This window comes from Mustela nivalis (genome assembly GCF_964662115.1).
Source record: "Mustela nivalis genome assembly, chromosome: 19".
NCBI lineage: Eukaryota > Metazoa > Chordata > Mammalia > Carnivora > Mustelidae > Mustela > Mustela nivalis.
In genome coordinates, this window is record NC_139038.1 from 36,979,356 (window position 1) to 37,111,390 (window position 132,035).

The window sequence follows — 132,035 nt, forward strand, 5'->3', positions numbered from 1 at the left end:
TAGTCCGAAGTCCCAGTGGTTATCGCTGGGGGGCGCTCACAGGCTTGTGCCCGTCTGCACTCCACAGGGGCCAGAGCACAGAGAATCGCGCCTCCCACCCCATTAGCTGGAGGAAACATTCCCCAGTGGGGCACATCGCCCATCCCCAAAGTACAATCTGCCTTAAGAGACTAAACCATCTCATGTAACACCTGTTCCAACATACCAGTTCTCCGACTTTTACCTTAATTCCACCAACCCTCACAACCCTCACAGTACTAATCTCTGTTTAGTACTTAACCCACTCAGGGCAAAACCGACAGGTTTTGGTTGTACAATACAAACGTGGGGACGTGTTTCCTTATGTGACACAATATCCACTTGCATAAAACAGTACATAAAGGAGACACGACCTCCTGCCAGCAGGCCCGCCCCAACATTCCAACTTGCACCGTTTTACCAACACTTATATTCTTACCTCCCATCTAATCATAGCCCAAGTCAGGGCTTTGCCAGTGGGTTTCGGTGGCAAAGTGCACAGGGCTCCTAGGTCAAGGAGTCGGAAAACTTCTCTTCTCCATCCAGGATCACTCGTGCCAAAGGCCTTGGATCAGGGAAGATCCTGGGGAAATGGCGGAGGAAGCAGCACTGGGAATTGTCTCCCCACGGGGACAACAAGTGTGCTAACAGAACCTCCAGTAGCCACTTCAGAACTCTAGAGTCCTGCGGAAGGCTTACACCTTCTGGGGAAGGCTCTGGGAGGCAGACTGCCATGGATTTCAGCTTTTAGCACAGTAGCAGCACTCTCTGAGCCGAGCTCCGCACATGCAGCCACACTGCAGCTCATGAGAACTAGGGTGGACAAAAGGGACCCTGTCCTCCAGATATCAGGAATCTCAGCCCAGAGATGCACAGACGTGGGCAGCCACTGCTGTCCCCCACCCACTGTGGTGAGCCCCTGTCTCTCCTGCAGAGGTGACTACCAGGGGATTTGAAGGGCCGGTGCCTTAAGCCCCCCGCATTGTTCACTTTTCCGCTTTCAGGAGCCAGACATTAAAAACTAGAACATTTGCAGTCAAATGCTCTACCCCTGGGCTATACCCCCCCCCAAACTAGAACATTTGAAACCACTGCATATAATGGAGACAGAAAATAGAGTAGCATGGTGGTTACCAGGGGCTGGGCTCCCGGGAGAAGGAACTGGGGAGATGTGGTTTCAGTAGTAGGTCATGGAGATCTAAGATCCAGGACAGGCATTACAGTCAACACTCCCATGTCACATGCTTCAGAACTGCCGGGTGAGGAGATCTTAGGGGTTCGCACCACGTGGAAGAAACGATAATGATGTGGTGTGCTTGTGGTGTTAGTGGGCACCACCGGTGGTAGTTGTTGCTGTGTATAAATGTGTCAGATAAACACATTGCACACCTTCCACTTACACAGTGTTACGTGTCCATTATACGTCTGCTAAAGAAAACACCAGCTCCCACTCCCACCTCCAGAAAACCACAATGAAACAAAACAATTGTGCATGGGGTTGGGGAGGTGGAGTGAGAAAGCACGTGTCCCAGGAAGGGCTCAGACAGGACCTGGGAAGAGGGTAAGTGTACCCCGGAGGCTGCTCCCAGGCGCAGAGACCGCCCACGACCTTCACAAAAACAGACACAATCCACAAGCACAATAACAAAGAGGGAGGAAGAATCTGGGGTCCAGAGCATTGTTAGACTCAAATGTCTAGGGTTCCACCAAAAAATCACAAGTCCGGCTGACTGACTCAGTCGGTGGAGCAGATGACTTTTTTTTCTTTTTTTAAGATTTAATTTATTTACTTGTTTATTTGTTTTTTGAGTATGTGGTGGGGAGGCATGGAGGAAGAGAAAGAAACTCAAGGAGACTCTTCACTGAGAGCTGAGCCCTGTGCAGGATTTGATCTCACAACACTGAGATCAGGAGACTCAGCAGGTGACTTTTTTTTTTCTTTTAAGATTTTATTTATTTATTTGACAGAGAGAGATCACAAGCAGGCAGAGAGGCAGGCAGAGAGAGAGGAAGAAGCAGGCTCCCTGCTGAGCAGAGAGCCCGATGCGGGACTCGATCCCAGGACCCTGAGATCATGACCCAAGCCGAAGGCAGCAGCCTAACCCACTGAGCCACCCAGGCACCCCAGCAGGTGATTTTTGATCTTGAGGTTATGAGTTCAAGGCTGGTGGTGGGTGTAGAGATTAAGAAACAAATAGGGGCACCTGGGTGGCTCAGTGGGTTAAAGCATCTGTCTTCGGCTCAGGTCATGATCCAAGGGTCCTGGGATTGAGCCCCTCATCCATCTCTCTGCTCAGCAGGGACCCTGTCCCCTTGTCCCCTACCCTCCCCCACCTGCCTCTCTGCCTGCTTGTGATCTCTGTCAAATAAATAAATAAAATCTTAAAACAAAACAAAACAAAAAAAAAACAACCAACCAGGATCGCCTAGTCAGCTCAGTGGGTGAAGCATCCTCCTGATTTCTGCTCAGGTCAAGATCTGAGTGTTGTGAGATTCAGCCCAGCGTGGAGTTCCGTGCTCACTGGGGAGTCTGCTCTCCTTTGCCCTCTGCCCCTACCCCCCTCTAAAATAAACAAATAAATCTTTTTTTTAAAAAGGCATACAAGGAAACAGGAAAGTATGGCCCACTCAAAGGGGAAAAAATTAAATCAACAGGAACTGTACCTAAAAAGACCTAATGGCAAACAAATACTCTTAAGATTCTACTTCTAGGGGCAGCTTGGTGGCTCAGTCATAAGCATCTACCTTCCGCTCAGTTCATGATGCCAGGGTCCTGGGATTGAGCCCCACATCGGGCTCCCTGCTCAGCAGGAAGCCTGCTTCTCCCTCTCCAGCTCCCCCTGCTTGTGTTCCCTCTCTCACTGTGTCTCTCTGTCATAAATAAATAAAATCTTTATTTAAAAAAAAAAAATTTTAATAAAATCTTAAAAAAAAAAAAAAGATTCTACTTCTATGAAGTACTCAGTGTCATCAAAACCACAGGAACCGAGAGTAGATGGTAGGTGCCAGGGGCCAAGGGACGGAGCATGTGGAGTCAGTATTTAATAGGGACATAGTCTGGGTTGGAGCAGCTGAGGGGGGGATCTGGGAGCACATGGGGTTGAGGGCTTCAGGACAGTGGGAATGTTGGCAGTACCCAAACAGCTGAGATGGCAAAGCTTCAGTCTGTGTATTTCCACCACAGTGAAAAAAAGATTGATGTTGAAGACAAACAAAAAGAACCAGGCAACCAAACAGATCACCCTGCGTGGTCCCACGCATATTCAGTAAGTGTGAACTAATCGATGGTGCTAGAAGGCAGATCAGTGCTTGCCTGGGCAGGGTTGGGGGAGGTAAGAGGCATGAGGTTAATGTGAGGAGTTATGAATATCACCATGACCATAAGGGTTTTAGGAGTATATATATGTGTCCAAATGTGTCAGATTGGACACATTGTTTCCATTCCATCAATTCAACATTTATGCACCCCACTTAAAAGAAACCATCTAGAAAAACAACAACAGGGGCACCTGGGTGGCTCAGTGGATTAAAGCCTCCGCCTTCAGCTCAGGTCATGATCCCAGGGTCCTGGGATTGAGCCCCACATTGGGCTCTCTGCTCAGCAGGGAGCCTGCTTCCTCCTCTCTCTCTGCCTACTAGTGATCCCTGTCTGTCAAATAAATAAATACAATCTTTTAAAAAATAATTTAAAAAAAATAATAAAACAACAACAACAAAACCATCTCAAGATTTCCACCCTGCTGGGATGTGTCCTGCCACTCTACTCTCCCTTCTCTTTCTCCTCATTATTTTGTTTCTATCACTCCACTTCCCTTAGTCTTTTTTTTCTTTCTTTGACAGACAGAGACCACAAGTAGGCAGAGAGGCAGGCAGAGAGAGAGGGGAAAGCAGGCTCCCCGCTGAGCAGAGAGCGTGATGTGGAGCTTAATCCCAGGACCCTGAGATCATGACCTGAGCCAAGGCAGAGGCTTTAACCCCCCAAGCCACCCAGGTGCCCCATACTCTCCTTATTCTTTAATAACTGTTTAAATTTCCCACCCTGCTCAGACCAGCCTCTTGACTCTCTTCTCTGACTTTCCTCATTTTCTCATTAATTAACCTAACACTATTTTTTTTTTATTTCATGTGTTCTCTATATCCAGCGTAGGCTCAAACTCATGTCCCCAAGATCAAGAGTCTCGTGTCTACTGGCGGAGCCAGCCAAGTGCCCCACATTTTTATTTTTACTAAGACCCACAAGAGGAAGCAGAGACAGCAAATGCTAAAAGATTTCCCAAACTGCCCTTCAATTTTGGAGCTGCGGGTGATATGGGGTCCCGGTGCAAAAGGTCATCCCTTAACCAGAACCTTTACCATGACCTGGGAAACCAGCATATTCAGAGGGTGAATGTCCATCATGAAGCCAGTCCTGCGTGGCTGGCCTAGAGAGCACATAAGCTGCTTTATCTGGGGTGCTCCGCTTGGCATTTATACAGAGGAACAGACAGCCCACCTGCTTGGGGGAAACAGACCTTACAGTGGTTTTTATCCCATCTGCTACGCTGGCTGTTCCCTCCCGTGGGTCTGGATCGTGTGCGGCCATCTGTGATTGTTTAATAGGGAGCCGTGGGTCCTGACTCACCCAAACATGTTCTTCCAGCATTCACAGCCCAAGACAGGCCCCACGTGAGTCACTCTCCCAATCGAGTCAGTAAGGGCTCCTCGGAAGCTAATGATAATGATCTATGAAATGAAACAACTCCTTCGCCCTGGCCCCTGGTTCCAGTGGCTTCTCGGTTTTGCTCTTCCCCTACACTGACTACCTCCTTGGCAAGCAGAGATCTCAGAGGTCCTTTCTGCTGTCACTGGATCACCTTTCCCTTGGGGAGTGGCTTTTAGGCGAGTGGCCGAAGCAGCGAGGTCTGACCCAGCATTCTCTTTTAACTGCATTTTAACTATTACAGATAAGCAAGGGATTGAATATTTTGTCTTTTTCATACAAAATAGTTTGCATTTCCATAGGGCTCCAATGAACCAGCTCTCAGGAAGTTGGCTCCATCGCTATGTTCCACAGATAGCCCTTCCCGGGAGTGACTGAGTGCCCGACAGCTCCTGCTTCATAACGTGGGTCACCACGTGGCCACTAGGAACTAGAGTCTCCTCGTTGCCCACCGTTTTGCCCTTTCTCTTCCCAAACCACATTTCTGTGAGTCAGGGCCATTCTGTCAGATCCCACTTCCATGACACCAACTGTAATAAAAACCTCATGTCCCTGGCAGCCTGATTTACAAGGGTTTGGGGAGCTTTGTGCTAGCACCTAGGGGCAAGTGGAGATACAGAGATATACACACTCACATTTTTTTCCCTATTATTTCACACCGTGTTTGCCACCACATCGGCAGAAATTTAAACGTCTGGTGATGTCAAGTTGTAGACAGGCGTAAGCCGGGTGAAACTCGTGCTGCTGTCAGGAGTGTGTTTCGTGGCTGCCCCTCTATGGGGTCAAGTTTTCACCCAAAATGGGATTCAGATGTGAAGAGAGATGAGGCCGCTCATACCAAGACACTGTGACAAGACTGACGACGCATATTCGGGTCAACTGATGACGCGGTTTTCCATGGGCAGCAGGGCCAGTGTCCAAGCAGGTCTGAGATGGCTTGAGAGAGCAAGGAGGGGCTCTCATCATGGCGATGGGCGGGGGGAGGCTGGGTGGAGGCCCCCACACACTGGCCAGGGCTTCCCTGCTTTAAATTTCCCTCCAGTGCTGCGGAGAGAGCGCCAGCGCCTTCTAATCGGCTTGCCCATACGTGGAGCACAGGGGGAGAAGGAGGCGTGTAGCTTTAAGGCTGTCAGCCATCAAACATCAAAAATGGAGTCAGAATCTTTATTACAGAGTGTAAATTAATACCTACACTTTGCAAACCAGTTTGGCCATATTTAAAGGAGCTAAAGAGCATAGCCTCCATAGTGGGTAAGAGATGGCTGCAAATTCTTTGTTACTCCTCCCACTGAGAGGTGGACTCAAATCCTCCCCCCTCTACCTCCCCTCCACCCCCAGCCTGGGTTGACCCCAGTGGCTTGATCAGCAGAATGCCACAGAAGCGATGGTCCTTGGGGTTGAGGTTCTCCAAGGCTGAGTCTTGAGAAGACTTGCAGCTTTCGCCCAGGCCTCTCGGACCCTTGTGTTGGGGGAAGCAGCTGCCATGTCTGGGGGGCCAGACATGGTGAGGGAAACACCGACTGGTCCCAGCTGATCCAGTGACCCAGACGTCCAGCCCGGGCGCCAGATGCAGGAGCCGAGAAGACTTCTGAGCCGAGAAGACTTCCCAGCCACTATTCATGTGCAGTTGCGCGAGAGCCCAGCAGCAAGAATCCTAAGCGGCCCCCAGCCCACCCTTGACGCTGTGGAACAGGAAACCAGATCATTGTTTGAAGCCTTCTAAGCTGCAGGATGGCCATTACGCATAGGAGAACGACGGAACACCTCCCCCTGCTGATTCCACTTCTAGATGGATAACAGCATAAGACTCCCACCCACGTGTCCATGGAGGTCTGTGTACAACGACGTGCATTAGAACGTTGTTTATAACATTGAAAAAGTGCCAAAAGGCTAAGTTCTCCCTGATAGAAGAGTAGAGAAATAAATTGGGGCATAAACATTGGATGAAAAACCATACGGCAATGACCAAACTGTATCCAAATGCATCTTCGGGGATAAATCTCAGAAACATTTTGGAAAAACAGCTGCCTGGAGTGCTTTTTTTTTTTTTTTAAAGATGTTTCTCTTTTTAAGTAATCTCTGTATCCAAGTTGGGGCTCAAATTCACAACCCCAAGATCAAGAGTCACACACTCCACTGACTGAGCCATGGAGTCCTTAAAAAAGAAAAATCAGTGTCCTGAAAGACACAGAAAAAGACAAGCAGACTTTCTTTCTTTATTATTATTTTTTAAACTAGGCTCTACACCCAACATGGGCCTCAAACCCATCACTCGAACCAAGATCAAGAGTTGCACACTCTATATATTGAGCCAGCCAGGGGTCCCAACAATGGACTATTTATTTTATTTTTTATTTTTTAAAAGGTTTATTACTGGGTGCCTGGGTGGCTCAGTTGCTAGGTGTGCCTTCAGCTCAGGTCATGATCCCAGGGTCCTGGGATCAAGCCATGTATCCAGCTCCCTGTTCGGCGGTGGTGGTGGTGGAGTGCTGCTTCTTCCTCTCCCACTCCCCCTGCTTGTAGTCCCTCTCTTGCTGTCTCTCTCTCTTTCTCTCTGTCAATTAAATAAATAAATACAATCTTTAAAAATTTTTTAAATAAAATAAAAATAAAAGGTTTATTAATTTGAGAGAGAGTGAGAAAGTGAGAGAAAGAACTTGAACAGGGGAGGGATGCCTGGGTGACTCAGTTGGTTAAGTGACTGCCTTCATCTCAGGTCATGATCCTGGAGTCCTTGGATCGAGTCCTGCATCGGGCTCCCAGCTGGTGGGGGGAGTCTGCGTCTCCCTCTGACCTTCTCCCCTCTCACGCTCTCTCTCTCTCTCAAATAAATAAATAAAATCTTAAAAAAAAAAAAAACTTGAACAGGGGAAGGGGCAGAGGGACAGGGAGAGAAGCAGCCTCCCTCTGAGCACCAAGCCCACAGGGAGGGCTGGGGGTTCTATCTCATGATCCTGAGATTGTGACCTGAGCTGAAATCAAGAGTTAGGTGCTTAACCGACTGAGCCCCCCAGGACCCCTAATGGACTATTTTAGATTAAAGGAGACCTAAGAGAAATGATAGTTAAGTGCAGTATGTGGTCCTTGATTTCACATTGTCTAAAATGGCATTACCAGGAACGTTAGAACACGGGCTGTACATTAGGTAAGGTTATTGTGTCTTATTTTATTGTTTGGTTTGTCACATGTGATAATGGTCCCTGATTACATAGAATATCTGTGCCCTCAGGAGATGCCGGCTGAAGGTAGCCAATGGTTTAGCAAAATGTGTGCAGGTATGTGCTGTGTAAGAGAGAGATAAAGCACATGGGGCAAAACATTCACAACTGCGAGTCCATAGAGACGGTGTGGTATTATATTATCCCTGCAACTTTTCTTGAGGTTGGAAAATTTTCAAAACTATGGATTCCGCCAATACACACAACACAGACAAGTTCAGAACCATTACGCTAAGTCAAAGAAGCCAGGCACAAAAGACCATCCACTAGACAGGATTCCATTTAGAGAGGATTCTGGAAAAGACAAAATGATAGTGACGGAAAGCAGATCAGTGGTCGCAGGGATGAGCTACAGAAGACAGACGGCAAAGAGGCTTGAGGCGTGCTGGAGGTGAAGAAAGTCCTCTCTACCATGACTGTGGAAGCACTTACACCCCAGATATTTGTTAAAAACTCATCAAATGAAATACTAAACTTGCTGAGTTTTATTCTATGAAAACTATTCCCGGGCCACCTGGGTGGCTCAGTCGTTAAGCATCTGCCTTTGGCTCAGGTCATGATCCCAGGGTCCTGGGATGTGCACTGGGCTCCCTGATCGGCAGGAAGGAAGCCTGCTTCTCCCTCTCCCGCTCTCCCTGCTTGTGTTCCCTCTCTCACTGTGTCTCTCTCTGTCAAATAAATAAATAAAATATTAAAAAATAAATAAGCGAAGAAAGAAAGATTTCACGATGAGACCATTCTGGATTTAGGATGGGCTCTACATCAATGAGTCATGTCCTTATAAGAGAAAGTGGAGAGCGATCTGAGACCCAGGGTCATAGAGAAGACCCAGGGGGAGCCCATGTAAAGAGGCAGGCAGAGCTTGGAGCAGGGTTCTTCCTAGCCAGGGAACATCCAGGATCTCTAGCAGCTAAGAGAGAGCTCGGAATAGATTTCATCCTCGAAGCCTCTAGAAGGAACGAACCCTGTCCCTACTCTGCTTTTGGACTTTTGGCTTCTGGAACCCTGAGACAATAAATCATTGGTTAAGCCACCCAGGTTGTAGTGATTTACAACAGCAGCCTTAGGAAACAAATACCTACTTCCATAAAGCTGACTTTTTAATTTTTGGCGGCTTTATTTTTAAAGATGGGAAGAAACTTGGAAATATCAGGTTAAATAGAAACAGCAAGTTGTCGACCAGCGCGTTCGGCGTGACCTGTCTCATACGGAGGGTTCAAGTGCTCCCAACAATTCTTCTTATTGTTCATAGACTGTGTCATAAAAGCCTGCAGGCCCCTTGGTCTGGACCTGAGCCATTCCCATGGGGTTGCCTCTACAGCAGGGGGCATCTGCTGGTCTCTGGATGCCAGTGTCGACTGCCCCTGGCTCTGTGAGGTGTGTGAAGTCTTCCCCAGGGAGGAGACCTTGGAGCCAAGATCTGGCACAGCAGGAGGCCCAGCAGGTGGCGGGGAAGGTGGGGGAGAACGTCCTAGGGTGAGCACGGGCCTATGAGAGGGCTGACTCTCCAAGGGCTGGCTTATCTTCCCCTCCCTTCACTGTCCCAGGCCTCTTCCTGGGGACACTCTGCCCCCCCCCTCGGATCCATTTTCCTGCTGGAATCAGCAGGGAGGTTGGGGGAGGGGAGCTGAGGGGCAGGGAAGGGGCTGGGCAGCTGGAAGCCAGAATTCCTGGGTCCAGAGGCAGAAGGGCACTGATTTAAACATCCAAAGACTGACTGAGGCTGAGCGCCAGGCAAGGCGGGCTGGGGGCCTCCCATTACAGGCACAGACAGATCACCCGGCCTCCCTGAGCTGGTTTCTGGTCCTCGAATGGTATGACCTCAGAGGGTGGCTGTGGGATTCTCTGGAACATGGGTGGTGAGTCACTTCTGTGCCCTTGCCCTGCCCCTGCTGAGGGCCACCAGCAGGACTGGACCCTTACTTAAGCCCCACAACCCTTGAAGCTAGCAAGTGCTATCATCCCCATTGTCCAGACAGGGAAATTAAGGGCTGCAGAGGTTCATCAGCTGAATGACCCAGGGACATCCAGAGAACATACGGCCAAATTGGAATTTGGCCCGAAGCCATGGATGCTGGAGTCTGTGAGACAACCTCCTTTGCTGTATTGCTTTATGAGTTCATTTCTGGTTTATAGGTCTCTGCCCCCTCCCTGCTCCTGGGTAGAGCTTCAAACTTCCTGGGAGGAAGGACTTGCCCACTTATCACCAGGTGAGTCCAGCCCCCTACCTGGCAGAAGGCGGGGCTCAGGGAACATGTGCTAAATATGGGTGTGTGGGGGGTGGGCTAGGCATTGAAGGGGTCAGATGGTGGCACCCAGGAGAGACTGAGGCATCTCCAAAGTCCACCAGGCTGTTGTCACGGGTGCTGTGGGAAGACATGGTGGCCTCACTAGGCCATGCCACCCTCAAACCTCTTTGCAAAGCAAACTGGCACCCCTACTCCGTGTTGGCAGGAAACCTTGTCCTAGCCTTCCCAGGACCCAGCAATCCCAGCCCCTAAACCATCCTTCCAAGGAGTCCTTGAACCCTTTTCCCACAAGTCAGGAGGTCCAGCTCCCATCTTCCTTATTTCTCTAAGACCCAGGCAGCTGGCCCCAGGCCCCCGACACCCAGGAGTCCTGACAGCCAGCCAGAGGCCTGCGAACCAGCTGCTCCCAGCTGACAAAAGCCAGTAGCGCACATCCCTTCCCAAATACTCATGCAATAATGTCGGGGGTAGCTCGAAATCTGCCAAGCAGGGATCACTAACCCTCCGAAATTGCCAAGTCTACAAACTGGGCCTTTCTTTTTTTCCGCCAGAAAGCCTGCTGTTGATAGAACTTCCAGCACACCGCTGTTCCACCCCTCCCTTTGTCCCTGCCCACCAGGCCAGGAGGCCCCGGACCTCCCGCCAGCAAGCCCTGGGAGTCTGGAGAGACTTATCACCCGGCATGCCCAGGCGGCCTTGGGCTGGACCCACCCCAAATGCTCCTGGCCTCCACACCAAGTCCTCTGTCCTCGCACTGGAGCATGGGGTCCAGCCTCGGGCCACCTCAAGACGGAGAGCCCCAAGCAAGTGAGGGGTCCCCCTCAGCCTCAGCTTCCTCATCTGTAAAATGAGGACAATAGCAGTTCCTGCTTCATTAGGATGTCATAAAAGTAAACCAGTTGTGCTCATAAAAGAACTTACTTAGCAGAGTGCTTGGTATGTTGTATTTGTCCTCGTTGTCATTCTCAGTAATGTCCTACCCTACAGGGCAGTTGTGAGGGGGAAAGGAGCTGACGCTTGTGCGCAGCGTGGGATCTGCACCCAACAGGTGATCAATTAATGGGGCCCACGGTTTCCGATGGCAGCGGCACCGAGCAGGTGCCCAGAGCTGGGTGGAGGCGACGTTCCTTCAGCCCCGCCCGGCCACTCCGGCCGCCAGGGGGCTCCCCAGTCCTGCCCGCGGCACCACCCCCTCACCTGCGCCGGCCAGGCACCTGGCGCCGCCTCCGGAAGAGGGGATCCGGGACGGCGGGGACCTTGGAGGGAGCCCGGCGTCGGCGGGTGAGAGCCTGGGGGGCGCCCGAGGACGCCGGCCGTTGGAGCTTCAGGTAGAACAGGGTCGGCGCGAGAAGGCGCCGGGGGTGGGGTGGTTGAGCCTGGCTCCTGGGGCGCACAAGCTGGAGGCGTGGGCAGGAAGGTAGGTGGTCGCTGAGCCTCGGACGCCTGGGGCGGGGCGGGGTGGGGGGTGTCGAGGAGCTGGGGGTCCAGACGCCTGGGTCGAGATGCTAAACAGCGGCTCAGTACGAGAAGGTGCGAGAAGGCGGGAGGAGAAGGGACGCCCCCGGGTCTCCAGAGCGGGGTTGGGGCCACAGGGGCCATCTCAGGGAGACTCCGGGACCCCGGCTGGGCCGGAACAACTGCGACAACTGGGTCCTGCGGATGGGGCTGGGCTTGGACACCTGGGGTGGAAGGGACAGGTGTGTGTGTGTGGGGGGGGGGGTTGTGCGCGCGTGTGTAAGGGGTGGGGGGGACCCCCCAGAGGGTTGGAGGTGGGGAGGGTGCCAGCGAAATCTGGTGTGTCTCTTCTGAGCCCCGGATCAGCCGGGCCCTAAGCAGCCCTGGGAGAGCGCCACCGGGCTCCTGTCCCCAGGGGCGGGCCGGGAAGTAAACAGAAACCTGGAGTGGCCCCACCGTCTGCTGGTACAACTTGTTACTTGGCCCTGCCCTGGGCCTGCCCTGGGGCCCCTGGGAAACTGGGGCCAACACTCCAGAATGGGAGGACTGGGTCTGGGCACCTGAGCTCCAAGGCATGGGGACCAAAACACCTGGATCTTGTGAAAATAGGAAAACAAGGACCAGGATACCTGGGAGGGAAGGGGGCTGGGGTCCTGGGCTTCTGGGGTCCTGGGCTTCTAGAAGAGAAGGGATCCGCAGGCCTAAATTCCCAAGGCCTGTACTCTGGGAGGGGAAAAGGCTGAGCTCCTCTGGAGTCCTGAGTCTCTGAGAACTTGGCTTCTAGAAAGAGCTTCCCTGCTGGTGAGGGGCTGGGAGCCAGGTCAGCAAGGTCCTGGAGCACTGGGACAGTTACCTGGGGGCAGAGGATGTCTGTCAACAGCAGCTTATTTCCTTGTACTCCCTGCCTCAGTTTACCCCTGGGGACATTAACGGAGCTGGGTGGCCAAGACGCAGATCATTAACCCTTCACAGCCCAAGGAGGCCCTTGCCACAAGGCCAGATCTTGACCAGCAGGGGGCAAGTCCCAACCAGCTGTCTCTCCCCACTGACCCTCCTGTGCCCACAGAGGCTGCAGCCACCATGAGCTCCCCACAAGGACCAGGCTTCCTGTCGGGGCTGCTCTCTGGAGGTGCCTCCCCCAGTGGCAATGAGGGCTTCTTCCCCTTCGTGCTGGAAAGGCGGGACTCGTTCCTGGGAGGGGGCCCGGGGCCCGAGGAGCCCGAGGACCTGGCCCTCCAGCTGCAGCAGAAGGAGAAGGACCTGCTGTTAGCCGCAGAGCTTGGCAAGATGCTTCTGGAGCGCAATGAGGAGCTACAGCGGCAGCTGGAGACACTGAACACCCAGCACTCTGAGCGAGAGGAAGTGAGCTGGCGGCCGGGGCGGGGTGGGACAGGGGACAGCCTGAGCTGGTGGAGGGCAGGTGGGAGACAGGTGCGCAGGGGGAGGCCCCCGAAAGAGCAGTTCACTGGGCCCCGTGTTCCTGGAGGGATTCTCCAGTGGTTGAGGACAAGCCAGGAGCTAGGTTCAGGCCTCTGCCTGGCTGTGGGACCCTGGGCCAGCCACTGGTCTTCTCTGAATCTTGGGTCTGGCCACTCAGTGGGATGGCACAACCCCAGCCACCAGTTACTGGGCGCCCCTTCCCTGCCTGGCCCTGGGCTAAGCCCTTCCTGTGCGTTATCTCCGCCAATTCTCTCCTAGACCTGTAACATAGAATTCCCCCCTCTGCCCAGGCTGTCCTCAGCTACACAGCCATTCTGAGGGTCACATCGGGCCCCTAATCACCCCGGACAACCCCAACCAGCATCCATAGAGCCCCAACCATTGCTTCAGGATAGACCTGGGGAGCTCATGTCCCTCAGTTCCTCCCCTGGCCACCTAGTGGGCATGTCACCATTTAAGTGGAGCATCTTGACCCCATCATCTGTGGTCCTCATCCCCACTTCCCATTCAGGACCAGAGCCCAAGCGTCTCATGACCTCTCTTCTCCCGCATGTGCAAGCCCTAGGGATTTTGCCCCTAAACCAGATTCTGAATCTACCCGCTTCCCAGGGTCTCTGCAGCCTCCAAGCTGGCTGAAGCCAACATCGCCTCTGCCCCAGCCCTGCAGCTGCCTCCTCACTCATGCCCAGCTTCCACTCCTGCCCCCAAAGCCCATTCTCCATGCTCCATTATGGGGCCGCCAGAGGCATCTTCAAGAATTGCAAATCGGGGGATGCCTGAGTAGCTCAGTTGTTTAAGCGGCTGCCTTTGGCTCAGGTCATGATCCCAGCATCCTGGGATCGAGTCCCACATCGGGCTTCTTACTCAGCAGGAAGCCTAGGAAGCCTGCTTCTCCCTCTGCCTCTGCCTGCCACTCTGTCTGCTTGGGCTCACTCTCTCTGACAAAAAAAAAAAAAAAGACTTCAACTTAAAAAAAAGACTTGCAAATCGCATCATTTCTGTCCTTGCCTAAAATCCCCTCACGGCTCCCCATCTCACTTACAATGATGACACTCTTCACCAGGGCCCAAAAGTCCCTGCTCGAGGGCCTCGGCCAGTGACACTGCTGTCCTCCCCTGGAACCTCTTTTTAGTTTTTCAAGTAACCCCCACGTGTTCCCTTGGGACCTTTGCACGTGCTGTTCCTTGGTGTAGCCCTCTTCCATCCTGCTCTTTAGGTGTGAAGTCAAACATCACTTTCTCTTTAAAGAACCCCCCAGCCTACCCCACTCTTCCTCATCAGGGCTTCTTTACAGCCCTTATACACTCTGTCTGAAACGACCAAGTTTGACCAAGTTCAAGCCTGTGTCCATGCGCCTGAGTCTCTAGACTCTAAGCTACCAGAGGCTAGGAACTCGGTGGTCTCCAGTGCTGCAGACAGCCAGACCCCACAGTGGGAGGAGCTCAGGAAGTACTGCTGGGCTGGCTAGGGAGCCGGAACCTAGGGGGTATTAAAGAGCTTGTCTAATCAAGGAGAGCAGCACAGCAGGGCACCAGCGAGGACAAGTGGACCCTGAACCTGGGGATTTAACCCTAGAGCTCTTGTTGCCCCCACGATATTTGGTTAAGAGTTTGTGCACGTGGGTTGGAATTGCTGCCTCACTGCTTTACTGTGTGTCCTTGGGCAAGGCATTTGACCTCTCTGACCCCCAGGCTCCTCATATAGAAAATAAGTACACTGACAATTCTAACTGTGATTGGCTGGTTGAAATGGCACCAGGAAGGCGCAAGCACAGGGCCCGGTTGGAGTGCCTAATATCTGGAGCACCATACGTTTACCACTGCCTTCTTGCTTTGAGGGTTTATAGAGAGTGGGGGCCAGAGGCTGGCCCCCCGACTTGCCTGCCTCCCCAAGCCGGGCAGCTGGGTGTGACAAAAGCGTCCCCCCGCCTGTTGGACAGGTTTTGGGGAGGGCACGCTGAGGCCTGGGGCCCAGGCGGGGCTGGCCAGGGTTAATTAGAGAGAGCTGGCCCAGAGGAGCCGGGGGAGAAGATCTGAGCAGAGGCTGAGCCTCCACAGCCCCTGGGACACCGGCTGGTGAGGCCATGGGCCGGGGCTTAAATTCTGCCAGACTCAGGCGCCAAAAACGGCGCCTGCGACCTCGGGTGCAGAAGCCCAGGCAGCAGCCGGAGGTGAGCGGGCATCAGGGATCCTCACTCTCCTCCAGTCCCAGATCAGCTCCTCCTGTCTGACCTGGAAACCTCTCTCCACTCTCCCCCCTCCTCCAAGGCTCTGGTTTTCACTCTCTGCCTGCTTCTCCATCTTGCTTCCACACCTGTCTCAGCACCCCCAGACCCCTCTGGGTCCATCTGTGTGTTTGCTCCAGCCTCCCCTCCCCCATCCCTCCCTCTGTCCTTGACCCCTCTGTCCGGGCCCCCACAGCGGCTGCAGCAGGAGAACCATGAGCTCCGCCGGGGCCTGGCAGTGCGGGGCGCTGAATGGGAGGCCAGAGCTGTGGAGCTGGAGGGGGACGTGGAGGCCCTGCGTGCCCAGCTGGGAGAGCAGCGCTGCGAGCAGCAGGACAGTGGGCGTGAGCGGGCACAGGCCCTCTGTGAGCTCAGCGAGCAGAACCTCCGGCTCAGCCAGCAGCTGGCCCAGGTGGGAGAACCGATCCTGTGTCCCTAACAGAGGGAGGGCAGGTGTCTGTGTCCCAGTGTTGGGGTGGGCGCATGGGGCTTGGGGTCAAGGCTCAGGGCCAGCTGGGGGCTCCACTGCCTTCCCCCTCACCCCCAACAGGCCTCCCAGACCGAGCAGGAACTTCAGAGGGAAGTGGATGGACTTCGGGGGCAGTGCCAGGCTCAGGTCCTGGCAGAAGCAGAGCTGAGGACGCGGCTGGAGAGTCTACAGGGGGAGGTGAGTGCCAGCTGGGGCTGGGGGTGATCTGGGGCTGGCCCGGCACCTCCCCTCCAGCCCTGAGGTCTCTCCCCAGAACCAGATGCTGCAGGGCCGCCGGCAGGACCTGGAGGCCCAGATCCGGGGCCTGCGTGAGGAGGTGGAGAAGGGCCAGGCCAGGCTGCGGGCCACCCACGAGGAGCTGCTGCTAATGCGGCGTGAGAAGCGGGAGCATAGCCTGGAGGTGACCGGTGGGGGGCCGGGGGGGTGTATCTGACCAGGGCAGGGGCCACTGCCTCGGGGCTTCCAGGGAGATGAGGCCACAGCTGGGTCATCGGGAGCCCCAGAAGCTGAGCCAAGAGAGCCTGGGCATTAGCCCAAGGGCACATGGGAGCTTTGGAAGGAGACTGAGCAGGGGTGGTCTGCCTTTAGAAGCCATTAGAGCCCGGCAGTTGGGAGGCCAGAGATGACGGGGACTTGGACCAGGTCTGGGGCAGTGGAGATGCACAAAAAGAAATGACAAGAGGCAGCAATGGCCTGATGTTTGAGCTCTCAGGAGCGTGTACTCTGTGGTGAAATAACGCGGGCCCGGATCCCAACATCCCTTCTCACTTTCCTTGTCTGTGAGATGGGATGGGGATGATGAAGAGCCGAGGGGAGGGTGAGGCACTCAGCACAGCGCGGGGTTAGAAGGGTCAATAAACGCATTGAGGATGAAGAGTTAGCAGGCCGACCGGTTCGGGGAGGGGGCGGGGCCCGCGAGGTGACCCGATGGGGTGGGGCTGGGGGGAGGCGGACTGGAAACTTTAAAGCCAGGGCACCTGTCCGCACCCTGCATTATAGAGGAGGAAATTGGGATCTGCCGAGGGGACCTGCGCGGTCCAAGGCCGCCCAGCGATCCGAGGGTGGGAGCAGGATCCCTGGGGTGCTCCGACGCGCGGGACTGCGGGCTCTGGGTGGCGCGCCGGCGCCCCCTGTAGGTCGGCGGCGGGATGAAGGCGCAGGGCGTCCCTGGCTGACTGACCACACTTCTGCCCTTTTGTCTGTCCCTCCGTAGCTGGAACGCGCGCGCTCCGAGGCCGGGGAGGCATTGAGCGCGCTGCGGAGACTGCAGAGGCGCGTCTCGGAGCTGGAGGAGGAGTCGCGCCTTCAGGACGCCGACGTGTCAGTAGCCTCACTGCAGTCCGAGCTTGCTCAGAGCCTCGACGGCGACCACGACCAGAAAGCGGATGGATGCAGAGACGCCCCGGTGAGCTCGTGACCCACTAGCCCCCACGTGCCATGCAGACTCCGCCCCTCCTCCTTTCCCCAGAAGGTCTGACACCTCACTGACAGATTCCTTTGGCGAACAGAACACTCTGTCCCCTGAGATCCAAGAGACATTCAGCCACCTGCCTTCAGCCCAAGAGAAAAGCCTGGAGCCTCCCAAGAAGCAAGCATCCCTGAGGCCAGGGGAGATACTCGAGGAGAAGGAGGCCGAAGTGGCCCGGCTGCAGGATGAGGTGTGGGAGTGCGAGAGCGGATGGAGAGCCCCTCCCCAGGCCAGTTTCTCTTGCCCATCTACACCTCTGAGCCTTTGCCCACTAATTCCCCCTCTACATGGATCTATCTGCATCCCAACAAACTTGTAGTTATGCTTCAAGAGTCAGACTGTATGCCACCTCTTCCAGGAGGGCTTCCTAAGCCGCAATCCCCCCCACCCCCCAGCCCTACCTCCTAGTGCTTCTCTCAGCATCCCTTCTGCAGGCTTACACCACCCTGCCCCCACCCCATCCTGCACCAGCCCGGGGGCTCAGATTATTCTCCACATTGGCCGCAGCTGCCCAGAGAGTTTGTGGAGCAGGCGAGGGAGGGCCTGGAGACCTGAAGCCCTGGCTGCTGACCAGGGGGCCCACCTGCTTCTTTTCGCCTTCCCCTGCCCACAGATCACGCTGCAGCGGACAGAGATACTGTCCCTGCGGGAGGAGCTGCGAAGGCAGAAGGAGCTGCGAACACAGGAGGACCCCGAGGAGGCCCTTAGCGGCGCCCTCTCGGATCGGGACGAAGCTGTGAACAAGTGAGCCTCTGCCACCATGCACCACAGCCCCTCAGGCACCCTGGGCCTTCGAATCCTACCCCCAACCCCCGCCACGTGATATAGTTATCCCTACACCCACCAGGAGCCCTCCGACCTTGCTTTCGGTGTCAGCAGCACCACTCCCGTCGGGGTCCAGCGGCGTCTCGCCACGCCCGTTCCCTGACGCCCGAGCGCCCTCGGACCCACTCTTTGCCCCTCTTGCCGGCAGAGCGTTGGAACTGTCCCTGGAGCTCAGCCGCGTCTCTCTGGAGAGGGACTCGCTCTCTCGGGAGCTGCTTCGTACTATCCGCCAGAAGGTGGCGTTGACGCAAGAGCTGGAGGCCTGGCAGGTGAGGGGCGGGACCGGAAGGGCGGGAGACCGGCAGGGGCGGGGCCAGTGCGCTGACCCGCTCCTCGGGCCGGCGCAGGACGATATGCAGGTGGTGATCGGCCAGCAATTGCGCTCGCAACGCCAGAAGGAGCTGAGTACGGCCGGATCAGCCCCGCGTCGCGCTGCACCGCGCTTCTCGCTGCGCCTGGGCCCTGGGTCTGCCGGCGGCTTCCTGAGCAATCTCTTCCGAAGGACCTGAAGGGCGGGCGAAGGGGGCCGCCAGTGGCCTCTGGTTCACGTAACTCTTCTGGCCAATGTAGCACCAGGGCCCTGTCTTCCAGAGGGGGCTGGTGCCCTCCCCGCCCCGGGAAGCTGGGCAAAGGCTCACTGGGAGCAGGGGCTAGCTTTGGGTGCCCAGGTGGGTGGCGGGACAGGTGAGGCAGAGCTGTTTTAAATCTATATAGGTCTCTGTTTTCTAAGCACCTTGCGCCTGGCATGCTCCAGGGCAGAGATGGGGGTGGGTATTTATGTATCAAGGTCGAACAGAGTAATATATAAAAAATCATTACCCCAACTTGGCCTCCATTCTTGGGAAGAACATAAACGGAAAAACAGCCTGGAAATTTATTTATTAAAAAAGAAAGAAAAAAAAGCACTCCAAATCCCTACTACAGAAGAGGTGTTGACACATATCAGAAGGACAGGGAGAAGGCGCGGTAGCCCAGATTGGTGAAGACATCCACCCGGCAGCTGTTACCCGCGGCTGTCAGGACCTGGAGGCAAGATGGGGGTGACTGGCCCGGCCATACATGTGTCCCCCCCCTTTCCCCGCCTCGAGGACCATCGCAGCCCCTTGCAGGACCCACCTTGCACTCGGGTGCTGCTGGCTGCTGGTTGAGACTAAGGCTAAGCAGCCCTGGGGAGGAGCCAGGCACCTGGGCCTTCAGCTCCCCACTCAGCTGCCACTGGTTGACACAGCGGCCCTGGCCAGCAGATAGAATCTGTGGAGGGTAGGGAGGGCAGTCAGGGGTCAGAACTGGAGAGAACCGGGCAAAGGCGGTAGAAGCAAGACAGAGGGCCTCACCAAGTCCTGGTAGAAGGTGACGTGTTTCTGTGGTGCCCGCATGGGGAAAATGGTGGTGGGCGTGGAGGATCGGAGGTGCCAGAGGGTGAGTGCTGGGCCGCCTCCACAGACCTGGGCAGAAGGGAGGGGGTCCCCAGTCACTTTGAGGTCAGGCTCTTAGCTGGCAGGGCCCGGAGTGGTAACCCCATTCTGCACCTCGCCCTGCTCACCATCCAGTCTGAGTCCGTTGCCAGACATCCGATCCAACGCCCATTGTGGGGTCTCGAGCACTCCTAGGGGAAAGAGGGTAAGAGAAGGAGATGAAGACATGGGTGATGCCCAGGGAGGTGGAAGGGAGGACAGGGCGTGGCGCGTGCCCTCACCTCATGCTTATACACCTCGATGGTCTGGACTTCCTTGGCTGTGCGGAGGTCTATGGGGGAAGGACGGTGAGAAGCGCCCTGCTGGCCCCAGTCTTCGCCACTGCCTTTCCCTCCAACCAGACACTAACTTACCCCAAAGTCGCACGGCTCCATCCTCACCACCCGACAGCACCTCAGGGCTCCGCTCCCGCAGTGCCAGACAGTGGATATAGTCTGTGTGGCCCCGGAGAGCCCGCTGCAGGAGGAGGGCCAGTGTCAGGAGGAGACCCTAAAAGGATGCCCCTACTCCCATTCAGCCCTGACCACCCAGCCCCGTGGCCTGCTCACTGTGAAGGCCCCAGTCTCAAGGTCCATCGTATGCAACTGACAGTCTCCCCCTGCCAGGATGAGAGAATTCTCCTACAGAAGAAGGCAGAGTGGAATCGCAAGTCAACGTCGAATCAGGACAGGGAGAGGGGAAAGGCTTTTAAGACTGGACCAAGAACAGGGCAGAGTAGAGCCCCAGTCACAAAGGGCTCAGACCTTGGGGACGAGAAGCAAAGCATTGATCTCAGGCACTTCGAGACTGGTCCTGGGAGAGAGAAAGTGAGGTCAGCTCTGGTGTGGCAGTACCTTTGCCTCCAAGCCCCTTTTGCCCACAGGGCCCTAGCTTACCTGTACGGAGGCTGACGCCGCCACAGCTCCTTACAGCCCTTCACGGAAGGAAACACTGGATAATGTCAGAGGCTCCCTGGGACCAGGCACCCCAACTGTCCCCCAGCTCCATACTCCTTACCTTCTTGAGGATCTCTGCCCAAAGCCAGGCCTTCACCTCCCCATCCCCAGCACTGAGCAGGTGTCGATCAGTGGAGACCATGCTGTAGACAGGCCCATCATGGGCTAGACGGAAATGCAGAACCTGAGTGACCCTGTCCTGCTGCCCTCCCCTACCCAGGGTTCTCTAAGCCAGACTCAATGGCTGTACCCACCTTGGAATGTGACCACGGGCTTCTTACTTTCTTCTTTGGCCTCAGAACTCAAAGCAGCAGACAAGCTGAAGGGAGAGGGGAGGGCAGCCTGAGAGTCAGAAGCAGGGGGTGCCAGTAACAGGGCTTACAAGTGCTAGAGCTACAGGATAATGGGAGCAGGAATGAGGATACCTGAAGATGGCGATCTGCCCGTAATTGTTGCCAGCTGCAAGGAACTTCCCACAGGGTGAGACACTCTGGGAGAAAATGGTCATGTGGAGCCGCTGCAGGGCCTGAAACACTTCCATCTGTTGGGGGAAGCTGGATGAAGGCGACCTGGAACATCTAGGACCTGCCAGTCAGACTCCTTCCTGCAACCCCTGCGGTCTGTCCAGCCTCCCACGGCCCAGATCGCTCAGCCATCCTTTGAGGCAGCCCACCAAGTGGGTGTGTGCCCAGAGTCCCAAGAGTTGTCAAGTCAAGGTGAGATGTCTACCAGGACCTTGAGCAAGTGCCCAGCCTGGCCTCCTCAAGTGGCAAATGGGAGTTCACGGGAGACTTTGTCACAGGTGTCTGAGCTCATATATCTAGAGCTTCACATACAATTGTCTGGTAGAAAACGCTTAAAAAGTGGCTCCAGGGGTGCCTGGGTGGCTCAGTGGGTTGAGCCTCTGCCTTCCGCTCAGGTCATGATCTCAGAGTCCGGGGATCCTGGTCCTGGGATCTCAGCGGGGAGCCTGCTTCCCTCTCTCTCTGCCTGCCTCTCTGCCTACTTGTGATCTCTCTTTGACAAATAAAAGAATCTTTTTAAAAAATTTTATTAAAAAAAAGTGGCCCCATTAACCCGATACATAAAATATACTGACTTCTAATCCCTACCCTCCAACTTTCACGTTAGGCCCCTAAGATCATGCTGGGTCAGAGGCCGCTCCTGGTCAGAGTCCGAGTCCCAAACAAAACAGGGCAGTCGCGCTCAGGAATGACTCCTTGCCAGCCTCTTCCTAGCCGGGCATGGACTACAAACCCCAGAAGGCACCGCACACCACGCCCGCCTCACCTGACCCAGAGGTACCGCGTGTGGCACAGCTCGCTCCATGAGAACTACAAATCCCAGGGTGCTCAGCGCGACGCAGTTTCACAAGTCTGAACGTGCCCGCGAGCGGTTCCCTTCGGGGAGCCGGACAGCCCCGACACCGCCGGCCGGCCCGGCGCGAAGGCGGCCGCCGAGTATTACAGAGCTTCAGGATCCAAGGTGACCGCCGCGAAGATCGCCAACACGAAGTAGCGCCCAGCGCGGTCCCTCTAAGACAGGTCCCCTCCCCCACTTCGCCGAGCCCACCCGCTTTCTAGCCGCGCGGCGCTCGTCTTCCGCGCCTGCGCAGAACCTCGCCACTGCGCGCGCGTAGCGCCACGCCCCTCACGCTGGACCACGCCCTCTGAGGCTCCGCCCTGTCGCCTGGATCCCACCCTCTGCCTGTGGGACCCCGAACCCAAATGATCCTGCAGCAGCCCCTAGAACGAGGACCCCCAGGTCGGGCCCAGCGCGACCCAAGGGCCGCGTCGGGGACGCCCCGAGCCCAGGACGTGAGGTGTGTGAGGGAACTGGGTGGGCCTGCCCAGAGGCCCGGGAGCTTGGGCTGGGGGCTCATGGCTGGTCTGCAAGATGACACGCGGTGGGGCAAGTCGGCAAGGCTTGGGCATAAGCTAAGACTGGGCTGAGTTCTGAGGCAGGCTGCTGGCTGACCTGGGACATGGGGTGACTTAGGTGTCAGCTGTGACGGGTGGTCTGGGGGCTTCCTGACTACACTGCAGGCACTGGAGAGCCGATCCTGGAGATGGGGCCAAGAGGGTGGGGTGCACCTGGCTTTCTTTTCTTCCCAGCTCCCCTCCCCGAGGAGCTGTGCCCATGAGCACCAAGCGGCGCCTGGAGGAGGAGCAGTGAGTTTGGGGGCAGGGAGGGACTCCCAACAAGACCTCTGTCACCTTAGGTCCCCATCAGACTGCCACGGATGTGAATATCCCAGCCTGCCTGTCTTCCTGTCTCTCCCCAGGGAGCCCTTGCGAAAACAGTTCCTTTCTGAAGAGAATATGGCCACTCACTTCTCTCGACTCAGCCTGCACAATGACCACCCTTACTGCAGCCCCCCCATGGCTTTCCCCCCATCTCTGCCCCCACTCAGGTAGGCACCATCCACCGTCTTGGCCTTCTGGAGGATCACACCCGATCTTTGAAGCCACTCTCTAGGCCCTGCCTCATCCTGCTATTTTTAGCTTCTACCCAACCTCTGTTGTTTCCCATCTTGGCTCCTTGGAAGGTGCTGGCAGCCCAAGAGCTCTTGGGGACCTGGTCCTGGAGGGAGGTGGCTCTTCCAGGCCAGCCTCAGCCCCATGCTGTTATTTCCTTTTCCAGGAGCCCTTGCTCTGAGCTGCTTCTGTGGCGCTATCCTGGGAACCTGATCCCTGAGGCCCTCCGGCTGCTGAGGCTAGGGGACACCCCCAACCCCCACTACTCTGCAACCCAAGCTGGGGAGATAATGGAGCTCTGAGTGCTGCTGGGCAGTATTTCTGCCCACTTTCCTTCTTCCCCACAACACAGAAGACCAGCATCCCCACTGAGGGACCAGCTGTCCTGAATATTCTCCAGATCAGGCCCCTGGGCCCCAGAAGGGACCCTCAACAGAGGAGGACAGTGAATCCCACAGAGCCCTGGACTGGGAGGGGCTGGAGGGACAGGAGCATGGGAAGGAAGGGAGGCATTTCCCCTAGAACTGAATAAAGATTGCTGAGCAAATGAAGGCTTCCGTCTGGAACCCTGGGACCTTTTGAGAAGGAAGATGGGAAGGCTGGGACGCTGGATGCTTGGGGTTTCTCAAAATCTTCCCTGGAAAAAACGGTCAGGACCCGGCCAGGTCCTGGCAGGCTGGGCTCAGGCATTGAGAATGTGTGAGTCAGAGCCTCACCCCCCCGCCCCCGCGGCTGACTCACTCCTCCCTCCAGCTCTGGGAAGTCGGGCTGGGGATCATGCCACTCTCCAAACCATTTAAAGTTAAAGATTCTTTTATTAATAAATTTTCCCTCCCTTCCAAACTCTCTCCCCAAAATAAATATTTCCCCCCCTTTGGGGGTGGGGGGGACAGTGTCTTAGGGCCAGCCCCCCTAGAGGGCCAGCCCCCTAGTGTTAGCAACAGGTCCCTAACCCCCCAGGCAGAGACCCCACGGTGGAATTTCAGAACGTCCGTCTGAGTGGGTGGGGCCTGATGACGGCTGGCCCTCGGGCCCTCGGGCCATGGGGGCGGAGGGAGGGACCCTTTGTGCAAATGCTGCAGTTCCTTGGTGTCAGCTGTCTGGTGTGAGCCAGCGTGGGGCTCCTTTCCTGTCCTGGAGCCAGAGACAGGGCAGTCAGACACCTTGGAAGGCTCCTCTGAAGCCTGGGCCCAGGCCTCGGAGAGCTGATTCACCAGTCCCCCATCCCTCCACACCCCTGTGGTTGGAAGAGTCTGGCTCTGGCTGTGTCTGGAGTGAGGGGGCTGGCTCCAAAATGAATGAATGAATGAATGATAAGTGGGTGGGGCCTCCTGCTGGCAAGGGCTCTCTCTGTCACTGGATCAGTGCCACACCAGGACAGCCCTCCCCGCCGGTCTCCTCAATGGGGGCTGCAAGATAAGAAGAGGGGTGGTCAGGAGCAGGGAGATGGTGAGGAATAACGGGGCGTGGGGGGAGGGGATGGGACGGGAGGGGCTGGCTCACTTACTAGTAAACTTCTCTCTCCTGCGGCACCGTCTCCAGACCAAGAAACCAGAAAGCAGTCCCAGCACGAGGGCTAGGCTCAGAGCACCCCCCAAGATGGGCCACAGCAGGGGGAAGGAGGCTGGAGGGGCTGCAGCGCCTGGGGGCGGGATTCCAAGTTAGGCCTCGCCCCTCTCAGTACTAGCCCCGCCCCCTAGATCCCACCTGGGGGAAAGTCCCACGCCTTTTCTCCACCTTGGCCCCTGCCCTAATCCTATCCCTTCCCACCCCACCTCCAACCCCCACTCCTGATTAATTCCTTAGATCTGAAGCCCACTGCTCCCCTCTCCACCCCCGCAACTCTTCTACTCTGATCCATTCGCCCCTGGTCCCTCCCCCCACTCACAGCCCAGGCAGAAGTCGCTGTGTGGTCGCGCCGGGCAAGACGCGCAGTCCATGCACTTGTCGAGGTCTGCGCTCCAGGAGCTGCCGCGAGAGCAGGGGGTGGTGCCTGGGGAGGGGGCCGCTGGTCAGAGGCTGGGGCGGGGCACGGCTATTCTGGGGGCTGAGGTCAGGGTCGGCCGGCTCAAATAACGTGAGTCACCGGCGCCCTCCCCCCGCATTCCTCACAGGTGACCGCACGGCCCGGCCGGGGCTCAGCAGCGTGGGGGAAAGGGGGGCCTAGCGCGGGACGCTGGGGGGGGGTATCAGGTCCCCAACCCCCCCCCCGCAGCCGGCGGGTGACTCACTCCTGGGCACCCGGCCCGACCCCAGTCCCTCCCCCCGCATAACTGGGCACTGAAGTCACCGGATGGAAGGGGGCACCCCACATGGTATAGGGGGTACCGACCTCCGTGTCTTCGATACTACCCCCCCGAGACTCTTTGGTCAATGGGGCCAGACAGAACCAGGTACTTAACACGATAGGGGCGTGCCTTTTCTCACCGAACGAGACATCCCGCCCTCAAACTTTCTTTTTCCCTCCACTTCTGAGTCTGGACTTATTAGGACAGAAGCCGTCCCCCCATTTGAAATGGGGGAAACTGAGGCCGAGACTGCGGATGAAATTCGGAGCGGGATGAACCTCTCCGGGCCAGGGAGTGCGGTGTCTGGAGAACACCTAGCCCCGAATCCCCGTGTCCGTCTACTTCCCCCCAAGTTCGGACCGGTTCTCCGGGTCCCCAATGCCGGCTCTCCGATCCCCGGCGAGAGGCTCCCAGGGCCCCCGCGACCTCCCACCCAGCCCGCGCCCGGCGTACCTGGCACTCGCTCCCCGCCCGCCGCGCCCAGTAGCGCCAGCCCGAGCCCCAGCACGAGGAGCCGCGGCAGCGGACGCAGCGGACCGGGAAGCATGGTGCGCGTCCCGCGGCCGCGGCCGTCTGAGCCAGCAGCGCGCGGGCCGGGGCGAAGAGCCGCAGCCCCGCCTCCGCCCCCGCCTTCCGGGGCGGTGCCCTCGGCTCGGCCCGCCCCGCGACCGGCTCCTGGACGCCCCGCCCAGCCTGGCCTGCTTAATTCAGTCATTAGCTCAAAAAGCACCAACTCGGTGCGCCTGCGGCGGGGACCCCGCAGGGACGCAGACCTGGCCCTATGCTGTGGATGCTGGAAGTCCAGGAAGTTGCGGGCGACAATCAGACACGAACAACGCATCTCAAAGATAACTGCAGCTTTTTTAAGGACCCCGGAGTATAATGATAACGACATAACAAATAATAATAATAATGTCTTTAATTTCTACCTTGGAGCATAGCTACACAGTTAAATGTGCTCTTGTCGGGACGCCTGGGTGGCTCAGTTGGTTAAGCAGCTGCCTTCGGCTCAGGTCATGATCCCGGCGTCCTGGGATCGAGTCCCACATCGGGCTCCTTGCTCCGCAGGGAGCCTGCTTCTCCGTCTGACTCTGCCTTCCACTCTGTCTGCCTGTGCCCGCTCTCGCTCACTCTCTCTGACAAATAAATAAAATCTTAAAAAAAAAAAAAGAAAAAAAAAAAAAGAAATGTGCTCTTGTCGTCTTCAATTTTTCCGAGTGTAAAACTGAACCTTGGGAAGGTTGGGTGAGTTCCCAGGGTCCCAGGACTAGTAAGTCGCGGAGTCAAGAGCCAAGCTAGGGCTTCATTCCCTGTGCCCTGACCCACTGGGGGCCGGCGTTAGCCAGCTGAGGTCCCACCCCCCGGGCCTCACGTCGGAGCAGCGGCCCCAAGCTCGAGCGACCCCAGCTGACGAAGTTGGGATTCGCGCACCGCAGTCTGGAAAGGGGTCTCTGCCCCTCCCCGGGGCGGTGGTCCAGTGACGTCACTGCCTCTTTAAGACCCCCCACCTCCGCCCCCGTGAGCACATTCTGCGGCTCCTACGAATCCTTCTGGACTTCTTTGCAGGTGAGCCTGGGGGAAGTGCCAGCGTTGGAGGGGAAGAGGCGGACTCCTCAAGGAGTGGGGTGCAGCGGGTATGTTAGTGTAGGTAGGGGTGCATGTAGAGAACCTGGACTTAACTGGGGGAACACCGCCCCTGGGCGGGGGTCTGCCCCGAAGCCGCGGAGCTGGTCAGGTTCTTCTGCAGCCACTGAAGGGTTAAATGCCCCTCCCCCTCCCCCGGGACAAAGGCATCGAAACCCGGGCGCCCCTCCCCCACCTGCGCTGCTCTCTGGGGCGGGGCCCCCCTCCCCCTCACCTACCGGAGCAGACCCTGCTGATAACCGCCGCCATTAAGCCCTTCCCGCAGCACCGCTCCCAAGCTGCCGTCCCTTCTTCGGGCCGGACTCAGATCGAAAGCAGGAGGGGGCGCCCTTGCGCCAAGCCGACCCCATAGTGTGCGGAAAGAGAAGGGGTCGAGGACAGGGGTAGGGTCTTGGAGGGGATAGGTGCTGGGTGTCTGGATGTGGAGGGCCGACGCCGGGGTTGGGATGGGACTGGCGTGGGCCGCCCCGTCCGATCTCCTTCGCGGTCAGGTATGGGCTCCGTCAGGTATGGGCGGGATGCAAATGAGTGCACAGTCTGTCCTCTGGCCACGCGGCTGGGGCCGGTGCTAACTTAAGGTCCAAATCCTGTGTGGAATCTTTGGGCAACGGAGAGCAGCAACAGGACCTCGAGCAGAACTGACCCCCGAACCTAGCCACAACAGAGTGGGATGTGTGGGGAGACAAGTGAGGGGGGCAGTTCGCTGGACACACTCCAAGGGTTTAGGTCCTTTTAGAGGAATTGAATCCTGAGAGGATGGCATCTGGGACAGGAAGGCACAAGAAAATGTCCCCAGCCTTGGAAGTATCCTCAGTGTGACCCTAAGGGAGGGCAGAAGAGCAGGACCCAGGGGGTCAGAGGAGAGCCGTTGGGAAGAGCTTTTGGGCAAGAGGGTGGAATTTTTTTTCTTGTTCACTTCTCCAGCCCCCTCTGGAATTTGACTGAGGCTGGGCCGGGACAGGTAGGGCCTGGCTAGGCCAGGGATGACAGGTCACCTGAGACACAAAGGTCACCACCCACCTGGGGGTATGGTTGGGGTGAGGGGTTTAAACACTGCTATTGAGTGGTGGGGAGGAAGCTTGGATCTCCAATCTTGATGTTGAAACTGACAGGTTTTGAGCCTGAAATTCCTGGCTAGAGCCAACCCACCATCTGTGTGCCCCAAGGAGGGCACCTGGAAATTGCCCTCTTTTGGGGGATTCCTGCCCTTTTGGCTACTTTGCTGTCAGATAACACTGCCCTGTGGTGGGGCCACAGCCTGTGGTGTGAGAGTTGGCCCTCATCAGTAACAGAGGGTCTGGACCAGCCTGTCTTAATATCCGTCTGCTTCTGTCCCCCAGTGCGGCTCCTCTCAACCTCAACTTGGCCATGGCTTCTGCTGGTCTGCAAATCCTGGGGATTGTCCTGACACTGCTTGGCTGGGTAAATGGTCTGGTGTCGTGTGCCCTGCCCCTGTGGAAGGTGACCGCCTTCATCGGCAACAGCATCGTGGTGGCCCAGGTGGTATGGGAGGGTCTGTGGATGTCCTGCGTGGTGCAGAGCACCGGCCAGATGCAGTGCAAGGTCTACGACTCCCTGCTGGCGCTGCCCCAGGACCTGCAGGCTGCTCGCGCCCTCTGCGTCGTTGCCCTCCTTGTGGCCCTGCTCGGGCTGCTGGTCTACCTCGCGGGAGCCAAGTGTACCACCTGCGTGGAGGACAAGGACTCCAAGGCCCGTCTGGTGCTAGTCTCTGGGATCATCTTTGTCATCTCGGGGGTCCTGATCCTGATCCCCGTATGCTGGACGGCTCACGCCATCATCCGGGACTTCTACAACCCCCTGGTGTCAGACGCCCAAAAGCGGGAGCTGGGGGCCTCTCTCTACTTGGGCTGGGCAGCCTCCGGCCTTTTGTTGTTGGGCGGGGGGCTGCTGTGCTGCACCTGTCCCTCTGGGGGGTCCCGGGGCCCAAACCATTATATGGCCCGCTACTCGGCATCAGCCGCACACGCCACCTCTCAGGGTGCCCCTGAGTACCCCACTAAGAATTACGTCTAATTCTGGTAGGGGAGTGGAGGCTCCCTCAGCAACCTGCTGGGCTGGAGACACGGAGACGGTTCCGCACACAGCTTGGGGATTGTTTTTTTCACTCTTGTGGGGACGGGTATTTTTAAAATTCACTTGATAACCTAACCAAGGAACCCAGGTCTCTCCTAGGCTCTGCTGTTGGTATTTCTTGCCTTTGGATGATGGCGCCAAGGAGGAGATGCTTTGGTTTCTGGATCTTTCTCCACCCTGGGCATCCCCTTCTTGGAGGCCAGCTGAAGCTGTGGGCCAGCATAGCCGTCCGGGGGCTCTCAGCCTGTACTCCTCACTGGCCAGCCTCTGGAACTCTTGGGGGCTCTCAAGCCTCACGGACACCAAAGAACTGCCCACCTCCCAGGTCTCAGCTGTGCTCCAGATGCTCCACCCCCTGCCACCCTGATCCTCTCACCTTCAACCCTGCACACTTCTGCCACGCCACCCCACCAACACACTCACCAGTTTTTGCTGAATAAAGCATGTCTTATTTTGTTCTTTGCCTTGGGTGCTGCTGGGGGACTGCTGGGTGCCAACCTGGCAGGGGAGGAAGAGAACACAAGGGACCCATCTTATCCTTGTGCCTCACCCGGGAAGGGAGGGTCTCCACTGCACAAGCCGTAGGCTGACAGCCCCCTGGAAGGCCACCTGGTCTTCCCCACCCAGCCACAGACCAGAAGAGCCAAGGTACAAATTCTCTTGTTTATTTCCCACTGGCAGGTGGGCATAGAGGGTGGGGTGATTGGCTGGGGCTCCTGGCCTGGACCTCTGGATTCAGGTGGTGGCCAGGCTGGGGAGGACCCACCCCAGGCAGGGATCCCCTCCTTATTTTGGAGCCAAGGACCTTCTGCCCTTTGGGTGAAGCTCGAATTCCTAGGCCAGGGGTAGCCTCAGAGGAAGAGGATGGCCAGCCTAAGCTGTGGATCAAAGAAGTGAGCAGTTCGTACAGGGGGAGCAGAGTGGGGAGGTTAGGGGGGCAGAGGGGCACACCCTGTCAGTTATGGCTCTGCCTAGAGGGCAAGGTAGGAGAAGGACCTGTAGGGACCCCACTCCATAGCCAGCCCTGATTGGAGCTTCTGGGAAAGGCATTTTGCCTCGGGAGGTGTTGGCAGTGGGGGCAAGGTCAAGACTCTGAGCTGCGGATTTCCAGGGACACTTTCCACGTCATACATAGTCCCTCTTGTCCAGTCCAGAAGCCCCTGAGCGGGAGGGGATGGAGTAACCCAGCCTTGGTCCTCTTGGCCGCTCAATCTGGGGTGGAGGGCACGTGCAGCAGAGGAGGCCCCCCCCAAGCATGAGCAGGGCAGCAGCGGCCCAGCCCAGGTAGAGGGAGGCCCCGAGCTCCCGCTTGAGGGCCTCCGCCACCAGGGGGTTGTAGAAGTCCTGGATGACGGCGTGTGCGGTCCAGCAGACGGGGATGAGCACCAGGATGCCGGAGAGGAGGAGGAGGACCCCCGCGGTGAGCACGATGCGGGCCTTGGCGCCTTCATCCTCCACGCACGTGGTGCACTGGGCCCCTGTGATGGCCACCAGCAGTCCGAGCAGGGCCAGCAGGAGGGCAACGACGCAGAGGGCGCGAGCAGCCTGCAGGTCCTGGGGCAGCGCCAGCAGGGAGTCGTAGACCTTGCACTGCATCTGGCCGGTGCTCTGCACCACGCAGGACATCCACAGACCCTCCCATACCACCTGGGCCACCACGATGCTGTTGCCGATGAAGGCGGTCACCTTCCACAGGGGCAAGGCACACGACACCAGGGTGCCCAGCCAGCCCAGCACAGCCAGGGTCATACCCAGGAGTTCAAGGCCAGTTGAAGCCATCTTGTCCGCTCAGGTCTTCTTAACCCTAGACGGCCTGCTTGACTCCCAGGGGTGGGCCCGTTGTTACTGGGTGGGGGGTCTCAGTGCCCAGGACGTGGGGGAGTCAGTGGCCTTGGCCAGGACTGTCCCTCACATCCGTGGGCCTCTTGCAAAGCACCTCTCTCTGATCCGGACGCGCACAGATCAGTCTCACAGCCCTCAGCTGAGGCGTTCTCTCGAGGGTCCTGTTGGCCACTGCCCCCGTGACCCAGCTTGCAAAGACCCTCCGGACCCACCTGCAGGCTGAGCAGAGCCTTGTCCCGCCGGAGGCGCAGCGGCACACCGTCTGTGGGTGTCACCTGGGGACTCAGCCGGCTCCCAGGTGCAGGCGGGGTTTTGAGGTGGAGGCAGGGGAGGGGCAGTGGAGCCGAGACTGGGGAAAGCGGGAGCTACAGGCAGCGGGCAGAGCTAGGGGTGGGATGGGGAGCCTGGGAGGGGATACTGCAACCGGAATGGGGAAGAAAAGAACCTCGGTGCCTGTGGGAATGCAGGGACAAGGGAAAGGACAGACTGGCCAGCTGGGGAGCAAGGAATAGGGCGGGGGATGGAGCTCTGGCAGTCTCGGCAAAGAGAAGTAGAGGTTCAGGCCGCCGCCCCCTCCCCCAGCAACTCCTCCCTGTAGGCGTTTCATTCCGTGTTGCCAACACACCCGGATCCCCCAGTATCACACACCCCCCAACCCAGCTCGTCCCCCTGCCCGCCCCGGGAACCTGATCTGTCTTCAGTCTCAGCCCAGTGGCCCCGGCTGCTCTCAAGGGAGGGGCCCCGCCCGCACTGTTCCCTGGGAGACAGGTGCCTGGAGCCCAGCTCAGGTAGCATCACCCAGGCAACGGCCTAGAAACCCCCCCCCCACCCCAGCTCAGGTGTGCTGTCTCCACCCCCACACTGAAACTGAGGGCCCAGCTGAGCTGCCACAGGTCTCTAGGGGCCAAGGGATAAAGAATTTCTTGTGAAAGCAGGGGAGGGGCACACAGGGGTCTGTGGGTGAAGGGGGAAGAGTAACAGAGACAGAAGCCCCAGCTGGAGGCGAGGCCCCAGGACCCAAGGCTTTGCCATGAGGAGTAAATGGTCACTCTGGAGGAGCCCAAGAAGGTGACCCCATGTGAACCCTGCCTCACTGTCCCCAGGAAAGACCCTCCCACTCTTGAGACCCCGTCGGAGCCTGTGACTCCTCTTGTGGGGGCAACCTGGGACTCAGACTATAATTCAAATCCTGCCACCAACCAGGAAGGTCAAGGTCCTTACCCTTCTTAGGTCAAATACCCCTGTGAGAAACCTTACATGACCCACAAACATGGGCCCTTCATATGGGGGGTCATGAACTCCCTCAAGCCCCTTTCTGGGTGCTAGGAACTGAGGGGAAAAGAATGGGAGACGCTGATGAAAATTCCTTCCTTTCATACACTTTACTGGGTGCCTTTAAGGCAGAGCTGGGGCCCCACTTAGAAGAGCATCTCACTTCCATACCTCCTCCTGAGAAGGGAGTGCCCATGGCCTATCTGCTCTATGAGGGGGTACCCCTTGTCAACCTGGGAAGTAACAGGGCCACTGGGGCCCCCCAACATGGGCTCTGAAGGCACCGCTCTAGGGCCCTGGGCGTGATGTGCACTGGGCGCCTCTCCACCCGTTCAGTGGGTGCACTGCTTCTGGGAATGCGGTTTTAGCACTTTGGGGAAGAAAGGTTTATACTTTCATCAGATTTGCAACAAGGTCATCTACCAAAAAAAGCTCGAGAGAACTGCTGAAAGGGAGACTGAGGCCAGCACCCAAGAGCAGGGCTGTGGGGTAGACTGCGGTGGCCCCGCGGACCCTGAGGGAGTGGAAAGGGGCCAGAGGGGGCCGTGACTGAGCCTGCAGGCTGCAGTGATCCTGGGGAATCTCGGGGCTGTTTGCCCAGTTCATCCAGCGCCTGGGGCCCTGGATTTCACGCTGGGGAGGGGCGGCTGAGGAGAAGGGCAAACAGAGGCAAGCCTGGGGGCCTGGAGGAATCTGGACACACAGGTTGAAGCAGTTGTCGAGGCGACCTGAAGCCCAAGTCTTTGAGGGCTCCAGCAACCCTCCCTCGGGCCTCCCATCCTGGGCAGCCCAGCCCCGGGTCTCTTTGCTCTCTAGACTCAGAGAAAGCCTAGGGTTTCATGAGATCAACTCACCCTGATGAGCCCAGGTCGCCTATGAGCCTGCAGTCAGGCCTGGTGCCAAGGACCCTCCGTTCCACCGGCAGCTCTAAACCCCCAGCGTTGTGACAGTCCCTGTGTGCACTGCACACACACACCCTGGCTAAGCGTCCTGCCCCCGGGGGCAGCACCCATGACCCTCAGTGTTCTAGATCCAAATTCCTCTTGGGCTCAACAGGTCAACAGTCGAGCAGAGAAGACTGCACACTGCCAGGGGTGGGCTGGCCACATGGGAGGGGGTGCTCAGAGGCTGAAGACACAGACCCCCCAGCCAAGGCTTTCCTGGGGGGTGAACATGGGACAGGCTGTGGGAGAACAAGGAGAGGTCAGCAGGGCTGGTCAGAGGAACCACGAGCAGGAGGGCTAAGTGGCCGAGGGTGGATTCCCAGGGTCCCCAGGCGGGACAGGCTTCCCACCCTCAGCCCTCCTTAGGCCGTCTTGTGGGTCCTGGGGCCACCTGGACTGCGTGGGATCCGGGAACCAAAGGGTTAAAGTTGGGGCCCAGCAGGGACCGTCAGTGGGGGCTGGAATGCCATTGATATGGAGGTAGGACTCCCGGACACCCTCTGCGCTGTTACCACCTCCAAGTCCGCTGGACTCCCCACCCCCACCGCCTCCGCTTCCGCTCCGGAAAGAGATGGGGGAGGGAAACCCGCCCCAACACACGACTGTGGAGGGAAACTGAGGCACGGGGGAAGGGAGGGCGGCCTCACTCCACTCACTGCTTGGGGAGTAGCACAACTGGACCAGATCTTTGTTCTGTGGAGGGACAGTGGGGTGGGGCCACTCAGGTGGGCGGAAGCAGCCGGTGCTGGGCTTAGGCAGGGGAAGGGCGGAAGCAGGTTAACTCCAATCCCAACAGCTGCCAGGCTTTTAGGGAAAAGTGTGGCCCAAAGACAAAGGAGGGGAACTGAAGGTCCCAGAGCCACCATGGTGCCAAGAAGAGGATGGGGTGGGCGGGGGGGCTGCACAACTCCAAGGGAACACCAGCCTCGGCTTTGGAGAGGTGCCCAAAGCCCCAGACTTTGTGGGTAGAAAAGCCAGATTCCCCGGGCCCCTGAACCAAAAGGTGCAGATGAAACCTTGGAGTCCCATGACAGCTCTCTACCCCCATTTTCCAGACAATGAAACAAGCTCAGAGCTCAATGGAAACTTGCCCACAGGTGCTTTGAAAAACAGGACAAGCCTGAAGCAGCTCCAGACCATGACCTCAAGGCCCTGAGCCCAGGGCTGGAGGGTGACCTGGGGCTCCCAGTGCCTCTTTGCCCACAACCCCCTCCTGGCCCCCCCCACATCCTACCCCATTCCTCCCCAGCCAGTTTTCCCTCCTTCCCCTCGCTCCTCCAGGCACCCGGCAGCTTGCTCCAGAAAGCCTGTGCACTGGACTGCCTCTGGATCTGATCACACCGGGAGGACCCCCTCCCAGACCCCCAACCCCAACCCCGCTGTAAGGTCACTGGCTCTGCGCCCATCTGCTGTGGGCAGCCTCAGGGAGGACGGGTCAGACCTTGCTGGGTAAGTCACCAGTGCAGTAACCTCAGCTGCTTCCCTGCTGCAAAATGAAGGAAGGGAGAAGTCGGCCTTACCTACCCCCAGGGGCGCTACAAGAATCTGCCCGGGCAGGGAGCACCCCACGCACCTTGTGGGGGGATCACTATAGGGCCTGACTTGTCACGAGACTCTTTTGATAACAGCATCATGGTCTTTTCACTCTGGTCAGACTCTGTAGACCTGGCGGCAGTTACCCATCTGGGGTTCTGAGTGGGGGTCACCCCTCACCTCAAGGCTGTGAACTTTCAGAGCGTGCCTTCAGTCTTGTCCTTCCTGCAGAGTCTGATTCTTAGCGGAGAGAGGAGAGCTGCAGGATGTCAGTGGAGGAAGCAAGCCAGCAGGAATGGGAACTCGGCCATAATTCAAGAAAGGGGAAAGGGGGTCATTAAGGTACTTAGTGGCTTGGGCTCCTGCTGATGAACTGCAAGGGCACCCAGGGCTCCAGGTCAGCAAGAGGCAAGGTGTCAAACACAGGGCTTGGGGAAGCTGGGAAGACAGCTCTGGAGGTGGGCCAGCGCCCCCTCTCCGGGGGAAGAACACTGCCCGTATGGGTTGCATGGTAGCCCTCAACACAGGCCAGGCCTTAAGCCCTGGAACCCGTGGCTTTCAAACAAATGGCCTTATTTGAAAACAGTCTTTGCAGCTGTAATTAAGATAAATTAAAAACCTCAAGATGAGATCATTCTGGATTCAGGGTAGGCCCTACACCCAGTGACGGGTGTCAAAAGAAAAAAAAAAAAAACAGGAAGATTTGAGACACAGACACAGGGTAAGGCGGGGTGAAGCTCCAGCCCGAGGCTGGAGGGACAAGGCTGCAAGCCAAGGAACGCCAGGGTCACCAAGAGCTCGGAGAGGCAAGAGAGGATCCTCCCCAAGAGCCTTGGGAGGAGGACAGCCCTAAATGCCTTGATTTTGGACTTCTGGTTTCCAGAACCTTGAGAGAACAGATTCTTTTTATTTTAAGTGGCCCAGTTTGTGGTGATTTGCTCCAGCAGTCCCAGGAAATTCATATACTGCCTTTCTTGCTGGTGGATCCCCGGCTCTCAGAGGTCGCCCAAGGTCAAGTTGGCTTCCCGATACCACTCTGGACCTGTAGAAGACCCATTGAGATAGGACATCTGCCTGGTTACCTGAGACCAAGCCACCTGAGTAACAAAGGGAACTTTTATTCAGGGTTGTGCGCCGCTGGGGAGAACCTGGCAGGGTAGGGATGGAGAGGGCAAGCAACGGTGGGGGGAGAATAGTAGCTTCCTTTCATGACTCACCTTGGGAGTGTTCCTGTCCCTGGTAGGGATGACCTGGTCCTTACATGTGATGCTGCTGCTCCTGGGCCCAGTATCGGTTAGCCATCAGCACCAGTGCTCTTCCGGGGCACCCAGGAAGAACCTTTGGATCTATTTCAGTTCACAGCCTGACTCCCGACTCGTAAGGCCGCGGGCAGGTTTCCGGAAGCCAAACACGCAGAGTGGGGCAGGGCCTTGTGATGGGACCCAAACCCTTCGTTTTAGAGGGCAAAATGAGACATTTTGCGGACCCAGTCAGAGCATTTCAAACTCTTGTTTTCGTTTCCTCAAGCCAAGTGCGGTGGGCGCCCCAACAACCCCCCCACCCCGTCCCTGTCCAGAAGGCTCTGATAAGCCGCGCACTTATCAGCACACGGATGAGTTACGGTCTCAAATAACCAGGCAGGAGGCTTGCTGTAGGGCGGGCGGGGAAAATGGAATAAAGACCCTATTCTTTAAAACGAATGTATTTTTAGACTTGGTGCTTCCAACCCAAAGCTGGGCGGCTCCCCGGACACTCCCTCCCTCTTGCGCAGTCCAGGGCTTTCTGAAGCCGTCGGGGTGGGGAAGGCGGTCAGGGCGCCCGGCCCGGCAGTCCCAGGCGGGGCTGGTTACTAACCCGCCCGCAGCCCCTCGGGAACGACGGTCTCGGGAGGGCCGCGCCGTCAGCAGGGAGGCGACAGGAAGAGGTGCGGCGGCGGCATCGGCGGCATCGGGGGCGGCGGCAGCGGCGGGGGGAAGGCGGGCAGCAACCAGGGGGCGCGGGGCGCGGGCGGCGCCAGCAGGCTGGAGGGCGCGGGCCGCGCGGGCAGCGGCGGCAGCGGCTGGGGGGGCGGCTCGGCGACGAGCGGGGGCCGGCCGCGCGCGCCCACCGGCCCGGGCGTGGCGGCGACGGCGGCCTCGGGTAGCGGCGGCAGCGGCAGGTGCGCGGGCGGAGGCGCGGGCGCGGGCAGGCGCGGCAGGTCCTGCAGCGCGAGCGCGGCGGCCGGCGGCGCGGGCACGCAGGCCTCAGGCGGCAGCTCCGGCAGCGCCAGGTGGGCGCCGGGGCCCCAGGGCGCGAGGGGCTCGGGCCGCAGCGGAAGCGCGGGCAGAGGCGGCAGCTCCGCCAGGGCTAGCGCCGAGGGCGTCGGCGGCTGCGCGGGGCTCAGGCCGGGCGGCAGGCCGGGCAGCGGAGGGTGCGGCAGGGACGGCGCGGGCGGCGGGGTTAGCGACAGCGACGCGCGGGCCCGGCCCAGCCGCGAGTGGGCGCGGGCGCGGACGAGCCGCGGGTTCGAGCGGGAGCGGGGGAGCCGCGCCGCCAGCTTGGCCGCTGCTGTCCGCGCCAGGGCGCGGCGCCGGCCTCCCGCCTCGACGGTCCTTCCCACGGACGGCCGCGCGCGCGCAGGGACCGACCCAGCCAATCACCGGCCGGCGCGCGGGCCGCCTTCGCGTGGGTTCCGCCGGCGGGCACGAGCTACTCCGGGCGGCCAATCAGAGGCGGCAGCGCTCTCTGTGAGTGTCCCAACCAATCACGGCGCCCCGCAGTCCCACAGGCCCACCTCCCACCAGCCCAGCGACCAGGCACTGCACATGTGCATTTGGCGCCCCCACCTGGCGTCAGGGTGCAGCCACGGAAGCCGCGCGCGGACGAAGGAGGTTAGCCCTTGGGGGACTCTGGAATGAGACGCCTGGGAGTGGGTCAAGACCTATGCAGAGGGGTGCCAGGGTGGCTCAGTCGTTAAGTGTCTGCCTTCAGCTTGGGTCACGATCCCGGACTCCTGGGATCGATCCCCGCATCGGGCTCCCTAATCAGCTGGAAGCCTGCTTCTCCCTCTTCCACTCCCTCTGCCTGTGACCCCTCTCTCCCTGTGTCTTTCTCTGTCAAATAAATAAACAAAATCTTTTTTTTTTTTAATTAAAAAAAAAAAAAAGACCTATGCAGATTCCCATTCAATTATCTTTAAGAAAAGATCATTCAAAACCAGAATTTGATGACATGGAGCATTTACCTTAACAAAGGGTATAAATGACGGGTGACAATCGGGAAAAAGGAGAGAATGATCGATCTCTTTAAAATCGGGATATAGGGGACGCCTGGGTGGCTCAGTGGGTTAAGCCGCTGCCTTCGGCTCGGGTCATGATCTCAGGGTCCTGGGATCGAGTCCCGCATCGGGCTCTCTGCTCAGCAGGGAGCCTGCTTCCCTCTCTCTCTCTGCCTGCCTCTCCGACTACTTGTGGTTTCTCTCTGTCAAATAAATAAATAAAATCTTTTAAAAAAAATAAAATAAAATCGGGATATAGGGGACGCCTGGGTGGCTCAGTTGGTTGAGCAGCTGCCTTCGGCTCGGGTCATGATCCCAGCGTCCTGGGATCGAGTCCCACGTCGGGCTCCTTGCTCAGCAGGGAGCCTGCTTCTCCCTCTGCCTCTGCTGCCATTCCGTCTGCCTGTGCTCACTCTCTCCCTCTCTCTCTCTGACAAATAAATAAAATCTTTAAAAAATAAATAAATAAAATCGGGATATAGAAACTTTTATTAAAATAACAGAACATTTCTAGGTGGGTTAGGAAGGCTATCACCCATTGCCCTCACTGAGACAGTCCGCTGGGTTGCCCCATGCCCAGATATTGGGTTGCAATCCTGTTCTCCAGTGTTAACAAAGATTCCACCGAGTAAATTTGCAGATTTAATCGACTTTAAGTGATTCAAGAATCGGGCAGCATCTGATCCACCAAATAGCAGGGAGCTGCCAGGAATTGTACAGCATGGAAGGTTTTTATAGGAAGGAGGGAGAGGGGGCAAGGGAGTTGTAGCAAAAAAGATTGTTCCAGGCAAGGTCACCTTCTCTTGCTGGGGTTGGGGGGGGCTGCCTTGGATGGATTACCTCATCTTCCTTTGGGTGGGGGTGGATAGTGAGGGCCCATGGGACATTAACTCATTCATGCTGACCAGAAAATCCCTGACAGGTTGAGACTTTCTGGGGGAGGTGGGAACTGCAATTAAGTTAGGTGTTAAGCCTCCCATTGGGGGACTTGGCCTAAGTGGCTCCATTTTTGTCTTCTGGTTTTCTTTCTAAAACCAGTAAAAAGATGTGACTTATTCTACCACCGTGGGGCAGAGGAAGACAAGACTATTTGGATATATTTTTTAGAGATTTTATTTATCTGAGGGAGCGAGAGCTCACGTGCATCGTTGGAGAGAGAGGAGCAAGGAGAGAGAAGCAGACTCCCGGCTAAGGAGGGACTGGGTCCCAGGACCTTTAGAGTCGAAGGCAGAGGCTTAACCAAGTTCTGTGAAAAAGGCAGAGTCCACCGGGTGCCTGGGTGGCTCAGTCGGTTGAGTGGCTGAGTGGGACTGGCCTGTCTCTGAGGAAAAGTTCAGAGTGGCAGGTCAAACGCCAGTTGTACAACTTCCGTTCTGGACCCAAGTAAAAAGAGTCCTTTGCTTCTGCATTTCTGGGCAAGCAAATTTGTAATCAGAGGATAATAAAAAGCAGCAATCCATTAGCACTAATAGGATACTGGATTAGTAACTGGCTTTTCAAGACGTTTGAAATGTTCAGTAATCTGAGATATTAAAGTTCTGATTTATTCCTTTCCAAGAGCCCCTTAAGTGCTTAGGAAGAAGTTACTGGTGGGATTTGCAGATCAAGGAGATTCTGCGTGTAATTTAAGTGTCTATGGGAATTGAGCTAGTCAGGTTTGTAAGGCACGCTAAATATTCAGGGGGGGAGTCAGATCTATCAAACTTATAATTTTTTAAGATTTTATTTATTTGACAGACAAAGGTCACAAGTAGGCAGAGAGGCAGGCAGAGAGAGAGGAGGTAGCAGGCTCCCTGATGAGCAGAGAGCCCGATGCGGGGCTCGATCCCAGGATCCTGGGATCAGGACTTGAGCTGAAGGCAGAGGCTTTAACCCACTGAGCCACCCTGGTGCCCCTCAAACCCATAATCTAACTGAACATGATGCGGAGAATGTGAAAGTGAGTTTTACATCAAATTATAAAATTGATCAGTGCAATAACATTGGGAGGCAAGTAGAAGGCTTAAGAGAGAAAGATTTTTACTTGAATAACTAATAAGCTGGTTATAAATGTAGACATAAAGAATGCACCAGTCCCCTCCCTAACTTGGATGTGTCCCCCACGACACTGTGACAAAGTGCTGTCCTGTTTGTGGAACAGATGAATGAAGTGGTGGCCTGGACTGCCCCCACACCAACCAGCAACCACCCCCCGCCTGCCCCACCTCGGGACAGTACACAGAGGCCAACAGGGTAGCATGCCACCTTTATTAATACTCTTAGCCCACAGGAGACCCCCGGCCAGAAGCCAAGCCCCAGGATCTGGCCCTCCTCGCCCAACACACGGCTGTGGTAGAGAGGCTGTCAGGGTGGGCAGTGAAAGGGCCTCGGTGTTCAGCATTTCCCAAGAGGACAGTGGCCTGGGAAAAGGCAGGGCCCTGGTGAGGTCTGGACCCCTCCTCACCTCCCAGGGGACCTGCACCCTCTCCCACCTCTGGTCTCTAAGATCACTCAGCAGATACCTGCTGGTGACCTGAGAGTGTCCTCCAAGGGCTGGGACAGCCCCAATGCAGCCTGGAGAGGCAACCGTGGTGAACAGGGCAAGTGGGGGACAGGGCTACCGTGACCCCTCTCACCTCCATAGCCATTTTCCAGTGGGCCACTGCTGTCTCTCTTCACTGGAGGGCTGCCTAAGGCATAGATCAGCCAGGGCACCGGGTCACCAGGGGACTTTAGAGCCCCCCTGCACTCCCCAGCTTCACCCCGGGCCCTGGGAAACCGCCACTCACCAAACGGTCCAGGACCCAGCTCTGGCCTTAGCTGTCCATATGTCGCTGGGGGAAGGGACAGAAGGTGGGAGCACTGAGTCCCCAGTGGCCCTCACATGGTGTCTGTCCTTCCCCATCTTGGTCTCGTGTCCAGGCTCACACTCAGGGTCCCCAGCTCCAACCGTCTCCTCAAACCCCATCCATTCCTACCTAATCCCTCCTGTCCCTGTCCCACGCCTTCTCTGCAGGGCTCTGGGTGCACCTTGGCCCAGGACCCAGCTCCTTACAGCCAGCCCTGACAACCCCACGATGCTCTTCCGCATCCCCCCTTACCTGGCTGGCTTCCGACCCCTGGGTATGTGCCTCCAGGCCCGTATCCAGGCTTCAAGGCAAGCCCCCAAGGCTGCATGAAGGGCCAAGAAGAGCCCCTTAGGGCCTTGGCCTGACCTGCAGAAGGAGAGCTACTGTGGGCACCCCTGCCCACCAGCACCAGACATCCAGGAACCCACAAGCCCCCTGGGGTTTCAGGTCGCTGCCCGCTTGGCTTGGTCCCCGCATCCCTTACCAGGGAGGGTTCACCCCCTAAACACTCATTTCCTACCATTTCCTTCAGAGCCTGGAACTGCTGCTTTGGGGTACACTGGTGCTTCCTCCCCATACCCTGCAAGAAATCCAAGTGATTCCTGCCTAGCCCCTGGATGGCCCTCCCCTGCCCCCAGCTCCTGCACTCTGTCCTCTGTCCCTGACTCACCATTCCTAAAGCCACTGGTCCTGGGAAACTCTGGAGGAGGGAGGAGAAGGTCAGAGACAGGAGGAACCCCTCAGTCCAGGGCCCCCCAGCCCACCCCAGCACTCCCAGGCACCTGGCTGCAGGTCGGCCTCAGGGAAGACCCCAGCTCCCAGACCATTCCCATAAGCAAAACCTGTAAGACAGCAGTGGGAGAAAGGCTGGGTGAGTGGGGGTTGAGGGTGGGGCTCAGGGTGACCAGCTAGTGGAGGGACAGGAGGCAGCAGACAGACAGAGACTGACTCGGAGGCAACCCAGAGAGGGCCTCACATACACGGTCCCCATGCTCAGCCAACCAACCCTGTGCAAACTCTGTTGTTCCACCTTCTGGAAGCCTCTCCTGGCCTCCCTCTGGCCCGCTTCCCTTTGCACCCAAGACTTTACCTCAGTGTGCACTTGACCCTCAGCAGACTCCTGTCTCCGGCCTGTCTCTGGCCGGCATTATGGCCTGCTGCAGACGGGATGTGTGCTGGTTCAGGGAGAGAGCCAGCCAGGGCAAGACACAAGGACAAGAGGGCTTGCCGCAGGGAAGATACCAGCTTGCACCCTTGGGGGCTCAGGGGGCTCACCAACTTTCTGAGGCTTGAGGCCACCACCAAAGCCTGAGAGAGAGGAAATGGGGGCAGAGACGGAGGAGTCAGAGAGAGATAAAGCCTCCGACTCCCCTCTTCCTGAGCTAGGGGTGAGGAGAGGAGGAAAGGGGAAGGGCCTCCTCACCCAGTTCTGTTCCCAGTCCATAGCCATTCAGGGGCTGGTATCCTGTGAGGAGAATGGGGGCCATTAACTCCTTGGGGGACAAATGTGGACCTTAAGGGCTCTGAGGACGAAGGGATACTCCCTATCGACACGGAACAGAACCAGAAGAAATGGGCTTAGAAAGCAGCAAGAGAGACTACAGGTAGACTCAGGGAGGGAGTTCCTGGCCTTAGGAGCCTGGACAGCTGCAGCCCAAGGATGATGGAGGAGTGACCTGATCTGGACTAGGGACAGGGGGCAGACAGAGTCACACCTGCTTTCTGAAGTTTCAGCCCCCACTGGATGGCAGGAGTCGGTGCTAGGAAGAAAGCCATAGGACAGAAGTGATCTTAGGGTGGGGAGGGCTGGGAATGCTGCAACCCGCCCCGGGATGGGGGCACCTGCCATAATGGGATTTCCGTGGGGTCTCAGGGCCAGAGTTTAGGCTCTCCCTCAGCTGGCTCTCAGTGACAAGCCTCAGTCTTAGCTAGAGAATGGCCCTGGGGGCTTGTGAGCAGCCCAGCTAGACCCAGCCCCTCCTGGGACCAGGGATCCCCTGGTGCCCCATCCCCGGCCCCTACTCCACACTGACCTGGGAACTTGCCATTCTGCCCTGGGGGAGAGGGCTGGGATTTGGGGCCCCAGCTGCCGCCCCCTTTAGCAGAAGGGACCCCCGAAGTGGGAGGCCTGGGGAGAAGCAGTGGAGAGACCCTCCCATGGCAGGGACCTAGATGGGGAAGGAAGGGGGAGGGCAGTGAACCCAGGCTAGCGCCTGCCCCAGGCCAGTCTCCCAGCCTCAGCCTGGCCAAGCCACCAGCCCATAATGACTTCCAGGGCAGACACAGCTTCCGAGGGAGGCCATGGCTAGGCCAGAGAAAGCCCCACTCCCGTGGTACTTGGGGTACAAGAGGACCCAGCCATCTAACATGGCTCCTGCTCTTGGCCCACCTAGACCCTCTGTGTTCCAGCAACAACCCTCCTGCCTTTCTCTTGGTACATCTCCCTTCACTCCCAGCCCTGCCCCCAGGAGCCTCACCTGGTTGGGCCCCCACCCCATTTCCGTTGCCATATCCTGGAGAGAAAAAGCAGGGATATGAGTGGTAGTAATTTAGTGAGGAGGGTTCTGGAAGGAGGCAGGTGGAGGTGTAGGATGGGGGGGGGGGTCCTCTCACTTGCCTGGCTTTTGAGGTTTCACACCTCCTCCCAGAGCTGCAGGAGAGGCAGTCCCCCTCAGAATTCAGACCTCAAGCTCCCAAGAAAGAGCCCAGTGCCCCCCTTCTGAAGCCCCCGCCACACTCACCTGCTGGGAGCTGCAGTCCGGGAGTAAAGCCTGGAGAGAAAAGCAGGTGTGAGGGCTCTGGCAGCGGCAACCTCAGGGCAAGGTGGGGGAGGGGCGGGAATGGGCTCACCTGGCTTTAGAGGGCTCATGCCCCTTCCCAGGCCTGGGAAAGACAGAAATAGGCTGAGTGACAGCTGGATGCCACCCTGCCCCTTCTCTTCCCAGGACCCAACTCTGCGCCCCCTGGGGCCCTGCCCTCCCCACCCCCCCACCCCCCCACCCCGCCCTATGGCCTCCCTCACCTGGCTGGGCCCCTTGGCCTGGGAAGACTCTGGCTCCCAGCCCATTCCTGTAAACTGGGAGACAGGGTGTGTGGATTGGGAAGGGGGAAAGCAGTGAGAGGAATAGACAGTTTCTGGGGTTAGAGAGCAGTGGGGGCCTGATTCTGACGCTGACCCCAATTCTAGAACTTCCCCACAGCACCAAGCAATTCTCCCAACACCAGCTGGGTGTCTGACAACATGCCTCAACCCTGACACCAGCCACCTGCAGACAGCCTCAGACCCCACAGGTGAAGGGCTCAGTCCCCCACCTCCTCATTTCAAGCACCCTCAGCCCAGCGGTACGTCTGACCCTCTGGCTAGGAACCCAGCTCCTTGCGTGGGACCGATTTGCTAGAGCAGCTCACAGAACTCAGGAAAAGTTTCCTTACTAGAATCCAGGCTCTTTATAAAGGCTAGCACTCGGGGCCAGCAGATGGAGGATAAAGAGGCCAGGCGTGTGGGAAGTCTGGAGGGGCCTCTGCACTCCCCAGGCCTCCAAGGGGTCACCCACCACCCCAGAAGCCCTTTTGGGGTTTTAGGGAGGCTCCCTTACACAGGCACGGCTGGTGACCCTTTCCATCTCCAGAGGTCAAGGGAGGGACTGAAAGTTTCAACCCTCCAGTCCCAAGCTGGGTGCCCCCAGCAAGCAGCCCCAACCTTAGAAGACACGAGGCTCTCCAAAAGTCGCCATTAACATAACAAAAGACACTCTACTGGTCTCCGCACTTAGGGAATTCCTAGGCTTTGACGGGCTCTGTGCCAGGACCCGGAGACCAAATAGTTCTATCTTATTAGAAGTCCCCGTCTTGGGCGCCTGGGTGGCTCAGTGGGTTAGGCCGCTGCCTTCGGCTCAGGTCATGATCTCAGAGTCCTGGGATCGAGTCCCACATCGGGCTCTCTGCTCGGCAGGGAGCCTGCTTCCTCCTCTCTCTCTCTGCCTGCCTCTCTGCCTACTTGTGATCTCTCTCTGTCAAATGAATAAATAAAATCTTTAAAAAAAAAAAAAAAAAAAAAAAAAAAAAAGAAGTCCCCGTCTTGCAGGACTCACAGGGAGGAAAGCCTTACCTGGTTTCTGCAGCTTCCCGCCCTCACCGATGCCTGAAGAAGAGATGGGAACAGGTGAGTGACCTGCTCCCCTTCTCTGGGCCTCTCCAGAACCCCAGGGTCTGGCGCCAGCGCCCGCTTCCCTACCTGGTCCGTAGCCCACGGGAACCGCAGGGCCTGTGGAGATGGAGAGGCTCAGGTACGGGGGACCGGGGTGGGTCGGGGGGAGCCGGAAACCCAGGCCTCCGGGGCCTCCTGCAACTTCCATTTAAATCGCCAGCCCCGCCCTCACCTAGTCTGGCAGGAAACCCCGCCCCCAACATGGCCTGGGTGAGGACCAGTGCTCCCTGCCAGGCCCTTCTCTCTTCTCCCCTCAGTACCTGCTCTGCAGCCTCTGGGAGCTGGAGGGCCCGTGCGGGGAGGAGGGATGACCAGGGGGTTGGGGCTGGCTCAGGTGGGGGAACCGCCTGTGGTCCCCCTTAAGAGCCCAGCCTGGAGGCCCAGCTGCTCCTAGGCTAACCCACCCTCCTGCCAGGCCGCCAGGGAAGCAGGAGAGGATGCCCAGACTTGTACCCCCCAGACCCCACCAGTCTCACCTGGCTGGCCTCCCAGCCCGTCGCCATTCCCAAATCCTGGGAGGGACAGATAGATAGGGGTGTGAATGGGGGCAGGAAAACTCGGGGTTTGGGGGAGGTGGAGAGAGACAGGCAGGGGTGAGGTTCACCTGGCTTCTGGGTTTTACCTCCACCCCCCAGGCTTGGGGAGGTGGAGGCTGATGTCCACCCACCAGACCTCTCCTCAGGGTCCCCTGTGCCCCCAGTTTCTCCCAACTCCTCGGCACCCCTCACAGCTGGGCTCCTGGTCCTTTCTTCTTCTTCTTCTTCTTTTTTTTTTTTTTTTTAAAGATTCCATTCATTTGACAGACAGAGATCACAAGTAGACAGAGACAGAGGAAGCAGGCTCCCTGCTGAGCAGAGAGCCTCATATGATCCAGGACCCTGAGATCATGACCCAAGCCGAAGGCAGAGGCTTAACCCACTAAGCCTCCCAGGTGCCCCTCCTAGTCCTCCCATATCCAGAGGAGGACAAACAGGTGTGGACAGGAAGGGCTGGTTTTGGAGGGGTTCAGGAGGAGGCAGGACAGAGCCTCAGCATGGGAGTGTGGGGCAAAGAAGCCGCGGTACAAGGGAGAGGTCACCTCCTCCCTCCCCAGGCCTCCCCGGCCACAGGCTAAGCTCCCACCTCCCCACCACTTGGAAGCCAGCCCTCCGCCTTCCTCTCTCCCTGAGAGAAGCCTGGGCCCAGGCCCCTGAGATGGCCATGCCTCCCAGCAGGTCCCAGATCCTAGAGAGTGACAGGGAGCCTGAGAAGGGGGTGCTCTGGCTTCAAGGGGCCCATGGACACAGACAAGACCGGGCCAGACTCACCTGGTTTCTGGGGCTTCATGTCCCCCCCAAAGCCTGGAGAAGATACAGGAGCAGGTGAAGGGCCCAGAAGCCCCATCTCAAGGCCTCCCCAGAGTCTTCCCCACCCTGCTTTTACCTGCTCCGTATCCATTCTGGGTCACTAGGCCTGTGGGAAGAGGAAGGGTGAGTTGGGAGATGGGGTCTGGGGGGTCAAGCTGACACAGAGGTGAGGTGCTCGCTTCAAAGCCAAGCCCGAAAGCTGGAATCCTGGAAGCTTCCGCTCAACAACCCCCCCATTATTTACCAATCCTGCCCCTGCCAGGCCTGGAGGGAGGTGGGAGAGGGTGCCCAGATGCTGACCCGCAGACCCCAGCAGTCTCACCTGGCTGGGCTCCCAAGCCGTTGCTGTTCCCGAGCCCTGGGGGACAGAGGGGGCTGTGTGAATGGGAGAGGGGAGTTTAGGGTTTGGTGGTGGAGAGAGATAGGCAGGGGTGAGGCTCACCTGGTTTCTGGGTCTTCATACCCCCTCCAAAGCCTAGTGAAGACAGGGAGCAGATGAGAGCCTGGTCCCCGTCTCCAGATGTCCTTAGAGCCCTAGAAGGTGCCTACCTGGTCTGTAGCCATTTTGAGTTGCAGGACCTGCTGGAAGGCAAGAGGGGCTCTGGGGCCAGCCTCTCTCTGAGGTTCCCCCTGGAATCCGACGACGGCCACCCCCACCCAGTGGAGCCCCTACTCTCCCCCTGGGGCCCAACTCCCTGGGAAACCTGAACATCATCCCCACTGCCTGGGTCCCTCCTGGACAGCTGTCACTGCCACCACATGCATCAGCCAGTGGGGGAGACCAGCAGACTGGGTGACCCGGCTCCGCCTCCCCAAGCGCCAGCTCCTTTCTCGCTCCTGCCACCTTGGCCTCTGAGCTGTTTCCAGAGCCGCTGCCCTCTCCAGTCTCTCTTGGAGGCCGCAGCTCAAGCACCCACTGATTCAGTGGGCCCCAGCCAGCGGTCCTCCCCCTGGCCTCCGCAACCCCTTCCCCAGATGCTCCTGGCTCCCCACTTGTGCTCACACTCCCTTCCTGTCCACCCGTCCCAGCGCACCCCAACCTCCAGGGGGGTCTGTCTCCCACCTGGCCAGCCTCTGGTGGGCTGAACCAGTGTTGCTCACAGCAGGAGGGAGAGGCAGCAGTGGACAGCGGGTCTCACGTGGCTCCCAGGCAGAGGGAAGGCCAGGAGGCTGTCTGTGTTTCTCCCCCAGCCCCTCCTGCTCCCTCAGATCCTAACCAGGCCTAGGCACCCCCAGTGACCCCTATGCTCCTAGAGCCTCAGAGCCTCACCTGGTTGGGCTCCTACTCCCGGGAAGGCGCCACCTCCCAGCCCGTTCCCATTCCCGAATCCTGGGGAGACAGAGCAAGAGGGAATACGGGGGATCTGGGGCTTGGGAGCACAGACAAAGAGATACTGACGGGGAGACAAAGAACAGGGCTTACCTGGCTTCTGGGGTTTTCCGCCCCCTCCAAAGCCTGGGGGAGAGACTAGCAGGTGAGGGACCCAGAAGCCCAGCCCTGGGTCCCAGCTTCAACCCCATCCCCTTGCTACCCCTGGTCCAAAGCGATTATGAGCTGTGACATCTGCTGGGGGGGAGGGGGTGACATGGAAAAGTGGGGTGGTGCTGAAATAGGCCCCCGGGTTCCCCCACCCTGCTGCATGGATCCCTCCCCTCACACATCCCTCCATTCAGCCTGGCTACCAGAGTCAGGGAGGGGGCCATGGAGCCTATGACAAGAGAGGGTCTGGGAAGGCAGGCTGCAAGGGACCCATCCCTCAGACCTGTCCCCACAGCTGCCCTCTGGCCCAAGTTTAAACCCCACATCTCCCGCCACCATGCTTCCGAGCCCAGCCTCCTTCAGTCCTCCCACCCAGCCCTGGGGCCAAGGGTGGCTCTCTCTGGCTTAAAACCCCAAGGGTGTGGGCCTTTGCAAGGTTAAAGCCCCTCAGGACTGGGCGTGCTGGCTGGCCCAGGACAGGCAAACTTGAACGCTGGTGGAATGAAGGAGCCCCTAAGAGACCCTGTGCTTGCACTCAAGGCATGGCCGGGACCTTGACCGCTGCTCCAGCCTTGTGCCCCCACCCCAAGCTGCCCCAGCCTGGCCAGGCCCCTGGCTATTGCCAGCTGCAGCCTAGAGAGGAAAAGCAATGTGAGGAGTGGGCTCGGGGAGAATTAGGGACTAGGGCAACACCCAGAGCCACAGAGCCACATATGGACCTCATCCCATCCTGTTCCCCGAGGAGTCAGTTTTCTGCCCTCCAGTCCCTGACCTCCCTAGCTCCTCCCCAGAACCCCAGCTCGGCCCAGATGCCCTTACCTGGCTGGGCTCCGAGTCCCATACCATTCCCATTGCCGAGTCCTGGGAAGACAGCAAGAGGGAGTAAGGGGAAGCCAGGCAGAAGAGGACGGAGACACAGGGACAGCAGGCAGCGCACCTGGCTTTTGAGGTTTTATGCCCCCTCCAACTCCTGAGAAAGGATCAGGGACCAGATGAGAGAGCCTGGAGCTCCCTTGAAGCCCCACACTCACGCCTCTGCCCCCCGGCCCCCACCCCGTACCTGGTGCCTGGCCACCATTCTGAGCCACAGGGCCTGTGGAGAGAGGGAGGGCAGGGCTGGAGCTGGGCCAGTGTGGCTGCTCTGGGGGGCTCACCTGACCTGTGCCACCCTCACCCAGGACCTCTGTGTCCCTCAACTGCTCTTTGCAGGAAGCATGCCCCGAGAAGGGATTGGAAATCAAAAAGACCGTTCTGAGACCACGCTCAGGCCATGGAAATGACAGCAGCAGCCCAATGAAGAGAGGAGTCCCTTAGAGGGGTAACACGTGCCCAAGTGGGGGACATGGAGAGAGGGCTGCTCTCCCCTTACCTGGCCTCTGAGAATCCATTCCCCCTCCCAGGCCTGAGGAGAGACCAAGAGGCCCCCCAACCTCCCCATGGCCCCACCCCTAACTTTCTCCCCTACTTCATCCTTGTTCCAACTCTACACCTCCTCCTGCTTTTCCCTCCCCGGGCTCAGGCTCCAGGTGTCCTCACCTGGCTGGGCTCCCAGCCCTGGGAAGGAACCGGCTCCCAGTCCATTTCCATATACTGGGGAGACAGAGCCAGAGGGAGTAAGCAAGAGGGAGTGGGCTGGGCTTCACAGGGAGCCAGACGGAAGGCAAGGTGGAGAGGGGGGTGGGCGTGGATGGGGCATCTCACCTGGCTTCTGGGGTCTCACACCCCCTCCATAACCTGGGGGGAGAGAAGTGGTGGATGAGGGAGTCCCAGGGCCCCAGCCCCTTTCTGGGGCTCCAAGGCCATGATGAGAGGTCACAGGGCTTCTGGGGTCCCAGCTGAGATGGGGGTGAAAGAGGAGTGCCCTTTTTCTTTCCTCCCCCAATGAGTCAGCAGTTCTGCCCTGGGGGAGCCTGGGAAAAGACCCTCCCAGTGCCCACCCAGCCGATAATAGCCCTCAGCTATTCTCCCACCTTACCTGGCTGGGTGACAGCACCTGGGAAGGTCCCCATTGTCAGCCCGTTTCCAAACCCTGGGGAATAGGAAAAGAGAGGGTCAGGGGGGAATAAGAGAATAACAGGGAGGGGGGAGGCAAGACAGAGATGGGGAGAAACAGGTTGGGGGCTCACCTGGCTTCTGGGGCTTCACACCCCCTCCAGTGCCTGAAAGGGAGATGGGGCCCAAGTGAGGGTCTCAAATCCCATTTCTGGAATACCTAGAATCCTGACCCCAGATCCCAATGACCCTGGGCCCACCTCTACCTGTTCTGTAGCCAGTTAGAGCTAGAGGACCCACAGGGAGAGGGAGGGATGAACAAGGGAGGTTTGGAGTCCTCACTAGGGTGGGGGTACAGGACCCTTGGACCACACCAGAAATGGCAAACTGGAAGGCTCCCTGTCTGCCTGCCTCAATCATTGAAAAATTCTGATCCTTCCCTCTAAGGCCTGGGAGGGAGGCAGATAGAACCAACCGAACCAACCCCTAGTACCCGCCAATCTCACCTGGCTGGGCTCCCAGCCCATTCCCGTTCCCAAATCCTGGGGGGACAAATGGAGATAAAGGGTGTGAAAGAAAGGGGGGACAGAGCTGGGGCTGGACAGGTTTCCCTCAGAAGTCAGGGGAGATCCAGGGACTAGGTAAGGGGCCCAGGACCCTCCCTGCTGCTTCTGAGCAGCAGGCCTATGGGAATTCAGCTCCTATCTGCCCACCCCAGAGATGGAGAGGCCCGTTGGTGAACGGGGAAGGGGGCCTTGGAGCCCACTCTCAGTTGGCCCAGGGGACATGCAGTGAGCCAGACTTGCCCCCACTGCACGGGGCTCAGTGAGGGCAGCACAGACAACAAGCAGGGACAGGAAAGAGTTGGGGGATGTCCGGGGTGGGGCACACAGGTGAGATGACATCAGAGCAGGATTCCTACGTGGGAGGGGAGTGTGTACAGGAGGAAAAGGAGACCAGCCTGAAAGGGTCACAGTTCACTTCTCTGGGGATGGGAGCGGGGTGGGATCAGCACTGTCCCCACATATTTTTGAGGTGGTGCTTCTCCCAACTCCCATTTGTCCATTTCTCACCTGCTCCCAGGCCACTGGGGAAGCCGTAGCCTGGGGGGGAGGGGATGAAGACAGAAAGTTGAGCCCGAAGGGCCGGGAGGGGCTGGGAGCTGGGGTTCCTCACCCTCATTCGGAGGACACAGCTGCTCCCACCCTGCTCATCCTCTCAGCCAGCTTTACCTGATCTGTAGCCTTTGGGGATCCTGAAGCCTGTGGGTTGCGGAGAAGGGGGTTAACTTAGGAGGGGGCAAAGGGCTGAACCTGAATGCTACCCCTTCTGCTGTGCAAGCAAGAATGTAACCCCCTTTGGGCCTCAGTTTCCTCTCCGGTCACAGGAGGGGTGAGGACAGCACCAGGTGAGCAGCCTGGAGGCAGGGGCTTGGGGGGAGGTGTTCGGGCTGGACCCCTGGGGCCAGATCCCCCTGCTCCTTCGGCAGGGGCATGACCACCACCCCCCTCCCCACTCCATTCTTACTCTGGAGAGTCTCTGGACCCCTCCCTTCCTGGTGCCCCACCCCCTCATCTTTCTCTCTTGCAGCTAGCTTTGGTGCATCAGGTTCAGGATGGAGCCCCTTCTCCCACCCTGAGGACCCCACAGATCCCCAGACTGAAGACTCTTCTGCGACACTCTGCCCCTACCTGCCCAGCCCCTTGGCCACCAGCCTTGTCTTCTCACCTCCGCCCTACCTCCCAGCCTTTGCCCCTTCTCACTGCCAGGATGTCCTTACTCTTCCCTGTCCTAGCTTGACCCCCTTGGAGACCCAGTTCCAAGCCCCTCCTCTGAGATGTTTCATGCCTGCCATTGATGTGCTGCCGTACCTCACCCTGGTTCCAAAGGTGTGGGGTGTCTTTGCTCCCCACACTCGAGCTAACCACGGGCAAGAGTGTCTGCCATGAAGACAGGGAGGGACCCTGTGCTCTCCTGGGCCCCACATCGGGATCCCAGAACTAGGTAGGGAACATCTGGGGCTCTCTCCCAGAGATCTCCTGGACCCGCAGGGGAGAAACCAGGCCCTCTCCCTTGACCCCAGTGCCAACAAGGACCACTTACCTTTCCCTGAGCCCGGAGACAAGGGAGGTAGTCCTGGGGAGCAAGGAGGCGCAGACTCGGGATGGGGACCCCAGAGATGGAGAGGGAGAAGGACCCAGGCATCTGTCCCTGAACCCCCCCATAATCCTGCCCCCCAGAACTCACACACCCAGAGCCCCAGCATTGGCCCAGTGCTGTCCCTAGCCCTCCCAGCCCCAATCTCAGCTGCCTGCTTCCTGCCCTCCCCTCACCGCCTTGTAGGCTTTCTGAAGCCAGGCAGAGCAGGAGAAGGGCTGCGGGGAAGGCCCAGGTGCGCATTATGCCGAGTGGAGTGGGAGGACACTCACCCTTTGGGCCTTTAAGCACCTCTCCTGGGTGGGGTCTCTCACCCAGGCCCCCCAGCTGTGAGGGGCAGAGGCTCTGTTGGCAGACCCCAGGGGGCCAGCCCCCCACCTCTTTCCATGGCAGGACTCCAGAGCCCGGCCTTCTCCCTGCCCCACCCCTCATCCATCATGAGTGCTGACAGCCCGGACAGGCCCCCACCTGGCCCCCGAGGCTCACTCCGCCCCTGTCAGGATTGGGGCCCTGGCGCCAGGCCTTGGGGGCTCAGATTCCCTCCCCGCAGCTGGCAAAGGCAGGCACCCCAGGCCCAGCCCAAACACAGCTGGAGAGAGGAGGGAAAGCCAGGCCCAGAAATGGGGGGGGCTGGCAGCAGAGCCCGAAGGAGTTACTGTGTTGCATGGAGAGTGGGGGGCAGAGGCCACAGTGTCCCAGAGGCACGTGGAGAAGCAGCAGTGCAGGACACTGGGTCTGACAATGAGGCTGTCCAGGAAGAGCCAGGCAATTAGCTCGTCTAAGCCCGGAGACTCCGGGACCAAAGCAGGAGCTGCCCCCACCCCCTTCCATAAGAAGCGGTGACACAGAAGGAGCCTGTCAAGGGACCACTGCCACTGCCTGAAGGCTTGGTGGGAGTCCACCTGCCACAGGAGGCCCTCTCGGTGTCACCTTGGTCTCCTGCTCAGCTCTAGCAGCAGTGACTCCAAGGCTGGGGGACTGGAGGGAGGGGCACTGCCTAGGAGGCAGTGGAGATAGGAAGCACTCTTGTTTCTAGGGTGGCAGAAGAGCCTGGAGCCTGGGCCAGGTGGGGGGCTTGGTGGGGAGCCAACTACGAGAAGACAGAAGAGGCAGGCCTGGAAGTGCCAGGAGTGAACCCCCCACCTCTGAGCTGGCTGGGGACAGCAGTGACTCAGCCCCTCTGGGCCCTTGTCCAAAATGTTCCACACCCTGTCTGTCTGAGGGTCTGGCCCCTGCCCAGCCAGCCCCTCCTGGCACCTCTGGCTAAGGAGGGCAGCCTATCAGGTGGGGCTGCCTGACGGGTTGAGGGCCTAGACAGGGACTATGGTGGGGAGTGGGCCTGCTGCAGGGCTCCCAAGACCATGGCACATGCAGAGGCCACCTCTAGCCACAGCAGGGATTTGAGCAGATGCCCCCCAGCACGGACACGTGCCTGTCCATGCCCTTCCACCCACATCCCAGGCTGCACCCTAGGACCACGACCACACTCCCACGGCCCCTCTGTTCTCACTAGGTCCCCTCAGCCTGGTGTCCCCGGTGAGGTGCCCCCATGTGCCCACTGCTTCCCCTGCCTGGCATAGAGCTATGAGCCAGAATCCTGAGGGCTGGACCTTTTACTGGCTGCTGGGAGGGGCCCCAGGCCCCTGGGCCCAGCCACCCCATGAGAGCCCAGAACAGCTGGGACGATCTCTGCAGACCCCCCGGGGAGGGCTTCCTGCCAGGCCACCTGCTCCACCTGGTGAAGGCAAGCACCGGCTCCCTGGTCTCCTCAAGAGCCTCGGAATGGGCTTGTGGTTACCAGTCAAATTCCGACTGGGTTCAGATACCTGCTCTATCCGGCCAGGATACCGGAGCAGGAACCCAGCCTCCCTGGGCCCGTTCTCTTTCCTCTACAACGATGACACTGACATCCAGAGTGTCAGGGCTACTGGGTGGAGCTGCTTCTTACTCCCTTCTTACAGATGGGCAAAAAGCAGAGAAGGGAGTGGGCTCAGGTCCTACAGCTCCCAAGCGGGGGGCCTGGGACTTGAAGACAGATAGTCCGCAGGCCCAGTTATTCCAGACACTGTGTTGTTCTCTGCCCGCCTCATGTCACTCTGGGCCCAAGATGTGTGCTTCAGACTCAGTATTGCTAACAGCCCCCTCTACAGACCTAGACACAAGGCTTGCCCCACCGGGTGCCAGGGAAGCTTGGCCCACCAGGAGGTGGGCACAGACCAGGAGGGACCATGCAAGGGGTTCAGGCTGAGTGCCTGCGAGTCTTCTGCCAAAGGGAATGCTGGTGCCCACTGCCACTGCCAGGCTGCCTGGGGGCTGGCATGGGCCGGTGGAAAATGCCAGCCAGCCTGGGGCTTGGGCCAGCTTCATGCTGCTGGGGGCCAAACCCAGTGGGGCACCCCTGGCCCATGCAATGGCGCCACCCCTACCCCATCACATCCAGTCCCTTCAGGTCATCCCCAGCTTGGCCCAAGCCAGCCTGGCTAAGAGCCGCTGGACCACGTGGGGGCAGGGAGAGACTCTGATGGAGTCCCAGCCTCCGGAACCTTCTCTTCCAGGCGTGAGGACATGGTGGCTCAGCTTCCAAGGAGAGGAGCAACTTTGAGGGGATAGAGCTAAGAGCCCAGGGCAAGGCGACAGCTGGGTGTTGGGAGTGCAAAGCAGAGGCCCAGGAAGCCTGTTGCCTAAAATGGCAAAGCCTGTCAGCAGACTCCCAGCCAGCTGCTCAGAGCAGCACCTGCCCGGGTGGGAGGGAATTTGGGGAGGACAGCTGGAGGGGAGGCAGGCGCCCCATGAACCTGCGACTGTGCTCAATCCCTTCGGGTCACCCACTCGGCCCTGCATCAGGCAGCTCTTCAGTGGAGACCCCTGCCCTGGCTGCCTCCGGGACACCACTGCCAGCACCTCCAGGCCCTCCCAACGCTGACCTCTGTTAACTCCCTGTCTCCACCCGCCGCCAGATTTATTAAACCTGTGCTAGTGTGAAATGAGGCACACACCCAGAAGCATGGGTAAGACAAATACACACTAACACACCTATACAACACCCACCGCACCTGACACCAAGACCAGCTCCCCGGACGCACACACCACAATCCCCTCTTCATTAGGGTGCCCTGTTTGCACTTGGGCCGTCCTTTCCCTGCTTTGCTTAAGTCACCTTAGTCCGACTTCCTTGGGAGAGTCTGGGTGTGGCCATGGCGCTGTTGCGGCGACGGGACACACGGGGGCGCGCGGGGCTCGAGCCGGCTCTCACCTGAGTGCGGGCGGGACCCCGGGAACCCAGAGCTTGGGCGGAGGTGTGGCGGGGGTTCTTGGCGGGCCCAGCCCCCTCCAAGTTGTTTGGTCTCAAAGCCTGCGGTCCCTTGCCTCTGCCCCTGTGATCCCGGGGCGGGTGTGGGGGTCCCGGTTCCTCTCCCCAGGAACTTCCTTTTGGCCCCGGCAGCTGCTTTGAAAACCTGTACAACTCGATACAAATGACAGAATGTTGCTGGTATTATTAAACGGTGAGTAAGCTCCTACTGTGTGCTTCCTCGACCTTGAGCTAAGCCCTTTGCATTCATTTTGTTATGTAGTTCTCCTATCCTACAAGGACGTGGGAACTACCATCTCCATTTTACAAACATGGAAACAGGTCCAGAAACAAAGCAACTCGCTCAGGACAGCACAGCTTACGTGTACAGCAAAGCAGGATAGAGCCCTAATTTTCCTTACTCCACGACTGGTGCTCTCTCCTACTATCTGTACTTAACTTCATAATACAGTCCTTCCACAGAGGGAAATATCCCTTGGAAGTATATTTTTGAATTTTAAAAATATTTACTTTAAATAATTGCAAAGCAGGCTTTGCAAGACTGGGCAGCTGGAAGAAGCCCAAGGCCCGGGACTCCTGGGAGATGGGACTGGCAGAGGGGATGGCAGCTGGAGAGAGGCCCACCTGCTTCTCCAGGCCTCCTGGGGACAAGCTTGGGGTCTTTCACAAGGACCCTGCCTGAGTCACAGGGGCTGTGGCTGCCAGAGATGCAAATGCAAAGGAGGGGGGGAGCGGATCCAGGCCCAGAGAAGCTCCAGGTCTATGGGCCTAACCTGATATGCCAGGCCCTCCCGTGCTGGTCCATGAACTGGAATGTTCCCTGAAGGTGCAGACACAATGCGCTGGGAACCCTAACCTGTCAGAAACTTGGGGGATGGGTGGTCAACAAATAAACCAGTAAATAGAGGACAGGATTTCAGATAGAGGAAGTGTAATACGAAAATAAGGTGGGAAGCGAGATGCGACAAGATGGAGAGTGTTCCAGAGAGGGTGGCCTGGAAGCACCCCGTTAAACGGATAAAAGGTGCCCTATGTGAAGGAAGGGGCAACCCCCAGCCGCGCTATTGTTAGGAACCAGCACTTGCCCTACCCCGGCTCCCTGCTAAGGACTATAAGGGGATCATCCAATTTGAACCTCTAGCTGCTTGGGGAAAGCTGCATCAATCAGCCCAGTTTTTGCAGGAGAAGAGACTAATCCGAAGCTCGGAAAGGCCCGGTGCGTCCCCAAGGTCGTTCAGGGTAGAGTTGAGGCAGGGTCGAGTTGAGCTCGAATCTCAAATCCAGAGAATGGTTAGGGCTGCTTCGGAGGCGGCCGCGGCCACTCTGCAGGGTTTCCCCGGGGGGTGGGAGAATGTCTGGCATCCGGATGAGGTGCACGGCAGGCAAGAGGGAGCCAGCGAACCCAGGGCGCCCCACCCCGCTGGGACCCGGAGGCCGCAGGGACTTCCCGACTGTTCCCGAGGGACCGCCTCCTGGGACACCTCTGGGGCAAAACGCCCCTTTTACAGTCTCGAAAACCAAGCCAGCGAGGCGAGGGCGGTGGGTGCGGGACTGGGGTCTGGAAGTCTGTCCACATCCCGGGAACCGAGTGGAAGAGGTCCACCGGCCAACTCGGACCCCACACCACCCCTCAACCGGGACACCGCACCGCGTCACACCCTCCGCCCCGGCTGGCGCCGAGGTGACGTCGCGCCTGCGCAGTGAGAGGGCACGGCCTGAGGAGCCAGCGGAACGGGCCCGGTGACGCGCACGCAGAGACGTGGGGGCGGAGCCCCGGCGCCCTGGGCGCCTCTGATGGGCTGCATCGGGGAGTGGGCGGAGCGTGAGGCGTTCCTGGGCGGGGCCTCGAGGCCGGTTTGGAATTTTTGGCGCGAGCCGGCTCTGCGCGCGTTCACGGGCCGTTCCCCTCCGAGAGTCCTCCGGTAGAGAGCTGTCGCCCGCAGGCCCCAGCCCGCCTGACCGCCCCGGGGGCTTCCGCAGCCTCTGCCGACCCGGAATCTGGGACCTTGCTGAGCTGCTCCCCGCCCACCCCTCCAGGTGAGCCCAGGCCGGGTCCTGAGGATGGTGGGCTGGGACTCCCCTCCCGGCAGCCTCTGCCCCGTGACAGCCCCTGCCGGGGTCAGCCTCAACCGCTCTGCCCGCGGCGGCCCCGCCCTCTGCCCTGCCTCGACTCCCGGGGCGGGCCCCGGCCCTCCTGGCCTTCCCGGCCTCCCAGGCCCCTTTTCTGGGAGCGCCTTTCCCCGAAGACTGGCCCCCCTCCTCTCCGGGAGTAGCTCCTCACCCTTGACAGCCGGTCTCTTCGGATGTTCGCCAGGGTTTCCCCACGTCCACCGAGGTGAACCAGCTGTGGCCCTGCCCGGGAGGAGCTCACAGTCTAGCGCGGTAGACCGTGGTCAGCGATGTGTCCAGCCCAGTGAGAGGGTGAGAAAGCTCCAGAGGTCTCGCAGGCCGGCCTGCTCCGGGCCACCCTGGACTCTCGGGGGAGCCCCTGTTCCTTCTTTCTCCCCTGTCGCCTCCCCAAAGCTGTTCGGCCAGGCCAAGTGGTGCTAGAATGCAAGGGATTATTGGGGTGGTCTGAGAACTGGTTTAAGAGGCAGATGCCTGGTGTCCCCAACATGCTGGGACTGGGCCTCTAACCAGCGCTGGAGGGGGTTCTGACACCCTGGTTCTGCGCTGGAAGAAACCTGACATGGGAATCCTGAGGTGAACCCTGTGGAGGAAGGGTCCCCACAGGTTATAGGGTGCCTTCCCTGCAGGCCCCTTGACGGGGGGGGGGGTGTCCCTCCCCTGTCCTTTCACTGTCCCAGCTACTGGAGGGCACACCACTTCAGACGACTGCTCCCTCCTGGTTCTGTTACTGACTCGCTCCCTGCTGGGTCTGGTATCTTTTGATACACTGTGGCTTCCTCTCCAAATTGGACTCCTCCTCTTTGGTCTTCTTGTTTTTGTTTCTGTTATAACATTATAGCAACATAAGAGCCCTTTCTCTCCCAACACACACCTTGGGACGGTTGCACTTTGTGTGTTCCTTCAGTTACTGCTCAGAACACCATTATATATTACTTGTTATGTAACAGCATTTACTGGGGGATCTGTATGTCAGACACTGGGCTGAGCCTTTCCTGAGGTACTACGGTACACAGTGCCCTGTGGCCCCGTGTGTTTCTGAATTCAACATGTCTCTTGATTTTAGAAAGCTAATAGAGTACACACATCATTTATATGTAACATCACGTGTGAGCCTAGGACATCATCCCATAATCAAACCCATTAATATTTCTGTCAAGAAATACATGAACAGGGGCACCTGGGTGGCTCAGTGGGTTAAAGCCTCTGCCTTCAGCTCAGGTCATGATCTCAGGGTCCTGGGATTGAGCCCTGCATCGGGCTCTCTGCTCAGCAGGGAGCCTGCTTCCTCCTCCTCCTTTCTCTCTGCCTACCTCTCTGCCTACTTGTGATCTCCATCTGTCAAATAAATAAAGAAAATCTTTTAAAACAAAAATACATGAACATTCACTGTTAGAGGGAAAAAGAAGTTAAGTCAGAGTTTTCTGCTCGATGATTGTTGCATGTAGAGATCCAGTCATTGCAGCACTGTTTGTAGAGAAGACTTCTTTCCCACTGAATGGTTTCAGCACCCTTGTCCAAATCAGCTGACAGTGAGTGTCAGGGTTTATTTCTAAACTCTCAGTTGCATTTCAGTGATCTATACATCTGTCCTTCTGTGAATACCACTGTTCTGATTCCTGTAGCTTTACAATCGGGAAATGCAAGACTTCCAACTTTGTTTCAACTATTCTGGGACCTATGAAATTCCATATGATTTTGAGATCAGTTTCTCAATTTCTACAAAGAAGCTAGCTGGGATTCTGATTCTGATTTTACTGAATCTGTAGATCAGTTTGGAAAGTATTGACATTTTTTATCTATGTTAATTCTTTGGATCTATGAACATATAATGTCTTTCCATTTATTTATGTTGTCTTTACTTTCTTTGAGAAGCTGAGGGAAGAATGGAAAGCAGGTCTATATGTATGATGTTTGTCATATTGATCTTATTTATCATTTCTGATTCTCTTCACTTGTTCCTGTGGATTCACCTGGTGTCATCTAGTCCAGTATCGTTCTGTTCCCACCCAGCTCTTTTGGGCTAACAGTATGTATGTTACATGTCTATACTTAGTATGCCCAACATACAATGACATACATATCGTTTTGCACAATTGCTTTTTAAATCAGCTAAGAGAAGAAATACATATTTACATGTGAACGTTAACACTTCCTTTAAAGATTTTATTTGTTCATTTGAGAGAGAGACAGAGAGAGCACAAGCAGGGGGAGGGGCAGAGGAAGAGGGAGAAACAGACTCCGCAATGAGCTGAGTGCCGGACATGGGGCTCAATCCCAGGACCTGGAGATCAGGACATGAGCCAAAGACAGATGCTTAACCATGTGAGCCACCCAGGCACCCCACATTGTCTTCTGGTTCACATAATTATTTTTTTTTATTACTTTTCAGTGTACTAGAATTCATTGTTTATGCACCACACCCAGTGCTCCTTGCAATATGTGCCCTCCACAATACCCACCACCAGGCTCACCCGACCTCCCACCCCCCGCCCCTTCAAAACCACATAATTACTTTTATCAGTGTTTTGTTTCGTCATATAGATTCTGATTACTATTTGGAATCATGTACTTATAGCATGGAGAATTACCTTTAGTTTTTCTTAAAAAGCATCTCTATTAGCAAAGAATTTTTTGTTTTTATCCAGGAATGTCTTTATTTTGGCTTTGTTTTTTAAAAATATTTTATTTATTTATTTGACAGAGAGAGAGAGAGAGAGCAGAAGCAGGGGAGGTGGCAGAGGGAGAAGCAGGCTCCCCACCAAACAGGCAGCTGGATGTGGGGCTCGATCCCAGGGCCCTGGGATCATGACCTCAGCTGAAGTCAGACACTTAACTGACTGAGCCACCCAGTCAGTCTTCTCTTTCTTGCCTCTATTTTTGAAAGATAGTTTGTTGGATATAGAATTCTTGGCTGGGGTGCCTGGGTGGCTCAGTGGGTTAAGCCGCTGCCTTCGGCTCAGGTCATGATCTCAGGGTCCTGGGATTGAGTCCCGCATTGGGCTCTCTGCTCAGCAGGGAGCCAGCTTCCCTCTTTCTCTCTGCCTGCCTCTCTGTCTACTTGTGATCTCTCTTTGTCAAATAAATAAATAAAATCTTAAAAAAAAAAAAAAAAAGAATTCTTGGCTGACAAACTACCCCCCTACCTCACCCCCCGCCCCCAACACTTTGAATATGCCACCCTACCGCCTTCTGGCATTGGCTGTTTCTGGTGAGAAGTCAGCAGTTAATCTCCTTCGGTGGGGGGCTTATAAGTGATGAGTCCTTTCCCCTCTTGCCACTCTCAAGATTGTGTTCTTGTTTTTGGCTGTCAACATTTTTTTTAATAACGATGTTTCTGGATGTGGATCTCTTGGCTTATCCTACCTGAAGTTCATTGAGCTCGTTGGCTAGGTTGATGCATTTTTCTTGGGGTGGGAGGTTTTTCTGGGAATCACATCTGGGAAGTTTCCCCGTTATTTCTTAGTGTATTTTCCCTGCTGCTTCTCTTCTTTCCTTCCCACGTGCCATTCTGCCGACGCTGGTAAACTTAATAGCGCTCTACTTTTCTCTGAGGCTCTGTTCCTGGTTCTTCCTGATTTGTTCCGTCTGTTGTTCAGACTGAATAATCTCTTTCCTTCTGTCTTCAGACTGGCTAGCATCCTGCCAGTTCAAATCCACTGTTGGACATCTCCCGGGAATGTTCCCATTTCAGTATCACACCTTTCATTTCCATAATTTCCACTTTGTTCTTTTTATAATTTCTATCTCATTATCAATATTATTTGGTGAGATGTTGTCATCAGAGTTCTCTTTAAGCACAATTCCCTTTAGTTCTTTGAACACATTTGGAGTGGCTACTTTGACATCTTCATCTGTGAAATCTGACATCTGGTCCCTCTTACCAGTCGTTTCTGTCACCTGCTTTGTTCCTGTGTGTGGGTCACACTTTCCTATGCCTTTGTGTGTTTTGTAATTTTTTGTTGTTGTGGGAAACTGGATATTTTAGACAGTGCTATAGCAACGGTGGGTACTGGTTTCTCACCGGTCCTCTGCAGCTTGTGACTTTGTTTGCTTGTTTATTTGCTTTGTGACCGGCTGGGCCCTTGTAGTGATGTCTCTCTCACCCCCTCCTTGGAGGGCCCAGCGGGGCACCCCGTGCACCCCTTAGAGCACCAGGAGCTTCCCGGGGGCTCTCTCTGCCCTTCCCCTCCCTCAGCTCCTACGCCACCAGCTGTGGGTTGATCGTCCCACTGTTTCTGACACTGCCTCGGGCTCCACTGCTCCATAGACTGATCTAATTAACTTGGGGCTCCTTCAACAAGGGAGTTTTTGCACTCAGTGTCTGGGGTGTGTTCTGACCCCAGCAGGGCTCTTGCTAGCTGTCTCCTTCCCCAGTTCTCTCTGGGAAGCTGGCTAGCCCATGGGGTACTTTGTTGCACTAATAGTGGTGCCAGCTTTCTCGCATTTGCTTACCACCAAAACCTCCACTGACTTTGAGAGTGCCTTTAAGCTTGAACTTCCCACACATTGTTTCAGAAAAAGTCCCCCCCCCACCCAGAGAGAGCCTCAGAACTTTCTGTGTCATTGTCTGCTTCTCCATAGGCAGAATCCCTAGGCCGCAGCTCTGGAGCTGAGGGCAGGGACAGTGGTGCCTGTCTCCCTGGGTGACACTGCTGCCTTAGGGTGGGGACAGCAGCCCCTCGCCTTCTCTGCTCACCTTTCCCATGGGCGAGCCTCCTTCCTGTGAATGAGCTTGGCCTTGAGCTATCAGGCCTCCGTGTTCCCAGCCCCCTGGCCCTGAGGTTGAGCTTTTGCCTCTTGAGCAGGGGCTGATGGCAGAGGGAGCCCCAGGCCTGTCTGCTGTACCTGCCAGCAATGCAACCTCTGCCACCCAGAGCGGGAAGTGGAGCTTCATGAAATGAGTTTCAGCCCCACAGCTAGGAGAAAGAAGTCAGAAAAGAAACTTGGCTTCAGACCTTTGTTTTTACTTTTGAATTGGAGATAAGAGATGCTGGGCCTGTGTTAATATTTCCGCCTTACATTTTTGGAAGAAGGTGTAAATTTTCAGGCCAAACAACTGGTTGTGACAGGGCAGGGACACACAGGCAGGCGGTCTGGCTCCAGAACCTGCCTCAGCTTAAACTCTGCTGGGCTGTGGGAGTCTCTAGGACATGGCCTTGAGCTTTTCACTTTATGCTTCTGTGACCTCCAAGGTACAGATGACTGTGTGCTGATGTATACGTATTTGTCCTCTGCCTTCTCCCACAGGTGCTTGGTGTCCCTGTGGCCTCCATGTTTAAAGCTGAACGTGCGTGCGGAGTGGACGTGGCTCTTTTCCGAAGCCCCTTTGGGGCCACAGGACCAGGCACTGTTTGAGTAGACACGGTGCTCTGTACTGTGCACTTGGGGTCTCCTGTGCTGGCCATGCCTGTGCCCACGGAGGGCACCCCTCCCCCGCTGAGTGGTACCCCTGTCCCAGTCCCAGCCTACTTCCGCCATGCCGAACCTGGCTTCTCCCTCAAGAGGCCTGGGGGGCTCAGTCGGAGCCTCCCACCCCGACCCCCTGCCAAGGGCAGTATCCCCGTCAGCCGCCTCTTCCCTCCTCGGACCCCGGGCTGGCACCAGCCGCAGCCCCGGAGAGTGTCATTCCGAAGCAAAGCCTCTGAGACCCTGCAGAGCCCCTCGTATGACCCCAGCCGCCCGGAGTCCTTTTTCCAACAGAGTTTCCAGAGGCTTGGCCGCCTGGGCCACGGCTCTTACGGAGAGGTCTTCAAGGTGAGTGGGGGCACAACTCCCTGGGCCTGCTGGGGGACACCCCCCCCCGCCTCCCTCCCCTGCTTCTCATTGCTTGATAGGCTTCCTTCGTTAGTGCCTGATTTGACTGCTTTCCCTGTCCCCCTGCTCAGGCCCCCCAGTACCCACACTCCCCTTGCCCTGAGCCTGGCACACCGCACAGTGGCTGTGCCTTCTCCTAAAGGGGAAAGGCTGCCCTTTCTCCTGCCATAGAGCCAGCCCGCTCTGTGCAGTGCGCCCTTCCCCCATCACCTCAGGCAAGCAGGCACCCAGGCTACATCCTCCATGCCACTTTTTTTTTTTCTTAAAATATATTTTCAATCATTTATATTCCCTTGAAAATGGTCATTCTCCTTACACAAGTACTACACAGGAGACAATTTTGTCATTAAAAAGTACAAACAACAACGGCCCCTAGACCAGTTCTTCGCAGAGGCAGCTACTGTGCTTCTCAGGGGGGTGTCTTTCCTTCTAGACCTTTCTCTATACATGCCCAGAGTTGATCATTGAGAAACAAACTCACTTTATATTCCGCACAGCGCTCACCCTGCCCACGCAGTTTTGCCACCGGCCCTCATGGAACCGCAGGCGACAGAGACCCTCCTGGGTCGAGACTTTGAGCTCTTGGAGTGGGTCATCCAGTTTCGCTATTGCACATGCGCGGGTGTCCCTAAGGTAGCTCTGCTAGAACGTCCACACATGTGCGGTCATAATAGAACCTGCCCAGCAGGCCTCCTAAGTGCCGGTGCCCCCTCCCATCCCCCCCACGGGCACAACCTCCCTTCCAGGTACGCTCTAAGGAAGACGGCCGGCTCTATGCAATAAAGCGCTCCATGTCACCGTTCCGGGGCCCCAAGGACCGGGCCCGCAAGCTGGCCGAGGTTGGCGGCCATGAGAAGGTGGGACAGCACCCGCGCTGTGTGCGGCTGGAGCAAGCCTGGGAGGAGGGCGGCATCCTGTACCTGCAGACAGAGCTGTGCGGGCCCAGCCTGCAGCAGCACTCTGAGGCCTGGGGCACCGGCCTGCCCGAGGCCCAGGTCTGGGGCTACCTGCGGGACACCCTGCTCGCCCTGGCTCACCTCCATGGCCAAGGCCTGGTCCACCTTGACGTCAAGCCCGCCAACATCTTCCTGGGGCCCCGGGGCCGTTGCAAGCTGGGTGACTTTGGGCTGCTGGTTGAGCTGGGCACATCTGGAGCTGGAGAGGCCCAGGAGGGAGACCCCCGGTACATGGCTCCCGAGCTGCTGCAGGGCTCCTACGGGACAGCGGCGGACGTGTTCAGGTGAGGGCTGGGACGTGAGAGGCTCTGTGGTTGACCAGAGGTGGGTGCAGTTAGCAGAGGGAGGGAAACACTGCCCTAGTCCAAAGTCAGGAAGACTCGGCCTTGGGCTGGACACCCTGTCCTGAAGGAGTGGAGGCCCGCCCTGTAGTCAAGGGGGTTCTGCAGAGTCAGGCTGTCTAAGCAGCGAACCCTCTGGAGCCACTTCACGTGGGTCCACCCCATCCTCGCCACACCCCCCACGGGGGAGACAATGACCCCACTTACAAGTAACGGACACAGTGGGGTTAAGGGACTTGCCCAAAGTCCAGTTAGCACGTGGTGAGGCTGAGACTGGACCAGGCACTGGGTCCCCTCGTCCATGCTAATAACCCTGTTCGGCCTTGAAGAGCCACGTCCAGCCTTATCCACAGAACCATGATGGGAACATTAGTAACCACAGTACCTGTGTAGTCAGTGAGGGGTGCCAGGAGGACTCGCCAGCTGCTATAGGCTGTGCTCTGCCTGGGGTCCATGCTGCACAACATGGTCCCATCACTGGCCCTGTTGAGTCCTTCTCAGGACCCCCCAACTGCCCCCCCCAACCATGTCCCTGGCTCATGGCAGAAGACAGCACCCCTTCCCCACCCTCTTCTTGGGCAGCCTGGAGCTCTGGGGTCTGTCATCCCAAGGCCAACCTTGCCCTTCTTCTGTCACTGCCCCCGTCCTTCCCAGTCTGGGTCTCACCATCCTGGAAGTGGCATGTAACATGGAGCTGCCCCACGGTGGGGAGGGCTGGCAGCAGCTTCGCCAGGGCTATCTACCCCCTGAGTTCACGGCTGGTAAGTAGAAGGCAAGGATGGAGAGGACCGTGCTGCCCCAGGGAGGGCAGGCTTGTGTGGGAGGGAATGGCCAGCAGTGGGGGACACTGGGCTTAGAGCCCCTCACTCCTGACATGGCCCTGCCCTGTGGACAGGCCTGTCCTCTGAGCTGCGTTCTGTCCTTACCATGATGCTGGAACCTGACCCCAAGCTGCGGGCCACAGCCTCAGCCCTGCTGGCCCTGCCCATGCTCAGGCGGCCTCGGCCCTGGAGTGTTCTGTGGTACATGGCTGCCGACGCCCTCAGTCGAGGGTGGGCCCTGTGGCAGGTAAGTCGGTTGATGGGGCAGGGTGCCCCACCCCCCCGCTCCCTGACCACAGGGTCTGATCTGCCTCCCCCATCCCTGTCCCCGCAGGCCCTGCTCTCCTTGCTGTGCTGGCTCTGGCATGGACTGGCCCACCCTGCCAGCTGGCTACAGCCCCCAAGCCCCCCAGCCACCCCGCCTGGCTCCCCGCCCTGCAGCCTCCTCCTGCACAGCAGCCTCTCCAGCAGCTGGGATGATGACAGTGTAGGGTGGGTGAGAGCTGTGGGTGCTGGGGGCGGGAGATGGGGTGGTCATCATGTCCAGGTCCCAGACCCAAGAGGATTAGTGGTGAGCAGGACCCTTCCCACAAACCTAGCCCCCGTCATGCCCTGGGACGGGAACCAAGGCCAGTGGGGTGCAGCCTGGCCGTGAATGCAGCGGTCTCTTCCAAGCTCGGTGTAGGGAATGTGTGGAGCAGAGCATACCTGGCAACTTTGGGCTTGGGGCATTGCCGCCCAAGTCCCCCTCCCCCCAATAGCAGGGGCTGCCAGTGTCTACAGATGAGGCACCAAGGAGCTGGGCCTGGGAAACTCCTGGTGGCTAAGTGAGGGACTGCAATTAAGAAACTGCTGCAAAAGAGAACCAAATGCTTGGGGCACAGGCCTCAGGAGGAATCACACCATTAACCCCTTCCTTATGGAAACGTCACCCCCTTGCCATGGGGACACTTCATATCGACAGGAAGTACCCGAAAAGCTTCATCTCCACAAGGTCACTACAAAGTCAGCCGTCCTAACCACGTGTTCTGAGACAGAACGGACGTGGCTTTTGAGTGGTCAGGTGGTCTCTCAGAGTTGTGAAGGTGCTTCTGTCAAAGGGCACCGCGTTTCTGCTGTTTCCCACTGGGTCCCCATCCCCACCCATGTCCGGCTGGAGCCTGGCGCCTACATAGGGACAGGGTTGGTCTTGCTGCTCCCACCTAGCTGTGGCCTCCTCCCCGTGCACCCCCCACCCCCTGACACCTTACTTGTCTGGCCCATCCTGTGCAGGCTCTCGCTCTCTCCGGAGGCCGTCCTGGCCAGGGCTGCCGGGAACACCTCCACCCCCCGCAATGGCTCCCCTGCCCCCCGGAACAGGTACTCACTGAGGTGAGCAGGCCCAGAATCCAGGGGGGTGGGAGGTAGTGGCTTTCAGACCCTGACTGTCATTTGTCTCTCTTCCCTCCCACCCCAGGGATGCCCTGGACCTAAGTGACATTGACTCTGAGCCCCCTCGGGGTTCCTTCCCCGCCTTTGAACCTCGGAACCTCCTCAGCCTATTTGAGGACTCACTGGGCCCAACCTGAGTCTACAGGCCAGCCTCAGTGCTTTTAACCTTTTAGCCTCCCCCTCAGTCCTCCTGGAGGCTGGGGTCCCTCTGGGAGCTCCAAGGGTGCCTCCTGCCTACCCATGTCTAATAAAAGGTATTTGAATCTCAGGAGCACCCACGCTTGTTTGTGTAGCAACACTGTGCTTCCTGCCCCTTTATTGATGTTGCCTAGGGTCTGCGGCCCCAGCGTGCGCCGAGGCTGGGCCCTCATGCAGGGTCCCAGGCCAGCTGGCTGGAGGCAGGAGCCATGCGCTGCATGTAGCCGAGATTTCCTGAGCAGGCACATCCCCACTGTGTAGGTCGGGCCATCAGAGCATGGCCCTCAAGAGTGGAGAGGGGGGGCCTCAGCGCAGGGGGCCCCTGAGTCCAGTGCCCCTCAGCTCTCATGTCTCTGTGCTAGCTGCCTGGAAAAAGCAGCTGCAGCTGCCCTCCTACCCCTTGGTCCTGGGATAAGAGACTGGTCCTGTTGCCCAAACTCCTCACTCCACAGTCTCTGGACAGAAGGGAGAAGAGGGGAGGTGAGCCTCAGGCTGCAGGGAGGGCTGGCATGCAGAGCAGAAAGACAAAAGTCAGGAAATGGGCTGAAGGCTGGGCCAGGCACCCATAAGATACCTTATGTGTGGGGGCAGAGTGGGCTCATGGCTCTGGGCTGGTAGGGTTCCAACTGTCAGAGCCAGACATGACCCCAGAGTCCCTCCAGCCATGCCCTCATAGGTCACAAAGGATAAACTGAGGCCTAGGAAGGAAAGGGTTCCTTCTAGACTACCCGGACAGTACCCTGAAGGAAGGCAGCAGGGGGGGGAAAGCCAGAGCTCCAAGGTGTGAGTAGAAGAGATTAGTCCACAGGGAAAAATGGACGAACAGATGAGGGCTCCCAGCTGGGAAGTCCTGTTTGCTGGAAGCATCCAGGCCATCGGCCCCTCCAAGACCAGCAGCAGGAGTGAAGCACGCTATTGGTTCCAGAGGACTGTCAGGAGGGAGGCCGGCGTGACAGGCGGGAGGTGGCTCAGTCTGGGGGACAGGCGTGGTGGGCGGCCCAGAGCAGGTCGGGCACGACACCAGCGTGCAGCTGGAGGATGGATCCCACGCTGAGCAGGTGCATGATCTGGTGGGAGTTGCCCCAGTAGTCAAAGCGGCCGGGTCCCCAGCGCTCCGGCAGGCGGGCCACGTTCACCAGCCCCCCGAGCAGTGCCAGCGCATCCATACGCAGGTAGCAGGGCAGGGAGCCTGGAGCCCCGGAGCCCAGCCCCATTCCCCGGGCCCCAAACACCAGGAGGCGGGCCGCAGCCTGCCAACCGAAGGCGCGGAGCCGGGCACTGGTGGAGGGAGCGGTGAGGGCCCGCCAGCCGGCCACACCCGACAGCATGGTGTAGCCCAGCAGAGCGGCCGGGCGAAGCCAGGGCCTACAGGCCAGGGTACAGTGGATGATGGGCAGAGCCCCTGTACCGGAGAGAGAGGCAGGAGAAGGCACATAAGTCTGGGCAACTAACTGCCTGCCCTTTATACCCAGGGCTCACGTGAGTGACCCCTGCCTCCACCACCTCCCCCACCGGCTCCCACCCTTCAAGCCAACCCACTCCATCCCTGGGCTCACCGAGGGTGTTGACGAGGCAGACCCCGCACATATCCAGGGCAAGGAGTCGCGTGTACACAGCGCTGCCCCCTTGGTGGCACATGAAGAGGTGATACAGCACGGAGCCTGCGGGGGGTGCCAGGCAGGCCACACAGTGCGTGCCCCCCAGCCAGCCGTCCTTGCCCAGCTGACCCCACGGCATGGTCATCGGCAGCAGCACCAGGAAGCCTAGCAAGGCCAGCCCTGGGGGAGGGAGACAATGAGCCACCACAAGGCTGAAGCACAGAGGACAAGTCGCATCCTCAGGGAGTCCACGGTCTAGAGATAACACAAGAGGGATGAGGCAAGACCAGTCTTGGCAGTGCTCTCAGCACAGAGCAGCCAGGCCTCTGACAGGGGCAGCCCTGTGCCTTCAGTAACTTCCGTGACAGCAGAGCTCACAATTCTGGAAGTAGAGATGGTTATCGTCACTTTGAGTTGAAGACGCCAAGTGAGTGCCCTGGGTGAGCCCAGCAGGTAGGCCATGGACACAGTCTTAATGCCCACACTGTTCCCATCCCTCAGCCACATTACCTCCCCAGAAAGCCTGGGGCCCCAATCCCCCCAAATTTGGTGTGTCAGCAGAAGCCAGAAGGAGGCATGACCTCATGCTGAATTCTGAATAGGATATGTGGGCAATGATACCAGATCCCCTGGTCACTTAGCTTGCTTCTCCCAAAGCCTGTGTGACCAGACACCAAGAGGCTTGGATCTTTTTGTCTTCCAGAAAGAGGCAAAGTCAGACAAGGGAGAGGGGCTGAAGAAGCTTGTTCCATCTCCTTTAGGCTCTTTTTTTCCCCGTGCTCCATTCCTCTTGGCCCCAACCAGGGCAATTCCTACCCCTTCCCCTGGGTACTGGCATTGCCCTCACAGGGGTCAAAGGTGGGCACAGCAGACTGAGGCTGCACACCAGCCAAGGTCTGGCCGGGCCATAGTACCCCAGTGAGGCAGGTACCAAGGTTGGGCCCAGTCTGCTCAGGCCCCTCTCCTGGCGCCGGGCAGCCCAAGGACGGGCAGGGCTGTGTCAGCAGAGCAGGGCCCTGGAGGAGGGGCTGGGCGCCTGCCGGGGGGAGGAAGGAGCCGCCACCAGGCGGAGCCTCGCGGCTGGGCTCCTCCGGCCCGGGGGTGGCAGGGCAGCCGCACGGGGAGGGGCTGAGGCCTGGCTTCTTTTCCTGGGCCCCTCGCAGCCGATGTCAACACCCGTCTACTGGACTAATGTGGGCGGGGGAGGGTGCCCCAGACGCAGGGATTATGAAAGGGGGCGGACACAAGACTCCTCCCCGGGGCTCAGAGGGATTAAGCGGACTTGGTCCTCTACTGCTTCCCTCGCCTGTCCCGGGGCCCCGCCCGGGGAGCGGAAGGACAGTTCCGTCCGGGACAATGGCAGCTTTGTCACCACGGCTCCTGGCCGTGCCAGGGCCCATGCAGCCCAGGACCTTAGCAGTGGGGCGCTCGCCGGCCTTCCGGCCCCCGGCCAGGCTCGGGCAGGGCTGCCGCGGCTGTGGGATGCGGGGCGCGGCTCACCGTGCGTGTAGATGTTGCCCAGCTCGTTGTGGAGGTAGAAGAGGCTGCGCAGACAGCCCGAGCCGCTGCTGGCCGGCCGGTAGCCCGTCAGCACGAACTTGTTGAACTGCAGGTGCGGTGGCGAGCTGGCCCAGTCCAGCAGGCGCGGCCCGGCCAGGAACGCCATGGCCCGGCCCGGCGCGGGTGGTCCGCGCTCCCCTCGGCCCCCGGCCTCCTCCTTAGTGGTACCACAGCGCGCGGAGACTCATCCCGATGCCCGCCTGCCGCCCAGGCTCCGTTCGCGCACGCGCCGGCCGGGGGTCCCGGCCCGCGCCCCCTCCCGCGCTGCGCAAGCGCGGGCCCGGCGCCCCCACGCCGGGGCCGAGGCCGGGGACGCGCGGGGCGGCGGAGCGCAGTGCGGCCGGCCCTGCCGGGGCAGGCGAGCCGCAGGGACAGCTCGTGGCGGCGGCGGCGGCCGGTCGTCTCTTCTCAGCCGGGAGGACGGGTGCGGCCGGACGCTGGTGGGGACGCCAGACTCCGCCCCAGCTGCTCGCCCCCGCCATCCCGCCAGCGTTTCGCGCGCGGTGCTCGTGACGTAGGCCCTGCGAGGGCCAATGGGCGCGGCTGGCTGGGGAGGCCCCGCCCACGCCTGCCCAGATTTTTCTTTAATTAGCATAATATATGCGGCCCCAGATTCATTTGCATGGGGTAGCTGTGGGCGAGGGATCCAGAGTTCTGGGTCCGGGTGGCTCTGCTGGAGAGGCCCCGGCGCCTGAGTCTACCTTGCGCACCCAGGCTTTCCGCGCGACCCCCCCAGATCGAGGCACCCTTGGGCACTCACCCTCTCACTTATCCTCACCCAGCCCCACCCCTCACCCGGGCTCTGTCCAAGGTGCTGCCGGCCCCGGACCTTCGGACCAGTATGGTCTAGACCCGGCGCGTCCCCACTCCACGGGCGAGCTCTCCACCCTGCCGACTCAGCCCGCGCGCAGCAAGCCGCGCTGAGATGCCCAGGTCTCTACAGGTGTGTCTGACGCGCCCAGCACCCTCGGGTGATGCCCTACCCTTCTGGCCAGGCTCCCTATAGCCTGGGCTCGGTCAAACTCGCTCCCTGTTATTGCCCACTGCGGGCACCTTCAGTTCCACCCAGAAAAGACAGGAAACGGGGGGAAGAGAGAAGACGGGAGGCCAAAGGAGAAAGGTCGGTCCCTGCCGGAGTTCATCCTAAAGCGGGTCCAGGAATGCGTCCCTTCTCCGGCTTAACCCCCACAACCGGCTTCCTCCTCCCGTCTCCAGGACCCCGCCCACCCATCTTTTCGCCTCCACTGTTCCTCAGTCTTCAGCATTACAGGCGCCTCCAAATCACTCCTGGCCGGGGACCGGCCTTAATTTGCATGAACACACCCAACCCTGGCTCCGATACTCTCATTAACATAACCCCTCCCATCAAGCAGGAACTTGCAGAACTGTACCAAAATAGGTCCTTTATTTAAAGTCTATAGTTGGTCTTTTGACTACTTTATTGACCTCTCATACTTCCCTTAGGGCAGCAGTCCAGGACCACCACCAAGAGGCTCTTTTCAAAGCAACCTGAAATCAGACACCCCCATATCAAGGTTCATGAGGAAAGGAAGCTGGGGTTCCTCTTGCCCTTTGGCCTCAACCATCTGGACCCTGAGAGTCAGACCAAGTTCTCAATAGCATCAGATGCTTCTTGTCCAATGTCTGGCCGCCACCGGATGACCAGGAATCGAGCTGCCCGTACAGGGGCAGAAGGTCAATGTAGAGTTGGCATGAAGTCTCGGGTGTCCATCCCTCTGGCAGAGGGTCCAGTAGACCCTGGGGTTCCCGAGTCAGAGAGCAGAGATGAGCGAGCGCAGGGAACTCTGGCTGGAGGCGCTCAGGGGCCGGTAACTCGCGGCTAGACCCACAGCCTGAGAGTCGCTGGGAGGGCAGGGCAGGGCCACCCCTCGAGGCCGGCGGTACCACACAACCCAGCTTCTCCCGGGGCCCCGGGAAGGCCCCAACGCTGGGGGACCTTTTCCCGGAGCCAGCAGACAGCTCCTAGAGAGGGAGCAGACGTCAGCCGAACCCTCAACCAATCTTACCTCCAGCGTCCTGCTTCACCTGCGATCCCACGTGCGATTCCCTGTGTGGACGCAAGGCTTCGACCCTCGAGAATCCAGGATTTCCTCCCCGTTCTGTTCCCCTTGGAGGCCCCAGCTTCCCAGCAGAGCCCCCCTTCCCCGGGCCATCAAGGCGTCCGCCCTCAGGCCCTAACCCAGGGGGCGCACCGTCGGCGAAGCAGGCGCAGCAGCGACAGGAACAGCAGCAGCAGCACCGAGATGGCCGTCACCGTCGAGAAGACCCGGGCTGCGGGCGCACCGTGCTGTGAGGAAGGGGTCTGGAAAGGGCGTCTCCCTGAACTCCCTCCCGCCTCGCACGCCCGCCTCACCTCCCATCGCGGCCTCTGGAGCTCCGGGCCGGGGGCTGCAGCTGACGTTAGCCCAGTCGGGGGGCGCCGCGGGGGTCTGCGCCGAGCCCTTGGGCTCCGGGTCGTCGTCGGTGTCCTGTAGCCCTGCGGAGAGAAGTGTGAGGCGGGGCAGCGGGGCGGCGGGCGGGGGCGCGACCAGGCGGACGCTCACCGCGGTAGGTGAGCGCGAAGCCCTGCGCGTGGCCGCGCGCGTCGCTGCGGAAGGTGAGCCGCAGCGCGGCGGCGCGCAGGCGCAGCGGGCCGGGCGGTGGCGGGCGGGCGCCGTCGAAAGCGCGGAGCAGGCTGCCCGAGGCGGCGTCGCGCAGCTCCAGCCGATCGCGCGGGTCGGCCAACTCGAAGAGGCGGAAGGTGAGCTCCAGCGCGGCGCCCGGCGGGCTCAGCGACCAGCTGCAGTTCCGGTCCGGCCCGTACTCGTCCGGGAAGTCCGGGGAGTAGACGACGCCCTGAGGAGCCGTCCAGTTGCCCTGGCAGGAACCCACGGACACTGTGGGCGGGGCCGGCAGTCAGAATCTCGGGGCCAGGCTCCTTCTCCTCCCCTACGGGGCCTCGACCCCAGATCTGTCCCGCTGCCACCTGAGCCGGGTCCCACTCTTTCTGTGGACCGTGACTCCCCTCCTCAAGCCCCACCCTCAACCCAGGCCCGGCCTTTGACCCCCCAGGTTCGGCCGGGTCTCCACTTCTGCGCGTCTCAGATCCCGCCCCCTATGAGGGCATCGCGCTCCCCGGTCTCACCCAGAATCCGGCGCTCCCCCAGGGCTCTCTTCCCCGCTCACTCCTCACCTTCGTAGATACCCAGACGCCCATCGCCACCGCACAGCTGGCCAGGGTGGCCGAAGCAAATCTGGTCACAGTCCGTAGCTGGGGCCGGGCGTCCCCGGTCCAGGTCGCTTTCAGAGCCACAGAAGCAGGCATAGCCAGCCTCCACGCCCGCCAGCTGGGAGCACAGACTGGGTGACCCCAGAGGCAGCGGTTGGGGCAGGGGCGGGGTAGTGGGAACCTAGGGTCTGGGTCGCAAGTGGGAATCGGACCGGAGGTTCCAAAATCAGCGTCAGGGTTTGACGTCAGGGCTGGGAGTTGATTTGGTGCTGAGGACAAGTTCAGGGTGCCGTTCTGGGCGGGAGGTGGGGGCAGTACCTGGTAGCCCTTCATGCGGCAGAAGCGAAGGCACACCTGGACCGTGAGCTTCGTTGAGGTGCCGCTGGGGCCACTGAGGGCGGGGGGTGCCCCCGAATCCAAGAAGCAACCCAAGTATCCGGGCACTGAGGGGGCAGCGGAGTCAGGCTTTGTCGGGTGCCCCCAGAAGAGAAGTCTATGCAGGCAGCCCAGAAAATTCCCATCCTTGTCCAACAGGGCCCACTCACTGTGGCACGTGGGGATATCGCAGTAACGCCAGTAGATCCCCTCCTCTGTCTCGGCTACGTAGCACCAGGGCTGCACGTCTCCGTCAGGGTTCCTGCCCGTGGAGGACAAGTGGTCCCCATCCAGCACCCCCAAAGGCTGCAAGTCCCAGGCCCCACCCCACGGCCTATCCGCAAAATGGCCACTGTGTGTGTTAGAATTTGTGTGTTCCTCTCCGTTGCCGCACAAATTCTGGTTTGTCCCACGTGCTTTGGGACTTCCAAAGGGTTCGGTGGGAAGTCCTTAAAGGGACCCTGAGGGCATATTTTGGGCTTCAGCTGTTGCTAGGACGTGACCTTATACATAAGGACTTTGAGGCCACCAGACGTGTTGTCCCCAACTCTGCCTTGGGCCTCAGCCACTTCCCTTGCCTTGGGACCCTGCTTTAGAGCACAAGTGCTGAACCCTGAGCTTTGTGGTGTCCTCCTGCTCAGGTCCAGACATCAGTTGTGGCTCAGAACCCCCAACCCCTCCATAACGAGTAGAGTCTCTCAAATCAGTTGTACCGCGAGGACCCGGCCCCTCTCTCCAGGGCCCGGCACCCCACCCCACCCCCGACTGGATCCTGCCCGGGCGGCCTCCTTGAATGCCCAGACCCGACCTGAGACGGTAGAGTTTGGGCACCTAAGGCGGGTCCCATGAGCGACAGTGTTCTGAGCGGCCAGCCCCGCCCCCAGGGTGGCTGGGCCTCGTCCCTCGCGGAGGCTCCGCTCCCAGCCCCTCCGGGTGGACTTTGTATCCGCCCAGCAAAGCTCTCCAATTCCCCTACAACTCCCCCGGCCAGCGCCGGCTCCGCGGCGCGCAGCCCCGCCCCCAGCGCAGGCCCGGCCCTCACCGGCAGAAGTTGTGCGGGCCCAGTCCCCAGCGGCCTTGGGGGTCGCTGGCGCTGCTGTAGCTGTGCTGCTGCGTCTGGTCCCAGAAGAGGCACGGGCGGCCGGCCCCGCGCGGCCCGGTCCGGTTCTGGTGGCCGCGGTAGTCTGCTCCATTCACCTGGAAGCACTCGGACAAGCCTGCACGACGACCGCGGGGACTGGGGGCGTCCGGACCTTCGCCCGCATCTTCACCGCCCCCCCAACTCCAACTGCCCGGCCACCCCCGCTGCTCCCGGCTGCCCAGACAGCGCCCTCGGCGCCTGTGGGGCCCTGGCGCTGCTCAGCTGCCCCTGCCACCTGCTCTGCTCCCTCCTCAGCCTCTGGACCCGGGTCTTGGGCATGAAGGTAGAGGACAGAGTGGTGACCACGGCTCAGAGTTGGGCCAAAACTCACCTGGGCTGTGCAGGCTCCCCGCGGAGGCCCCGCGTGGCGGCAGAAGCGGGAGGAAGAGGAGGAGAAGGAGGAGGCCCTGCGGGGCTTGTGTGTCCATCACCCCCAACCAAAGAGAGGTTGCACTGGCCAACGCACGGTCCATGCCGCCCCCGGGGTCGCTCCGGGGTCTTCCAGGCGACCTGGGGGGGCGTTGTCCTCTGACCGTCTGTTCTCGTCCCACTCTGGGAGGCGCTCTCCGTCTAGGGCGGTCACTCCCGTGGATATTTACCTCCAGGGTTTCTGCCCCTGGAGGTGTCTCTTTGCCCCTGTGTCCCCACTGGGGATATCTCCGGGGTTCTCTGTCCAGGAGCCGTCTCAGTCACTGCCCCTCAGTGCTCCCGGTCTCTCCTGGGCTTCCACGCCCGCCCCCTCCCGCTGCGCCTTGCTCTCTGAGCCTCCCTCACTCAGGTCTCTAACGCACTGGCTCCTGCCCCCCTCGCGTCCCTCTGTGGGTCCCTCCCCCTTGAGTCCCTCCCTCCCCACCCCATCCCCCGAGGCCGGGAAGCCCCGCCCGAGACTGGAGCGGAGGCAGCAGGTCCAGACGCCTCCCACGCCAATCCCCCCCCAACCCACTGCTCGGGGACCCTCGGTGTCCCGGCAAGCTTCTCCCTTCCCCTCCCCCTCTCAAGGTCCTTGCATGTTCTAGGGGTGTGTGGAGGAGGACAGGTCACGCTGGTGGACAGACAGACCCTAATGGGAGTGATACGCGACCTTCTCCCGAGGCCACACGCCCCTGGGACACCCCAGAGTCTCCTGTTCACAGGCACCCTTGATTCAAGGGTACGCACGCACTCCCAGTCTGTCACCCATTCATTGTCGGAAGCTCCAACGCACACCCTCTTTCGGATCCTCGCGTCCCTCTTTCCAAGTACCGAATGCCTCAGGTTTGACGGAGGAAGTGCCACTCCCTGCCCCCGCGCCCGCGAGACAGGCGGGAATGGTGGACTTTCAATCCCGGACAGGCAGGGGCAGCTGGTGTCTGGGGAGGAAGGCAGCTGCGCCCCTGGTCCCAGCCTGTCCCCTCCTGTCTTCCCCCTTCTTTCCGTAGGACCCCCAGCCCAGGCTCGCCTGAGCCCTCCCAGCGCAGTGGAATTCCCCCAGCGGAGCCCCCCCTGCCCCCAACCTGGCGGGGGAGGGGGAGGGGAGCAGGCCCAGGCAGGCGTGGGGGGAAATTCCCCGCCCCCTCCCCCGGGCCCGACTCCTCCGAATCCTCTGATCTCCCAGCGCCGCCCGCCGGCTGCCCCCAGGGCTTGGGGGGAGGCCAGCGCAGGTGCGTGGGAGGGCGGGGGCGGGCGCCAGGGAGGAGATGGGTGGTAGCCGGCCGGGAGCGGTCCCGCCCCGCCCAGATCCCTCGCCCCTCAATCCAGCCTCCAGACCTCTCCCCACGTCCTCGCCAAGCTGTCCAGCCCTGACGTACCTGTGCCCGCCCATAAGATAGGGGGCGTTCAGGAAGGATTCTGGTGGGTGGCGACCATGGGATGGGAGACCTAACAGTTAGTGCCCAGTGATGAGGTTCCTGGATCCTAGGGGCGGGCAGCCCACGGAACATTCGAAGTGGGGGGAGGGGCTGTTGAAACTCGAATTGGACACCAGTGTCGTCTCCTGGGGAAGCCCTCTCAGCGGCCAGGCTGGCCAGGGCTCCACTCCCAGTTCCCTGGCCACGCTGAGCGCTGAACTGGGAGTCTCAGCTGCACGTGCTAGCCCAGTACAGACAACCTGTCTAAGGCCCCCCTAACCAGGGGACAACCTGTGGCTACCATTTGACCTGGGCCCCTTCTCCCAAGAGGGTTACAGAGAGAGGCAGTGGCTGCTGCGGCTTGTAAGTGTCCCCCCACATCTCTGGCCCACAGAGAGCCTCAGGGGACTGCAGGCCTGGGCCATAGCCTCTGTAGTGGAGGTGCGTGGGGAGTGTCACCTCCAGGGTAACAGACTGCCCAGGAAAGGACTAGGTGGGGGGACAGGGATAGTGGTCAGTAGGGACAGTAGAGTAGGAACTGGCTCCTGTCATGGCAGGGACGGACCAAGCTGTCCATGCAGTCTACTTACTGTACTTTGGCTGCCCAGTCCCCAAGGGCTCAGTCTCCCACAGAGGAGCTACTGGATGAGCAGCAGGGGGTGCTCAGATCCAGGACTGGGGCACTGAGAGGAGGGGCAGTGTCTCCTTGCAAGCTCTGGTCCTAGATGACTCACAGAGCCTCAAATTAAAGAAGATCTTGGCCCTCACCTTGTCACTTACAGAGCGTTCAGGAAGGTTAAATGGCCCCACAGTCTCGGTCAGGACTTCCCCTTGATCCTTCCAGAACAACAGTACTGCTTTTCAGGGAGGACTCTGTCCCTCCTACCTGCTCTGGCCCTCCACCTGTGTTTCCTGATCCTGGTTCCTCCAGTTCCCACACAAACAGCTGAACTCAGCTTCCCAGACTCCCTTGCATTTGACTGTGGGAATGAGTTCAGGCCAATGGATGTGGGCAGGAGTGATGTCTCCTGGTACTGAAAAGCGGGGGCCCAGACCAGCAGCATCAGCATCCCTGAGACTCTTGTTGGAAATGCAGATTCTGGGGCACCTGGGTGGCTCCGAGGGTTAAGCCTCTGCCTTCTGCTCGGGTTGTGATCCCAGCGTCCTGGGATGGAGCCTCATATCAGGCTCCCTGCTCAGGGGGAAGCCTGCTTCTCCCTCTCCCACTCCTTGCTTGTATTCCCTCTGTCTCTGTCTGTCAAATAAATAAATAAAATCTTAAAGAAAGAAAGAAAGAAATGCAGATTCTCAGGCTCCAGCCCAGACCTCCTTCATCAGAACCTGTATTTAACAAGATCTCCAGGTTTGCAAAGCACACCTGGAGATCTCTGCCAGGGCTCTCTCTCATCCCTTCATCAATTAGATGTGGGAGAGCCCAGGCCTGGGGAGGTTGGAAGGAACTGGATTCCTTAGTGCCCTGATGGAAGGAGCCCACCAACACATGAGACATAAACATGTGTTGTGTAGCCACTGAGACTAGAGGCTTCCTTGTTACGCCAACTGGCACAACTTAGCTCCCTCGACCCACCTCCTGCCCCATCTAGTTACTGTCTCCTCTATTGCTTTCCCAGGGCATCCGAGCAGAGTCCCACAGACTGGGGACCGGAATCCGGAGACTAAGCGGGGAGGGCTCCTTCTGCGAGCTGTGCGTGCAGATTTGTTCAATGCCTTTCCACTTGCTTCTGGAGGTTGTTTGGTCGTCACGGGTGTTCCTTGGCTTATAGAAGAATCACCTGGGTGTCTGGCTCGGTCTTCACATGGTGCTCTCCCTGTGGGTGTGGCTCTGCATCCGAATTTCCCCTTTTTATAAGGCCCCCAGTCATATTGGCTCAGTAGCTCACCCAAGGTATAAGACCTCATTGTAACTAATCACAACGGCAATGACCTATTTCCAAATAGGATCCCACTCTGATACTGGGGGTTGGCACTTCTGCACATGAATGGGAAGGTGGGAAGCGCACAAGTCAATTCATGACAGCTCAACTCTTGTCCCTTTTCCATCTTTACTGCCACTTCCCTAGTCTGGGCCACTACGGTCTCTTCCTTGGACAAATCATACTCCAAAATGATGTTTGGCTCCCCACTCTAACCCTCTACAACGCCTCTGGCAGCCAGAGTCTTTTGTTGGGGGTTGGTGAACTGCAAGAACCTTCTGGCTCTTGGCATCTGCTCATTTTTTTTTCCCAGTAGTAAACAACACCTAACATTAACTTTATCATCTTAGCCATTTAAAAAAAAAGATTTTTATTTATTTATTTGTCAGAGTGAGCACAGGCAGACAGAGTGGCAGGCAGAGGCAGACGGAGAAGCAGGCTCCCGCTGAGCAAGGAGCCTGATGTGGGACTCGATTCCAGAACGCTGGGATCATGACCTGAGCCGAAGGCAGCAGCTTAACCAACTGAGCCACCCTGGCATCCCTCATCTTAGCCATTTTTAAGCGAACATTACAATGATGTTAAGCATATTCGCAATGCTGAAGCTCTCTCTCATCAAACATTAATTCCCCTCCCCTCTCCCAGCCCCCCAGAATCACCTTTCTACTTCCAATTTCTGTGATTTTTTTTTTTTTACTACTTTAGGTATTCCATAAAAGTGGAATCACAAAACATAACAGATTTCCCTCTTTTTTAAGGCTTCATAATAGCCCATGGTATGGCTAGACCACATTTTCTTTATACATTTATCTGTTGATGGACATTTGGGTCACTTCCACCAGCCAGAGTCCAATGGATGTGGGACAGGGGCCTGAGCAGGACCCTCACTGGTCCCCCTCCCTTCCTTCTTCATTTATTCAATCACATCTTTAACAAATTTTTTTGAGCACTTGCTAGGTGCAAGGCAAATTCTCCTCCTTTCTCTCAAGCACTGGGTGTGCGAGGCCAGAGCCCAAGGCTCAAGCCAGGGCCTTATCTCCAAAGCTGAGGGGCTCTTCTAGTACACCCCTGAGCCCTCGGGAGGGCAGTGGGGTGAGCAGCCACAAGGGTCTGGGCTCTGCAGGGCTGTGGTGAGGATATGACCCAAGGCCAGAGGCTGCCCTGTCCTTCGCTGTTTGCCAGAGGACGCCCTGCCCCTGTACCTCTGGGTTTTGGTCCTTGAACCAGGTGTCATATTGATGTGGGAACCAGAGAGAACACCCAGGCCAGGTGCCTCGTGATGGGACTGCTCTCTAGAAATGCCCCCGGCTTTCTGGATATCATGGGGATGGACTGCAGAAAGGGGACACGAGAGCCTGCTGTGGTCAAGCTAGCAGGTGGCTGGGGCTTGGGATGGGGATGTTTATTAACATAAGGACCAACTAAAGGGTTGTCTTTACTCTAAGAGCACCTTAGCTGGGCTGTGGAGTGACAGTGTCCCTCTGAAATCTGCATGTTGAAACCCTAATAAAATGTGATGATCTGGGACGCCTGGGTGGCTCAGTTGGTTAAGCAGCTGCCTTCGGCTCGGGTCATGATCCCGGCGTCCTGGGATGGAGTCCCACATCGGGCTCCTTGCTCTGCAGGGAGCCTGCTTCTCCCTCTGACTCTGCCTTCCACTCTGTCTGCCTGTGCTCGCTCTCACTCTCTCTCTCTTACAAATAAATAAATAAAATCTTAAAAAAAAATGTGATGATCTTAGGAGGTGGAGCCTTTAGGAGGTCAGAGTGCAGCCTCCCAATGGATTAGTGCCCTTATGAGCAGAGGTAGGTAGCTGGTTGGGACCCCCAACCAGTACGAGGACCCAGCTAGAAGGCAGCCGTTGTACCTCAGGAAGGAGGATCTCTCGGGACTTGCTGGCACCCGCACTCTGATCTCAGGCTTCCAGCTTCCAGGCCTCTGAGGACTACATGGGCCTTTTTGGGCGCGCTCCACCCCCCAGCTACGTATTTGCTATGACAGACACCTGAATTCCCCAAAACCGCCCAGCCCCAGAGAAAGGAACCCCACCAGCCTGACCAAGGAGGGAAAGTCAGGGGCAGAGCGAGTGAGGCTAACGGGTCTGGGGTTTCTTTTTGGGGTGGTGAATATTTTTGAATTAGATGGCTGGACGGACACACCACTCGTGAATATACTGAGGGCCACGGAGTTGCACACTTTGAATGGGTGAACTGGATGGGGTGTGGGTGACACGGTGACAGGCAGGTGGCGCTGGGGGGCACTCACAGCTAACAGGCTCCTGTAGCAGGCCACTGCTCCCCGTTTTAAAAAGCAGAGCTCCTTGGGGTGCCTGGGTGGCTCAGTTGGTTAAGTGACTGCCTTCGGCTTGGGTTATGATCTCAGGGTCCCAGGATCGAGTCCCACATCAGGCTCCCAGCTCCATGGGGAGTCTGCTTCTCCCTCTGACCTCCACTCTCATGCTCTCTCACTCTCTCAAATAAATAAATAAATAAATAAATAAATAAATAAATAAATAAAAGTGGAGCTCCTTGTTGAGACTTGTTATCCCTGGTGAACTTTTGTAAACAATTTCATAACTAAAACCTAATTTCATAATTGTCGCTCACCGTCACAGGAAGGGGCAGAGGTGCACTCATGACCAGCTCTGTGTGGTGCAGATGTCCTAAGATTGGGTTTATTGGGGGAAACAGCAGCAGAGCAGCAGCAGGGAAGGAGGCAAGCCCTGCTCACCCATGGAGGCGCCAGCTTCTGAGGACCTGCCCCTCCCCACCCCAGTGCACTTTGCGCTGTGACAGGACAGGGCAGGGGGCATCTGTGTGGCCCAGCAATGGTGGAGGAAGCGGACGTATGGGAGGAGGCCTCTGGAGCCAGAGCGGTATCCAAGTTCCTGTCCATGCGGGCGTCCTCAGGCCAAGGAACACGGACCATCTGTCCTCTGAAGTCAGCGCAGAACAGAGGAGGGGACAAGCATACAGCCCTTGTCGGCATGGATGTCCAAGGGCGAGGAGAAGCCTGCATCCCTCTGTGACTCTCCTTGTCCTGCATCCTGGAGCCTGGCCAAGCTGAGGGCCATGGGACATGGAACGCAGGAAGTCACTGTCCTTGCAGAGAGCCGGCTGGGGAGGCTGCAGGGCCAGCAGGTCCCACTGGCCTTACAGGGGGTCACGGCTACTGGGACTCAGTGCTTCTCATAGGAGCACTTCATGGCTGTCTGAGGCACCCCATCCACAGAGGGGCTGAGCCACAAGTGGCACCTCCCGTGGGCATGCGTCCTTGTGATACAAAGATAGACCCAGGATTGGGGTGTCCTATCCCACAGGGCTGTGTCTTTGGCCTTGGCCATGGGCAGAGGGCTTCATGGCCAAGAGCACTCCTCAAAACCTAGCCCCTGTGTAGAGTGTCCTCTGCTGAGGGGTCCTCCGGCAGACAGCTCCCGCCCGCCTCGGAGGGGGACTGCTGTCCCCAGACTGTCTTCTTGACTGCTGCCAAGGGTGCGGGGCGAGGGCCCCGGGGAGCTGGTAACTGGCTCAGCTGATGGGCCACAACTCGCCTGGGAAGGGAACCAGGGTCTGAACTGAGGGTCTATGTTGCCCTGTCCTTGGGGGAGCCATTTCCATTTTAAGCTTGCCCCAATCCATGAGAAAGACGGGGCCCAGGGTGAGGGGCAGCCACAGAGAACCAAGGTCTCTCTTTCAGTGACAGGAGGATCATGGCCAGCAGGGGCCGCAGCTCCCCCTGCAGGCTAGGAGCAGAGCCCCCACCGACGGCTCCAGAGAACCCCTACCTGCTCTTGGTCCAGCCCACATGGGGGCCAGGTGAGCTGGCACTGCCTCCTGTGAGGGGGTCTCTTCAGGGGGTGCCCAACCTAATTCTATCACTCCTGACTTCATGGCACTGAGACACAGTATGTGTGGCTTCATGGTGGCCAATGTGGACGCACATACCAGTTCTACACGGTGAGATATAAAACAGGGTTTATTGGCAGGAAATCTATAAGCAGAGGGATGGCGGGGGCGGGGCACCCCAAGCTGTTGCTATCCCATAGCCGGACAGCAGGCCCCGTGGCCAGCTTGGCAGGAGAGGGGGGGCCTGTGGCTGTGTGCTCCCCGCCGCAATTATGCACAGAAGAGCATGGACGCAAGGATGCTCACTGTCAAGGCTGTAGCCCAGTTAGCAAGCAGCCACCTCGGGACCACCTCCTCGGCCATCAGGCCGGTCCGCTGCAACGCTACCAGACAGAGAAGGGGATGGGGCTCTGCCACCATCGGGCCCACCTCTCCTCCTGCATCAGACAGGTGTGGACCACCCAGACAGCGCTGACTGGGTAGTGTCTGCCCAGGGCCGGCTCCCTGGCAACATCTGGGCTGGCTCCCGCAGCCAGGAACGACACCTACTATGGGGACCACGACCCTGGATTTAAGCTGGAAGACAGCAAAGGAGAGAAACTCTGACAGAGGCTGTGGCAAGGCCTCTGCTTTGGCGGGCTCTGCTATGGTGAGGGATGACTGCAGCCCAGCCGCGGGGCGCCCAGGAGCACAAAGGGCCGCCCCCTCCCTACACACCCCTGCACCTGTCTGGGGAAGCCCATGGAGAGGTCGCTCCAAAAGGGCAGCTCAGGGGGAAGCAGCAGCGACTTCAGATGCGGCCCCACCAGACTGGACTGTTCTTGGCAAAGTCAAATGCCCTGACAATGGACGGGTGTTCATGGCTCGGAGCAGTAGAGCAGTGAAGGGGCGTCTTTGTGGGAAGAAGCTTCTTCGGCTCTTTCGTGGGACCTTGCCCCAGGTCACGTACACCTGCAAGGGGGGCGAGCTCCCGGCACTCCTGTCTGCCCGCTCCGGAGACACCATCCACATGGCGCTCCCGGGAGCCTCTCGCAGTGAAGGCTGCCAGCACTTAGCAAGGGTGGAAGAGGGTTTTTGTGAGGCAACATCTAACCGGGCGGGAAAGGCCAGGGGCCCGGGTGCACAGCGCACGAGGTCCATCCGCTCGTGTCGCGAGGAGCTTGGCCTCTCTGGGGCTTACTGTCCCATTTTGTACCTTCCACCTTCCTGATTACAAAGAAACACATATTCAATATAAAAATCCAACCATGGCAGAGGTAGGCAATGCAGAGAGTTCCCTCTTCCCTGGAGATAACCATCAGCTAGGTCATTTTTGTACATGTTCACCTGCACACAAGCTCCCCGTTTCCTTTAAAAGGGGAGGTTGCCCCATAACACACAGTCTGGGGGTGCCTGGCTTTCTACACTAGCATGTCCTGGGAGGAAACAGACACTCCTGAGAGGAGGAGGGCAGGAGTCCGATTCCCCTGGATGGGGGCTGCGGGGGCGAGCTGGCTTCTAAGGAGCAGAGTAAAGCAGAGCGGCAGGGTGTGACAGTATTGTGACAGTATTCTAGAAGTCACTGTCACCTGCTTCCTGGTGTCGTTAGAGAGCTTTACTGAGCTGCCATTCCCACGCCAGCCCGCTGGCCGTGTCAGTGCAGGACTCAGCGGGGTCGGCAGGTCCGCAGCCACGCACCCAACCCCACAACCACTTCAAGGACCTTTCCAAACTCCCTGGAAGTCCTTTCCGTCCTTGTCCACTTTTGAGGAGAGTCTGTGAAGGGCTGGTGTCAATTCTTGGCTAAGGGTCTGGTACACGGCACCAGGCCTGCCATCCAGGCCTGGGGGCCTTTCTCGGTGGGAAGCTTTAAAATGACTAATTCAGGGGCGCCTGGGTGGCCCAGTGGGTTAGAGCCTCCGCCTTCAGCTCAGGTCATGATCCCAGGGTCTGGGGATCAAGCCCCGCATTGGGCTCTCTGCTCGGCAGGGGGCCTGCTTCCCCCTTTCTCTGCCTGCCTCTCTGCCTACTTGTGATCTCTGTCAAATAAATAAATAAAATCTTTAAAAAAATAAAATAAAATGACTAATTCATCTTACAGGTTTATTCGGATTTTCAGGTCTACTCAGATTTTCTTATTTCTTCTTGATTCAGCCTTGGTAGCCTACCTATCTTTCTAGGAACGTTTTCACTTCATCTTGGTTGACCCTTCCATGCGAGTGTGGTTTTTCTTGTAGGGTAGGCAGTAATGCCCCATTTTTAACACTTGATTTTAATAATTTGAGTCTTCCCTATCTTTAAGATTGTACTTTGGCGGGGGAAACGGCACCTGGGTGGATCAGTCGGTTAAGTATCTGCTTCAGCCAGGTCATGATTCAGGGTCCTGGGGGGATCGAGTCCCACATCTTTTTGAAAGATTTTTATTTATTTATTTGACAGGGAGAGAGCTCAAATAGGGGAAGCAGCAGAGGGAGAGGGAGAAGCAGGCTCCCCGCTGAGCAGAGAGTCCAATGAGGGGCTCGATCCCAGGACCCTGGCTCATGACCTGAGATGAAGGCAGAAGCTTAACCAACTGAGCCACCCAGGCACCCCCTAAATAAATAAATTCTTAAAAAATATAAATAATGGTATTATTTTTTAAGTAATCTGTACCCCCCACGTGGGGCTTGAACTCATGACCTCGAGATCAGAAGTTGCACACCCCTCTGAGCCAGCTGGGTACCCCTGAGTTTTCCCTACAACTTTACAAACCAATTTTGAAAAAAATTAAATTAAACTAAAATAATAAAGAAATAAAAGGCAATTTTGGAGGCGATGTAGTTAAAGGTTTGTCGATTTGGTGGATCCTTTCAAAGAGCCAGCTTCGCGTCGCGTTCATTTTCTCGTCTCTATTTCATTCATGTCTGTTCTTTCTCACGTCCCTCCTTCTGCTTTAGGGTCGCTCCTTTCTTCTTTTCCCAGTGTCTAGCATGGTAGCGTAAGCTGCCGACGGGAGATCTTTCTTCTTCTTGAAGGAAGTCTTTCCAGCCACCAGGCTCCCTCGAGCGGTGCTCTGCCCCGGCCAGGCGTCTGCAGGGCCGCGGCTCCAAGCTGCTCACCTCAGACCAGGTCCCCACTCGTCTCGGGATTTCTTCCAGTCACCGGGTGCGCGGGAGTGGGGTGACATCCGATATCTGTAAGCTCCCCATCTTGCTTTGTGCTGCCGATTTCTGGCTTCACTCTGCTGCGAACACATAACGTCCTTTGTGTGATCTCAGTCCTTGTCGCTGGACGAGTCCTGCTGTTTCGGGGCCTGGGTCCCGTCTGGCCCGGCGAGCACCCCCCGTGCGCTTGCGGAGAAGACCTGCTGCTCCCCTCCGGGCCCCCATGTCACAGGGAGAGAGCTGGCGCTCGCAGGAGCAGCCCCCCAGGGAGAGCTGGGGCCCACAGGCACGTGAGTGAGCGAGTTGAGGCCCCGGGGAAGGGACCCTCAGTCTCTGCGGGTCTTCAGGGGACCGCAGTCCCGGCCCACAGCTTTCCTCCAACCTCAGGGGAGACCCTGTGCCAGAACCATGAACCCGACCACTCCGGACACCTTGCCCACTGACACCGAGAGATGATAAGTGTCGCATAAGCCACTATGTGTGGGGGATGACCTGGGGGGGGCGCAAGACAACTCACAGTTACCCATGCGTCTCAGGGCTTTCCGGAGAGCCAGGCTGCACGCACGGCGGTGCTGCCGGGGGAAGCTCCATCTTTCCTGAGGAAAGAAAGTGGAAACCAAGGGTTAATAATTTTTCTCTTGTTTAAGATTTTCTTTTCTTTCTTATTATTTTTTCCCAACGTGGGGCTTGAACTCACAACCCTGAGATCAAGAGTCACGTGTTCTACTGACTGAGCTGGCCGGGCGCCCGGTTAACTCTTCTTGTTGAAGCTGCTGGAGCCAAAGGCATGCTCTTTGTAATGACAACTTTACGGGCCTGAGGATGAGGAAAATGGGGTAGAAGGCTCCCCCCACCTCATGGGGAAGCCATTGGAAATTCTGGTTTTCTAATATCCCAAACTACCTGTGCCTGGTGAAAGAAGCCACTGGGGACCTTGAGAGTCAGCATTTGGTCCTGTCGTTCAGGAGAGCAGTACTAAATGAGACATGGAACTGAGGTGCCCTCCACTGGGACACAGGTGTCCCACAACTTTTTTTGAGATCTTTTATTTGTTTGACAGAGAGAGAGAGACAGCAAGAGAGGGAACACAAGCAGGGGGAGTGGGAGAGAAGCAGACTGCCCGCTGAGCAGGGAGCCCGATGTGGGATTTGTTTTTTTGTTTGTTTTTAAAAATTTTTTTTATTCAGGGCGCCTGGGTGGCTCAGTGGGTTAAGCCGCTGCCTTCGGCTCAGGTCATGATCTCAGGGTCCTGGGATCGAGTCCCGCATCGAGCTCTCTGCTCAGCAGGGAGCCTGCTTCCTCCTCTCTCTCTGCCTGCCTCTCTGCCTACTTGTGATCTCTCTCTGTCAAATAAATAAATAAAAATTTAAAAAGTATATATCCTTTAAAAAAATGTTTTTTATTCATTTATTTGACAGACACACCACAAGTAGGCAGAGAGAGAGAGAGAGAGAGGAAGCAGGCTCCCTGCCGAGCAGAGAGCCAGATGCAGGCAGGGCTCCATCCCAGGACCCTGAGATCATGACCTGAACCGAAGACAGAGGCTTAACCCACTGAGCCATGAGGCATCCCCCCCCCTTTTTTTAAGATTATTTATTGGGGCATCCGGGGTCTCAGTCAGTTAAGCAGCTCCCTTGGCTCAGGTCTTGATCCTGGAGTTGGGAGATCAAGCCCGGCATCAGGCTCCCCACTCAGTGGGGAGTCTGCTTCTCCCTCTGCCCCTTCCCCCAGCTCCTTCTCTCTCACTCACTGTTCCTCTTGCAAATAAATAGTCTTTTTTATAAAGACTTTTATGACAGAGAGAGAAACCACAAGCAGGAGGAGCAGCAGGCAGAGGGAGAAATAAGCTCTCCGCTAAACAGGGTGCCCGACACGGGGCTTGATCCCAGGACCCCAGGATCCTGACCTGAGCCGAGGGCAGATGCTTAACGACTGAGCCACCCACTGCCCCCCATGACTTCTATTTCTCACTGATGCCAAACACTCCTTTCTCCCAGAAACCACTTTTTTTTTTTTTTTTTAGCAGAGCCATATTTCTTTTGGTGGTTTTATACAACTTGGATTCATTTTTGTATTTTTTAAGATGTGGCCCTTATTGTTCGCATGCATTAATATGAAACACAAAAATGCTTTCTAATGACTTGTTTTCTATCCTGTTTATGTGACGGGAACCCACTTTCAGTTCAATAAAATTAGTTCTTGGCAAAACCTTATGAGTGTGCGTGTGTATGCACGTGTGTGTGTGTAAACCTTTGTGCATGCATGCGCAGGTGTGTGTACACACAAACACTGGCACGCTCTTCTGGAGCAGTCTCTGTTTTTTCATCTGATTTTCAAGAGACTGATCTGTGACCAGTTAAGACCTCTTAGGATAAGGGAAAGGAGAAGACACGAATGAGAAGGGGAGTTGTTCTGAGAACGGGACGGATCTAGGGGTGCTTTCAAGTTCTGGAAAAGGAAAAGGCTCCAGAGGACGGGAGAGGTAGAAAACTCTGGAAAGGTAGAAAGGCCAGGGCACAAAGCTCCTCAGACAGTGCCTGTCCTCTGAGGTGTCCGCACCACGGGCTAGGAGGGCTGCAAGCCTCGCCGCTCGTGTTCGCCCCGCTCTGACCGCCAATCCCCACTGCACCTGGGTCTGCCTGTGGGGCCACGCTGGGGAGCCGCTCCCGCTGCCTCAGGGCCTCCAGGCCCGCCAGGTCGGGCGGGTGGCAGTGGCTGCGCATCACAGTCACCAGCTGACCCTGCGTGATGGCCCGGCTGCGGCAGCCCAGCCGGGCCTGGTCCCGGCACATCCAGTAGACCTTCTCCCCCGCCGCCTTCTCCTTCCTGTAGAGGAAGGACTCGTACACCAGGAACCTGCCCCCGAGGGACGTCCTCAGGAACTCCAGAGGCTGGAGGGGTCCTGGAAGGAATGTGGCAACGTGAACGGGGCAGCTCGGAAGCAGGCTGCAGAGCCTGGGCGGCAGGGACAAAAGCCGCTTCCTCTGAGCCTGCGGCGCCCCCACAGAGGCGCTCTGCTCTCTGCCAGCAGACCAGCCCCGCTCTGGGGCCCGAGGGCTGTGGCTCCAGTGGCCAGCCCAGGGCCTGCGGCCCTGACACCCTGGAGGACAGACTGGCTGTCTCCTTCTGAGGGCTGTGGGGCTGCCCGGGAGGCTGGCCCTGTGTCCCTGCACGCCCCTCCTGACCCTCCTGGGACCCCACACCTGCTGGCAAGCACCCCGCTCAAAGGTTGGGCTACACCACTCAGCGGGGCCCATGGCTGGCTGGGACCATGCACCAGGAGCCTCCTGGCTCCATGTCCCCTCTCCCCTTGACCAGCTGGCAACTGATCAACTCTCTCTTGAGGCTTTTAAGACCCTGAATTGAAAGGTCCTGCAATGCTGGGGTCTGGGGGGCTCGAGAGAACTGGGCAGGGAGTGAGAAAAATAGATGGACCCGAGAGGGAAGACAGAATGTCCCTGAGGTCCAGGCTTATTGCCCCATTAGTGGGTGCTGGGCACTTCCTGTCCTGTAGCAGATCATGCCCCCTGTCCCCTCCCTCTAGCTGAGTGGGTTTCTCTCTGCTGCCAGCCAGTCCCACACCAGCACCAGCCTTGAAGATGGAGCCCATAAGCACCCCTGCCTTTAGGGACCTTTAGGTCTGTTTGCATACCACCACACGTGGGTGGCTAGACCCCACCAGGCCCAGGGCCAAGGACAGAAGGTCCCAGCAGGGAGACCGGGGCCCAGCACCTGCCGTGCTCTGCACCAGCTCACCCGCACCTGAGCCTTCCCTCTGTGCCGGGCTGGGGATCTGCTCCCGCTGCCTCAGGGCCTCCAGGCCCCCCAGGTCCGGTGGGTGACAGTGTCTGCGCATCACCATCACCCGCTGGCCCTGCGTGATGGCCCGACTGCGACAGCCCATGCGGGCCTGGTCCCGGCACGTCCAGTAGACCTTCTCGCCCGCCGCCTTCTCCCGCCGGTACAGGAAGGACTCGTACACCAGGAAGCTGCCGCCCAGAGGGGTCCTCAGGAACTCAGGGCCTCCTGGGGAGAAACAGGAGAGGTGCGGTGGGAGAACTGGGAGCCAGGTCTTGGAGTTCAGCGGGGAGGCGATGGGGGCCCCTGTTCTCAAAGCAAGAGCAGCATAGCTCCTGGACAGAGCAGCTCAGGGAGGGCCCTGCCCAGACAGAGCAGGGCTAAGGTGAGGAGGGGAGGGGAGGGGAGAGCAACCGGAGAGGGCTGTACCCACTTCCAGAGTGTTCCCCTAAGAACGGGATGCTGCTTGGTGGAGCTCGTGGGAGGGCTGAGGGAAAGGTGGCCTTCTGGGTCTCCTGCTTGTCACCAAGGCCCACTGGCCACAATCTGTCCTACCTGGGCTCCCCCGCTGAGCCGTACCGGGGCGTTTCTCCCGCTGCCTCAGGGCTTCCAGGCCCCCTAGGTCGGGCGGGTGGCAGTGGCCACGCATCACGGTCACCCTCCGGCCCTGGGTGATGGCCCGGCTGCGGCAGCCCATGCGGGCCTGGTCCCGGCATGTCCAGTAGACCTTCTGCCCTGCCGCCTTCTCTCGCCGGTACAGGAAGGACTCATACACCAGGAAGCTGCCACCCAGAGGGGTCCTCAGGAACTCAGGGCCTCCTGGGGAGAAATGGGACAGGTGCGGTGGCGGGGAGGAAGTGGCGATTCAGGGTTTTGGGTCCCCTCCTACCTCCCTGGACCTGAGGAAGCAAGACCCTCGGGGGCTCTGGGCCAGCAGTGCAAAGGGCTCACCTGGGTCCTCGTCCTGGTCCTCGGCAGGGGATCCCTGCGGGTCCTGGGGTGGGGCTGGAAGGACTTTTGTGCGCTTCCTGGGCCGGGCTTTGGCGACAGCCAGGGTCCCAGGCCCCCTGCGGGGGAGCAGGCTGTCCACGCCTCGGAGCAGCTTGTCCGCTTGGCCCCCAGGTCCCCCAGGCCGGGTCTGCAGCGTCTCAATGGCCTTCTCCTGCTGTCGCCGGGCCTCCAGGCCCTCCATGTCGGGTGGGTGGCAGTGGCCCCGCATGACGGTCACCCGCTGGCCCTGGGTGATGGCCCGGCTGCGGCAGCTGTGAAGCGCATGGTCCCGGCACGTCCAGTAGACCTTGTCTCCCACGGCCTTCTCCCGCTTGTAGAGGAAGGACTGGTGCACCAGGAAGCTGCCACCATAGCATGTCCTCAGGAACTCCAGGGGCCGGGCTTCTCCTGGGGGAGGAAGCTGGCGCAGTCACGGCAGGTGGAGGAGAGGAGTCTGGGGCAGTGTGGGGGGCCAAGCGTTTTTTCCCTTGATGTGGACGCCGACTGGGGCTTCCCCTGAGCTGGGTGTGCATGGGCTCCTTGGGCATTCTCCCGACCCCCCAATGCCCTGAGGGAGCCAGGGAGAAGGTGTAGGTCCTCTCCAGGAGGTTAGCGGGGAGGCCCCAGCTCAGGTGGTTACACCTCATGGTGTAACACTCCTGTCCATACTCTTTTTAAGGTTGTTTTTGAAACTTTTCCCTAAATTTTTAAAGATTTTATTTATTTGGGGCTCCTGGATGGCTCAGTGGGTTAAGCCTCTGCCTTGGGCTCAGGTCATGATCTCAGGATCCTGGGATTGAGCCCCGCATCGGGCTCTCTGCTCAGTGGGGAGTCTGCTTTCCCCTCTCTCTCTGTCTGCCTCTCTGCTACTTGTGATCTCTGTCTCTTTGTCAAATAAATAAATAAATAAAATCTTTAAAGAAAAATAGACAGTAAAAAACACATATTCTCCACCTCCCCCCCCCACCCCGCCCCTTCCCCCGCTCCAGCACCCAGCACAGCAGCAGCCCTAAGTCCTTAAACCCTCACATCTGGATCAGGAGGGAGCCAACCCTTGGGACAAGTCCACCTCCCCTTTGCTGGTAATAAAAGCCACCAAGACCTCAGCTACCGCACACTGGGTGCCACCACATGTGGGACTGGCACCGAGTGCTTCCAGCCCATCAAGCATCTCATCCCCCCCGCACTGGAGTGATGCCCCAACCCGGACAGTTCCCAAAACCCCAGAGCTTCAGCACCTGTGCTGAACCTTGGTGGGGTGGGGCTGTGACCTGAACCTGGTCCAGAGCTCTCCCCTAGGCTGACCTCCCCTAATGTCCTGGGCCACTAAGACCACCTCGCTCTGTTCAAACTCACGTTTCTGGGCCTCGCACCAGACCCTGCTGCATCACAAAGTTCCAGAAGGACTTGGGCCCCGTGGTTCTGGAGCACTAGTTCTGTCCCCCGGGTTTGATGATTTCTGGGCCATGCTGACTTAGAGCGCATTACAAACCATGGGGACCCCACGTTTCCATCTGAGCACAGGTAAGGACCCCCGGGTTCCTGCCTGCCCCAGAGTGGAAGCTGGGCACGGGGCACTCACCGATCCCCAGAGTCGGGCGTTTCTTGGGGGGCAAGCTCAGCAGCGACATGGCTCGCAGCCCCTCCTCTACTGCAGCCGGCTTGCTCAGCACCAACCCAGGGGTGCGCTCTGGCTCCTGAGGGCACAGCCAGGGGCCCACCCCTTTCAGCGGCTCCTCTGGTTGGCCCCCAGGGCCATCTGGACCCCCCAAGCCTTCAGGCAGGGCTGGGCCGGGCAGCTTCTGTCTTCGGCGCCGCGCCTCCAGGCCCTCCTCATCGGGCGGGTGGCAGTGGCCCCGCATCACCGTGGCCCTCAGGCCTCGGGTGATGGCCCGGCCCCGGCAGCCCAGCTCCCAGTGCTCACGGCATTTCCAGTACACCTTGTCCCCCACTGCCTTCTCCTGCTTGTACAGGAAGCACTCGAGCACCAGAAGGCGGCCCCCGAAAGGGGTCCTCAGGAACTCCAGGGGCTTGGGGGCTGTGGAGGAAAAGAGAGGGCTGGGTTGGCTGGAACGGAGCAAGTGTTGAGGCCAAGGGCATGGATGGGAGCACGGGGGGATGTGCAGGGACGATGCCCTGAGATCATCACACCAGCCAGACAGAGTCCTGGTTAGAGAAAAGGATGCTTGGCTCCAAGCAGAGATGGGACCCCAAGGCCACCCCTTAGAAGGGGGTCCACAGGGCCTATGTCTGAGCGAGCAGGCCCACAGAGGGAGCTGGGCCAGGAGCAGGAGGCCTGGAACTCACCTGTGTCTGACTTGTTGTGCTTCTGCTCAAAGGCCTGGGGGGTTGGCCGGACTGCCCCCACTTTCTCCTCCACTGACAGGATCTGGGGGGTCCTGGCCAGTGCGTCAGGACTGGACATCTCCAAGGACAGGACACAGTGCCCTCCTTCGGGCTGGGAGTCCACCCCATCCACGCTCTCGGTGGAGGCCGTCAGCAGGACCAGTTCGGAGAATTCTTGGGGCTTCGTGGGCGCTACGGGGACAACATTGGTGCCTGGCTCAGGGGACTCCGGGGATGGCTCCTGGCCAGCCTTCACACTCTCGCCCTCCTGCTCGCTGGGCTCCGGCAGGGGCATTCTGGGATGATGGCCCGTCCCTGCGGCCACGCTCAGGACCCAGCAGGTGGAGTTCTCGTCCTCCTCCTCCTCCTGCTCAGGAACCTGGCAGTCCAGGGGGTCCGTCCTAAGGAAGGAGGCAAAATCCATCCATGGAGGCCCCCTTGGGCCGGGGGCTCAGGAAGATGGACGTGGGCTGGAAGTGGAGCCAGAGGGGGCTGAAAGGCTGGGGAGAGTCCTGCGTGGAGCTGGGGCACCCCGGGTAGGTGCTTCTGCTCCTCTGTGCCCTCTCAGGCAACTGCGGTCTGGTGACGTCCCCTCCCCAAATGCCACACTCCTGTCTGTAAAATGTACCACAGGCCGGGCTCTCCAGGGGCTTTTGGGGAGACTGAGGCACTGAGGACCATGAGCTTCTACAAATAGAGGCCCTTAGATGCTGAGCACAGTGGGACGTGTCTTCACGGGGTTTCCCATTTAATTTGGCCCCATGTTATAATAGTTTATCATTCTTATTGATCCAGTGTACAGATGAGGACACTGAGGCACGCTAGGACAGCCAACATGGCCACGAAGTGCAGAGCCGGGAGTCGGGTCGAGGGGGTTCCAGAGCCTGACCTCTCACCGGACCTGGTTTACCTCATCTGGGATGACGGTAACTGGCCTTCCTGAGCACCAAGCCTCAGAGACCAGCACGCAGGTCACAGGCTCAGGTCCCAGACCCTCCCTGGATACCTGGTGTCCCACCTCCTGACACTGTGTCACAGGGAGACGAGCCGGGCACCCACGGGCGCTCTGCAGACCACAAAGGAGACGTCTGGCTCTGAGAGGCAGGACTTCTTGGACTCACAACCTGATCTGTCCCCCAGCCTGGGCCGGAGGCCCCGGACCACACAGTACTCAGGAGATGCCAGGACACCTGGAGGGCAGTGACCTTGTGTCTGAGCCGGGGCTGGTGCTGCCTCAGCTGGGAAGAGACAAGGCGGTAGAGGTGTGCAGAGAATCCACAGTCACTCCAGGACCCCTGGCTTCTGGGCTGGAGAAGCACAAAGGATGTGTTACAGGGGTGGAGTTAGCCCTGGGTACCAGTGTAGGTTGAACTTCCTTGCTTTCTTGAGGGACTGGTTGGTGGGTGAATGGCTTGGTCTCCCCTGACTCTTGTTAAGAAGGAGCAGGACTGCAGCCTCCCTGCACATTTCAGCTCCCCATTTGTGAGCTGTCACCCTCGTTTCCAGTGTCGCCATTCCTGCTCTGGAGTACCTGGTTTGGGGCCCAGATTCAGCTCCCCAAGGCCTGGTCAGCCTAAGGGCAGGGCCCCAGTGCCCTACTAGGACAGAGCCAAGGCTGAAGGCTCAGAGGGGTGCCTCATCTCCGCCCCATCTCGCCATACACGACTGCCCATCCCAGGGCAGCAGAGAAGCCCATCACAGGGGTTTGGGGTGGGATGTGGTGGCGAGACTCCAGGAAATCTTCCAGGTCCCAGGCCACCTGATCGAGAATCCTGGCTGTGCTGCCCTCCCTCCAACGCTCGCTCCTCCCGTGCCACCCTTCTTTGCCCTGCCCATCCCGCCCCACACCCTGACATGGCTGCGCCGGGACGCGTGGACCCCTGGAGACTGGCCCCAGGAGGACCTAGTGTGCGCGCAAAGATGCTCTGGGCAGCAAAGGGTGACAGCGGGAAGCCCCGCCCCTGTACCGCCATGTCCCCCTCGCGAATTGGCCTGAGGCAGGACCGTCAGTCAGCAGCCTGATTGGGCTGGGGGGCTCTGGCTCCCCTCGCGCTGTGGTCCCTGTGCTCTGGGTCCCATGCCCCAGCCGGCTGGTGCTCTTCCGCGTCGCAGCGGCCTCCAGCCTGCAGGACCAAGGGTGCAGGGGGCCGGCCCTCCCTTCTGCAGAGGCCTCGGACAACTCCAGCCAGGCGAAGCACTGTGGTCGCCGTCCACACAGCACACACACTCCTACAGGCCCAGCCCTGGGTCCCTGCCACACGCGGGGCAAAAGGGGACGCTGTGGGGACCCCAACACGCCACTGGCCTCAGACCATCAAATGCCGAAGGCTGGCCTCCTCCAAACTAGAGGGCACTGGCATGACTAAGAGCCCCCACATTCCACAGGAACAGGACCCAGAGTCATGGGTACCCCAGAGTCAGAAGACGGTGAGATCTCCTCAAATACAAGTTCTGCATAAAACGCTTCTAACACGTACACCCCTCAAAGGATACAGAAGAGATTTCAGAACAACCAAAGGCGAACTCTGGCCACCCCCAACTCATCCCCCCCCCCCCGCACACCCTCATCATCTGCTGAAAAGCAGGGGTCTGGCAATGACCTTGAATTTGGATTGGTTTGATGGTTACCATCCTCACCCACTAAGGGGTCTCGGAATGTAGATTGTCTAATGACCACATCAAGTACGCAGGCCCCCCTCGCAATGTGGTCTTGAATCTGGACAGGCTCCAGCCCAGACGGGTCGCTCGCTCTGAGACTTGCTGAGTGTGGCGGAAGCAAGCTGGGGGCTTGGAAGTCCTCACCCTTAGGAGATGCCACGTTAGGAAGCCGTGTGAGCGGCCACGTGCTGGCAGGAAGCACTGCCTGGCATCGTGGAAAAGCATCCTGCACTGTGCAGCCCAGCAGACCCCCTGCCTGTGCGATCCTGCACGGCGGCCATGGGAACAGCCCACCCACCTCATGGGATACCCATCAAAAATAAACTTATCTTAAGCCAGTGAGATCGGGGTCATTTGTTACTCAGCAGTAACTGGTACTCTTGGAAGGTAACTGAGCCTGGTGGGTTTTGGCTTTTTGATGGATGGAACAGAAAAGGTTGTGAGATGCACAGTACCAAAGTGCATTTGAACTTCAGGGCCCATGATACAGAAACGTTAAATCCCTCAGCTGATCACGCTTAACGGGCTGGTAATCGACCAAGAAGAACAAAAAAATTAAGGATGAAGGATGGCAATGAGAATTAAGACCCCGGTAATGGGGGCGCCCGTGGGCTTAGTCAGTGAAATGTCTGCCGTCGGCTCAGGTCATGATCCCGGGGTTCTGGGATCGAGCCCCACATCGGGCTCCCTGCTCAGCAGAGAGCCTGCTTCTCCCTCTGCCTGCTGCTACCCCTGCTTGTGTTCTCTCTCTCTCTCATCTTTCTTTTTTTTTTTTTTTAATTTATTTTCAGAAAAACAGTATTCATTGTTTTTTCACCACACCCAGTGCTCCATGCAATCCGTGCCCTCTATAATACCCCACCTGGTACCCCAACCTCCCACTCCCCCCTAATCTTAACAACAACAAAAATAGCAAAAAGTCTGCAATGTAATAAGCCAGTCACAAAAAAAACTAATGCATGTGATTCCACTTCTGTAAAGTCCCTACACTAGTCAAATTCATGGCTGCAGAATCGGGGGGCCACTGCAGTGGGGAGGGCCAGGGAGCTGTTGTTCAGTGGGTGTGGTTTCAGTTCGGGATGATGATGACGACGTTCTGGCAGCGGAGGGTGGCGATGGTGGCATACCAGCGTGAGGGCCAGAATGATTCAAGCTGTAAATTTTTGTGATATATGTTTTACCACATGCACACAAATCTGTAACAAACTACATGGAGTAATGTTCCATTTACCTAACATCACTGGGGAATGAGGTTATGCAGAAAAGGCAGATTTCAAACAAGCTGAAGTCCTCTCTCCAGGATGCGGACTTTAACCATTTTATCTGCTTCACAGTTTACCCTCGGAGGATGGATCTCTCCATAAGCTCTTACCACTTTTCACTATCTGGATGAAGGGGGCATACATATTTTCTCCTGACCTGGAAATAAACTGTCTCCCCCCAGTTCCCTTGGTACAGCTCCCCTCCCCTCTGGGCCCCTTCTCCACCCTTCATGTCCTGATCTCTCTGGTCACCAACACTCTCTGCCTCCACGTTCTCTGCACCGGGACTACCAAGGTTCTTCGGTCTCCTGTGTCTGAGAATAAGACCTAACCAAAGCCCCTCCTTCCCTCAACAGTCCAACTTTGGAAGGCCGGCTCACACTCCTGCCTTCTCGGTCCGGCTGTCTGCAGGCTGCCCGCCAGCTCTGCGGACACCAACCGCTCTCTCGTTCAGCCCCCGGTGCAGGGTTGGCACCAGCTATGTCGATCCGTACACCGCGATCTCCCTCGGAACCACCTGCGCAGGCCTATGTGTGGTCTGTCCATACAACGGAATGATATTCGGACATAACCAGGAATCAAGTTCTGGCACGTGCCAGATGAACGCTGAGAACATCATGCTTAGTCAAAGAAGCTGGGCACGGGGCGCCTGGGGGGCTCAGCTGGTAAAGCATCTGCCTTCAGCTCAGGTCATGAGCTCCAGGTTCCGGGAACGAGTGAGGAGTCTGCTTCTTCCTCTCCCTCTCTGCCTCTCCCCCCAGCTTGTGCTCACTCGCTCTTTCTCTCTCTCACACACACACAAACGAATAAATAAAATCTTTAAAAAAAAGGCAGCAGCAGCCAGACACAAAAGATGGCATATACATGACTCCGTTCATATGACATGTTGAGAACAGGCAAATCCACTGAGATGGAACGCAGATGAGCGACTGCACAGGACTGGTGGTGGGGGGAGATCTGGAAGTGATGCTAAGAGGTGTGGGGCTTTTGGAGTAATGAAACTGATTGTGAATCAGTGAAACTGATTGTGGTGATGGTTGTTGGACTCCGTGGACACATGGAATACAGTGAGCTATACACTCTTGACAGGGGAGTTGTATGCGTGTAAATCAGATCTCAATAAAACTGCTTAGAAAATATCCTTATAGGGATTCAGGTCCCCAGGGTCACTAGGATGAAAAACAGTTTTCTTTTTCTTTCCTTTTTTTTAAAGATTTTTAAAAAGTCATCTCTACACCCAACATGGGGCTCAAACTCACAACCCTGAGGTCAAGAGTCACACGCTCCACTGATGAGCCCATCAGACACCCCGAAAACCGGTCTTGTACACCCTAAGCAGGCTTTTCCCTACTGGGCTTGGTTTCCTCATCAAAAAAGAGGGATTGAACATTAGGAGATTGTGGAGGTTGCGAAGATTATATTGTAAAAACGATATAAAAATTTGTTTAAACTGTTAAGAACCGAATTCCTAGTCAACGCCCCATAATCCTGCCCCACAGACGCACTGCTCTGTCCCTTTTTTGGGTCAGAGCTCTGGACGGACGTTTTGTTTTCCGTGACACACACGTCGCATCAACATGTCCTTTGCAATTTCGCCCCACTTTACGGTGGAGGCCCCCACCTAGACCAGATGGAGCCCCAGCCCAGGATCAAATCATTACGTAAGGCAGGCCTAGAACCGTCGCCGGCGCGCTCCGAGAAGCCCGCCAGCAATGCTCTCGGTGGCCGCAGGGTGGCGGTACTGCTCCTTACGGCCCGCGCACTGCGTCCTCGGCGAGGAAGAGCGGCCTCACACGACCGTTTCCAAAACAAGAACGTGGGAGTTCTTCCATGAAGCAAAAATAACCAAAGATTTCCCAAAATGTTTGTATTTACAAAACTTAACATTTCGGAAGCAGATGCAGTGAACAAAGTCTGCAAATACCATCTTTTCTAAGCTAAGGTTTTCCCAAAAACAAACCCAAGCTTGGACCCGGCGGGGCCTCTCCCTCTGCCTCTGGAGGCTATGCTCAGAGTTGTGGGTTACAGACTGATTTTATGTATTCATGTCCTCAAAAACAAAACAAAACAAAACAAAAAAATGGGGTGCCTGGGTGGCTCAGGTCATGATCCTGGGGTCCTGGGATCGAGCCCCGCATTGGGCTCCCTGCTCAGCTAGAGGCCTGCTTCTCCCTTTCCCCTTCCCCCTGCTTCTGTTCCCTCTCTCGCTGTGTCTTTCTCTGTTAACTAAATAAATAAAATCTTTATTTTTATGTTTTTTAAAGACTTTATTTATTTATTTGACAGAGAGAGATCACAAGCAGGCAGAGAGGCAGGCAGAGAAAGAGGGGGAAGCAGGCTTCCCGCTGAGCAGAGAGCCCGATGTGGGGCTTGATCCCAGGACCCCAGGACCCCAGGACCACGACCCAAGCTGAAGGCAAAGGCTTAACCCACTGAGCCACCCAGGCGCCCCAATAAATAAAATCTTTAAAACAAAAATAAAGCCCCAAAGCCTTAAATACCTAGGAAGAAATATCTCAAAATGTTAAAAGTAGGAAGAGCAGTCATTTACTTTCTCCTTCCATTTCTTTTTCTTGAAATTGTGGACAGTGTGCATGAACTCGGCACCCCGGGAAACGGGAGACAAGCTCCATCTCCTCACTCCATCATTTGTCCGTTAACTCCGTAACTCTCCTGTGACAAGTCACACGAGAAATGAAAGGGTAATACAGATGACGGAACAGAGAAATGAGCAACACTTGAGGACATTAAAAATCCTTATTGTGGGACCCTCAGAGCCTCAAAGACATTCCCTCCGAGATATATATTAACTACAAAGGGAAAGACAGTAACGACGGAGGGGACATCCTGCGAACACCCCGGGGCATCGAGGCCGACTTCGTCGGTCATAAGACACGTCAACACCATGACGTCCTTGATGAGATTCACCAAGGACACCCCACGGTCTCTGGGATACTCCTGCCCCAAGTGCACACCTCCACTTCAATCAGACAAGGCACATCGAGGGACAGCCCGCAAAACAAGTGACCAGAACACTTGAAAAACGCTGAGGTCATCAAGGACAAGGGCAGGGTGAGGACCTGTCACTGACTGGAGAGGGCTGAGGGGACCGAGCAGCTAAATGCCATATGGGGTGGCGGGACAGAAAAAGGATGTTGGGGACAAGCTGGAGAAATTAGAGTCAGGTCAACAGTGTAGGCAAAGAGAACTGTACCATGTTGATATCCTGATTCACTCTCCACGCAGCATCGGGTAAGAGGTTGACAATTGGGGGGACCAGATGTGGGAATTCTTCATACTACCTTTGCAATGCTTTTAAAGTCTAAAATTAGGGACACCTGGGTGGCTAAGTGGGTTAAGCCTTGAATTCAGCTCTGGTCATGATCTCAGGGGCTTGAGATCGAGCCCCGCATCGGACTCTCTGCTCAGCGGGGAGCCTGCTTCCCTTCTTCTCTCTCTGCCTGCCTCTCTGCCTACTTGTGATCTCTCTCACTCCATCAAACAAATAAATAAAATCTTTTTTAAAAAAAAGTCTAAAATTAACTCAAAAAACTTTGAAAACCCAAGTGTCAAACTTACAGACGAAGTGGGAGTTGATGGAGAAAGTAAGTGACAGAGACCTCCTGAGTGTAGGGTGAGAGAGAGAGAGAGAGAGAGGGAGACACCCTCTGGTCCAGAGCCTCGCCGTCCATCCTGGGACCTGGGACCTAAGCCAGGAACAAAGCTCCTCTGGCACCAGCCCACACCTCCAGTCCGGTGACCCAGCAATCTTCTTACCAAGCGTCACCACCAGCCCCGCTCAGTGTCTGGGGCCATAAGTGAGCGGCCCAGGCACACATGGCTAGCGAGAGCCAAGACTCCAGCCCAGGCCTAGCTGGTGTGGAGCTAACGGGGTGCCTCCCTGTGCCCTGGGCAGCTACAGTAAGACCTAAGAAGCACCTCTTGCTTCTCCCTCTTGCAGAGGAAGCTGATGCTCAGAGCTGCCTTCAGAGTACGTCGTCAGCTGCACCGATGCGGCCCTACAAACCAGCTATTTCGTGGTTCATCCCAATGACTTCCGGCTGATCTGGCCCTTGGGAGGCACAGTGGGACACAGGAGGCTGGGGCGAGGAGGGTGTTCCAGAAGACACCTGCCTGCCCTGGAGCTCAGCCTGGCTGTGCCAGCAATGTGGGGCCCCTGCCACACTCGGGCTCGCTTGCCATTTCCTGTTTGGCCTCCCAGCTCCTCCACCACCGGGGACCACAAGGAAACCCCCAGTGGAAATCTTACAGCGCGGGCGCCTGAGTAGCTCAGTGATTAGGCGCCTACCTTCAGCTCGGGCAGGTCATGATTCCAGGTCGAGATCAAGCCCCCGCTCAGTGGGAAGCCTGCTTCTCCCTCTCCCACTGCCCCTGCTTGTGCTCCTTCTCTTGCTATCTCTCTCTTTCTGTCAAATGAATAAATAAAATCTTTAGAGAAATTTAAAAGAAAAAAGAAATCTTACAGTAGTTTCTGTTTTCCCAGCTGGACAGGACAGTGATGACAGTATTTTCTATTTACCAGACACAAGGACGTGGCTGCCATTAGCCGGGAAGGACTCTGCACTCACTACCCCAGTTTATCTTCAGTTTATCTTCCAAATAAGCCCCTCAGTCAGAGTCCACTGTTCTGTCGTGTCGAGGATTCAAGGCTGAATCCTCGCTTCCTGTGACCCAGAGCGGGCTGATAAAGACAGTCCTCATTCAAGACGCCTGTGTCCGCCTTCAGGGCCTCAACTCGTAAAATCAGTAAAAATGGTTCTTTTCACACTAAGGATTCTGACCTAGGTATCAGTGCAGTGGGTTCAGACTGGTGTTGTCGGTCAAGGTGATTTGCTTCCCAGGCAATACCTGATAATGTCCAGAGACATTTCTGGTTGTCGCCACTGGGAGACAGGGCGTGCTACCAGCATCTACCAGGCCAGGTCAAGGATGCTGCCCGACATCCTACAGTGCCCAGAGTGGCTTCTCCAACACACCCTAAAGAAGCATCTGGTCCAATATGCCAACCAAGCCAAGGCTGAGAAAGCCTACTTGAGATCAGTGTTTAAAAAATGAAATAAAATTTAAAAAATGAAACAGGAGAAAGTGAATCCATACAATGAGCTAAGTATAGTTTTCAAGCAAGTTTTATTATAATTAGTTGTATGTGTAACTCTGGCCTTTTTAAGAATTCCCCAGGGCCCTTGATAAAAATACAAATGCTTGGATTTCCATCTGAAATTCGGACAGAGGATCTGGAGAGGGATTCAAGAATCTGGATTTTTAGCAAGCACCCCATGAGGCTCTGGGAGACCACGGACTGTGCTTTGAGAAACACTTGAGGAGAGGCCCTGGAGAAACGTATCAGTCACTAAGTGACGTGCCTAAGAAGGATTTAAAGGGTTTTCTTTTTGTGTGTGTGCCAGGCCCCACGGGAAGTATTTTATATATGTGATCTCACTTAATCTGTCTCACTGTACATGCTCCCTCATTAATGTGTTAAATAAAATCATAACACCTGTTTATTTTGGATCAGCAGGAGAGTTATGATTTCATCTTTTCTGAGATGATCCTGTAACATTTTTTTTAAAGATTTTATTTATTTATTTATTTATTTGACAGACAGAGATCACAAGTAGGCAGAGAGGCAGGCGGCGGGGGGGGGGGGGGAGCAGGCTCCCCGCTGAGCAGAGAGCCCAATGTGGGGCTCCATCCCAGGACCCTGAGATCATGACCTGAACCGAAGGCGAGGCTTAACCCACTGAGCCACCCAGGTACCGCAATCCTATAACATTTTAATGTATTTCACATACCTTGAGCTATTCGGAGAACCTCAAGAACACAGACGGGAATTTGCTCAAACTCTTAAGCAATATAAGTGAAATGTGGAGGAGAGAGCTTAGCATGGCTTCCGTACCTTGGAACAGCAAATACCAGACTTCTAAAAATCCCATCCCGGAAGGTTCCTTCCAGCAAAGCAAACTCCACAGGGCCTTTACAGTGAATTAATGTGCTCATACCTATGCAAGCAATCAGGCCAAATCGACTGAGACCAGCCTCATTCCCCGATCAGAAGTATCTTTCACTGAGGTTATGAGACTGTAAAGGACCGTTGCGCCTCAGCGGAAACTGGGCACTGTCTAGAACACAACCTTCCAGGTTACGGGCTTCCAGCCTGAGCTACTGGGACAGCTCTGCACAGCGTAGATAACCAAGATCAATGCAAAACTATTCTAGTCTATGGGCAATAAACTTTCTCTCTATGCAAATAAGTACGTGTAAACAATTCTTCCGCCTGAAGAAAAAGCCAGTTTCGCTTCCAGGTGCACATTTCAGTATCTGTCATTTTCTGGAATCTTCTCTGGATTCTCTTGCAAACTGGTTATTAGATCTTTCTGGTTTCTTGGTTAATGAGTTAAGTAAAAGCTTCCATACACGTTCCTTCCACATCTGTCTGAGACAGCTTTATTTCTTTTGTTTCAGTCTAAGGTTCTGCTTTTCTTTTCTTTTTTTTTTTAAAGATTTTATTTATTTATTTGACAGAGAGAGATCACAAGTAGGCAGAGAGGCAGGCAGAGAGAGAGGAGGAAGCAGGCTCCCTGCTGAGCAGAGAGCCCGATGCGGGACTCGATCCCAGGACCCTGAGATCATGACCCGAGCCGAAGGCAGCGGCTTAACCCACTGAGCCACCCAGGCACCCTAAGGTTCTGCTTTTCTAATTGCCTGGATCACTGGCCCTGTCATCCCTGGTTCAAGTCCGCAATCTTTAAAATTCTGCCAATCTGCACTGCATGCGATATAAGTGGGTATGACTTTATGAAACTTTTCCTCTGCCACGCATATGTCTACTTATTGTGGGTGGACTTCAAATGCATTTTTTTACTCTGGATGATCATTGCGTTGAGGTCAATACTTGGATCCTTGTGTTTGTTTTGTAGTATTTAATTTTCACTCACTCAAGATTTATTGAGTGATGAGTATTTTTTTTTTAAGATTTTATTTACTTATTTGACAGACAGAAATCACAAGCAGGCAGAGAGGTAGGCAGAGAGAGGAAGGGAAACAGGCTCCCCATCAAGCAGAGAGCCCGATGTGGGGCTCGATCCCAGGACCCTGAGATCATGACCTGAGCCGAAGGCAGAAGCTTTAACCCACTGTGCCACTCAGGCGCCCCAAGTAACAATTATTTTAAATTGGGCAGATGTACACGGAAGGTTCGAGAGCCTTGCGGTTTGCTTCATCCCTCTCTTCTCTTCTCCCCTCCCCCAGGACTCAGAGCAATTCTGAGCCCACACTCAACTGCCCACTGATACTGCTTTCCTGCGTGCGGTCCCAAAGGGCTCAGTGTCAACCTGACACACCTAAGAGACCCACGGGACTCCAGACTGCCGGGAGCCTCTCAGGCAAGAGCTCATCATTAAGGTCCTGAACGTCCCAGCCTCACTCGGCAGCTGACAGTGGATCAACAGAATTACCTTCAGGCACCGAGAGCGAGACCCGCCATCCCCATCCACCAGTACTCCGGTCCTTACGGCTGAGGCTGACTTGCTCCGTACAACACCTGGGGCAAATTCCATCAATCCTCTGGACTGATTTTACCTGTGAAATAAGAAAAGTGGCGAATGAGATGCTGTATTTGAAAAGTTTCCATAAACTGTAAATCATCACGCAAGGAGTTCTTTGTTGGGCCCAGGGGTCTTGATGTTTGAAAAAGCTCCTGGGGGACTCCAGCTCTCCCCTTCCCACGTGTGCTATGGAGCTATGAGGGGTAGAGGTGTGCACTCACTGACTGGTGAACTTCCTATGAAATACGCATGCTCTCTGTGTGTGCGTACACACAGGTATTGCTCCTAGGAGGTGTTGAAGGTGGCAGCGACCGCCCCCCGCCCCCAGCGATTCGGAATCACGGCTCTAAAGCAGGGCTTCTCAACCTCAGCACCACTGGCATTTGGGGGGAGGGGGGCTGTCCTGTGCAATGAGGGATGTTTCGCAGCATTTCTGGCCTCTGCCTGCTGGATGCAGCCCACCCAGCCCAACAATACCATTGCCATATGTCCCCTGGGAACCCCACTCCTGAGTACCTGAGAGATGCACAGGGCACAGAAAGGAAGATTCTGGCTCCAGGTCCTTCCAGACCTAGGTCCTTCAGTCACCAGATCAGAATCTTAGCTTTTTTTTCTTTCTTTTTTTTTTTTAAACTAATCTCTATGCCTAATGTGGGGCTCAGACTCACAACCTGGAGATCAAGAGTCCCCTGTCTTACCCACCGAACCAGCCAGCACCCCAGAATCTTAGCTATTTTTTTTTTACTTCTTCCTCACCAGGCCTCATGTGTCCTCAAATCTCATTCTCTGTACCTGGTCACACCACCTTCCCGTGGCCTTCCCACAGAACATCACTCCAGGGCTTTGGTCCTCCCCCATTCCTCCGTGGCCTTCCCATCCAGCATCCAGCCTGGCTAATTCTCCCTAGGCAGTGCCAGTCGGTTAATCTTCCTAAAGCTGAACTTAATTATTTCTCTCTCCAGTAAAAATCGTCTCCTTCTCCCTTATAAACACTCCACGCTCCAGCCCCAAGCTCACACCCTCTCTTCTCCCAGTCCGACTAGGAGCCTTTGGAAGAGGAACAAGATAAACCTGAAGGCATCAAACCAGAAAATTCAAATCCAGTCCTCAAAGTGATTTTTGGCCCTGAGATGCAGAAATGCCAAAGTATTAAAAATATACCTTTTGGGGGGAAGTTGAAGGTTATTACCATGATTATCTGATTATTGGAACTCAGCATCCCCCCAGAGGCAAGAAGCAGAGGCTGAGAAAGACGGAGGTTTGTTAAAACAAGGGTTTCAAACTGTGGTCAGAACCACCAGGTCCCGAAATCAGTGTCATGGGTTAGCGATAGTCATTGGGAACGGAAAGGACAGAACACAACAGAATGAAATCAGAACAAAGGTAGAGGCGACGCGGCCGTACCCTGAGAGGACGTTTGAACTTCTCTCCCAGCAATCTATGTCTGCAGGCACAAGTTATGCATGGGGAGCATATTTCTCAAGTCCAAAAAGTTTGAAAGTCACAAGAGGCATCCGCGCAATCAGAAGTGGAAGGAGGGGTGTAACAGCAGCAAAAAGTGCAAGGTCACTGGGACCTACAGAACCGCGCAGGCGGGACGCGGCTGGGGTGGGGGCCAGCGCGGGTCAGCACGGTGCGGAGGACACCGCAGAGCGGGGGTGCGGAAGGGGCGAACGGGGGGGCTCCCTTTCTGGGGGTGTCGGGGCTCAGTCCGGGATCTGCTGGGTTGGGGCGAAGGAGGAGCGAGGAGAAGGGAGACGAGTCTCGGGTGAAGGACAAGGAGGCGGCCTGAGCGCCGGGACCCGGAGCCGGGTGCCCACCCCCACTTCCAGCCTCAGCGGCCCTGGGGACCCCCGGGGAGGCCTGGCCGGGGGCGCGGCCACGCCATGGGACCCGGGACCCTCCCCGGCCCGCTGGGGCCCGTGCTCACCGGGCACCGGCCGGGCGGCGGCGGCAGCGGAGCCCTCCCTCTCCGGAGACCGAGCCGCGGCGGGTCCTTTGGCCTCGGCCGCCGCAGCCACGGGCGTCGACCTCGCGGCCCAGGAGCCTCAGGCCACCACAACCCTAGCGCCCGCTCCCCGCCCCCACCTGCCCTGTCGGGAGCGAGCCCCGGGCCCGCGCGCCGCCGCGCTGGCCGGGAGCGCGCGCCACCCGGCTGGGGAGCCGACCCCTTGGAACGCCCAAGCAATCTCCCAGCGAGCATGCGCAGCAGGGCCGCGGGGCCCCCATTCCTCGGTCAAACTCCGCTTCTCCGGCTCTTCTGTGAGCGGCGCCGAGCTGGCGGCTTGACCAATCGGTTAGGGCCAGGGTTTGCGAAAAGGGCGGGGCAAGCCCAGGATTGGGCAGTGGCGCCCGGGGGCGGAGCGTCGGCCGCAGAGGCTGGGGGCACTGGGGATTCTGGGCGGGGCTCTGAGACAGGTGAGTTGGGGGGTTTCTTTGAGACCACCCCCAGGCCTCCACGAGGATTTGAGGATTTTATTCCCTGCTCACTAAGCGGGAGCATTTGATTAAATATCGTATTAGACCTGTCACTTTCTTTCGCCAGCAGAAGTAAATTTCTTATACACCTTGTTGAAACCTTCAAATGACCCCACCGCAAAGCTGGGTCACTTTGAGATGCAGAACACAGTGAATTTTGGTAATAACGGATTATAACTTTGAATAAAAGAACCTAAGAGTTGATATAAATAAGTAGGGGCACCTAGGTGGCCCGGTTGGCTAAGCGTCTGACTCTGGGTTTTGGTTGGGGTAATGATCTCAAGGTCGTGGGATGGAGCCCCTAATCAGGCTCTCTGCTGGGTGTGGAGTCTGCTGGAGATTGTCCCTCTCCCTCTGCCCTTCCCCCATCCCACCCCTCACCCTCAACCCTGCCTGCAGCTCTCTTTTTCTAAAAATAAATAAATTAATTAATGGGGAGAAGGGAAGGCTCGCTCTTACTGTAGGAGCCCAACTAAGAAATGCAGAAGAGATGATGCAGAAAATCATCATTTGTCAACCATCCTAATTAATGGCTGATTTCGGCAAAAATTATTAATCGCCTCTAAAGTTGTAGGGTGAGAGCTTAACAAGGAAATGGTATTTACATAATCCCAAAGATACTTATTAATTACAAAGGGGGAAATACAAATTTTACAGTAGAGGAATGGTTCTCAAAGTGTAATCTGGGGGTTCTTAGAAGTCCCTGTGGAATACTGCAAAGGCAACATGACATGGATTACATGGATGTTGTAAAAGGCTGACTGCCAAAGCTCAAATGAGAACCTCTAGTATTTCTTTAGGCCTCCATTAAGGAGATTTGCATAAATAAATAAATAAATAAATAAGATGTACAATTCAGTTTTTTTTAGCATATTCATAAAGTTGTGCAAACATCAGCACAATCAGTTTTAGAATATTTTTACTCCAGGAAGAATCCTGTAGCCACAGTTGAAACATTCCTCAGCCCCAAACCCCAGGCTACTATTCAGCTTTCTGTCCCTATAGATGTGCCTATATATATGGAATCATACAATATGTGGGGTTTTATGTCTGACTTATTTCACTTAGCCTGGGTTTTTTAATTTTTTCTTTTAAGATTTTATACATTTACTTGAGAGAGACTGAGAGAGATCACAGAGGAAGAGGGAGAAGTAGACTTGCTGCTGAGCAGAGAGCTCAATCCCAGGACCCCAAGATCATGAGACCCCAGCCCAAGGCAGATGCTTAATGGACTGCAACACCCTGGTGCCCAGCTGTCCCATATTTATTGTTAATCGCTTGTTTTACACTTTGCTTTTCTTATTGAAGTCTGGCTGACAATGTTATATCAATGTCAGGTGTACAACACAGTGACTGAACAATTCTATACACTAGGCAACAGCACATCACGATGAGCATAATCAGACCTGTCACTATGCAAGGTTATTACACTATCACTGTACTCCCTAGACTGCACTTTTCACCCCTGTGATTTAGCCAATACATTCTGAAAGCATGACGATTTTACTCCCCCAGTGCCCAAACTGAACAACAAAAACAACGGAATTTCACTTTTTGCTGTTGTGGCTTGTGTTTTTGGTGTCATATCTAAGAAATCACTGTTTAGGGTTGCCTGGATGGCTCAGTTAGTTAAGCATCTGCCTTTGACTCAGGTCCGGCCCCAGGGTCCTGGGATTGAGCCCCTAATGGGGCTCCCTTCTCCAAGGGGAGTCTGCCCCTCCCCCTTGCTCATGCTCTCTCTTTCTCTCAAATAAGTGAATACAATTCTTAAAAGAAATCAGTGCCCGGGGTGCCTGGGTGGCTCAGTGGGTGAAAGCCTCTGCCTTCAGCTCAGATCATGATCCCAGGGTTCTGGGATTGAGCCCCACATCAGGCTCTCTGCTCAGCAGGGAGCCTGCTTCCTCCTCTCTCCCTCTGCCTGTCTCTCTGCCTATTTGTGATCTCTGTCTTTCAAATAAATAAATAAAATCTTTTTAAAAATGGCACAAATTTATAAAAAAAAAATCACTGCTTAATCCCCATTCACAAAGATTTACTCCATATGTATTTTAGGAGTTTTAGATTTTAACTCTTAACATTTGAGTCTTAGACCCATTTTCAGTTTTTTTTTTTTTTTTAATATGGGGTGAGGTAGGGTTCCAACTTCATTCTTATGCACGTAGATATCCTAGTGGTCCCACTACCATTTGTTGAGAATGACACTTGTTCCCCCCATTTGGTAGTTTTGGTGCCCTCAGTGAAACTCAGTTGGCCATAAATCAGAGGGTTTATTTCTGGACTCCCCTTTATTTCATTGATCTATGGCTCTTTTTACACGATACCACACTGTCTTGATTACTGCTCCTTTGAGTTTTGAAATCAGAGAGTGTGAGTTCTCCAACTCTGTTCTTTAAAAAAATATATATATATTTGACAGAGAGAGACCACAAGTAGGCAGAGAGGCAGGAAGAGGAAGAGGGGGAAGCAGGCTCCCCACTGAGCAGAGAGCCCAATGTGGGCTCCATCCCAGGACCCCGAGATCATGACCTGAGCTTAACCCACTGAGCCAGCCAGGCACCCCCAATTTTGTTTTCAGGATGGTTTTGGCTGTTCTGGTTCCTTCTGTTTCTAGTATCATATTCTAAACTTTTTAAAAAGATCTTATTTATGGATTCATTTAGAGAGAGAAAGAGAGGAGACTGGGAGGAGGGGGAGAGGTAGAGAATCTCAAGTTGACTCTGCACTGAGTGAGTGCAGTGTAGGACATGGGCTGGATCTCACCACCCCCAAGATCATGACCTGAGCAGAAATCAAGGGGCTGAAGCTTAACAGACTCAGCCAGAAGCCACTCTTTTCCATCCTTTTGGAAACAAATCTCTATTTTAAATTTTACATCATTGAGAAAACACTGCACAGCAATTATTTTCCTGGGTCTCTGCCTTTTCACTAAACTCTACATTGTAAACCACGCCCTATTGTTACAGTATTTCTGTACCATTGGCTACACAATTTAGTTTAGTTTTTTTTTTTTTAAGATTTTATTTATTTGACAGAGAGAAATCACAAGTAGGCAGAGAGGCAGGCAGAGAGAGACGGAGAAGCAGGCTCCCTGCTGGGCAAAGAGCCCGATGTGGGGCTCTATCCCAGCAGCCTGGGACCATGACCTGAGCCAAAGGCAGAGGCTTAACCCCCTGAGCCACCCAGGCGCCCGTAGTTCTTTTCTTGGTGAACGTTGCGGTTCTAAATCCCGCTATTATAAATACTGCCGCGTGGCTGGTTTTCTTCCTAACATTTGGGAAATCTGGGTGAAGAGCAGATAGGAATGTTTTTACACGTTTTGCAACTTTCCTATAGGTGTGAAATTATGGAAACAAAACGGCAGACAGGGGTGCCTGGGTAACACAATCGGTTAGGGGCTGACTCTGGATTTCGGCTTAGGTGGTAGATCTCAGGATCCTCCTCCCTGGCCCACTGGTCCCTCCCTCGTCCACCAGCCTCTCCTCCCCCGTCCACGGGTCCCTCCCTCGCGCACAGGTCCAGCCCCACCCACAGCCCACAGGCGCCGCACGCTTGTTCTCCGACTACCTAGTGCGGTGGGGACCCAAACTACAGCGTGGAGCTGCTTTCCTGGACACTTGGCCGGAGGCGGCCTGAGCGGCTCCAGCATCAGCTCAACTGCGGCCATGTGGCCCCTCGCCCGCCCCAGATGCGGGGACGCCCCCGCCTCCACTCAGCACGGCTCCCGGGCCCCTCCGCTCACCGCGACCCTTCCCAGCCCCGCGGGGACCCCTTGATCCGCCCGCTCCCCTTCGCCGGGCGGGAGCCCGCCGCCATCCGGCTGCGCGGAGCCTTTGAGGAGCGAAGACGCTGCCCCTCTCCAGAAACCCCCGCTGCCCTGACACCCCCACCCCTGAGCCTCCCTGCTGTTGCCCTACAGCTGCTGCTGGAAGGACCCCAGACCCCGGCTCCAGGTAGGTGCAGGTGCGGGTCCCGTGGGGCCGGCCGGTCCTCCGACTCCCGGCCAGTCTCTGTTCTCCACCAGCCCCGAATCCACAGGGACGTCTCGGGACCCAAATTCACAGAGACCCCTGCTCCGGTGCGCTAGAGTTCTGTCGGGGGAGCAGGCGAGCAGCAGTGGGAACAAACAGTGACGGGAGGGCTGTTGCGTGGGTGGAGAGTGCGACAGGGAGATGCGACCCGGGGGAGGGGGCGCTGCAGGTGGTTACGCAGGAACCCTCGGGGCTCAAGCGCCTAAGCCCAGCGCTGCGGAAGGCAGATGGGAGCCGGAGCGCGCTCGTTCTGCTGGGAAGGCTCCTGGACCGAGGCCTGCGGGCCGCGCGCGCCCCCTGCCGGCTACCGACCGCCTCGGCCCCGGTGCGCGCGGCGCGAAGCCAGCGCACGGAGACCGTGCTCGCCCGAGACGCGAAGCGTGCTGCCGCTGTCGCAGTTCTGATTACCATCTTCTCGGAGACCGCGCGGGTGCCGGGGGCAAGGACGCTGGGGGCGGGCCCTTCGTCCCGCGGGGAGCATGGGACCACCAACTCCCATTGGTGGTCCTCCCCGTGAGACGCGGTCTCCCTTCTAGAGCTTCGTCCCAGGAAAATTCAGGGCAATTTACGGGATTGCTGATCAGCTGGAGAGGACCGGGTGCAGCCGCGGCAGGTGTGCGGGATGCATGGGCTCCCGTCCCCGTAGCGGCGTGCTGCAGTCCGTAAAACCGGGTTGGGAACACATTCGTAATGGATTAAGAGAAAATTACCTGGATCATCCCAGTTTTCTGAATATGAAAAATATCATGGGTGCGCCTGGGTAGCTCAGTGGGTTGAGACTCTGCCTTCTGCTCAGGTCATGATCTCAGGTTCCTGGGATGGAGCCCTGCATCTCTCTCTCTGCTCAGCAGAGAGCCTGCTTCCCCACCCTCCCCCACCTGCTGTGACCTCTCTCTCTCTGTAAAGAAATAAATAAAATCTTAAAAAATATATATTATAGACATATCTAGATGAGTGACTGGAGATATCTGTAATATATTTTCCATAATCGGTATGTATTTATTTCAATGAACATGAATTACCCACCCCCCCTTTTTTTTTCAGTTCGAAGAGTATTAAATTATGTTTGGAAGGAAGTGTATAGTCATCCTATTTATTTTTTTTTTTTAAGGGGAGGGCAGGAGAAGGGAGAGATAGAGGGAGAGAATCTTAAGCATACTCCACGCCCAGTGGGGTTCCATCTCATGGCCCTGAGATGGTGACCTGAGCTGAACAGATGGAGCCTCACAGGTACTCTGACTCTTGACTCAGAGCCCCCTTCGCTCTATAATGAAGACCCCATACACGCATAGAGTGCAGAGACCCAGCGCTTACTTACCTCTGTGACCTCTGAGGATCTTCTGCTCTAACATCTGAGGGAACCACTCTTCACAGGAACACATCAACTCTCCTCCTGATTGCCGACACTGTCCCTCCCAGATGGGACAACTGGTCACTGACCCAATGTCAGGTCTTGCCAGCACCACGACCTCCCCTATCTCCTCTCCCTTAAGGCTGTGGTGGCCTCCTTGCCAGCCTTTCAGAAGCCACATTGGACGCTTCTAGTCCGTTCCCTTCATGGTGCCTGCGGGCTTTGTAAAATGAGGCTAACCCTGTCCCTCATCTGTGTAAATCCTTCCCCAGCCACCCACTCCCCATCATGACCCTGGAATCCTCCCTATGGGCTCCCAGCCCCCAGACCCAGAGCCACTGCCCACCATGTACTGCCAGCGGCCAGGACAGCAGGGACAGCAGGCCCAGCCGCATCAAGTCACCCCTAGCCAGCCCCCTGTCCCCCCAACGCCTTCTTCACTCTGCCTTCAGGGGGCGCCCCACCACCAACTCCTCCAACCTTCTTATCAACTGACCACCAGCCCACCAAGGGGATGACCCAGAGCCACAGGAAAGGAGAAACATGGTGGGGAGCGGGAATCTATTTAAATATCAAATGAAGACAAAGGAACGTTTCAAAGGATGGTTACAGAATATAAATGTAACAACCACACTGGAGGGATACAGGGGTAACCAAGGAGGAGCTGGGCCAGAAGGGGGCTGAGGAACTCCCTTTGCCTAGAGGGGTCCATAGATACAGGCTAAATTCGGAAAAATTATGTTCAAAAACGTAAGGCCTCTGGTCTCAACTTTTTAGAAATAATCTGTTTCCTTTGTCTGATGGCAGTTTTCACAAAACGAAGACCACGGGAGGTGAAGGAGGCTGAACTAAGCCTTTCCTGTGGGGGGGCCTCCAGGGGTGACACCCAGGGTGAATGGAGGGGAGGGGCTTGGGTGCCCAGGAATCTCAGCCCCCAAAACACCCCCAGAAGGAACATGGTAGGGGTATCGTACACTTCTGTTGGGATCTGCCTGCCATACTGCAGGCCCACACCCTCCCCGGCAGAACCCCCGGCAGCCACGAACACAGGCCCCCATGAGGGGTGGGGGAAGCTGTCAGGTGGTGGGCTTCCTGGAGGAGGTGAGCCTCCTGATGATCTGGCACCAGCAGGCTGAAGCCTCCTGGGAACAGGCGTGGGAGGGACGATCAGGGAGGGGCCAGAAAGCCTGCCCAGGGGCTCAGGCCTGGGGGGGTCCCAATGTCCCCCTTTCAGGCCAGGAGCAGCAGGAAGGAGAAAATTCAGAGACCCTACCTAGTCTGTGGGCCAGTGATGGCTCTCCAGGCGGAGGGGCTGGGGTCCTGGGAAAGAGCCCTGGGAGGGCTGGTGGGCCTCTCAAAGGACCCACGTGGGTCCTTTGCAAGTGGGGTCTCAAAGGACCACAGAAGGGTTTAAAACCTGCCCATAATGGGACCTAGCATATAGCTTCTTTGATCCTGTTTGAGTTGTTTTTTTTTTTTCTGTTTATAAAAGTAATTTATACTTGATTTGGAAAACATTACACAAATATCTGAGAGTGAAAATCAGTTGCAACTGGGTCCCCAGCGAAAGTCACAGCCAAGTTCATTGATCCAGTAAGGGCATACCCGTGTTTGTCAGAGTTACAGGAGCGTGTTGGGCATGACAGCATCTGCGATGGGCTCCTCCCCCACCACCTCGGTCCTGGGGGCAGACTGCCCTGCCAACCTTCCATCTTCTTTTCCGTCTGGAAGAGAAGGGAGTGGGTCAGGCTGGTATCCAAGGAAAAGGGCAGCGGGAGGTGGGGGTAACCCACAGCCTGAAGCTCTCAGCCCAGCAGGGGGATGTTGTGGGATGCCACTGGCTGAGTTTCAGAAATCAGAGCTGATTTCAGAGACATGCTCCCCACAGCCACCAGGCCAGGGACAAAGAGGCTGTTAAAGTCATTTCCAGGGAACTTTGGGCCAGATCTGGGCTGAGAACAAGAAAGCTTCACTGCTACCCCCACCACCGGGCCTGGAATGGTGTAAGAGGTGGGAAAGTCTGGGGACCAGGCCTGGAGGTGGACGCAGGGTGACAGGCTGACGGGGCTGTTCACTGCCCAAAAGCACCTGCCTAGGGGAGTCTGTGGGGCTGAAACATAGTCCTAGCTCTGCCCTCCAGCCCTCTAGCTGAGGACTGGTGGCTTCGTTTTTATTCCTGCCAAGGGGCCGTGGTGGGTGGGTGGGGCCCTTGTGGTCCAAGAGCCCAGGCAGATCTGAGAAGCATGCAGAGGTCTGAGACGGGGTGGAAGGGACCAGGGGATGGCCCACAGCCCAACTCCCAGAGAAGAACAGGCTCTGGCCTGACACTCCCTTCTCTACCCTCTGCCATGACCAGCTGGTGGCCTCAGAGTGGTGACTTAGCTCCGTGAGTCCCACCTCCCTACAGATCATGGGTCCTGCTCCCTCCACCCCTGGGACTGGTGGGAGGCAGCAGGCGGACTCGAGGGCGCACTGGGAGCAGGACTGGCCAGCAGGACCACTCAAGGGTGAGCTGGATGGGCTGTGGCGGGGCCTCCACTTCTTGAGCTTGGCTCCCATCTAGCCGTTGAAGGAAGCTGAGGGCTCCCTTGGGTCCCCCGAAACTCGAGGGAAGCCGTGGACTAGGAATCCCCTAGGACTTCAGACCACTCACTCCTCCCTTCCATCAGCGCGTGGGGCCCCCTGCACTGCCGAGGCCGAGTGCCCTGGCTGGCTCCAAGGAGGCCACCTGTTCACAGGCAGCAAATGGTGGTTTTATGGTCCCCGTCTCCTCAGGGTCCAGCAGACCCCACTTCCAGCTGGGAAGAAACCCAGCTCATCTCTTCCCCAGCTACTGGGCATTCCCTCCCTCAAGCACCCCTCAGGACCCCATACTCAAAGAATGCATCCATGTTCCAGTGTTGCCTGCAGCAAGCCGGGTGGGGCATGGGGGGCCCTGCCTGGGGCCTCAGAGACACACAAACACATAGACACATAAGAGCAGAATGGACAGAAATAGGCCCAGGACCCACAAAGACACACCTGGAGGGACACACAAGCTCACCCTCCCAGGCCAATACACACACAGACACACGTGTGTGGAGGCCTAGAGACACGCAGGTCCTACACTGAGGTGTAGTGTGGACAGCACATGCACGCCGTCCAAAGCCAGCCCGGCCTCTGGATCCCAGGTTCCCGGGTGTCAGGGGACATCCTGCCTCGGGAAGGTCTTCCTCACACAGTGCGTGCTATGACTGCCGGGGCCTCACCTATGTCCGGCTTGCTGCGTTTCTGCTCAGGCTCCTGGGGGGGCGCCTCAATGGCCCTCTGAGCCTCAGGATGGATCTTGAGGAGGGCTCTGGCGAGGGTGGCAGGGGCGGGCACCCCCAGGGACATGACGCAGTGCACTCCTTTGCGCTTGGCCCCTGCCACCTTGGCACTGTCCTTAGAGGCCGTCAGCAGAACCAGTTTGGAGAACTTTCTGGGCTTCCTGGGTGCAGCGGGGACAACATCTGTGCTTGGCTGAGAGGACTCCGGGGACGGCTCCTGGCCAGACTTCACACTCTCGCCCTCCTGCTCGCTGGGCTCCGGCAGGGGCATTCTGGGATGATGGGTCGTCCCTGTGACCACGCTCAGGACCCAGCAGGTGGAGTTCTCGTCGTCCTCCTCCTCCCTGCTCAGGAAGCTGGCAGTCCAGGGGCTCTGTCCTAAGGAAGGAGGCAAAATCCATGAAGTGCAGAGCCAGGAGTCGAGTGGAGGGGGTTCTAGAGCCCGACCCCGCACAGGACCTGGTGTGCCTCATCCAGGATGACGGTAACTGGCCTTCCTGAGCACTAAGCTTGAGACCAGCACGCGGGTGATGCGCTCAGGTCCCGGACCCTCCCAGGATACCCGATGTCCCTCCTCCTGACACTGTGTCACAGGGAGACGGAGCTGGGCACCCGCAGGCACTCTGCAGACCACAAAGGAGACGTCTGGCTCTGAGAGGCGGGACTGTCTGGACTCACAGCCTGATCTGTCCCCCAGCCTGGGCCAGAGGCCCTGGACCATGCAGCACTCGAGAGATGCCGGGACGCCCAGAGGGCAGTGACCTTGTACCTGAGCCGGGGCTGGCGCTGCCTCAGCTGGGAAGAGACAAGGTGGTAGAGGTGTGCAGAGAATCCTCAGTCACTCCAGGACCCCTGGCTTCTGGGCTGGAGAAGCAGAAAGGACGTATTACAGGGGCCCCTGGAGTGGAGTGTGGAGTGTGGAGTGGACTTTTGGGGGCACCTGAGTGGTGGGCAGATGGCAGGGTCTTTCTCAGTGTACAGTGTTAGCCCAGAAACAAGACCTCATCCTTAGCAGGGATCTCCCCTGCCCTTCTCGGCATCCCGGCAACGGAAGGCTCACAGATACTTACCTGCCCCCGACCCAGTTTATCAACCCGGTTTACGGTCCTCACTGTTTCCTGGAACCCTTCCCAACACACATGGCCTGAGGGGAGCATGCCCCGATTTCCGAAGTTTTCCAAGACCCCATCCGTGAGAGGAGTCAAGGATGCGATTAGGGTGCCTTGTCCCCTGCAACCGCTCATCTCCAGTCCCTTGGCCACTAGACATAAACGCAGAGACCTCTTGGGCTGTGACAGACATGGAGACCCACCCCCGCAGTGGGTGAGCCCTCAAGGAAATCCACCTGGTAATGGGTCACCTGACCAAGGCACCCCTGGGATCAGTGTCTCTGTATCCCTCTTGTCCCCAGCCCCCCAGTTCAGCCCTGGGACAAAGCCAACCTCTGCTTCCCCAGCACCGTCCTTCTCTGCCCCGCCCATCCTGTCCCCCAGTGTGCATAGCAGTCCTGGAGGAACGTGGGGACCAGCCACAGAAAAGACATGGCCAAAGCCTCCCCTGCTAGAGCCACTCTGGGCAGAAAAGTTGATGGCGGAAGCCCCAGCCCAGGCCATCCGACCCAACCCACACACAGATCGCTTCAGTGCACATCTTCTGGAGCCAGCCCACTCTTCAGGCTTGCAGGCTTCCCCTGGACCTGGGGATGCAAGCCCGTAGCGTTGGACCCCTTCCTCACACCACATACAAGCATTAACTTTAAAATACTCTTAAGGAAAAAAAGGAGAGAGAGGAGTAAATGTTCATGACCTTAAATCGGGCAAAGCTTTCTTCAACATGACATGAAAAGTTGGGGCGCCTGTGTGGCTCAGTGGGTTAAAGCCTCTGCCTTCGGCTCAGGTCAGGATCCCGGTGTCCTGGGATCGAGCCCCACATCGGGCTGTCTGCTCCGCAGAAAGCCTGCTTCCTCCTCTCTCTCTCTGCCTGCCTCTCTACCTACTTGTGATCTCTGTCTGTCAAATAAATAAATAAAATCTTTAAAAAAAAAAAAAAGTATATGTGACCAAAGAAGAAAGAGATACTGGACCCCCACCAAACTTCAATACTTTTGTGGGAGGACACCAGAGGACACCATCCAGAGGCTCAAGACAGCCCACAGAGTGGGAAAGAATTTTTGCTACTCTTATTTCTGATGAGGGAATTGTATGTGGAATTTATGAATTCCACACTCAATAACAAAAAGACTAACAACCCAATTTAAAAATGGGCAAAAGTGCTGAATAAGCCTTTCTCCGAAGAAGAAATACAAATGGCCAGTAAGCATATGTGATGCTCAACGTCGTTCGTCATGAGAGGAACACCGGGTAAAACCATGACAGACGGCTTCACACCACCAGGATGGACATAATAAAACAAACACACACACACACACCCGATAACAAGTGTTGGTTTGGATGAGGAGAAACTAGAAGCCTCTTACACTAATAATGGGGATGTCAGCGGCTTCTCGAAACACTGAGCACAAAGTTATCACGTAACCCAGCAATTCCATTCCAAGTACATGCATAAGGGAACCAGAATCAAGTGTCCACATAAACACCTGTCCACGAGGGGCGCCTGGGTGGTGCAGTCATTTAAGCATCTGACTCCTGGTTTTGGCTGGGGTTATGATCTCGGGATTGTAAGATTGAGCCCCACATCGGGCTCTGTACTCAGAGCAGAGTCTGCTTGGAATTCCCTCTCATTCTCCTTCTGCCCCTCTCCCCTGCACTCCCCACCTCTCTCTGAAATAATCTTAAAAAAAAAGTTTGTTAGGGGTACCTGGGTGGCTCAGTCGGTTAAGTGTCTACCTTTGGCTCAGGTCATGATCCCGGGGTTCTGGGATCAAGTCCTGCATCGGGCTCCCTGCTGAGCAGGGAGCCCTTCTTCCTCTCCCACTCCCCCTGCTTGCACTCTCTCTCTCTCTCTAACAAATAAATAATAATCTTTTAAAAAGCTGTATGTGAATGTTCACACCAGAATTTTTTTTAAAAAGATTTTATTTATTTATTTGACAGAGAGAGATCACAAGCAGGCAGAGGCAGGAAGACAGAGAGGAGGAAGCAGGCTCCCCGCTGAGCAGAGAGCCCGATGTGGGCCTCGGTCTCAGGACCCTGAGATCATGACCTGAGCCGAAGGCAGCGGCTTAACCCACTGAGCCACCCAGGCGCCCCTGTTCACAGCAGTATTAATCACTGTCACCAGAAAGTGGAAACAATTCAATTAACCATCAGCACCTGATTGGATAAAAGATAGCCTACCCATACAATCGAATATTGTCTGGCAATTTAAAAAAATTGTGCTACAACATGGGTGAACCTTTAAAAGATTATGCTGAGTCGGGGCACCTGGGTGGCTCAGTGGGTTAAGCCGCTGCCTTCGGCTCAGGTCATGATCTCAGGGTCCTGGGATCGAGTCCCACATTGGGCTCTCTGCTCAGCAGGGAGCCTGCTTCCTCCTCTCTCTCTGCCTGCCTCTCTGCCTACTTGTGATCTCTGTCTGTCAAATAAATAAATAAAATCTTAAAAAAAAAAAAAAGATTATGCTGAGTCAAAGAGGCCAGTCATTAAAGATCATGTAGCATAGGATTCCATGTACATAAAATGACCTAGAGACAAGACAATCTGTAGAGTGGAACTATCTGTCCTTGGAGACAGTAGCTGTGTGGTGGGCTGGGGCAGGGGTTGGGGGGGAGCAGGAGAATGAGGAGTGGCTGCCAGCAGGGAGAGCTTCTTCTAAAACTGACCGTGGCGATGGTTGCACAACATTATGAATAAATCAAAAGCAGCTGAATTGTACCTGGTGAGAGAGGGAGCTCCACAGGATGAGAATTAGCTTCATAAAACTGTTAGATATAAGGAAAAAGGGAAATGAAATCTACAACCAGTGGTCTCCCAACTTCACCATACCTAAGGATCACTGGGGTTCTTGGGACAAATGCACACTCCAGAACCACTCCCCCTACCACCCCCACTCAAGGTGTCTGGAGATGGGCTTGAGAAGCCACTTTTTTTTTTTTTTTTTTAACCAATACCCCATTTGGCTCTGATACTTCGAGAGCCATAGGCCCTTCCCGTGGGAAGTCTGTAATTGCTAGTTCATGGGTTGAACTTTTATCCATCTCTCCATGAACAGGAGTAGACATGTCCTTTGGCTGGATCAGCCTCTTTTCTGGAGTCATCCTTCTAGCAATTTTCTAGGTGTGGAGGGAAGACCTGAAAGGTATCTATTTTAAGCCTAATATATATTTTTTGAAAGCTAAATTTCACTCAGTGAAAGCTCCCTGAAGGAACAGAATTTTTATTTTATTTTTTAATAAGAAAATAAAATAAAAATAAAACACAGGGGTCACAACCCTAAGATCATGACCTGAGCTGAGATCCAGAGTTGGACGCTTAACCAACTGAGCCACCCAGGCACCCTGAATTAACAGAGTTTTTTAAAAGCGATGTAGAAATGAATTAAAAAGAGCAAAGGTATTAATAGTGCACTCCCCTCACTTGACACCCTCCCTCTTTTCATGTGAAATCCCATGGTTTGAAATCACCATTGACCTCCAGTCACCCACTCATCCTAACCCGATGTCATGACATGGGTCTGCACAAAGCCGACCCAGAAGTGTCAAGATGGCTCAGTGTGAACCTCAAATCATACAACGTTAGGAACTGGCAGGAGGCCCTGAGACGCTGGGAAGCAGAATCATGGCTTAATGGTCCTAATCCCTGGAACCTACAGGGCAAAGTCTTCAGATGGCGTGAAAGTTACTGAAGCAGGAGAGCAGCTTGGTGACCCTGGTGGGTCCAATCACAAGGGTCCTAAAAAATACAAAAGGAAGGCAGAAGAGGGAAGGAGAAAGCAGGATGGAAGCAGGGTCAGAGAGCCTGGATGGTGCGGGCTTTGAAGGAGGAGGCAGGGTTGGTGGGGAGTGGCAGGCTTCCTCCTGAGGTGTCCAGGAGGAAGAAGACTAAGGAGCACATTGTCTCTCCTGGAGCTTCCGGGAAGGGACACAGCTCAACGGGTACCTGGTCTTGACCCCATGAGTCCCACGTCAGACTTCAGACCTCCAGAGCTATAAGACTGTTACAAAGCTGTGTCACTTAAGGCATCTACATTTGAGATTATTTGTTACAGCAGCAATAGGTAACTAATACAAAGTCCAATCCCTTGTTCCTGAGGCTCTGGAAGGCGTGAACCCTGCCTGGCCACTGACTAGGGCTCAAGAGAAGTACCTCCACACATATGGGAGGAAAATGCCACCAACATCCACCAGCATCTGTGCCCTCACCATGACCACAAAACCTCTTACCCTCTCCGGGCTGGTTCCCCATGTATCACGGGAACAGTGGCGAATTTGGCAGCGGTTCTGAATAGCAGGAGGCAAGGGGATGCTGTTAGCCAACTCCTGGGGGTGCTGGCAGCTATGCCCTAGATCATCGCTGTCCCACGCGGCTCCCACAGGACTGTCTCCCACAGGGAGAGTCTCAAGGCAGCAGTGATCCAAAAAAGGTCAAGGGCTGCTAGTCTGTGGTACATGGGGGAGACCCTGCCCACCGTGGGAATTTCAGGTAATGCCCCCTCCTTCCCCTCAGCGCCCTGGCCCTTGGGTAGCTGTATTTTGTAATTGTAATTTGTCATCAGACCTGTCCGTGCGGCACCCAAATGGCCCCTCCCCCACGGTTAGAATCACCATCTCGTCAGCAAGCCTCCGGGGGGTTCCCCCCCCGCCCCAATATCTCACAACTCCAACTGCCAGAGTGGGACGCGGCTGAGGGTGTCTGCTGGGAGGGGGGCAGTACTGGGTGTGGTCAAGGAAAGGCAGACCAGTGCCGGCACCCTTGACTGGGGGCGTCAGGTCTCAGTCCGGAGTGGGGTGGGATGGGGGAAGGAAGAGCCAGGAGGAAGGAGGCGGCCTGAGCTCCCGGATGCAGATCCGGGTGACCCCCCTCCCAGCATCAGCAGCCCTAGGGATCCCGGGGAGGGCCGGGGACGCCGTGGGACCCGGGACCCTCCCTGGCCCGCTGGGGCCCGTCCTCACCGGGCGCGGCTGGACGGCGGCGGCAGCAGAGCCCTCCCTCTCCGGCGACCGAACCGCAGCAGGTCCCGCAACCTCCTGCTTGGGGACACGCCTCGGTTCGGGCCGTCACCTCAAGCTGGGGTCACCGAGCGAGCATGCGCAGCAGGGCTGGGCGGGGGCATTCCTTGGGCGAATTTCCATGCTCCGGGTCTTCGCCGCGCGGAGCCGAACTGGCGCCCTGACCAATCCGCGTGCGGAGGCGGGGTCACAGCTCGCATAGGAGGCGGGAGCAACCCGGGATTGGACGGCAGCGCCCGGGGGCGGAGCGCCAGCGAGCAGCGGGCCTGGAATCCAGCGCTGGGCGGGGCTCTCCCAGCATCAGAGGGTGGCTTTGACTCAGACCCCGGGATTCTCCCGGGGTTTGACGCCTGCTTGCGGCGAAGGAAATCAGAGCTTTTGTTTAAAGGCCTCGATCGCGCCTGTCACTTGCCTGAGCGAGCGCAGGCTGTCATGCTCAGTGAAACCGCTGGCTCCGCTCAGCCCAATATCCTTGACGCAGCATCCTCACCACAGGTCCCTCCCTCGCCCACCAGCCCCTCCCTTGCCCTTCGGTCCAGCTCCTCCTCCCTGGCCCACCGGTCCCTCCTCCCTGGCCCACTGGTCCCTCCCCCGCCCACCAGCCCCTACTCACTGGTCCACGGATCCCTCCCTCGCCCACAGGTCCAGCCCCACCCACAGCCCACAGGCGCCGGACGCTTGTCGTTCTCCGACTACCTAGTGCGGTGGGGACCCAGACTACAGCGTGGAGCTGTTTTCCTGGACGCTCGGCGGGAGGCGGCCTGAGCCGCCCCAGCATCAGCTCAACTGCCGCCAGGTGGCCCATAGCCTGCCCCAGGTGCGGGGACGCCCCCGCCTCCACTCCGCACGGCTCCCGGGCCCCTCCGCTCACCGCGACCCTTCCCAGCCCCGCGGGGACCTTCCCAGCCCCGGAGGGACCCTTCCCTCCGCCCGCTCCCCTTCGCCAGGCCGGAGCCCGCCGCCTTCCGCCTGCGCTACCTCAGCCTTTGCGGAGCGAAGACGCTGCCCCTCTCCAGAAACCCCCGCTGCCCTGACACCCCCACCCCTGCGCCTCCCGGCTGTTGCCCTACAGCTGCTGCTGAAAGTACCCCAGCCCCCGGCTCCGGGCAGCTGCAGGTGCGGGTCCCGTGGGGCCGGCGGGTCCTCCGACTCCCGGCCCGTCTCTGTTCTCCACCAGCTCCAGATCCACAGGGAAGTCTCAGGGACCCAAATTCCCAGAGACCCCTGCTTGGGTGCGCTAGAGCTTCTGTCAGGGGAGCGGGCGAGCAGCAGTGGGAATAAACAGTGACGGGAGGGCTGTTGCGTGGGTGGAGCACGCGACAGGGAGATGCGACCCGGGGGAGGGGGCGCTGCAGGTGGTTACGCAGGAACCCTCGGGGTTCGAGTGCCTATGCCCAGGAGGCTGGGGGACAGCGGCCTGCGGACCGCGCGCGCCCCCTGCCGGCCTCGGGCCGCCGTGGCAGGGGTGTCTTAGGTCGCGTACACAGGGGTCTGGGGCTATTCTGTTCGTCCGGTCGTCACCGGAATAATTGAATAAATATTGAATAACTGAAGGACCTCCTGTTTATTTTTTTCTTTTTTTAAAGATTTCATTTATTTATTTGACAAACAGAGATCACAAGTAGGCAGAGAGGCAGAGGAGGAAGCAGGCTCCCCAGTGAGCAGAGAGCCGGATGCGGGGCTCGACCCGAGGACTCTGGGATCATGACCTGAGCCGGAGCCGGAGGCGGAGGCAGAGGCTTTAACCCACTGAGCCACCCAGGCGCCCCAAAGGACCTCCTGTTTAGACGTCCGACTTCATTTCATCGCAGTGTCGCTCCTCGACCTACTCGGAAGTGACACGGATTTAGCCACCAGGCGTTTTTGAATTATTATAAATAACACTAAAGCAAATGTGAAGTGAGTCGAGTGTTCATCGAGTGATGAATGATAAACATGTCTGTGCCCACAGTGCAGTGTCATTCAGCCAAAGGACAAATCTTGCCTGATTCCACTGACATGAAATGTCCGCAATCGGTAACTCCATCTAGGCACGAAGTGTATTAGTGATTGCCTGGGGCTGGGGCTCGTTGAAGGGACTCACAGACTGTTAATGGGTGTGGACTTCCATTCTGGTGTGATGAAAATGTTTTGGAATTAAATAATGGTGACGGCCACACAGCCTTCAGAATACACGGAAAATCACTGAATTGGAGGCACTTGTCTGGCTAAGTAGAGGGACCTGTGACTGCATTTCGGGGTCCTGAGAGCTGCACGGTTGGGGGTAGAGATTACTTCAATAAGTAAACTTTAAAAACCAAACAAAACAAAATCTTGGAGGGGTACCTGGGCGGCCCAGTAAGTTGGGGACTGCCTTGGGCCCAGGTCATGATCCCGGAGTCCCAGGATCAGTCTGCACTGGGGGGGCTCCCAGCTCAGTGGGGGGCGGCTTCTCCTTCTGAACTTCCCCCATCTCCTGCTTTCTCTCTCTCTTTCAAATAAATAAATAAAAAAAAATCCTTTTTAAAAAGGCTTTATTTATTTGACAGAGAGAGACACAGCGAGAGAGGGAACACAAGCCTGGGAAGTGGGAGAGGAAGAAGCAGGCTCCCCAGTGAGCAGGGAGCCCCGCAAGGGGCTTGATCCCAGGACCCTGAGACCATAACCCAAGCCAAAGGCAGACACCTACCAACTGAGCCACCCAGGCGTCCCTAAATAAATAAAATATTTTTTAAAAGGGGCACCTGGGTGGCTCAGTCATTTAAGTTTTTTTGGCTCAAGTCATGATCCCAGTGTCCTGGGATCAAGCCCCCTGTGGAGCTCCCAGCTCACTGGGGAGCCTGCTTCTCCCTCTCCCTCTGCCTGCCACTCCTCCTGCTTATGCTCTCTCTCTGTGTCAAATACATAAAATCTTTAAAAGAAAAAAACCCCCATGGTGCCTGGGTGGCTCAGTGGGTTAAAGCCATTGCCTTCGGTTCAGGTCATGATCCCAGGGTCCTGGATCAAGCTCACATGGGGCTCTCTGCTCAGCGGGGAGCCTGCTTCCTCCCTTCTCTTCTCTGCCTGCCTCTCTGCCTACTTGTGATCTGTCTGTCAAATAAATAAATAAAATCTTTTTTAAATAAATAAATAAAAGAAAAAACACCCACTGAATTTTACACTCTAAAATGGTGAATTTAAAACATGTGATTTAAATCTCTATTTTTTATTTAAATTCAATTATTAACATATATTATTAGTTTCAGAGGTAGTGTTTAGTAACTCATCAGCTGCATATAACACCCAGGGCTCATTCCATCACCCAGTTACCCCATCCCCCCACACCCCGCCCCTCCCATCCAACAAACCTCAGGTTGTTTCCCAGACTTTCCTAGTCTTTCACAGTTTGTCTCCCTTTCTGATTTCATCTTTTTCCCTCTCTCCCCCTATAATCCTGTTTTGTTTCTTAAATTCCACATGAGTGAAATCACTGGTATTTGTCTTTGACTGACTAATCTCACTTAGCATAATACCCTCTAGATCCATCCAGGGCATTAGAAATGGCAAGATTTTTTTTGATGGCTGAGTAATATTCCATTGTATACATACACCACACCTTATTTATCCATTCATCTATCAATGGACATCTGGGCTCTTTCCATAGTTTGGCTACTGTGAACATTGCTGCTATAAACATTGGGGTGCAGGTGCCCCTTTGGATCCCTACATTTGCATCTTTGGGGTAAATACCTAAGACTGCAATTGCTTGGTCATAGGGTAGCTCTATTTTCAACTTTTCAAAGTTAAATCTCAGTTTAAACAGAAGAAATGAACAATCAAAATGGCAGCTTCATTAAAACTGCTCCCTCAAAATGGTTTTTTACTGGGTAGGTGGATGGGAGAATGGATGAAGGAAATAAAAGATCAGAGGCACAAATTTGTGTTTTAAGTGCTGAGCATGAGAGCTACACAGCCAATAATGTCATAAGAATGTTGCTTTTTGCTTGTTGGGGCACCTGGGTGGCTCAGTCAGATGGGCGTCTGCCTTCAGCTCAGGTTGTGATCCCGGGGTCGTGGGATCATGTCCCCTCCCTGCTAGAGCAGGGAGGCTGCTTCTCTCCCTCTCTCTCCCTGCTTGTGCTCATGTTCTCTGTTGAATGGGGAAATAAAATCTTTTTAAAAATAAATAATTAAAAAAAAAGAAAGACAGTTGCTTGGTGACACTGAGCATAGGTATCCTGGTGAACACGAATGGATGGAATTGTTGAACCAATATAGTGGACATGTAAACTAATATAACATTTGTGTTAATTATATTTCAATTTTAAAAAAAGAACACAGGATGTAGAGTAAGTAAGATGGACTTGGGATGCCAACCACAATACTTAGTTGTATGACCTTGGGCAACAACTAATCTTTATGAGCCTTCATTTCTTTAAAAGAAACTGGAATTTTTACTTTAAGAGAGGATGTCATGAGGATTCAGTATAAATCGTTTAGCACATGTCTGGCACAAAACAGGGCTCAATAAGCTTTAACATCTAATATGCCGTACGTAAATACATCTCTTTTTTAATCTTGTGAGTATCCTGTGAGGTTGTTATTATTAGCCCATTTTATGTGTGAGCAGATGGAATCTAAGAGAATTTGAATTAAGCTGATCATGGTAAGAGAGCTAATGATAGGCAGAGTCAGAAAATAAACCTAGGGGGAAAACCTAGGTTTATCTAGCTGAAAAAATGTTTTGCACATCCACAATTTCATTTATATATTATTTTTTAAGAATTTTTTTTTTTTAAGATTTAATTTCCAGGGCGCCTGGTTAGCTCGGTAGGTTGGCCTCTGACTTAGGCTCAGGTCATGATCTCAGGGTCCTGGGATGGAGCCCCGCACTGGGCTCTCTGTTCAACAGGGAGCCTGCTTCCCCTCCCCCCTCTCTGCCTGCCTCTCTGCCTACTTGTGATCTCTCTCTCTCTCTGTCAAATAAATAAATAAAGTCTTCAAAAAAAATTATTTTTCAGGGGCACCTGGGTGGCTCAGTCCTTAAGCATCTGCCTTTGGCTCAGGTCATGATCCCAGGGTTCTAGGATCAAGCCACAGGTTGGGCTCCCTGCCTGGCAGGAAGCCTGCTTCTCCTTTTCCTACTCCCCCTGCTTTTGTTCCCTCTCTCGCTCTATCTCTCTCAGTCAAATAAATAAAATCTTTAAAAAAAAAAAAAAAGATTTTATTTTTCAGTTATCTGTATACCCAACATGGGGCTTGAACCCACAACCTGGAGATGAAGAGTTGCCTGCTCTACAGACTGAGCCACCCAGGCACCCATCAATTGTTTTACATAATTAAATTTTTAAAAAGATTTTATTTATTTATTCGACAGAGAGAGAGATCACAAGTAGGCAGAGAGGCAGGCAGAGAGAATGGGGGAAGCAGGCTCCCCACTGAGCAGACAGCCCGATGTGGGTGGGACTCGATCCCAGGACCCTGAGATCATGACCTGGGCTGAAGGCAGAGACTCAACCCACTGAGCCACCCAGGCACCCATATAATTACATTTTAAATACTGGACAGCGAAATTAAATATCTTTTGTTCTTTAATTTTAGATGGGCATTTTCTGCATATTTTCATTATCCATTTCACACTGAAATCACTAATTGTTTAAACAATACTTACAAAGGTCACTGATTTATTTTGCGTGGTTCCTGACCTTATTGGACTCAGTGGCCACTGGCTGCACTATGTTCAGTTTTCAGTCAGATGTTACATGTGTTGAAAAAGTCATCCTCAGGGTGCCTGGGTGGCATGATCTCAGGGTCCTGGGATCGAGCCCCACATCTGGCTCTCTGCCCAGCAGAGAGCCTGCTTCCTCCTCTCTGCCTGCCTCTCTGCCTACTTGACTATTTGACTGTCTAGTCAAATAAATAAATAAATAAAATCTTTTAAAAAAGAAAGAAAAGAAAAGAAAAGTCATCCTCTTTCCATAGACAAAGAAGAAATGTGAACTCCAGCTGGCGGGCTGACGGAATCAAATTACCAATGTGCCTTAAGTTCAGGCACTCCTATCCACATGAGACGGTTCTCATTCCTAATGTATTTAGTTTCAATCTGGGGATAAATATAGCTTGAATCTTTTTTGTTGTTGTTTTTTTAATAGCTTGAAATTTAAGCCAAGCTATTGTTGATGTGCAAGCAAGCAGATGAGGCCACACGCCATTCAATTTCCTGGTTGATATTTTTCAAATCATGCAGGACGGATGAAAATTTGGGGTCATGTGATTTAATGCATATATGATTTAAACTGCTAATGTTTGTAATCATATTCTCTTGCTGTGATTGATTAGTGGAGGCTAAGGAGACCGGACACGTAAACGCCTTGTAAACACAGGTTAGATCCTGGATCAGAGAAGAACATTAGTGGAAAACCTGGCAAAATTTCAGTGAAGTTTAGTTATAGAGTGGTGTCTGGGTGGCTCAGTGAGTTAAAGCCTCTGCCTTCCGCTCTGGTCATGATCCCAGAGTCTTAGGATCGAGCCCCACATCGGGATCTCTGCTCTGCAGGGAATCTGCTTTCTCCTCTCTCTCTGCTTCTCTGTGTACTTGTGATCTCTGTCTGTCAAATAAATAAATAAAATCTTAAAAAAAAAAAAAAGAGTGGCACAGTAATTAAGCATCTGCCTTGAGCTTGGGCCATGATCTTGGGGTCCTGGGATCAAGCCCCCCACCCCCGTTGGGCTCCCCACTCCGCAGGGAGTCTGCTTCTCTGTCTCCCTCTGCCCCTCCCCCACTCACATGCACACTAGCCCGCGCTCTCTCTCTCTCTCTCAATAAGTAAACCTTTAAAAACGTTTAGTTAGGGCGCCTGGGTGGCTCAGTGGGTTAAGCCGCTGCCTTCAGCTCGGGTCGTGATCTCAGGGTCCTGGGATCGAGTCCCGCATTGGGCTCTCTGCTCAGCAGGGAGCCTGCTTCCCTCTCTCTCTCTCTCTCTCTCTGCCTGCCTCTCCATCTACTTGTGATTTCTCTCTGTCAAATAAATAAATAAAATCTTTAAAAAAAATAAAAAATAAAAACGTTTAGTTAAAGGGACTGTATCACTGTTCATTCCTGTGGTTAATTACACTGCTCTGTTAGACTGTAACATTAGGAAAAACGGGGTGAAGGATGGAAGTCACATGCACCCCACCCTACCCCAGCCAGCTGCGGGCCGCTCCCAAGCTACTCCCAGGCCTGCTCTGACCTACTGCAGGAGCCCGTGTTCTCTGCAGCAGTGGGGCCCACGGCAGAAAACACACAGAGGGCTGCAGTGCAGACCCTGTGCAGGGGCTCACAGTGACGCCAGGGTGACCACACGATAGAGACGGGAGAGGGCTATGGGGCTCAGAGTCCCAGGCAGATAGGGGCAGGAAGCAGAGAAAAGACAGGGACCCCTGAGAGAGCCTGTCCCTCCAGCTCAGCAGGAAGAACGGGCTCCAAGGCAGATGCCAGGGCTGCTGCACCCTCCTCGGTGACCAGGGTGGGGACTTGGCTGCTTGTAATCCAACTTTCCGCAGGTCCTGGGAACCACAGCTCCACCCCAAGGCTGGTTGCCCGAAGCAGTTGGCCCACCTGGTGGAAAGACTCACAAGGTGGGGGGGGGGGCTGCCGAGGGGACTCCAGGCTCTGACCACAGGGTCCCTCAGGCTCCCCTAGCACAGCTCTGGCCAAGCCTGCGCCCCCCAGCAGGGCTTGGGAGCCAAGGGGTCCCTTGGGTCACCCAAGAGCGTCTGGCTTGTCGCTGTGAATGCCCCATCCTGGGGGTCCCGGGGTCTCAGTCCAGGGGGACGTGATGCCCCTCCCTACAGGCCCCTGGGGCTTTTGGTCATCCCAGGTGCACCTGGTCAACAGGGAAAATGACCAGGGCCCTGGTCATCCCCCCAGCTAGGCGCTGGGCATGGCCAGGCCTGACTTAGCGTGGGGGACCTCTTGGGTCACACCATGGTGACAGCCACCTTGGGGACTCCTCCTGCCTCCATCATCCCAACATGTCAGAGCTCAGCCCTGTGACACCCCACACTGTCTTCCTTCTTACATACTCCGATCTACTACACCCTGGATGTTTCCCAAAGGCCAAGGCCAGGTGTCAGCCTTTTAGCCTTCATGAAGGGCACACCTGGACAAGAGATCAGGGTGCTGGCAGTCCTTGGAGCCTGTGCTGCTGCCCCAGGCCCATTCTGGAGTGTGGGGTGGATGTGCTGTGGAGGGTCCTATGACCTGCTGGGCCTCTGACTGCAGGCCTGGGGGTACTCAGATGTCCCTCAGGACTCTTTGCTGGGGGACCTACTGCCTCACAGCCCTCAGGCCCAAGTACACCAGGAGCTCTCTACCCACCCCACATCCTGTTCTGAGGCCCTGGGAGAGGGGTAAGGGGGCAGTGCTGGCAGAAGGCAGAAGCCTGAGAGGAGGGAGGTCTGCCTGTCCTGCCTAGGGATGGTGACCACTTCTCTTGGGGTCAGCTCCCTGTCCCCTGGCCTATCTGGGGAACCTGGCCTCTGGGAAATTCCAGTGGCACCCAGCTTGTTCCCCTCCCTTTGACAGCCACCTACTGCCTCCCACAGAGTGTAGCCTGAGGCTTGGCTCATGGGCCCCTCTCCTCTGCTCCCTGGGTCATCTGGGGACACCTGCCAGTGGTGGTGTGTCCCTGCTCACTAGGCAGTTTCATCTAGCTGCTTGTAACCCTGACATCCTCCCAACTCACCCCTCCCAGCAGGAATGGGGGGAGGCAGCCTCAAGGGGATGGTCTTGATGAGGAAGCAGAAGGCCAGCTGAGCACAAAGTTGGAGTTGATACCCTGCAAGCCCTCCCCCCCACCTCCCATGTTGGATACTTGTGACATTCCTCAGGTGCTGCCCTAAGCCGCCCTAAAGCTAAGAGAAAAAGAAACCAACGGTTATCTTGTAGACTTTATAGTCCAACCAAGACCGGAGTCTCCCTCAATTTCCAAATGTCTTAGTGATTTACAAGAAAAAAGCTTTCTTATCAGTAACCTGACTTCCAGAAGGAAACTCCCAACTGTTTCAATGTTCATATTGCCATGCTAGAGGGAAAAAAAACACTTTTTTTTTTTTTAAGATTTTATTTATTTATTTGACAGACAGAGATAGGCAGAGGCAGGCACAGAGAGAGGAGGAAGCAGGCGCCCTGCTGAGCAGAGAGCCTGATGCGGGACTCAACCTAGGACCCTGGGATCATGACCTGAGCCCAAGGCAGAGGCTTAACCCACTGAGCCACCCAGGCGCCCCCAAAAAACCACTTTTAACTTTGACAATGGCCAGGCCTCCAGTATCTTGTGGGTCCTCTTTAACAGAAAAGTTCTTTTTTTTTTTTTTAAGATTTTATTTATCTATTTGTCAGAGAGCGATAGAGTGCACAAGCAGGCAGAGGTGGAGAGAGAAGCAGGCTCCCTGACGAGCAAGGAGCCCGACGATCCCCAAACCCTGGGATCATGATCTGAGCTGAAGGCAGCGGCCCAACCAACCGAGCCACTCAGGCATCCCAGGAAAGTTCTTTTTGAGAACCTCCCTTTTTCTTACGTCCCCCAACTCCCAAGTACATAACAGTCACCCCTCGCAACCCCGCAGCTCTTTCTGACCATGAGTCCTGTCCCTTACTTTAATAAAACGAGCTTTTTACACCAAAGTCGTTTCAAGAACTCTTTCTTGGCTGTAGGCTCCGGGCCTCACCCCACCAGCCTCACCTACCTCCATGGGCGAGCAGGTGAGGCGGGTGGCGTGGGGGGCTGGGCGCAGAAAGGACCACCTCAGGCCCTCCCCCCACTGACACTCCCTGCCCAACTCAGCCCCCTACCAGCCAATTCCAAGGCACACAGTCCAAGGCCAGGACGTCCCAGCTGTCCACAGTCCTCACTCTGGTGTCCCCTCACCCCTTCTCTCTTCCACCTGGACCTCCCTTGGCTGAACACCTCCTCCAGACTCCACCTCCCTCCCCGCACAGACCCTGCTCATTCCCCCCTGAGGACAGCCCCCCCCCCCCCCGCCCCACCGTGGGACCCCCCCTCCCCATCTGCCAGGCCGCCTGGGGTCACCTTGAGAAGGGCGCAGAGCTCCCTCCCCACAAGTTCCCTCAGACTCTGGCGGGGCCAGACCCAGAAAGGGACTTGCGAGTGGCATTTTCCGCTCCTCCCTCCTGGAGCTCCTTAGAAAAGCAGGGGTTTTGCTGAACCCATGTCACTGTTTTCTGGGGTCCGGGCAGTCCCGGTTTCATTTCGTGTCCTTTCTCGTGCTCTGAAACGAAAGCAGCTGGAATGTTCCCAGTGTGTCAGACAACCAAGAACTCCATGTGTGAGTGAGGGAGAGTGTGACAGCTGGCTCCTGGGCAGGCTCACCTGCACGGCTGCGAGCGGAGCCCAGGTGAAGGCCCAGGCAGCGGGGCAGGTGCTGGAGATGGTGTAATACTGGTCATCTCAAAAGTTCTCTGAGCTCTTTGTGCAAACCCGGCTTCAGGTCCGGCCCGTGTGTCTAATCCCTGTCTCAGTCTACAGCCCCGGCCCAGTATTCAGTATAATCCTTGGAGCCAAAGTTTTTTTTTTTTTTTTTTTTTAATTTCTTTTCAGCGTAACAGTAGTCATTGTTTTTGCACCACACCCAGTGCTCCATGCAATCCGTGCCCTCTCCAATACCCACCACCT

The 132,035-nt window shown here is 56.6% G+C and overlaps 12 protein-coding genes and 1 long non-coding RNA gene across 43 annotated transcripts; 5 read left to right on the top strand and 8 right to left on the bottom strand.

Moving 5' to 3' along the window:
- The first annotated feature begins 9,595 nt into the window (after positions 1–9,595).
- On the top strand, positions 9,596–11,009 carry LOC309854357. Its single transcript, XR_014306181.1, has 3 exons — positions 9,596–9,749; positions 10,072–10,145; positions 10,736–11,009. It is a non-coding gene; the product is annotated as an uncharacterized lncRNA (long non-coding RNA).
- A 370-nt stretch (positions 11,010–11,379) lies between these two features.
- Positions 11,380–18,950, top strand: BICDL2 (BICD family like cargo adaptor 2). Of its 4 annotated transcripts, none has more exons than XM_082713345.1 (10): positions 11,380–11,465; positions 12,706–13,001; positions 15,500–15,715; positions 15,854–15,970; positions 16,047–16,193; positions 17,007–17,198; positions 17,302–17,451; positions 17,875–18,005; positions 18,235–18,355; positions 18,434–18,950. In XM_082713345.1, the coding sequence occupies exons 2-10, from the start codon at positions 12,720–12,722 to the stop codon at positions 18,593–18,595; spliced, it is 1,518 nt and encodes a 505-aa protein (XP_082569471.1). In that variant the 5' UTR covers positions 11,380–11,465; positions 12,706–12,719; the 3' UTR covers positions 18,596–18,950. The 4 variants fall into 4 exon arrangements, with proteins under 4 accessions (XP_082569471.1, XP_082569470.1, XP_082569473.1 ...); XM_082713344.1 differs by having other exon boundaries at positions 11,420–11,512; XM_082713346.1 differs by having other exon boundaries at positions 11,432–11,601.
- THOC6 (THO complex subunit 6) lies at positions 18,947–21,926 on the bottom strand. Of its 3 annotated transcripts, XM_082713377.1 has the most exons (13): positions 21,787–21,926; positions 20,922–21,037; positions 20,751–20,815; positions 20,558–20,661; positions 20,437–20,474; positions 20,305–20,353; positions 20,110–20,181; positions 19,915–20,017; positions 19,783–19,832; positions 19,630–19,692; positions 19,421–19,531; positions 19,203–19,337; positions 18,947–19,109 (listed from the first exon to the last, which is right to left on the bottom strand). In XM_082713377.1, exons 1-13 carry the CDS (start codon positions 21,823–21,825, stop codon positions 19,029–19,031), a joined length of 1,026 nt encoding a protein of 341 aa, XP_082569503.1. In that variant the 5' UTR covers positions 21,826–21,926; the 3' UTR covers positions 18,947–19,028. The 3 variants fall into 3 exon arrangements, with proteins under 3 accessions (XP_082569503.1, XP_082569504.1, XP_082569505.1); XM_082713378.1 differs by lacking the exons at positions 20,305–20,353; positions 20,437–20,474; XM_082713379.1 differs by lacking the exons at positions 20,110–20,181; positions 20,305–20,353; positions 20,437–20,474.
- A 260-nt stretch (positions 21,927–22,186) lies between these two features.
- Positions 22,187–23,520, top strand: HCFC1R1 (host cell factor C1 regulator 1). Of its 3 annotated transcripts, XM_082713401.1 has the most exons (4): positions 22,187–22,318; positions 22,611–22,667; positions 22,781–22,909; positions 23,140–23,520. In XM_082713401.1, exons 1-4 carry the CDS (start codon positions 22,224–22,226, stop codon positions 23,273–23,275), a joined length of 417 nt encoding a protein of 138 aa, XP_082569527.1. In that variant the 5' UTR covers positions 22,187–22,223; the 3' UTR covers positions 23,276–23,520. The 3 variants fall into 3 exon arrangements, with proteins under 3 accessions (XP_082569527.1, XP_082569528.1, XP_082569526.1); XM_082713402.1 differs by lacking the exon at positions 22,611–22,667; XM_082713400.1 differs by lacking the exon at positions 22,611–22,667 and having other exon boundaries at positions 22,214–22,318; positions 22,718–22,909.
- A 248-nt stretch (positions 23,521–23,768) lies between these two features.
- TNFRSF12A (TNF receptor superfamily member 12A) lies at positions 23,769–25,872 on the bottom strand. Its single transcript, XM_082713403.1, has 4 exons — positions 25,715–25,872; positions 24,862–24,966; positions 24,481–24,615; positions 23,769–24,382 (listed from the first exon to the last, which is right to left on the bottom strand). The coding sequence occupies exons 1-4, from the start codon at positions 25,806–25,808 to the stop codon at positions 24,327–24,329; spliced, it is 390 nt and encodes a 129-aa protein (XP_082569529.1). The 5' UTR covers positions 25,809–25,872; the 3' UTR covers positions 23,769–24,326.
- A 771-nt stretch (positions 25,873–26,643) lies between these two features.
- On the top strand, positions 26,644–29,457 carry CLDN6 (claudin 6). 2 transcript variants are annotated; one of them, XM_082713388.1, is made up of 2 exons: positions 26,644–26,827; positions 28,246–29,457. In XM_082713388.1, exon 2 carries the CDS (start codon positions 28,274–28,276, stop codon positions 28,937–28,939), a length of 666 nt encoding a protein of 221 aa, XP_082569514.1. In that variant the 5' UTR covers positions 26,644–26,827; positions 28,246–28,273; the 3' UTR covers positions 28,940–29,457. The 2 variants fall into 2 exon arrangements, with proteins under 2 accessions (XP_082569514.1, XP_082569515.1); XM_082713389.1 differs by lacking the exon at positions 26,644–26,827 and adding an exon at positions 27,133–27,288.
- Positions 29,458–29,643: 186 nt separating this feature from the next.
- On the bottom strand, positions 29,644–34,252 carry CLDN9 (claudin 9). Its single transcript, XM_082713390.1, has one exon. It carries the CDS (start codon positions 30,776–30,778, stop codon positions 30,125–30,127), a length of 654 nt encoding a protein of 217 aa, XP_082569516.1. The 5' UTR covers positions 30,779–34,252; the 3' UTR covers positions 29,644–30,124.
- Positions 34,253–38,983: 4,731 nt separating this feature from the next.
- GREP1 (glycine rich extracellular protein 1) lies at positions 38,984–52,690 on the bottom strand. Its single transcript, XM_082713317.1, has 37 exons — positions 52,033–52,690; positions 51,803–51,835; positions 50,932–50,961; positions 50,773–50,802; positions 50,206–50,241; positions 49,834–49,866; positions 49,683–49,736; positions 49,409–49,441; positions 49,244–49,297; positions 48,768–48,800; positions 48,645–48,677; positions 48,527–48,568; positions 47,651–47,683; positions 47,498–47,557; positions 46,777–46,809; positions 46,670–46,702; positions 46,550–46,585; positions 46,304–46,333; positions 46,189–46,221; positions 45,358–45,393; positions 44,909–44,938; positions 44,783–44,815; positions 43,697–43,750; positions 43,525–43,557; positions 43,416–43,445; positions 43,152–43,187; positions 42,708–42,842; positions 42,390–42,434; positions 42,098–42,139; positions 41,950–41,982; positions 41,457–41,516; positions 41,345–41,374; positions 41,195–41,254; positions 40,927–41,040; positions 40,615–40,659; positions 40,462–40,515; positions 38,984–40,245 (listed from the first exon to the last, which is right to left on the bottom strand). Exons 1-37 carry the CDS (start codon positions 52,286–52,288, stop codon positions 40,220–40,222), a joined length of 1,821 nt encoding a protein of 606 aa, XP_082569443.1. The 5' UTR covers positions 52,289–52,690; the 3' UTR covers positions 38,984–40,219.
- Positions 52,691–56,869: 4,179 nt separating this feature from the next.
- On the top strand, positions 56,870–66,930 carry PKMYT1 (protein kinase, membrane associated tyrosine/threonine 1). Of its 8 annotated transcripts, none has more exons than XM_082713327.1 (9): positions 56,924–57,203; positions 57,481–57,587; positions 62,544–63,050; positions 63,857–64,350; positions 65,062–65,168; positions 65,303–65,475; positions 65,563–65,720; positions 66,501–66,587; positions 66,685–66,930. In XM_082713327.1, exons 3-9 carry the CDS (start codon positions 62,700–62,702, stop codon positions 66,794–66,796), a joined length of 1,482 nt encoding a protein of 493 aa, XP_082569453.1. In that variant the 5' UTR covers positions 56,924–57,203; positions 57,481–57,587; positions 62,544–62,699; the 3' UTR covers positions 66,797–66,930. The 8 variants fall into 8 exon arrangements, with proteins under 8 accessions (XP_082569449.1, XP_082569446.1, XP_082569448.1 ...); XM_082713324.1 differs by having other exon boundaries at positions 56,927–57,203; positions 66,501–66,599; XM_082713323.1 differs by having other exon boundaries at positions 56,870–57,203; positions 65,303–65,720.
- Positions 66,931–66,943: 13 nt separating this feature from the next.
- PAQR4 (progestin and adipoQ receptor family member 4) lies at positions 66,944–70,468 on the bottom strand. Its single transcript, XM_082713387.1, has 3 exons — positions 69,956–70,468; positions 68,414–68,635; positions 66,944–68,259 (listed from the first exon to the last, which is right to left on the bottom strand). The coding sequence occupies exons 1-3, from the start codon at positions 70,119–70,121 to the stop codon at positions 67,826–67,828; spliced, it is 822 nt and encodes a 273-aa protein (XP_082569513.1). The 5' UTR covers positions 70,122–70,468; the 3' UTR covers positions 66,944–67,825.
- A 1,029-nt stretch (positions 70,469–71,497) lies between these two features.
- KREMEN2 (kringle containing transmembrane protein 2) lies at positions 71,498–75,482 on the bottom strand. The gene is made up of 9 exons (XM_082712548.1): positions 75,092–75,482; positions 74,662–74,836; positions 73,790–73,881; positions 73,563–73,687; positions 73,209–73,362; positions 72,580–72,912; positions 72,390–72,512; positions 72,229–72,307; positions 71,498–71,998 (listed from the first exon to the last, which is right to left on the bottom strand). The coding sequence occupies exons 1-9, from the start codon at positions 75,231–75,233 to the stop codon at positions 71,788–71,790; spliced, it is 1,434 nt and encodes a 477-aa protein (XP_082568674.1). The 5' UTR covers positions 75,234–75,482; the 3' UTR covers positions 71,498–71,787.
- Positions 75,483–82,477: 6,995 nt separating this feature from the next.
- Positions 82,478–106,375, bottom strand: FLYWCH1 (FLYWCH-type zinc finger 1). Of its 15 annotated transcripts, none has more exons than XM_082713306.1 (11): positions 106,037–106,360; positions 104,017–104,140; positions 92,583–93,022; positions 91,858–92,313; positions 90,237–90,683; positions 89,865–90,104; positions 89,250–89,513; positions 88,117–88,389; positions 86,005–86,083; positions 84,165–85,564; positions 82,478–84,106 (listed from the first exon to the last, which is right to left on the bottom strand). In XM_082713306.1, exons 3-9 carry the CDS (start codon positions 92,914–92,916, stop codon positions 86,007–86,009), a joined length of 2,091 nt encoding a protein of 696 aa, XP_082569432.1. In that variant the 5' UTR covers positions 92,917–93,022; positions 104,017–104,140; positions 106,037–106,360; the 3' UTR covers positions 82,478–84,106; positions 84,165–85,564; positions 86,005–86,006. The 15 variants fall into 15 exon arrangements, with proteins under 15 accessions (XP_082569432.1, XP_082569435.1, XP_082569433.1 ...); XM_082713309.1 differs by having other exon boundaries at positions 84,165–85,567; positions 86,011–86,083; positions 89,244–89,513; positions 92,583–92,813; positions 106,037–106,352; XM_082713307.1 differs by having other exon boundaries at positions 82,478–83,571; positions 85,443–85,567; positions 86,011–86,083; ... (2 more) ...; positions 92,583–92,813; positions 106,037–106,351.
- Positions 106,376–112,510: 6,135 nt separating this feature from the next.
- FLYWCH2 (FLYWCH family member 2) lies at positions 112,511–121,565 on the bottom strand. 2 transcript variants are annotated; one of them, XM_082713398.1, is made up of 4 exons: positions 121,342–121,551; positions 116,041–116,135; positions 115,212–115,649; positions 112,511–113,687 (listed from the first exon to the last, which is right to left on the bottom strand). In XM_082713398.1, exons 3-4 carry the CDS (start codon positions 115,540–115,542, stop codon positions 113,584–113,586), a joined length of 435 nt encoding a protein of 144 aa, XP_082569524.1. In that variant the 5' UTR covers positions 115,543–115,649; positions 116,041–116,135; positions 121,342–121,551; the 3' UTR covers positions 112,511–113,583. The 2 variants fall into 2 exon arrangements, with proteins under 2 accessions (XP_082569524.1, XP_082569525.1); XM_082713399.1 differs by lacking the exon at positions 116,041–116,135 and having other exon boundaries at positions 121,342–121,565.
- Between the last annotated feature and the right edge of the window lie 10,470 nt (positions 121,566–132,035).

Excerpts from the sequence above, each read along its gene's own strand:
- GREP1 (XM_082713317.1), bottom strand. The coding sequence starts at position 52,288 with ATGAGGGGTGGGGCAGGGAGAAGGCCGGGCTCTGGAGTCCTGCCATGG. Across the intron at positions 43,446-43,524 it reads CATGAGCCCTCTAAAGCCAG|GCTTTACTCCCGGACTGCAG; the intron begins GTGAGCCCATTC and ends TTTTCTCTCCAG. Across the intron at positions 43,188-43,415 it reads CGGACTGCAGCTCCCAGCAG|GATATGGCAACGGAAATGGG; the intron begins GTGAGTGTGGCG and ends TTTTCTCTCCAG.
- PAQR4 (XM_082713387.1), bottom strand. The coding sequence starts at position 70,121 with ATGGCGTTCCTGGCCGGGCCGCGCCTGCTGGACTGGGCCAGCTCGCCA. Across the intron at positions 68,636-69,955 it reads GGGCAACATCTACACGCACG|GGCTGGCCTTGCTAGGCTTC; the intron begins GTGAGCCGCGCC and ends TCCCTCCCCCAG. Across the intron at positions 68,260-68,413 it reads CTGCCTCGTCAACACCCTCG|GGGCTCTGCCCATCATCCAC; the intron begins GTGAGCCCAGGG and ends TCTCCGGTACAG.
- TNFRSF12A (XM_082713403.1), bottom strand. The coding sequence starts at position 25,808 with ATGCTTCCCGGTCCGCTGCGTCCGCTGCCGCGGCTCCTCGTGCTGGGG. Across the intron at positions 24,616-24,861 it reads CAGCGACTTCTGCCTGGGCT|GCGCTGCAGCCCCTCCAGCC; the intron begins GTGAGTGGGGGG and ends TCCCGCCCCCAG. Across the intron at positions 24,383-24,480 it reads CAGGAGAGAGAAGTTTACTA|CCCCCATTGAGGAGACCGGC; the intron begins GTAAGTGAGCCA and ends CTTATCTTGCAG.
- KREMEN2 (XM_082712548.1), bottom strand. The coding sequence starts at position 75,233 with ATGGACCGTGCGTTGGCCAGTGCAACCTCTCTTTGGTTGGGGGTGATG. Across the intron at positions 72,308-72,389 it reads TCCAGAGGCCGCGATGGGAG|CCCGGGTCTTCTCGACGGTG; the intron begins GTGAGGCGGGCG and ends GTGCGCCCGCAG. Across the intron at positions 71,999-72,228 it reads CTGCGCCTGCTTCGCCGACG|GAGCTGTCTGCTGGCTCCGG; the intron begins GTGCGCCCCCTG and ends CTCCCTCTCTAG.
- PKMYT1 (XM_082713320.1), top strand. The coding sequence starts at position 62,700 with ATGCCTGTGCCCACGGAGGGCACCCCTCCCCCGCTGAGTGGTACCCCT. Across the intron at positions 64,351-65,061 it reads ACAGCGGCGGACGTGTTCAG|TCTGGGTCTCACCATCCTGG; the intron begins GTGAGGGCTGGG and ends CGTCCTTCCCAG. Across the intron at positions 65,169-65,302 it reads ACCCCCTGAGTTCACGGCTG|GCCTGTCCTCTGAGCTGCGT; the intron begins GTAAGTAGAAGG and ends CCCTGTGGACAG.
- HCFC1R1 (XM_082713400.1), top strand. The coding sequence starts at position 22,224 with ATGATCCTGCAGCAGCCCCTAGAACGAGGACCCCCAGGTCGGGCCCAG. Across the intron at positions 22,319-22,717 it reads CCCCGAGCCCAGGACGTGAG|GTCCCCATCAGACTGCCACG; the intron begins GTGTGTGAGGGA and ends CTGTCACCTTAG. Across the intron at positions 22,910-23,139 it reads CCATCTCTGCCCCCACTCAG|GAGCCCTTGCTCTGAGCTGC; the intron begins GTAGGCACCATC and ends TTCCTTTTCCAG.
- CLDN9 (XM_082713390.1), bottom strand. The coding sequence starts at position 30,778 with ATGGCTTCAACTGGCCTTGAACTCCTGGGTATGACCCTGGCTGTGCTG.
- FLYWCH2 (XM_082713399.1), bottom strand. The coding sequence starts at position 115,542 with ATGCCCCTGCCGGAGCCCAGCGAGCAGGAGGGCGAGAGTGTGAAGTCT. Across the intron at positions 113,688-115,211 it reads ACGCAGCAAGCCGGACATAG|ACGGAAAAGAAGATGGAAGG; the intron begins GTGAGGCCCCGG and ends CTTCTCTTCCAG.
- THOC6 (XM_082713377.1), bottom strand. The coding sequence starts at position 21,825 with ATGGAGCGAGCTGTGCCACACGCGGTACCTCTGGGTCAG. Across the intron at positions 20,816-20,921 it reads GGGCAGATCGCCATCTTCAG|CTTGTCTGCTGCTTTGAGTT; the intron begins GTATCCTCATTC and ends CTCTCCCTTCAG. Across the intron at positions 20,182-20,304 it reads CTTTGCTTCTCGTCCCCAAG|GAGAATTCTCTCATCCTGGC; the intron begins GTCTGAGCCCTT and ends CTTCTTCTGTAG.
- BICDL2 (XM_082713345.1), top strand. The coding sequence starts at position 12,720 with ATGAGCTCCCCACAAGGACCAGGCTTCCTGTCGGGGCTGCTCTCTGGA. Across the intron at positions 15,971-16,046 it reads TGGAGAGTCTACAGGGGGAG|AACCAGATGCTGCAGGGCCG; the intron begins GTGAGTGCCAGC and ends GTCTCTCCCCAG. Across the intron at positions 16,194-17,006 it reads AGCGGGAGCATAGCCTGGAG|CTGGAACGCGCGCGCTCCGA; the intron begins GTGACCGGTGGG and ends GTCCCTCCGTAG.
- CLDN6 (XM_082713388.1), top strand. The coding sequence starts at position 28,274 with ATGGCTTCTGCTGGTCTGCAAATCCTGGGGATTGTCCTGACACTGCTT.
- FLYWCH1 (XM_082713307.1), bottom strand. The coding sequence starts at position 106,309 with ATGCTCGCTGGGAGATTGCTTGGGCGTTCCAAGGGGTCGGCTCCCCAG. Across the intron at positions 92,314-92,582 it reads GCACAACAAGTCAGACACAG|CCCCCAAGCCCCTGGAGTTC; the intron begins GTGAGTTCCAGG and ends TTTCCTCCACAG. Across the intron at positions 86,084-88,116 it reads GGCCCCACAGGCAGACCCAG|GAAAGATGGAGCTTCCCCCG; the intron begins GTGCAGTGGGGA and ends TTCTTTCCTCAG.